This window comes from Medicago sativa, chromosome 7 (assembly GCF_051527215.1).
Source record: "Medicago sativa cultivar Bolivia chromosome 7, Bolivia_mono, whole genome shotgun sequence".
NCBI classification, from domain to species: Eukaryota; Viridiplantae; Streptophyta; class Magnoliopsida; order Fabales; family Fabaceae; genus Medicago; species Medicago sativa.
In genome coordinates this window covers 14,687,549-14,831,727 of record NC_140755.1, presented here as the reverse complement: position 1 = coordinate 14,831,727, position 144,179 = coordinate 14,687,549, and the positions used below count along the sequence as shown (strand labels likewise).

At 35.3% G+C, this 144,179-nt stretch overlaps 2 protein-coding genes, 2 long non-coding RNA genes and 10 pseudogenes across 8 annotated transcripts in view; 1 reads left to right on the top strand and 13 right to left on the bottom strand.

Moving 5' to 3' along the window:
- Positions 1 to 5,527: 5,527 nt before the first annotated feature.
- LOC146904497 (receptor-like protein kinase FERONIA pseudogene) lies at positions 5,528 to 7,156 on the bottom strand (annotated as a pseudogene). The gene has a single exon (XR_015018597.1). The product of XR_015018597.1 is annotated as a receptor-like protein kinase FERONIA pseudogene (transcript).
- A 7,142-nt stretch (positions 7,157 to 14,298) lies between these two features.
- LOC146904496 (receptor-like protein kinase FERONIA) lies at positions 14,299 to 20,964 on the bottom strand (annotated as a pseudogene).
- Positions 20,965 to 22,861: 1,897 nt separating this feature from the next.
- Positions 22,862 to 25,446, bottom strand: LOC146904495 (receptor-like protein kinase FERONIA pseudogene; annotated as a pseudogene). The gene has a single exon (XR_015020082.1). The product of XR_015020082.1 is annotated as a receptor-like protein kinase FERONIA pseudogene (transcript).
- A 10,676-nt stretch (positions 25,447 to 36,122) lies between these two features.
- On the bottom strand, positions 36,123 to 36,686 carry LOC146904494 (uncharacterized). Its single transcript, XM_085728298.1, has one exon. The coding sequence runs from the start codon at positions 36,684 to 36,686 to the stop codon at positions 36,123 to 36,125; it is 564 nt and encodes a 187-aa protein (XP_085584424.1).
- A 14,362-nt stretch (positions 36,687 to 51,048) lies between these two features.
- On the bottom strand, positions 51,049 to 59,725 carry LOC146904491 (receptor-like protein kinase FERONIA; annotated as a pseudogene). Its single transcript, XR_015020336.1, has 3 exons — positions 58,409 to 59,725; positions 54,366 to 54,392; positions 51,049 to 52,537 (listed from the first exon to the last, which is right to left on the bottom strand). The product of XR_015020336.1 is annotated as a receptor-like protein kinase FERONIA (transcript).
- LOC146904493 (uncharacterized) lies at positions 52,777 to 53,170 on the bottom strand. Its single transcript, XR_015020338.1, has 2 exons — positions 52,989 to 53,170; positions 52,777 to 52,865 (listed from the first exon to the last, which is right to left on the bottom strand). It is a non-coding gene; the product is annotated as an uncharacterized LOC146904493 (long non-coding RNA).
- On the bottom strand, positions 54,519 to 55,871 carry LOC146904492 (uncharacterized). The gene is made up of 3 exons (XR_015020337.1): positions 55,816 to 55,871; positions 54,895 to 55,190; positions 54,519 to 54,707 (listed from the first exon to the last, which is right to left on the bottom strand). It is a non-coding gene; the product is annotated as an uncharacterized LOC146904492 (long non-coding RNA).
- A 4,381-nt stretch (positions 59,726 to 64,106) lies between the features above and the next one.
- On the bottom strand, positions 64,107 to 66,932 carry LOC146904490 (receptor-like protein kinase FERONIA pseudogene; annotated as a pseudogene).
- A 2,009-nt stretch (positions 66,933 to 68,941) lies between these two features.
- Positions 68,942 to 71,658, bottom strand: LOC146904489 (receptor-like protein kinase FERONIA pseudogene; annotated as a pseudogene). The gene has a single exon (XR_015020335.1). The product of XR_015020335.1 is annotated as a receptor-like protein kinase FERONIA pseudogene (transcript).
- Positions 71,659 to 76,208: 4,550 nt separating this feature from the next.
- Positions 76,209 to 88,469, bottom strand: LOC146904488 (receptor-like protein kinase FERONIA; annotated as a pseudogene).
- Positions 88,470 to 96,117: 7,648 nt separating this feature from the next.
- LOC146904487 (receptor-like protein kinase FERONIA pseudogene) lies at positions 96,118 to 98,730 on the bottom strand (annotated as a pseudogene).
- Positions 98,731 to 99,792: 1,062 nt separating this feature from the next.
- LOC146904486 (uncharacterized) lies at positions 99,793 to 100,500 on the top strand (annotated as a pseudogene).
- Positions 100,501 to 103,574: 3,074 nt separating this feature from the next.
- Positions 103,575 to 106,258, bottom strand: LOC146904485 (receptor-like protein kinase FERONIA pseudogene; annotated as a pseudogene).
- Positions 106,259 to 143,165: 36,907 nt separating this feature from the next.
- Positions 143,166 to 144,179, bottom strand: part of LOC146904484 (class V chitinase-like) — a 2,391-nt gene continuing 1,377 nt past the window's right edge. Inside the window, exon 2 of the mRNA XM_085729703.1 lies at positions 143,166 to 143,653. Within this exon, the coding sequence (XP_085585829.1) occupies positions 143,562 to 143,653 (92 nt within the window). The 3' untranslated portion in view covers positions 143,166 to 143,561. The remainder of the gene's footprint in view (positions 143,654 to 144,179) is intronic.

Below are 144,179 nucleotides of genomic sequence, written 5' to 3'. Positions count from 1 at the left end.
CGATTTTGGGTGTTCCAGCAAACATGAATTTTGGCCTCCAAACTCCAATTTTGAGTCACTTTCACAACAATCTCCACCTTGACTCCAAATTAGTGATGATGCCACTTTAACATCAACACTTTATCGCTCTTTCCCTTGCTTCCCACTACACGAAGTAGCTCCACAAGTTTACACCCTAACCTCTTCAACTATAGGAATGCCTTCCGCCCCTTTGAAGATCCTTGTGTCCAAACTACTCAAGGAATTTTAGGTAGTTCCACAAGTACACACATTAACCTCTTCAGCCATCGGAATGTCTTCCGCCTTCTCGAAGATCCTTGTATCCAAACTACACTAGGAATTTCAGGTAGTTCTACAAGACTACACCATACCTCTTCAATAGGAGACATCTTCCGCTTCCTTGAAGATCACCTTGCATCCAATCACCCTTGGACTTTTAGGGTAATCCCACAAGCCGTGCTATACATTCTTCAACCTCCGGAATACCATCCGTCTTCATGAAGAAATCCCTTGCTCACCACTAGAGCATAACACCCAAGGTCCTCCATAGTCGTACCACTCCGGTGTGTTCAACTCCACCTAAAGCTGAGCTTCCAACTTCTCAACTAGCAAATGAGTACATCCCACTATGTCTTCCACCTTGAAACTCCACCTCAACAGGTAGATCATGAGTATTCTTACCACCGCCTCTCCAGACTGATCATGAGTATTCTTACCACCGCCTCTACAGGCTGATGTTGAGTGTTTAACGTCTCTCCAGACGACCACCGCTCCACTAGGTATCACTCCCAAGGTGAGACACATCACCTTCTTCATCCTCCAAACAACACCACACCATCAGAGCACCCGCATCCTCAAGACGCACCTCAATGTTCTCCAAATCACCAATGATTTTGTTGAACTCCATAAGTAGCTCCATGACTGAGACAATGGCACTCCTGGCCTTATCCACCATCTCGGTCTTCTCCGCTTGTGACATGGTGACCGGTAACGAACCTTCACCCTTCAAAGCTTTCTCACACTTTTGCTGTATTAACACCGCTTCCATCTTTACCTTCCATAACCCAAAATCATTATCGCCGGTAAACTTCTCAATATCCCACTTCAAACCCATGGTACTTGATTATCCTTTGATCTTTGCCCACGGTGGGCGCCAATTGTTGCGAATTCGATGAGAAAACATACCAATAACAAACTTGATGTGTGGAGCAAGGGATAATTAAGCAACCAATATCAAAGTGAATTGCAATTAAACACGCAAAAGTAGAAAAACAGCGAGAGAAAAGAAGAGAGAACACAAAAGAATTTGTTGACCCAGTTCGGTCCAAATTGACTTAGTCTGGGAGAGAGAGCAGCCCTCCGTTCCACTATATGATGAGTAACGTTACAAAAGAGATATCAATGGGTTACAAGAATAAGTCTCCCGCCTAATTCTACCCAAATCTCAGCCTATTCCCGTAACCAAGAGACTCAATCCTAATAGTGTTTCCCAAGGTGAATCAACCTTCAAACCCTAGTTTGTTGCCAAGAGACAAACTCTATACAAACCCTAGTTTGATTTCTAAACCCTTGTTTCAGCCCCCTTTATCTCCCGGTTTACACTGATACAATGCCTATATTTATAGTAAAAGTAACTCCCATAAAATTGGAACAAATCTGGCCCATAAAAATACGTTTCTGAAAAATACTGCACGCAAAATCGGGCCACGATTTCCAAAATCGGCCGCCGATTTTTCCAGAAGAATAAGCCTCCCAAAGGCAGCCAAAATCGGGCCCCGATTTCCAAAATCGGCCGCCGATTTTGGGTGTTCCAGCAAACATGAATTTTGGCCTCCAAACTCCAATTTTGAGTCACTTTCACAACAATCTCCACCTTGACTCCAAATTAGTGATGATGCCACTTTAACATCAACACCTTATCGCTCTTTCCCTTGCTTCCCACTACACGAAGTAGCTCCACAAGTTTACACCCTAACCTCTTCAACTATAGGAATGCCTTCCGCCCCTTTGAAGATCCTTGTGTCCAAACTACTCAAGGAATTTTAGGTAGTTCCACAAGTACACACATTAACCTCTTCAGCCATCGGAATGTCTTCCGCCTTCTCGAAGATCCTTGTATCCAAACTACACTAGGAATTTCAGGTAGTTCTACAAGACTACACCATACCTCTTCAATAGGAGACATCTTCCGCTTCCTTGAAGATCACCTTGCATCCAATCACCCTTGGACTTTTAGGGTAATCCCACAAGCCGTGCTATACATTCTTCAACCTCCGAAATACCATCCGTCTTCATGAAGAAATTCCTTGCTCACCACTAGAGCATAACACCCAAGGTCCTCCATAGTCGTACCACTCCGGTGTGTTCAACTCCACCTAAATCTGAGCTTCCAACCTCTCAACTAGCAAATGAGTACATCCCACTATGTCTTCCACCTTGAAACTCCACCTCAACAGGTAGATCATGAGTATTCTTACCACCGCCTCTCCAGACTGATCATGAGTATTCTTACCACCACCTCTACAGGCTGATGTTGAGTGTTTAACGTCTCTCCAGACGACCACCGCTCCACTAGGTATCACTCCCAAGGTGAGACACATCACCTTCTTCATCCTCCAAACAACACCACACCATCAGAGCACCCGCATCCTCAAGACGCACCTCAATGTTCTCCAAATCACCAATGATTTTGTTGAACTCCACAAGTAGCTCCATGACTGCCTTTGACTTTACCATCTTGAATGAGTAAAATTCTTGTCTTAGGACTTTCCGATGAGCCAAAGACTTTGTCATATACAAATATTCGAACTTTGACCACATCGATGCCGCGGTTGTATCCTTTGCTACTTCTCTCAAAACTTTATCTCCGAGGCACAAGACAATGGCACTCCTGGCCTTATCCACCATCTCGGTCTTATCCGCTCGTGACATGGTGACCGGTAACGAACCTTCACCCTTCAAAGCTTTCTCACACTTTTGCTGTATTAACACCGCTTCCATCTTTACCTTCCATAACCCAAAATCGTTATCGCTGGTAAACTTCTCAATATCCCACTTGAAACCCATGGTACTTGATTATCCTTTGACCTTTGCCCCACGGTGGGCGCCAATTGTTGCGAATTCGATGAGAAAACACACCAATAACAAACTTGATGTGTGGAGCAAGGGATAATTAAGCAACCAATATCAAATTGAATTGCAATTAAACACGCAAAAGTAGAAAAACAGCGAGAGAAAAGAAGAGAGAACACAAAAGAATTTGTTGACCCAGTTCGATCCAAATTGACCTAGTCTAGGGGAGAGAGCAGCCCTCCATTCCACTATATGATGAGTAACGTTACAAAAAAGATATCAATGGGTTACAAGAATAAGTCTCCCGCCTAATTCTACCCAAATCCCAGCCTCTTCCCGTAACCAAGAGACTCAATCCTAATAGTGTTTCCCAAGGTGAATCAACCTTCAAACCCTAGTTTGTTGCCAAGAGACAAACTCTATACAAGCCCTAGTTTGATTTCTAAGCCCTTGTTTCAGCCCCCTCTATCTCCCGGTTTACACTGATACAATGCCTATATTTATAGTAAAAGTAACTCCCAAAAAACTGGAACAAATCTGGCCCATAAAAATACGTTTTTGAAAAATACTGCACGCAAAATCGGGCCCCGATTTCCAAAATCGGCTGCCAATTTTTCCATAACAATAAGCCTCCCAAAGGCAGCCAAAATCGGGCCCCGATTTCCAAAATCGGCCGCCGATTTTGGGTCTTCCAGCAAACATGAATTTTGGCCTCCAAACTCCAATTTTGAGTCACTTTCACAACATGGAGAATTCATCTATTTGTGTAAATAGTCAAGGTGTTCACACTCGTAATTCGATGGATATGAATGCTGAGATGTTGGCAACAGTATCAAAAGCCACAAGCATTGCTCCTACCCATAGTGCTGCTGCTTTAAGAAGTGTTGAAATTTTAAAAACAATTTGGGGGGATACTTCATCTGCTGATCAGGATCAGATAGACAAGGAGGATGATGGTAACACTGGTAAGTTTTTTACTCCTTTTGTCTCCAATAGACAAAAGAAGAAGAATAAATTGCAGCAGTCTAAAGAGCTGAAAGATGATTGCATTCACACCCGCGCCAAAAGTGTAATTTCCAAAGCCTATAAAAAATGATGTTGTTTTTGTTTTGCTATTAGTGGCTGGAATGTTCTCTCTTAGCCTGTAGTTCTTCCTTCTAGTTCTTTGCTTCTTTTCTTCATTGGGTATAGGCTTTTGTCCCCCCAATATTTCTTTGTACTTCTTTTCATCTATTAATTTTTCTCTAGCTTTATCAAAAAAAAAAAAACACACTGGTTTTTCCTTCCCATTGAGAAGTGTTTAATCCACTATACAATTGATCAATTATAGTGACTGCAATATCTCTTGTCCGACGAGCTATACTTAGATTTCAATCACAAATGTATGACGGTTTTCAAACTTTGTACACCAGTTTAACTTATGTATATAATATGATAAAGTGAAGATGGTTTAGTCACTGCAAACATATCATTTTTTTTTTTAAGTTTCAGTAATTCTTTTTATCAAATTTTGTCCTTCCAATTATATACCAGTTTAACTGGTGTATATAATATGATAAAGTGAAGATGATTTAGTCCGTGCAAACATATATTTTTTTTTAGTTCCAGTAATTCTTTTTATTAAATTTTGTCCTTCGAACTATATTCCCGTTTTTCTTTGGCTATAAATAGCCTTTGCATCTTCAACAATTTCATCCATTTTTCACTTTCCATCTTTTTTTATTTTTTCTTAAACATTTTTTTAGTTTTTTTATGAGTGCTTATGGTGTCATGGTCATTGATGACTGTTCATAGAATCCCTGCAATTGCTTTGCAGTTTATGTGTGGATTCTACAACGGCCATCAAAGACCTTTGACATCAAATACAACATAAATAATAAAGTACGTTAAGTTTGAGATTTTAAAATTCGAAAAACCCTAACAATCTTGTTCGGATTTTAGAATACGGACAAAGAGTACTTTCGTAAAAATTATAGGACGCGCGAGAATGAAATAGGGTGGAAAAAGTAAATCCCAAAATAATTTTGTTCAATTAAGGAGTTTTAATTTAGTGGGCTTGGTGGGGGCTTTTCAAATGTGGTTTTGATGTTTGGGGCTTTATTGGCACCCCTAGTCAAAGTTGATTTGAAAATATTAATCAAACAAACACCTAAACAAGGTGACAGAGACAAACAACGCCGCACAAAGACGACAAACAAAACAACGTTGCATTAAGATGACGAAACCATGAAATAAAAACATAAATCGATGTGAAGAAAATCACTTATTTAAATAAAAGGGAAGGGGAAAAACGATTTAGGGAAGGAGAAAAATCGATGAGCACAAATCTTAAACGACTATTATTTTGAGACGGAGGTAGTACATTGAAAAGATAAGTTTTTAAAGTTTTATGATTATGATAGCATAATTTCCAATATTAAATTTCTACGTTTAGTTTCTTATCTTGTACCTTTTTTTTAATATCAATGGAATTACATTTTTTAGGATAATATTTACTCCTTATTCAACCTATGATTTATTTCCTCCCTTTCTTGGGTCGCATCAAACTTAATATCCTCCCCACTCATAACCAATTTCAACGCAAGCTCTAAAGTCCCAACCACATCACTCATAGACATCCGTTGATTTCCATCACCATGCAAACAACTCAACACCATTTGACAATAACATTTCAAACACTCACTTGTTATAGAATCCTTTATGAACGGGTCCACCATCTCTTCAATTACCACACCTTCATTGTAACATTTTTTGAACAAAGCAACCATGTGCACTTTTTTCTTATCCAAAGAATGATCCAAAGGTGGTCTCGCACACAACACCTCAAGAAGCACAACACCGAAAGAATACACGTCAGACTTTAGAGTCAACCTGTTTCGCAGGTAACATTCTGGATCCAAATATCCTATACTACCCTTCACCATAGTGCTGACATGAGTCGTTGATATCCCGGTTGGTCCCACTTTTGATAACCCAAAATCAGAAACCTTAGCCACCCATTTTTCATCCAACAATATGTTTGTACTCTTAACGTCACGGTGTATGATATTGTGCTTCGAACCTTCATGAAGATAATGCAACCCCTTTGCTGCACCTAATAGAATCTCGAGTCTTTGATTCCACCTAAGAGGTTCATTATCCGAACCATAGAGATGTTCACGGAGAGTGCCACGTTGCATGAAGTCGTAAACGAGAATCATCTCTGCATCTTCATTGCAATATCCAATGAGGGAAACTAAGTGAATATGACGAAGCTGAGAGAGCAACTCGATTTCATTCATGAATTCATTTAGACCTTGTCGAGAACCCAGTTTACGACGTTTTATTGCAACAGGTGTGAGTCCATTGATGTAACCTTTGTACACGTTCCCGAATCCTCCAACCCCGATGATGAAAATATCATCGAAGTTGTTTGTAGCCACTTTTATTTCCGCTATTGTAAAATAGCGGAACAAATGGGATGGTAAAGTTGAGGAACCTTCTTTATTTGTCTTCCATGAACTTTCTTCCATTTCAATATGAGATTCAAATCTTCTTTGCCGTTTAGCAAAAACTATTATTCCCGAAGTAACAACTGTTAGCAAAAGACATGAAACTACAACCGCAACAACCATAACTATGGTCGGTTTCTTTGACTTTGAATTTTGAGTTGGTAATAGTTGTTGCTTTATGTGTTTGTTAGGACTCAAACCTGCGAGATTATTGTTATTATCGCTTATTTTGAAAATCTCGACTCCATTCAGTATGACATCACGGTATTGTGTATCAGTGTATGGTAATCGTTGTAGCTTGATCGAAAGATTAACTCTTTCGTTATGAAAACTTTTTTCTAGAGATTTCATAGATACAACATAATCCTTATAAACAGGTATCATGTTACCCCCACTCCACCATATCACATCAGCATATTTTTCAGCCAAAATATCATCTATGAAAATCCGAAAAACTTTATCACTTCGATTCTTGATAAGCAAATCAAACTCACAAAAATGTAACCTTACCATATAAGTAAAAGCAACATCAACTTCAAAGTTCCAAGTTACATTGTAGTCCTCTGTAGCACCTTTTCCGTAACTTCTTGCAGTTAAGTATACAGCTTCGGGTGCAGTGTAATTTGGAATTGAATTTTCTTGATATTCGAGATGGTGTGAAAAATCACTTGATACACTTAGTGGATATTCTTTCTCCAAGTAAGGAAAATCGTTGTCCCAATTACGCAACATACCTGTATCATTATTTGGTGGAACTGGTGGTTGACCAACGTTGACTCTAAAAACCGTCTCCAAAGCTTTGTCGTTACTAACTTGGTAGTCTTGTTTGTCAAAGTCAAGATTTGGGAGATGATAGTTTGTGTCATCGAGATTGGTGTAATAAAGAAATGAGGGCATAGACACAACTTATATTCCGTTAATGAAAGCATGATAAGGACTTGGTTGGTTTGTGTTGTTGGGAATGAAAGTTATGTGTAGCTCCTCATTTGGTTGGATTTGGACGCAATATTCTTTGGTGATTTTTTCGTCCTCCTCATCATCATGAATCCAAAGTGAAGGGTTGAAGTTTTTAAGAAGGGTAAGGTTGTTGTTTACTACAACAGAGAAAAGTGCATCAGAAGATTCAAAGTTTTGATAAGAAGTTGGGTAAAAATGAAGGCGAAGAAAAACAGTGGAATTAGTGATGCTAGAAAATGAGTATGTGAAATTTGAGAGAGAGATACGCGCGGTTGTGAATGGAATTTGGATATTTGCAACAGAAATAGCTTTTGTTTTAATTGATGGGTTTGTGGTTTTTGGTTCAATGAAGGAAAACAGATTGGTGTTATCAATAGTATCCCCAACCCAAATTCGGTTATCTATGTCTGTAGTGTTTCTTGAGGAGCCACAACCAATTGCTAAATTGTAAATAGGGCTGTATGAGTTGGTAACTAGAGGGAACAGAACCAAATAGCTAGATAGTAGGGTGATTTTAGTGTGAAATTTTTCGTTTATGGAGTTTGCCATAATTGTGTAAGATTAGAGTGAAGAAGAGAAGATTTTGTTTTTCTTGTTGAGTGTTAGGATGCTAGAAGTTGCATTTATTTGCTGTTATATACATTGAGAAGTAGAAGGAAAATTTGTGTGAAACAACACTAGACTTGTTATGAAATAGACAACTTTGATATTGTCATATGAGGTCTTTGGAAGACTAGTATGACTACTTTGAAATGGTCGGAGAATGACTTTGGGAAGCATTAAGATCACATAATTAAGAAGTCATAGATAGAATTATTGGAGCATTTTAGAGTGTTGTTTCCTTGTGACATTAGATATCATATTTGCAATAGATGATTTCCAGTGGATTGGAGCTTTATTGAACCTGAGCTATTTCTCTTTAAACTTTGTGTCATGCATCAACTTTGTGGCAGACCTTTCTTAGCTCATGCTTTAGTTCGAGCAAATGAAATCAAGGTTATCTAAATTCATGAAGTTTCAGCATAATATCAACTCACAAGTCCCTGAATGCCATGACCAATGAACCAATGTACCAGTAGAATGAATTTTCCTACACGGAAAGATTTGCTTCAAAATGATGCCAATGAAATTGCCATGCTAGACTTATTCTAGAAACTTAAGTGGGTTAGAAATCAGTAAACACATAACAATAACATCTCATGGTTAACCATTATTACTCGTTCGTTGTCGAGCAACAGAAAGATGAATTGAAGTAAAAAGAAGTCATCTTGAAAGATCACACATATATGCCTCTATAAAATCAAAAGACATAAACACAAACAATTTGATGCAGAAAATATACAAGACACCAAGAAGAGCATATAATGAGATAAAATTTGGAGTTTGTGATTTTATATTACGGGAAGTATTTAGGCTATATCACCATTAGAATCTGCAAAATCACATTAATTTCAGACATTACAGTTGAATAAATGTATAAGCCGGGGTGACCTTGCATAACCATAAATATGGGACAGATATCTCTTTGGAGGGGGCGGTGGGGTTGAATTGGTTCAATACGGAGGTGGTGAGGAAGGTGGGAAATGGGATGCATACCAGGTTTTGGTTGGATCATTGGGTAGGAAATGCGGCACTTTGTAATTCATATCCGAGACTATTTTCAGTTTCAACTCAACAAGAAGCTAATTAAGGTGGGCGAGCTTTTGGAGGGGAACGGAGCAAGAGGAGCATGGAGTTTCGCTTGGAAGAGAAATCTCTTTGTATGGGAAGAGGGGTTACTTGCGAGTCTCATTGGAGACTTACACGGGTGGCTGAGATCGGAGACGGCAGATAAATGGTGGTGGAAACAAGAAGAGGAAGAGATTTTCAAAGTCTGTTCGATGTAGGGGTTTGTTGCTGCCCTCGGAAACATTGAGCCAAACTAAAGAAATGGTGTTTGGTACTGTGTGGAAGAATCCGGCACCCTCTAAAGTGGTTTTTTCTTGGCAGCTTCTGCTTGACCGTATTCCAAGGTTAACCGTAGGCGGAGAATTCTACCACCGGATGACTCGGAAAGGTGTGTGTTTTGTGACGAAGTGGGAGAAACATCCATGCATCTTTTCCCACATTGTAATTTCATTTTCAAGGTTTGGTCTATGGTGTGTGGTTGGCGAGATCAATTTCATTAATCCACAGACTTTGTTCCAACACTTTGAATGCTGGAGTGGGGAGATCGGGAAGAAGAAGTTGCGTAAAAGTTATTGGCTGGTGTGGCATGCTTCGCTTTGGGTGATTTGGAAAGCTAGCAATGATAAGATTTTTAATAATATATTACCAAAAATCCGGTAGAAATTGTAGAGGAAATAAAGGTTCAATCTTGGCAATAACAGATGTGCCTGCATTTTTGACAGTTAAGCTGTTTTTCCTTTACCGCGTTCGGGTTTCTGCTAGCTAAACCCTTTGTATCTGTTTTCCTTTTTGTCCCCTTTTTGTACGTCTTGTATAATTATGGTGGAATTAATATATGAGCTGATTAATAAAAAAATTAATATACCACTTGATGAAGAGCCAATCCATCAAGTTATTTTTGCAAATGCAGATAAGTAGATTTTGCATTAGCCATTGGTCATTGTGAGAAAACTATGAGCATTGAAAGAGGACAAGAAAACAATGTATCAAAACGTGTTGTGTTCTGCCATCAATTGTGAACAAATTTATCATATTGTCAGCACAGATAACACCATCATTTCGTAGTAAACTGTATTTGGGTTAGTTGGTTATAGAAATCTTTCATAATAAGAGAAAATATATTTAGTCTTACATAATTTACAGCAATATTTAGCATCACTTCCCCCATTTTGGAGCATAAATTTTTCTTCGCAATCGTGACCTTGGTAGGAATAATCCCAAAGTGCATTTAATCGGCGTAAATAATATAATGTAATGATAAGAAGAATTAAGAAAAAAAAAATCTAACATACACAAATTCAATGAGATGGATTTTACTTACTCCTTGAGGTAATTTATAAAGTTTTGCTTAATCAAAAATTACAGTGCTTGGTTTTGAAATTTCCCTAAATTAAAAATAAAATATGAAACTATGTTAGAATTGTTGTTCAATAGTTCAAATTTGTAGCAGAGAGTTGCACAAACACTACAAGCAGAAAACAAACCATGCAAGTATTTTGAATTATATATGGGATTAACAAAAGTATTTCAAATTTGCAAGCTACTATAGTTTTATAAAATTTATGCTATAATAGTATTTTTCAGCATATATAGGATACACGAAGTATTTTTTAGAAACAGAAAAACTTTGGAGAGTTGTTTGGGTTCTATTTTTGTTAGAAGTTCCATACGTTTCCAAGTTGTTTTCCAGATCTCGTTTGCTAAGGTTGTTGATATGGGATCGTTTTGGCTTTAACATCATATAGTTTTGTAAATAGAGGGTTTAAATTATAGGGAAGCCATGGACAGATCGGAAGGTGCAAGGAGGCTTGGGATCTAGATCATCAATAGCTGGTATGCCTACAACTTCTTTGCAGGGCAAGCACCGCTTTTCTGCAGCTGCGGAAAAGGTTGCGATTTACTGTAACGATGACAACTTTAAATTTTCTGTTTCAAATTGTTTTGTTGCTGCTATGTTGTGCAAAATAAGGGGGGAGGGGAGGGGGACTAATTAAAGGAAAATTCATTAAAAAATGAATAGAAACTTAATTGTGAGGGTAACATATATGTCCCCGTGAGCTTAGCTTGGTAGAGACAATGCATAGGGTTCAAACCCGGACACTACCAAAACGAAACAACATATATTGATTTCGATTTCTTTACAATTACAATTTTGTTTTTCTTTTATTCTTATTTCATTTTATTATTTTCATAGCTTATAATTTGCTTTGTAACAAAAAAAATAGCTTATACTCTGCTTGTATTGTTTTAGTGCTTTAAAAACGTTTGGCAACCACCCGTATTTTTTACGCTAGACTTTTATGGTCTATTTGGGAGAGAGTAGGATTTTTTTAGAAGAAACGACTTTAAAGAAACAAGTCAGTATTTTTAAAAATTGAAATAACAACATGATGAATGACAATGTAATATTTCAATAATAATATTGAATTTATTTAAAAAATATGTTATAATATCCATAATTTCAAGAAGAAAAGCAAATCTTCTCCCCTCCTAAAATCTTCACACAATCACACCCTTAATATATTTTTTATCTCCACTTCCATGAGTCTAACACATTTGTCTTTTAAGCAATTGATGTTGATTATGTTAGTCTAATTACTAAAACACACACAAGGAAATTATCGCACCAACTAGTCAGATTTCCCATTCATATTGATTAACATTCATTTTTATAGTGTGTTTCTCTCGATGTCGTAATTTTGATCCTCTTCAATATCAATTTCGGTGAGTTAGCTTGACTTCTTAAAAAAAACATATATTTATATTAGGACTTGACATATTTCCCTGTTAACCAAATATCACGGTGTAAAGAATAATATAATTAGTGGATACTCGAGTGAAGAAGAAGACTTGGTGAAGTCTTTGGACTATTTTGGTATCTAAGATAATTAAAACAGACATGTAGAAAGCTCCAAAACGTCTTCTTCTAAAATGAAAAGTATTTGGACCATTTTTTTAATTTGTGACCACATACAGGGCAAAACAACTAGGATATTAGTAAACGTCAAAAAAAAAAAAACTAGGATATTAGTAGCATGTTTGATTTTTCTTAGAAAAATTCCAAATCACATGTTTGCGAAATAATTATTTCTCATAAACTTTATCTATAATAGACCTGAAATTGCTGAATTATAAGCTTTTTCTTCTGTGTCCCACTTGGTGCAATAATCGTTAGGATGCAAGAGTAATGTGTCGTGTGTGAGTTAAAATTTCATATCAGATGTAAGAGTAGATGATAAGAAAAATATATGTGAGATGGCCCATAAATCTAATATATTAAGGTCTTAAAAAAATACAAATATATTAAGGTCTTTGATGAAGAAGTGATGTGAATCTCACTTAGTTTAGGCTTTCATAAAAGTCACAACATTATGATAACTTTTTTGTTTGTTATGAATATCAATTATTTAATTTTTTATTCTTAAATTTTAGTTTTTGGATGTTGTTCGCTTTGATGCTGTTTTTTATTCATCTATTATTTAAATTTTCTCTATTTTTGGTGTTTGTGGGATCAGACGATGTAAAATTGTAGATGTGTTATGTTGAGTTAAAATACATGCTTATTAAACATTTTAAGAGAAAATGTGGTGTCAATATCACTTGTGTGATTGCTCTTAGTATAATATGATGATCTAACCTAATGTAGACTCCCTTCATCGTCTCAATATGATAAACTACTTTGACAGTGTTTGGATATCATTTATCTAATTTTTTATCTAAACAAAACAGTTTTTAGATGTTATTCGCTTTCATGCTATTTGAGGTTAACAATATAGATAATCAGAGAGAATAACAAAGAGACTAACAAAGACGTCTAGGTTTCATAGAATTCAAATAACTTAACTTTACCAAATGGAAACGAAAATTGCAGCGAAGGCTTATCTTTCAGCAAAATACCGTACAAAAAAAAAAATCCAAAAGATCGATACTAGAAATTAAACCAAATCAATCACACAACATTCCCAAACTTTTGTGAACTTAACGGCGGAAGCGACGAATCATTCAAGGAGGATCAAAACAAGCTATCAATACCATTGTAACAATATACATAATCAAATAGAATAATGAGACTAACAAAGACGGTTAGATTTCATAAAGAGGAAAAAATAAGATGACTTTTTGATTTACTTTCTTATGTACATTTACAGTGGATATTTACGAATCGTAGAGATACACTTAACAATTAAATACTTCATATTTCCTCGTACGCCACCTGCATCATGATTTACGTTGCTGAAAAGCCACTCCCATAACTTTTACTTTTACTACTCAATACTCATCCTCTATAAATCAGGGAGCTAAAAGAATTCTAGGACAATTATAATATCTCATGAGTAGAAACTTAATTGTAAGTTTTCTTTTTTCTTTTATATATCCACTTGCATAAGTCTGTCACATTTGTCCTTTAAGCAATTGATGTTGATTATGTTTGTCAAATTACTAAAACACACACAAGAAAGATTACCACACAACTAGTTAGATTTACCATTCATACTGATTAACATTTATTTCTGTGGTATTCTTTTGAAGTGTGTTTCACTCAAAGTTGCAGGCTCGATTCTTGGTATCAATTTTGATGAGCAAATTTGATTTCTTAAAGAAAAAAAACATGTATTTGTAGTTGGATTTGACATATGTCCCTGTTTACCAAACATCACGGTATAATTAAAGAACAATATAAAGTGGATGCCCAAGTGAAGACGAAGACTTGGTGAAGTCTTTGGAATATTTTGGCATCTAAGATACTTATAATTGTCACGGAGAAAGCTTCCAAAATGTCTTCTTTTAAATAGGAAAAGTATTTAGACCGTTTTCGTTAATTTGTCACCACATTCATGGTAACATGTTTAATTATTGCTCATAAATTAGAAAATAATTGAGAAATAGTTATTGCTCATAAATGTTATCTATAATAGACCTAAAATTGTTGAATTATAAGCTTTTTTATTCGTGTCCCACTTGGTGCAATAATCGGTAGGGACTAATACCTTTAATCTTTGTTCGGATTGATGAAATATACTTGAGCGGAATACAATGGAATAAAGTGGAATGAATAGAAATAGGGCGGAATGGAATAAATATTTCATTCCAGTGTTTTAGTATTATACGATGGAGCAGAACAAATTACTTGTTCCATTGTTTGGAAAATGAACGGAATAGAACATGTTATAACATATACACACTCTATATATACATATATGTCATCACACCCTATATAGCAGAAAACAAAGGTTGTTCTTCAGTTCTGATTGAATTGGTGGTATGAGATCCATCGTCATCACTACTACTTGTGAAATGCATATCACTCCCTTCATCAGTAAAATGTGACAATTCTATCATTTGCTCACTCTTTTCCTTTTCCTTGGTAGCAAAAAACTTACTATCATCTCCAACTGCAATGCAAACTCTAATGTCCCAACCACATCACTCATCGACATTCGTTGATTTCCGTCATCATGCAAACAGCTCAACACCATTTGACAATAACATTTCAAACACTCACTTGTTATAGAATCCTTTAAGAACGGGTCCACCATCTCGTCGATGATCACACCTTCATCGTAACATGTTTGGAACCAAACAGCCAAACTTGCTTTTTTCTTATCCATAGAACGAACCAAAGGGGGTCTGGCACAAAACACCTCAAGAAGCACAACACTGAAAGAGTACACATCAGACTTTAGAGTCAATCTTTGTCGCATGTAGTATTCTGGATCCAAATACCCAAGACTATCTTTCACCATAGTGCTGACATGGGTCATCGACATCCCCATCGGTCCCACTTTTGATAACCCAAAATCAGATACCTTAGCCACCCATTTCTCATCCAACAATATGTTTGTACTCTTCACGTCACGGTGTATGATATTGTGCTTTGCACCTGCATGCAGATAATGCAACCCCCGCGCGGCACCTAGTAGAATCTCATGCCTCTGCTTCGAAGTAAGAGGTTCATTATCTGATCCATAAAGATATTCACATAGACTGCTGCAAACGTACAAACCACACTGTGGAGTTTTGTTATCAGAAGCATGGATACCCCAATTCATACAAATCCAATCCTACAGCAAATGCTACTACTGCTTCTGCTAGCAATGCAGAGATTCAGCCTGTGAACTCTGCAGTTGACAATTCTCCTCCTACTGGTTTGACTCAGGAGCATTACAATCATCTTGTGTCTCTTCTTCAGCAATCACATTTGTTTGCTTCAGGCTCCACTCCTTCTCCCCCAACCTCAAACCATATTGCTTCTGCTCCTAATTTCCCTTCTTCCTCTGGCACTCCTCCTTCAGGTATATCAACTGTTTTTTCTTGTGCTTTATCTGATTCATCTAATGATTGGTTACTTGATTCTGGTGCTAATGAGCACATTTGTTCCTCTTTACACTATTTTACTTCATACCAATCTATCAAACCTGTTCATGTTCATTTACCAAATAAAACCATTGTTACTATACATCATGCTGGAACTGTTGTTTTCTCTCCACATTTTAAGATTTCTAATGTCTTATATTCACCACATTTCAAGGTTAATTTGATCTCTATTGCCAAAATCATTAGCAGCTTGAATTGTTATGTTCAATTTTTACCTGATAAATGCATCATACAGGATCTGCTTACCCACAGGATGATTGGTTTGGCTGATCCTCATGGTGGTTTATACAAATTGAGAGTTTCTCCTTCAGCTTTTCCTTTACAGTCTTCTGTTTCTCATGTTCCTCATTGTAATATATCCATAAATAAAGATGTTCAACCTATTGTTTCTAGTTCTTTTACTCATATTCCTGAAACTGCACTTTGGCACTTTAGATTGGGGCACTTGTCCAATCAAAGATTGTCAAATATGCATTCTTTGTATCCCTCAATCTGTGTTGATAATAAAGCCATTTGTGATGTTTGTCAATTTGCTAAACATAAGAAATTGCCTTTTCCTCATAGTTTATCTCATGCTACTTCTAAATTTGAACTGATTCATTGTGATATTTGGGGTCCTTTGAGTGTTCCTTCTATTCATGGTCATAAGTATTTTATCACTATTGTTGATGACTTTAGTAGGTTTGTTTGGATCATTTTGATCAAATCCAAAGCTGAGGTGTCTATTCATGTTCAACAGTTTATCACTCTCATTGAAAATCAGTTTCATATTACTCCTAAAATCCTTAGAAGTGATAATGGCCCTGAATTTGATTTGCCTTCATTTTATAACTCTAAAGGCATTCTCCATCATAGGTCTTGTGTTGAGACTCCTCAGCAAAATGCTAGAGTAGAAAGAAAACACCAACATATACTCAATGTAGGAAGAGCTCTTTTATTTCAATCCAAATTACCAAATTGTTATTGGTCATATGATGTTCTTCATGCAGTTTTCTTGATCAATAGAGTCACCACTCCTCTTCTTCATCATAAATCTCCCTATCATGTTCTACATGATTCTATTCCTGATTCTAATCTTTTCAAAGTTTTTGGCTGTTTATGTTTTGCCTCTACTATCCAATCTCACAGAACCAACCTTCAACCTAGAGCAAGAAAGTCTATCTTTTTAGGCTATAAACCTGGTTACAAAGGTTATGTCCTTCTGGACATGCACTCTAGAGCTATCTTTGTGTCCAGAAATGTTACTTTTCATGAAACAGTTTTACCTTATCAGCCTTCCACTCCTATTTCTGCCATTGATACCTGGCACTATATCACTCCCTCATCTCAACCTTTTGTTGATGATCTTGACCCTTTACCTCTTCCCACTTCTCCTGTTTCTACACCAGAAGATTCACCTCATGGTTCACTCAACTCACCCATCACTTCTGAATCTTCTGCTCCTTCTGATTCTCCTATCATTGCTCCACTACCTGTTAGAGTCTCTACTAGACTTAGATCCACCCCTGCTTATTTACAAGATTACATATGTCCTATTGTCAATTCCATATATGCATCTTCTTCTCCTTATCATATTTCCAATTATATGTCATTTACTAATCTTTCTCCTTCTCATTCCTGTTTTGCTTTGTCTCTTCACACTCAACCTGAGCCTAAATCCTTCACTGAAGCAAACAAGCATGATTGTTGGAGAAAAGCTATGCAAGATGAACTTAATGCCTTGAGTAAGACTGGTACTTGGGAAATTGTTGACCTTCCACCTCATGTTAAACCCATAGGCTGCAGGTGGGTTTACAAAGTGAAACATCATGCTGATGGTTCCATAGAGAGGTATAAAGCCAGATTGGTTGCCAAGGGATATAACCAAATTGAAGGCTTAGACTATTTTGAAACATACTCTCCAGTGGCTAAGCTTACAACAGTCAGGATTGTTCTTGCTTTGGCATCTATGCACAATTGGCATCTCCATCAACTTGATGTGAACAATGCCTTTTTGCATGGAGAACTTCAAGAAGATGTTTATATGATTGTCCCTCCTGGTGTTCCACATTCCAATCCTAATCAAGTATGTAAATTGAACAAGTCACTTTATGGATTGAAGCAGGCCAGCAGGAAATGGTATGAAAGGTTGACTTCAGTTTTACTCATCAATGGTTACAAACAGGCTTCTTCAGACCATTCCCTTTTTCTTAAAACCACTTTATCTTCATTCACTATTTTGCTGGTCTATGTTGATGATGTGATCTTAGCTGGGAACTCTTTGGAGGAATTCAAAAGTATCAAACATATTCTTCACAACACATTTCAAATTAAAGATTTGGGCATTCTTAAATACTTCCTTGGTATTGAAGTTGCTCATTCTTCATCTGGAATCTCTTTATGTCAGAGAAAGTATTGCTTAGATTTACTTGAAGATTCAGGATTCCTCCATTCCAAGCCTATCAGCACACCTTCTGATCCAAATGTTAAGCTTCATAATGATGATTCACAACCTTACTCTGATGTTCCTGCTTACAGGAGATTGATTGGGAGACTTTTATATCTTAATACCACCAGGCCAGACATCACATTCATAACTCAGCAGTTGAGTCAATTTCTAAGCAATCCTACTCAAACTCATTTTACTGCGGCAACAAGAGTGTTGAGATACTTGAAAGGATCTCCAGGTCGTGGTATCTTCTTCCCTAGAGATGCTCCTCTTCAATTACAAGGCTTTTCAGATGCAGACTGGGCAGGCTGCAGAGATACCAGAAGATCTATTTCTGGTCCGTGTTTTTTTTGGGCAAGTCACTCATTTCCTGGAGGACAAAGAAGCAACTCACTGTCAGCAAATCTTCCTCTGAGGCTGAGTATAGAGCTTTGGCAGCAGCATCATGTGAATTGCAATGGATCTTATATGTTCTTCATGATCTGCAGATTCAATGTCCCAAAACTCCTGTTACCTACTGTGATAATCAAAGTGCACTTCATATTGCTGCCAATCCTGTGTTTCATGAACGCACTAAGCATTTAGAGATAGATTGTCATATTGTACGAGAGAAACTGCAGGCCAACATTCTCAAATTGCTACCTATTTCTTCCAAAGACCAGCTTGCTGATTTTTTCACCAAGGCTCTTCTCCCTCAACCATTCAACATTTTGTTGTCCAAGTTGGAGATGATAGACATTTATCACCCTCCAACTTGTGGGGGGCTATTACAGCAGCATGCAGAGAAGGATAATATAGAGAATAATAGTAACTTGAAATGCAAGTTACTTCACCATTGTACTTCATCATCTCAAGTGTAGTACAATCTAGATTGTGTTGTACAATTCTTAGGCCTATATATACCTTTGTATCACTCAATTTCCACAATAATGCAGTTTTATTTTGCTCTTCCATTGTTTCATAATAACTGCCACGTTGCATGAAGTCATAAACGAGAATCATCTCTACACCTTCATTGCAATATCCAATAAGTGAAACCAAGTGAATATGACGAAGTTGTGAGAGCAACTCAATCTCGTTCAAGAACTCGTTTGCACCTTGTTGAGAACCCGGTTTAAGACGTTTTATCGCAACTGGTGTAACTCCATCAATATAACCTTTGTACACATTGCCGAACCCTCCAACCCCAATCATAAACATATCTTCGAAGTTTTTTGTAGCCGCTTTTATTTCCGCTATTGTAAAACATCGACACAAATGGGATGGTAAAGTTGATGAACCTTCATTATTTTTCTTCCAATGACTTTCTTCCATTCCAAATTGTGATTTAAATCTTATTCTCCTTGTAACAAAAACTATTATTCCCACTACAAATGCTAGCAATAGACATGGTAATCCAACCACAGCAACGATGACTATGGTTGACTTCATTGACTTTGCTTGTTGATTTGGAAATAGTATAATGTGCTTATTGGGATTCAAACTAGCAAGATTGTTATTTTTATCACTTACTTTGAAAATCTCGATACCATTCAATATGACATCTCTGTATTCTGTGTAGCCTACTGGTAATCGTTGAAGCTTGATTGAAAGATTAACTCTTTCAATTTCAGAGCTTCCATTTTGAGAGTACATTTTTAGAGCATAATCTTTGTGAACAGGAACCAAACGCGTACCAGCCCATTTAATCACATCAGCATATCCTTTTCCCATGATATCATTTATAAAAATCTGAAAAACTCTATCCTCAATACTGTTGATAAGCGGATCAAACTCACAAAAATGTAACCTTACCATATAAATAAAACCAGAATCAACTTCAAAATTCCAAGTTACATTGTAATCCTCTGTCACATACTTTCCATAACTTCTTGCAGTTAAGTATACAGCTTCTGGTGATGTGTAAATTGGAATGGTATTGTTTTGATAGTTGAGATGAACATCATGTCCATAAGCACTTGATACACTATATGGATATTGTTTCTCCAAGTACGAATAATCGTATTCCCAATTACGAAACATACCTGTATCTTGGTTTGGTGGAACTTGATTTACACCAACGTTGATTCTATAAACCATTTCCAAAGCTTTATCATTACAAATTTTATATTCGCTGCTGTTAAAGCCAATTAAATGGAAATGATAATTTAGGTCATCTAGGTTTGTGTAATACAGAAAAGACGACATAGACACAACTTCGATTCCGTTAATGAAAGCATAATTAACATTTGATGTGTTTATGTTGTTGGGAATGAAGGTTATGTTTAGCTTCTCATTTGGTTTGATTTGAATGCAATATTCTTTGGTCATTTTTTCCTCTTCATGAATCCCAAGTGAAGGGTTGAAGTTTTTAAGAAGGGCAAGGTTGTTGTTTACTTCAACAGAAAAATATGCTTTTGAAGATTCAAATTTTGATAGTGTTGGATAAAAATGAAGGCGAAGATAAACAGGGAAGTTAGTGATGCTAGAAAATGAATATGTGAAATTTGAGTGAGAGATACGCGCAGTTGGGTACGGAGTTTCGCTATTTGAGAGGGAATCAGGTTGTATATTAAGAGAGGGGTTTGTGGTTTTTGGTTCAATGAATGTAAAGAGATTGGAGTTATCATTATTATCACCAACCCACATTCGTTTATCTAAGGCAGTATTGTTTGTTGAGGAACCACAATCGATGGCTAAATTGTAATCAGGGTTGTATGAGTTAGCAACTAAAGGGAACAAAACCAAATAGATATATAGTAAGGTGATTTTAGTGTGAAATTTTTCATTTATGGAGTTTGCCATAGTTGTGTTGTGTGAGAATAGAATGAAGAAGAGTAGATTTTGTTTTTCTTGGTGAGTGTTAGGATGCTTGAAGTTGCATTTATTTATTGTTTTATATACATTACATTGAGAACTAGAAAGGAAATTTGTGTGAAACAACACTAGAGACATGTTATGAAATAGACTACTTTGAAATGGTCATATGAGGTCTTTGGGAGACTAATATGAAATTGACTCCTTTGAAATGGTCGGACGATGTCCTTGGGAAGCATTAAGATCACATAATTTATCCATTTTACTAAATTAAGGATCACTTGCCCTTCAACGTGAATCTTGTGTTGGAAGATTCGCCAATTACGTCAACTAGACTGGGAGGTTAAGGTCGTTCATATTCACCATGAATTTAATGTGTGTACATGCTCTTGCAACTGAAATTGGTATTTTTTTGAGTTTGGTCCAACTCAAATTGATAATATTTTGTTAGCTGATGATGTTGAGGATTAAATATCACTGATCGATTGCTGCGTAGTTTTTCTTTGGGCTTTCCTCCTGTTGTTAATCAAAAATAATAATTTAGGATTACATAATTACACGTATGTACTAAATAATTAAGCGCATATTAAATGGTAATGGGAGAGTTTACGATATGAATTTATAGTAATACAAATATGAGTTTGATTCTTGAAGTGTTTTTTATCCAAAAAGGGGGCAAAAGCTTCCCCAGCTAAGTATATATTAGAAGAAAGAAAGATTACATAAAAGAAGGGGGATTGTACCAAAACCCTTCCTCCATAGTCTTCATGTCACCGAGTTAAAGTTTGAACAGAGAATCCTAGGTTAGCCATTTTGTCCGCACAAATATGAGTTGCTATGAAATTCATTTTTTGTTAGATGGATGCAATTTAACCACTGGTTTCTTAGTTCCCAAGGAACTGTGTTGGGGATTTAAAAGCTTAATGACCAGCATTGAATCTGTTGCTACCCAAATATTTGGCCAACCCTTGTGAAAAGCAATTTCAATAGCTAGAATCACACCAAGTAATTCAGCTTTTAGAGCATTTGCATTACCTTAGTTGTCTTCAAAATTAAACTTCCCATGTGATCTCAGATCTGCATGGCTGCAAAGTCCTGCACTCCAATTGATGCTCCATCTTAGTTACATTTAATCCAGTTTTGTGGAGGATCCCAAAAAACCTTCTATGATGATTGGAGCTCTGAGATGCATAATTGTTATATCAAAATCTTTCAGAATTGAGAAGTCAGGTAGAATTATTAGAGCACTTTAGAGTGTTGTTTCTTGATAGTTTGACATTAGATATCATATTTGCGATAGATGATTTCTAATTGATTGTAGCATTATTGAACCTGAGCCGGTTGCTTGCAAACAATATGGCATTGACAATGTTAATGATGACTAACAGTCACATTCAATCTTGAAATTAATCTCGACCCATAATATGATTCGTATCAATTTGGTAAAAAATGTTGATTCCAGTCATGCTTCATGATTTGAATCACGTAAGAATTTTTGTTTAATATGAGAACTTTTACCACTTCTGATACCGAGGTCTCTGCGCTTGAAAAAACGTGGGAAGTATCACGTAAATAATTGGTCTAGTATTTGATGTAGTTTTTCAACTACAGAAGATGCCTATTATTTACAACACTGATAGTTCAAGGTCGAGATATTGTTGGCCAACAAATTAATGTAACCTGTGAAGTACAACAATTATTAGGAAATAATCGAATTAGAGTTGTAACTATGAGTGCCACAGATGCTCTAAAGAGAGGAATGTATGTGATTGACACGGGAGCTCCTCTATGTTTTGATGAAGCCTTCAATATTATTGACATTGCATCTCAAGGGCTTTAAAGGCTTAAATACAATTCCTCCCATATAAGTCTATTTATAGGTGCTTGAAGATGTTTCTAGAGTTAGAATAATCTAGGCCTTTGTTTGCCTTGTCTACACAAGATTATTATAGATGTTTCTAGGCTTTAACTTAACCTAGACATTAATAGAACAATCTAGAAACATGTAGCAACTTTATGTTATTCTAGTTTTCTCTAATGTATTTTAGAAATATCTAGAAATATGGATCATATTTCAACAGGTGGTATGAGACCCATCGTCATCACTACAACTTGTGAAATGCATATCACTCCCATCATCAGTAATATGTATCAATTCTATCCTTTGCTCACTCTTTTCCTTTCCCTTGGTAGCAAAAAACTTACTATCCTCCTCACTCATCTCCAACTGCAATAAAAACTCTAATGTCCCAACCACATCACTCATCGACATCCGTTGATTTCCATCACCATGCAAACAACTCAACACCATTTGACAGTAACATTTCAAACACTCACTTGTTATAGAATCCTTTATGAATGGGTCCAACATCTCTTCAATTACCACACCTTCATTGTAACATTTTTTGAACAAAGCAACCATGTTCACTTTTTTCTTATCCAAAGAATGATCCAAAGCTGGTCTCACACACAACACCTCAAGAAGCACAACACCGAAAGAGTACACGTCAGACTTTAGAGTCAACCTGTTTCGCAGGTAGCATTCTGGATCCAAATATCCTATACTACCCTTCACCATAGTGCTATAATGAGTCATTGATATCCCGGTTGGTCCCACTTTTGATAACCCGAAATCAGAAACCTTAGCCACCCATTTTTCATCCAACAATATGTTTGTACTCTTAACATCACGATGTATGATATTATGCTTCGCACCTGCATGAAGATAATGCAACCCCCTTGCTGCGCCTAACAGAATCTCGAGTCTTTGATTCCACCTAAGAGGTTCATTATCCGAACCATAGAGATGTTCACGGAGAGTGCCACGTTGCATGAAGTCGTAAACGAGAATCATCTCTGCATCTTCGTTGCAATATCCAATGAGGGAAAAGTGAATATGACGAAGCTGAGAGAGCAACTCAATTTCATTCATGAATTCATTCAGACCTTGTCGAGAACCCAGTTTACGACGTTTTATTGCAACAGGTGTGAGTCCATCGATGTAACCTTTGTACACGTTTCCGAATCCTCCAACCCCGATGATAAAAATATCATCAAAGTTGTTTGTAGCCACTTTTATTTCCACCATTGTAAAATAATGGCACAAATGGGATGGTAAAGTTGAGGAACCTTCTTTGTTTGTCTTCCATGAACTTTCTTCCATTTCAGTATGAGATTCAAATCTTCTTCGCCGTTTAGCAAAAACTATTATTCCCGAAGTAAAAAATGTTAGCAAAAGACATGAAACTACAACCGCAACAACCATAACTATGGTCGGTTTCTTTGAATTTGAATGTTGAGTTGGTAATAGTTGTTGCTTTATGTGTTTTTAGGATTCAAACCAGCGAGATTATTGTTATTATCGCTTATTTTGAAAATCTCGACTCCATTCAGTATGACATCAATGAATCGTGTATTAGTGTCTGGTAATCGTTGTAGCTTGACCGAAAGATTAACTCTTTGGTTAGGAAAACTTCCTTCTAGATATTTCATAGATACAACATAATCCTTATAAACAGGAATCATGTTACCACCACTCCACCATATCACATCAGCATATCCTTCAGCCAAAATATCATTTATGAAAATCTGAAAAACTCTATCACCTCGATTCTTGATAAGTAAATCAAACTCACAAAAATGTAACCTTACCATATAAGTAAAAGCAAGACCAACTTCAAAGTTCCAAGTTACATTGTAGTCCTCTGTAGCACCTTTTCCGTAACTTCTTGCAGTTAAGTATACAACTTCGGGTGCAGTGTAATTTGGAATTGAATTTTCTAGATATTTGAGATGGTGTGCAAAATCACCTGATACACTTAGTGGATATTCTTTCTCCAAGTAAGGAAAATCGTTGTCCCAATTACGCAACATACCCGTATCGTTATTTGGTGGAACTTGTGGTTGACCAACGTTGACTCTAAAAACCGTCTCCAAAGCTTTGTCGTTACTAACTTGGTAGTCTTGTTTGTCAAAGTCGAGATTTGGGAGATGATAGTTTGTGTCATCGAGATTGGTGTAATAAAGAAATGAGGGCATAGACACAACTTCTATTCCGTTAGTGAAAGCATGGTAAGGATTTGGTTGGTTTGTGTTGTTGGGAATGAAAGTTATGTGTAGCTTCTCACTTGGTTGGATTTGGATGCAATATTCTTTGGTGATTTTTTGGTCCTCCTCATCATCATGAATCCAAAGTGAAGGGTTGAAGTTTTTAAGAAGGGTAAGGTTGTTGTTTACTACAACAGAGAAAAGTGCATCAGAAGATTCAAAGTTTTGATAAGAAGTTGGGTAAAAATGAAGGCGAAGAAAAACAGTGGAATTAGTGATGCTAGAAAATGAGTATGTGAAATTTGAGAGAGAGATACGCGCGGTTGTGTATGGAATTTGGATATTTGCAACAGAAATAGCTTTTGTTTTAATTGATGGGTTTATGGTTTTTGGTTCAATGAAGGAAAACAGATTGGTGTTATCAGTAGTATCCCCAACCCAAATTCGGTTATCTATGTCTGTAGTGTTTCTTGAGGAGCCACAACCAATTGCTAAATTGTAAATAGGGCTGTATGAGTTGGTAACTAGAGGGAACAAAACCAAATAGATAGATAGTAGGGTGATTTTAGTGTGAAATTTTTCGTTTATTGAGTTTGCCATAATTGTGTAAGATTAGAGTGAACAAGAGTAGATTTTGTTTTTCTTGTTGAGTGTTAGGATGCTAGAAGTTGCATTTATTTACTGTTATATACATTGAGACTTGTCATGAAATAGACTAATTTGAAATGGTCATATGAGGTCTTTGGGAGACTAGTAAGAAATCAACTACTTTGAAATGGTCAGATGATGTCGTTGGGAAGCATTAAGATCACATAATTTATTTATTTTACTTAATTTAGGATCACTTGCTCTTCAGGGTGAATCTTGTGTCAGATGATTCGCCAATTACTTCAACTAGAATGGGAGGTGAAGGTCGATCATATTCACCTTGATTTTAGTGTGTGTAACTTCTCTTGCAACTTAGATCGATATTTTTTATGAGTTTTGTCCGACTCAAATTAATCATATTTTGTTAGCTGATGATGTTAGGGTTATATGGCACTGTTCGATTGCTGCATAGTTTTTCTCTGGGCTTTCGTCCTCTTGTTAGTAAAAAATAATAACTCTGGATTACATAACTCAAATTAGTCATAATTATGCATATGAAGTCAATGAAGAGTGTTAGTAAACCAGAAAATATGAGAGTGTTAGTAAACCAGTTCCAAATAGATCTAGCATACACACATTCAAACATAATGTGATGAATGGTTTTCAGCAGCCTTGAGGCACAAGCTTCAGATTAGCACCCACATTCAATCTTGAAATTAATCTCGACCCATAATATGATTCTAATCAATTTGGTAAAAAATATGAGAACTCTTTCCACATCTGATACCGAGGTCTCTACACTTGAAAAAAAAGTGGGAAGTATCATGCAAATAATTGGTCTGGAATCTGATGTAGTTTTTCAACTAAGTAAGATGCCTATTATTTACAACACTGATAGTTCAAGGTCGAGATATTGTTGGCCAACAAATTAATGTAACCTGTGAAGTACAACAATTATTAGGAAATAATCGAATTAGAGTTGTAACTATGAGTGCCACAGATGCTCTCAAGAGAGGAATGCATGTGATTGACACGGGAGCTCCTCCAAGTGTTCTATCCGGGAGAGCAACCCTAGGTGCAATTTTCATCATGCTTGGAGGGCCTATTAATAATTTAGGTCTTGTAGATACTTGAACTACATCTCTTTTTCATAGATCCACACTTGCCTTTATACAGTTGGATACAAAATTATTCATTAATTTACGAAATTAGAGTGTGTATTTATACTGGCACAACATCTCCTATATAAACCAAAAAGTTGTGATTCGAATCAACCTAGTAAGTTATTCAAATCACCTTAGTATTTTTGTTTAGAGTTTGCATTTATACTAGCACACAACATCTCCTATATAAACCAAAAAGTAGTGATTCGAATCAACCTAGTCAGTGATTCAAATCACCTTTAATGCATAAGAATAGTTTTCTCATAACCGTTCCTATAAACCTCTGATTCATTCTCATGTAAATACTTGAACATTCATTTCTTTTTGAACATTGTGTCAGGCATATGGTGACTGGTGCTATACCTTGTGTCATGCATCAACTTTGTGGCAGGCCTAGCTTAGCTCATGCTTTAGTTCAAGCAAATGAAATCATTGTTTTCTAAATTCAAATAGATAAGCACAAACAATTTGATGCAGAAAATGTACCAGACAAAACACCAGGAAGAGCATATAATGAGATAAAATTTGGAGTTTGTGATTTTACATTACGGAAAGTATTCAGGCTTACTGTGACCCTGCATAAGTCACAGACATTGAGCAGCTATCACCATCTGAATCTGCAAAAGCACATTAATTTCAGACATTACCTTTGAATAAATGTATAAACCGCTGTGACCTTGCATAACCATAATATGGGACAGATATATCTCTTAAATAACTAATATACCACTTGATGAACAGCCAATCCATCAAGTTATTTCTGCAAGTGCAAATAAGGGAATTTTGCATTATGCATTCGTCATTGTGCGAAAACTATGAGCATTGAAAGAGGAGAAGGAAAACAATGTATCAAAAATTGATGTGTTCTGCCATCAAAAGTGAACACATTTATCATATATTGTCACACAGATAAAACCATCAATCCGAAAAACAGGAAATAGAACAAGTTTGCTTGTATCTGAATGAACGCATTTCGCGGTAAACTGTATTTGGGCTAGTTGGTTGTAGAAATATTTCATAATAAGAGAAAAAATATTTAGTCTTACATAATTTACAGTAATATTTAGTATCACTTCCCCCATTTTGGAGGATAAATTTTTCTTCGTAATCATGACCTTGGTAGGAATAAGCCCAAAGTGCATTTAATCAGCGTAAATAATATGATGTAATGCTAAAAAGAATTAAGAAAAAAAATCTAACATACACAAATTCAATGAGATGGATTTTACTTACTCCTTGAGGTAATTTATAAAGTTTGCTTAATCAACCAATTACAGTGCTTGGTTTTGACATTTTCCTAAATCACAATGAAAATAAAATATAAAACTATGTTAGAATTGTTGTTTAATAGTTCAAATTTTGCAGCAGAGAGATGCAGAAAACATCTATTGTCAAACACTATATGCAGAAAATTATAGCATGAAAGCATATATAGGATTAACAAAAGTATTTTAAATTTGCAAACTCAAATAGTTTAATAAAAGTTATACTATAATAGTAGTTTTAAGACCCTGCCTAAAAGCGACTCAAGGCAAACAAAGTCAATACACCTTATTTATTCTAAAATAAGTTGTCTTCAATTTGTGTTAAATCTTAAACTCCCGAAATCTAGACACTCTTCGAAATTTGGTCTATGTTCACCTTGAGTCGTCAAATTCTAATCTTGGATTCAGCTTCCTTGCATTCATTACAAGAAATTTGTCATATAGCAACGGACACCTTTAGCAATTGCAAAAAAAAAAAAAAAAAGCTGTTGCAATAGATAAAAATAAAAATATAGGAACCGAAATTCCAACCAACCGTTAGTAGAGGGTACGAGAGAAAAGGCGTTACAGTTTTCACGGAATTTCAGATACCTCCAGAACCAAAGTCTATAGCGCTCAATTTTTTAGATTTGACAAGAAATATTTAATATAGACAAAACGTTATTTGCCAAAAAAAAAAAAGGAAGAAAACCTATAGCAACGGACAGTCTGGTCTTATACCCACGGATACACATGGTGGCTAAAGCTATTAAATAGGTATAAAAAGCCGTCTCTATAGATCCACAATCTTTTCCGACGCCCTAATTTTCCGTTGGTATAAGCTATTGGGACGGAATTTTGCTGTTGGTGTAGCGAATTATTGTAGACATGCAACAAGTGTCTGTTGGTATTGTTGTATATTTATTGACATGTGAATTATCTCAAAATAATAATCAGCATAAACATATAAGCATTAAAATCAATAAGCAAAAGAGAGATCATTAGACTTATCTATCTTTAAAATTGCGGTGATTTGAGGCTGGTAATGAAGAGCAAACAAACACGAAACCATGACCAGCAATAACTTGCAAAATAGTAAATTAAATTGTTATCTAACCTGAGGCGTGACATAGTTACTGTCCTTGAGGATTTTATCCGCCTCATAAGCGCATGTCCTCCTAGGATACAACAGTTCTTCCCTGATATGAATCATATCAGAGGTGATAGAACAACTTGAATTTGATAAACACAGGAGATGTAACCCAAGAAGAAAAATTGGGAAGAAAGAAAGAGTTTTTGTGTTGGAGGAAAAGTGGTATATTTTTCTGATCAAGAAGTGTCTCCCCAAATTGCTAAAAAGAAAGTATATATTTTGGTATGCTTCTGGTAAAAAGCGTGCTTCTAGTATTGTCCACCGTAAAAAGCACTATCTTATTATGATATATACTCCCAAGATATTTTTTGTGAGAACATGCCACTAATTTCACAAAAATAGCCACATGAATCAAACTATTTTTTTTTCCAGTTGAGAAAATTAAGGTAAGGCTTAATTGACTAAGTAAGCATGCTGAGTCATAGTTAGCTTATTTAGGAAATGATAAAAACATGTGGAAACATCATTTTTGGATGGACTTAGTTAGAATTAACTTTTGAAATAAAATAAATTAAAACTCTAAAATTACAACAATCCCCCACATATTTCAAAAGTTAAAATAAAAGTTTAAAAAGAGTTTTCTTGGGTAAACATCGTAGATGTAATGCATCGGAACGGTATAGCAAGCTATGGAACCCGTCCTAGACTAATAAGACTTAACACACAGTGAATTGGTTTAGCAAGCTATGGAACCTAAGACACTTGTTGTATGTCAAAGGTCTCACAATCACACTACACCCCCACAATTCTTGCTATTACGTGGTTGTGCGCTAATAGGCCTTGCGCGTGCCTGGTATTCATGAGTGCTCTAGAGATTTTGCCAAGATCTCATGCAAGCGGCTCCACTTGACACTCATATAGGCGATTTCATCAAGTGTATGTTGCAAGTCATAAGCCACCCATAAGGGATATGATAATCGTTGAAAGCATTATAGCTTATCCTCTCAATATTGCAGTGTCTAGCACTTACTCAAATACACCATAGGAAAGAGACTAGGATTAAATTTAGCGCTAGCAGAACTAACATGTGACTTGTTCTTACCACATTGAACCTTCTTCATGGGATCTCCAATCACAAAGGTTGGGTTCCTATCACATGTCAATTTCGATTGGCTTAAGTCTCAAGCCCCTCGATGCTCACAATTTTATTTCATCCCATGGGCTTTATTAGTACGTACTTTACACACATTGATGAAGATAAAAAATTTCTTTCATCAAAGAATATTGACTAAGACGTCTCTCAGTCAATTAATCTCATATTTACCAAGTTAACAATTATAAACTTGTTCTTCATAATAAATTCATACAGGTCTGCTTAGTTGTCTACTAAGCGACAACATATTCATCAATAAGATAAATTTACTTATAAATATATTATCATTGGATTCATATCTAATTAACGTCATTGTATTATTTGAATACAATGGTTTATCCACTTTTAAACAATATCTCATATATTGTCAAACTGACTTTTTCATATATGTCATCGGGTCTACTTAGATAAATTCTAAGCGACAAACCCCCACATTGGGAAAATATAACTCTACGTGTGGATTTTTTATACAGGTCTACTTGATGACGACACCCCCACATTGGGGAAATAAATTTAAATCAAACATCATTGTATTATTTTAATACAATGGATAATCCACAATATGTCACCAATAATTTAAGTTGAATCTTAATATATATATACATCGCATGAATTTAACAAGTGCAACAAAATATATTCAGGTCTACTTAAATTAATTTTAAGCGACAACATAACAGCTTTATTGTACTCATTTCACTCATACATATCATATATCTTCACAAGTTTCTCAATAACATAATTATATAATATTTCACAATAAAAAAAAAATTCTCAAATATATATTCTCATGGATATCGCAAATATTTATACCAAGAGAATTTTCAATTTTGAAAAGCTTCTTCAAGAAATATGTGCTAACATTGGCACAAAAATAAATACTTCACAACAATATAGAAATTCTATACAAATCTAGCATGCATATCAAGTATGGGTTTATCACACATTTTCCAAACTCATTTCTTCATTAATGTCAAAAAACCTTTCATGTTTATTTAATATTCCACAAAGGATAGTAATCACCAAAGTAGAGTTAGAATAATTAAGCATGTATAATGAGAATGAAAAATTATACCAAACGAAAAGCTTAAAATTATTTTCAAATAATTGTTCATATTCAACAATATATGAATTTTTCCAAAACAATAATCCAATATCAAAAGCATTAAAACATGGCATGCTTTGTAGTAGTTGTTAATCACAAAGTTAAAGATACTGAGCAATAGTGAGCATGGAGAAATCAAGTAATGGCATGAGGTCAAACTAAATACAAAGCAGCTTCACATAAAACCCCCACATTTTGAGAATTGCACATCCATCAAAAGCAAATTCTCTTATTGAGAATAAATGACACACACATGTTAAAAGGATATTTCAGTTATTCAAGCATGTAAGAAATTCACCACTGGGTGCATAACCAAAATTTAATTTAAAGAGAAAGATAATTTCAAGCTTAATTTTTCTCGTGAAAGTTTTGGCTTAAGAAATTGTCCATGCTCACCTCTTAAAACCATGAACAAGCAATTTCAATATGATATTCACATAATGAACAAAATAGGTTATATGCAAGTGTTGATTCAAATAAATCTCAAGATTAGAAACTTGGACTAGTATCATCTAGATTAATTAACCATTCAATAAGTGCACATATTTCAGTTTCATTGTATAAATTATAAAACCATTAGGAAGCTGAAAAATCAATCAAGTCTCATATAAATTCAATTATTATCAAATAAAGCATATACCATAGCCACAGGTAAACCTAGCACTAGAATTGCACCAAGAATACACGTAGCCAATAATTCTTATCAGCTTACAGTTACATATGAACCCAATATCATATAGATATACATTTATAACTAGCACAAAGTAAATCATATTTAATAATGATAAATGAGACAAAATAGATAGAACCTGAGAGAAATATATGACTCAGAATTTATTCTCCATTTTCTGCAAAATCAAGTTCACCAAACTCTTTTTCTGCAAAATCAAGTTCACCAAACTCTTGTTGCATCGCTCACAGTTTTCATCAAAATAGTGGCAACAGGTCACTGGTTCCAGTTAACACAAAACCACAAGCTTCTCTTTGACATGCTTAATTATACACTCCATCCACAGATATGACATAGCAGCGGGTGGTGCAAATCCTGGCATCGACAGTCATTAAACAAAATAAAATCCTCAAGATTGTTGTATATTTATTGACATGTGAATTTTCTCAAAATAATAATCAGCATAAACATATAAGCATTAAAATCAATATGCAAAAGAGAGATCATTAGACTTATCTATCTTTAAAATTGTGGTGATTTGAGGCTGGTAATGAAGAGCAAACAAACACGAAACCATGACCAGCAATAACCTGCAAAATAGTAAATTAAACTGTTATCTAACCTGAGGCGTGACATAGTCACTGTCCTTGAGGATTTTATCCGCCTCATAAGCGCATATCCTCCCAGGATACAACAGTTCTTCCCTGATATGAATCATATCAGAGGTAACAGAACAACTTGAATTTGATAAACACAGGAGATGTAACCCAAGAAGAAAAATTGGGAAGAAAGAAAGAGTTTTTGTGTTGGAGGAAAAGTGGTATTTTTCTGATCAAGAAGTGTCTCCCCAAATTGCTAAAAAGAAAGTATATATTTTGGTATGCTTCTGGTAAAAAGCGTGCTTCTAGTATTGTCCACGGTAAAAAGCACTATCTTATTATCATATATACTCCCAAGATATTTTTTGTGAGAACATGCCACTAATTCCACAAAAATAGCCACATGAATCAAACTATTTTTTTTTTCAGTTGAGAAAATTAAGGCAAGGCTTAATTGACTAAGTAAGCATGCTGAGTCGTAGTTAGCTTATTTAGGAAATGATAAAAACATGTGGAAACATCATTTTTGGATGGACTTAGTTAGAATTAACTTTTGAAATAAAATAAATTAAAACTCTAAAATTACAACAGGTATAAGTCCTACAGGTATATGACCTGTACCAACGATTTTGACCTTTAGCGATGTTTTTTTGCCGTTGATATATGACGAATTTTTTGTAATTACTTAAGGAGTTCTTGTTGTAATCATAAATTTAGCTGATAGTGAAAATGGAAGAAACTCTATCACACATTATCAAGGATTGAATTTGGCCACGACCAGGATGATAGTGGTTGAACCAGCATATATCAGTATCTTTTCCTTTAACCGTAAACTCTTTTTTTTTTTTTTTCAACGTTAACCGTAAACTCTTTAATTCTTCACTTTCGATTAATGCAATTTACCATTTTTGAAACTTTTTATTTAGAAATTTTTTTGCATTGTTCATACTTAAATTTTTGGTTAAAAGATTTCGTTTTCTAAAGGTGCAAAGAACCAAAACCCTCAAAGAGTGAGTGCTTAATTAATAATATGTTTTTCTATCAATTTAAATTTTGTTAAAGATTTTATTTTTACATAAGTATATTTGATTTGAAGGTGGATTGTTTTAGAAGAAACAACTCAATATTTTAAACAATTGAAATAAGAGCATGATATATGACCATATAATATTTCAAGAACAATTAATTTATTTAAAAAACATGTTATAATATCTATAATTTCAAAAACATAAGAAAATCATGTACACCCCTCCTAAACCTTTCATACAATCACACCCTCAAATTACTTTCCATCTTTACTTTCATGAGTCTGACACATTTGTCTAATTACTAAAACACACACAAGGAAGATTATTGCACAACTAGTCAAGGAAGATTATTGCACAAGTAGTCAGATTTCCCATTCATATTGATTAACATTCATTTTTATGGAATTTACATTCTTCTCTTAAGGTTTCAATTTTGATTCTCTTCAATGTCAATTTCGGTGAGTTAGTTTGATTTCTTAAAAAAAATAAAATTATTTGTAGTAGGATTTGACATATTTCTCTGTTAACCAAATATCACAGTGTAAAGAACAATATAAAGTGGATGCTCGAGTGAAGACGAAGACTTGGTGAAGTCTTTTGGAATATTTTGGCATCTATGATAATTAAGACATTCACGAAGAAAGCTCCAAAACGTCTTATTTTAAATAGAAAAGTATTTGGATCATTTTTGTTAATTTGTGACCACATACTGGGCATGACAACTAAGATTTTAGCATGTTTAATTTTTCTAAGAAAAATTCCAAATCACGTGTTTAGGAAATAATTATTGCTCATAAATTTTATATCTATAGTATACCAAAAATTGCTGAATTACAAGCTTTTTCTTTTGTGTCCCACTTGGTGCAATAATCGTTAGGATGCAAGAGTAACATGTCATATGTGAGTTAAAGTTTCATATTAGATGCAACAATAGATGATGACAAAAGTATAAGTGAGATGACCCATAAATCAACTATATAAAAGTCTTTGATGAAGATGTGATGTGACTCTCACTTTTGTGACTGATCTTAGCATAATGTGATTCCAAATATAACCGGCCAATAGAAATCAAATGAATGTTGAGATGACCGAGAGAGCGCATGACTGTGAGATGAGAACGGTGAGAGTCGTAGATCTTGGCGGGGAGGACGAGAGATATCAGGGATAGGAGAGAGATGAGAACGATGAGGGTGAAGGTCAAGATATTTCGTCGCCGTCACCGGAAGAGGACCGGTGGCGATGGAGGAGAGGGGACGGTGGGGGTGAGGACACCGCGAAAGAGGCAAGGCGGAAGTGAGAAGTCTGTTCTGGCTTTTTGGATGAGTTTATCAACTTTTTTCTTTTTTGCTCGTGTAAGATTTGTGTGTGGGGGTCAAAAGATGTATGCCACATAATGGTGTGCATATATCAGGACTGCCATTGGAAGAATGTTGTCAAGCTACTCACATAATTTTTAGATTTACTACTCAATACGCATCCTCTATAAAGCAGGAGCTAAAAAAAATTTAGTACAATTGTAAACACATCATGCTTCTTACTTTGTGTTGGATAACAAATAATAGAGAAATGATATTTTGACAACCACTTTTTGACAACTTTTGGACAACTTTCTCTCTCATACTCACATGATATTGTTATCCTCTCTCTTCCTTTTTCTCTCTCCATTGTTTTTGACCAATAAGAAGTGAGAAAAACAAGGTTGTCAACAAAGTTGTCATCAAATGGATGTCAAAATATCATTACTCCAAATAATATTACAACTCCTGTCATTATTGTGTTAGTTATCCAACACAAAGTAAGAAGCATGAGGTGTTTATAACTGTACTAAAGAGAAATGTTAGAGATACACGTACTCTAGAGACACACTAATAATATTTTGACATATCAAACAATTTTTTTAATCCTTTTACCTACTACCGTTTCATTTAGAAACATTGCAACATTTTTTTTAGAGGAGTGTTATTTGAACAACCATTTAATTGACAACTTATGGGACAATCATAATTTACGAAGAAAATGTAGGTATTTGCCCGAAAACCAAAGCAATAGAGAGATAAAGTAAAAAATAATGCGAGTATGAGACAGAAAGTTGTTACAAAAGTTATCTAAAATGGATGTTCAAATATCATTTCTTTTTTTTAATTATCTGGATTTCTCAATTCCTTTCTTCCATGTCATCCTGATGTTGACTCAAAGTTAACAAAAAATATTTTTCCCTAAAATTTAATCCCTTTATTTACAAGACTAGATGATGTTAAAGCTAAACAAACCCATATCAACAACCTTAACAAACGAGATTTGGAAACAACAACAACAATCAAGCCTTATCCTACAAGGTGGGGTCGACTACATGGATCAAATTACGCCATAGTGTTCTATCATACACCATATTTGGATCCAACTCATTGGCCTCTAAATTTTTTCTAATGGTTTCTTTTATAGTTTTCATATGTCCTCTCTCCTCCATTTGATCTACTCTTCTTACGACAGCATCTACAGGTCCTCTCTCTACATATTCAAGCCATCTAAGCCTACTTTCTACCAACTTAATTTTCTACTATAGGTGCTACCCCCACTCTCTCCCTAATGGTGTCATTCCTAATCTTATCTTGTCTAGTTTTACTGGTCATCTAACGCAACATCCTCATCTATGCTACACTTACTTGATTCTCATGTTGGCTCTTAACCTCCCAACACTCTGTACCATAAAACATCGTCGGTCTAACTATTGTCCGATATAACTTTCCTTTCAACTTAAGTGGTACTTTCTTATCACACAAAACACCTGAAGCTCTTCTCCATTTTAACCTCTCGTCTTGAATACGATGATTTACATCGGCTTCTATTTCTCGGTCATTTTGTACTATGGACCCACGATATGTAAACCGTGTAACTTGAAGTATGATATGATCTTCAACTTTCACCTCCAAAGTAGACCTACTTCTCCTTTTGCTGAAGTTATATTTCATATACTCTGTCTTGCTTCTACTCAGGTGGAAACCATACGCTTTTAAGGCTTGTCTCCAGGTCTCTAGCCTACCGTTCAATTTCTCCCTCAACTCAGCAAGCAAGACTACATCATCTGCAAAAAACATGCATCTCGGTGTTAACTCTTGCATGTGTTCCGTAAGTACATCTAAAACTAAAGTAAAAAGATAAGGACTGACCCTTGGTGCAATCCTATTGTTATGGAAAATCTTCGGTAGCCCCATCATACGTCCTCACACTAGTTGAAGGTCCTTCATACATATCCTTGATACCTCTAATATTGGCAATCCTAATCCCTTTCTTCTCCAGGGCTTTCCACAAAACCTCTCTAAATCAATGAAAACTAAGTGCGAGTCTTTTTTATCCGTCTGATATCGTTCCATCACACGTCGAAGTAAGTAAATCACTTCCATAGTCGACCTACCATGCATAAAACCAAATTGTGTTATCCGTAACTCGAGTCTCTTTTCTTAGTCTTCGTTCAATTACCCTTTCCCATAACTTCATTGTATGACTCATTAGTTTAATTCCCCTATAATTCTCGCAATTTTGTATATCCCCCTTGTTCTTATAGATTGGAATTAAAGTGTTTCTTCTCCACTTGTCTGCCATTTTCTTCATCCTTATAAAAAGGAGATCCGGAAAACAACTCACAAACAACTTCAACTTGCAACCAAAATTAAAAACGATTTGGGAAATGAGATATGGCAAATTGTGCGACAAAATCGGGCGCCAACTATGAAACCAAAACTGAAAGTTGCAAAAAAATGGAACCTAACTAGGGAAGCCATGGACATATCAGAAAATGCATGGAGGCTTGTCATCTATTTATATCACCAATAGCTGGTATGCCTACAACTTCCTCGTAGAGGGAGCGCAATTTTTCAGCAACTGCAAAAAAGGTTGCAATTTACTCTGGCGATGACAACCTTGAATTTTCTGTTCCAAATTGTTTTTGTTACCATATTAAGTAAAAACTTGATTTTGATTTGTTGTTGCTATGTTATGCAAAATGAGAGGGAGGGGGGGACGAATTAAAGAAAAATTCAGTTAAAATTGAGTAGAAATTTAATTGTAAGTGTAACAACAACAACAACACTATTTCGTATTTGGTCCATGTCATAGATTATAAATTTGTTTTTCTTTTATTGTTATTTATTTTTCTTATTTTCATAGCTTATAATTTGCTTGTAATTATTTTAGCACTTTAAAAACATTTGACCACCACTCATATTTTTTTACACTAGACTTTTATGGTCTATTTGGGAGAGAGTAGTTGCATCATTTTGGAGGGACCACTTTAGTGAAACAAGTCAATATTTTAAAAAATTGAAATAAGAGCATGATATATGACCATATAATATTTCAAGAACATGTAATTTATTTAAAAATTATGTTATAATAGCCATAATGTCAAAAACAAAAGCAAGTCATCTACACCCTTCCTAAACCTTTCATACAATCACACCCTTAATTTACTTTCCATTTTCACTTCCTTGAGTCTGACACATTTGTTCTTCAAGCTATTGATGTTGATTATGTTTCTCTAATTACTAAAACAAACAAAAGATAGATTACCACACAACTAGTCTGATTTACCATTCATAGTGTTTAACATTTATTTGTATGGTGTTGTTTTGGAGTATGCTCCACTCAAAGTTTCAGGCTCGATTCTTGGTTTCATTTTCGATGAGCAAGTGTGGTTTCTTAAAAGAAAACATTTATTTGTTGTTGGATTTGACATATGTCTTGTTTACCAAAAATATATAACAGTATAATTAAAGAACAATATAAAGTGGATGCCCGAGTGAAGACAAAGACTTGGTGAAGTCTTTGGAATATTTTGGCATCTATGATATTTATCGGGTGGCACTTTGGTGACATTAATGTCACCGTGCCATTGCATCTGGACCACACATTGCCATTGCCATTGCATCTGGACCACACAACACATCTAATGTCACCCAATGTGTGGCCCAAATTTAATGTCACCGTAACATTAATGTCACACAAGTATTTCCCGATATTTATCATAGTCACGGAGAAAGCTCCAAACGTCTTATTTTAAACAGACAAAGTATGGATAAGCTTGTATGTGGTTCAGGCAGCTCCTAAAATTTTATTGCATTTGTTTACTTGATAAAAAATTTTTAGAAAAAGTATTTAGACCATTTTTGTTAATTTGTGACCACATTCAGGGCAGGACAACTTAGATATTAGCATGTTTAATTATTGCTCATAAATTTTATCTATAATAGACCTAAAATTGCTGAATTATAAGCTTTTTTATTCGTGTCCAACTTGGTGCAATAATCGTTAGGGACTAATACCTTTAATCTCTGGTTGGATTGATGGAATATATACTTCAGCGAAATATAATGGAACAAAGTAGAATGAAGGGGAACATGGTGGAATGGAATAAATATTTCATTCCATTATTTGAGTATTATACGATGGAGCAGACAAATTACTTGTTCAATTGTTTGGAAAGTGAACGGAATAGAACATGTTATAACTTTTTTATTCAATTTTTATCCTTATTTAAAAAAAAGAAATATTATTTGGATTTAATAGAACTACACTCACCTCCCCTAAAGTCTATTAAAATGACACTAACACGACCTCAAGTTTTAAAACTTACACTAACCTAGCTTAAGTTTTCATCAAATATACAAACGACTTCCTTCCCTATTAACACCGTTAACTTTCTGTTAAATTTTTTTAAAAGAATAAAAACATCCAATTCTTGAATTTGACTACCATAAAGAAAAGATGTCTTTCTAATTGTTTCGACATAATTATTTGATGACTTCTACAAAACTTGAGTAAATAAGACTTGTGACTCTTAAAATTGACCAAAGATTTGGACCAGTGACAACTGTTAAAGGATCAATAGCCTTGCTATCTCATAAACCATAGAAAAACATATCTTAGAGAGAACAAGAGGAGGACGGAGATCTTGATGCTTCACCCTTGCCTTGTACCGCTATCTTTCTAAATGAATAAAATAATGTGTATGAGCCTCTATTTATAGTGGAGGATTACTTAGGGGTTAAGAGAGTGAAAATAGGGTTTTTCCCCCAAAAACGACTTGGAAAACTAGAAGAATGGACTTCAAGGCTATGTCCATACGTGAGATGCATGGTTTGCTGCACGGGGGCACGTGGGGCACGTGTGTGGCTTTATCCGCAGGGGCTCATGAGGCATCCCCTCCTATGCGATTTCAGCAGCTTACGACCCTTTTTCGCTCGTTCTTTCATCTTTTAATTCCTTGGAACTTGAAAAGAATTATCTTCACTATTTATTGTCTTCAAATACCTTCTAAGATCATTGAACTTCCGTCTTCTTATCCTCAATCCTTCATGTGATGTCTTGTTTTGTGAATTACAATGAATCGATTAAAAACAATACAAAAAGTTCCTCGAACCATTGAAAACTCCTTAAATATACTTCCAATTTTCCTTCAAATAATGCAAATAATTACACTAAAAATATAGCTAAAATATCATATCTTATTCCATCATCAAGCAGCTACATCAAACTTTGAGTTAAAATTCAACAATTCTCCACTTTTATTCTAAATTTATGGTGATGTCAATTTAACCATCAACCACATTGCTCCTTAACCTTCCCTTGAACTATTCCTCAAGAAAAGACTTATCAAGTCCAAATCCTCAATTGAACTTTGATTGAGACACCGACCTTCACTTGCATCTGACCACCCTTGGTAGTTCCACAAGCTTCCAAGTTTGATTCTTCTCCTTGCATCCAACTACACTTTGTAGTCCCACGAGTTTTCACCCTTACCCCTTCATTACAACAATATCCTTCCTTTCCCTACCTCTTGCCAATATTAAGGAGTCACAATTGATTGTCATCTTCTAGTCCCATCAAAGAAAGACTCCACCTCAAGTTGAGATTTCTCTACCTCAAATTCTAAACATGAATATTGTTACCTCCTCATCTCCATATTGAACAAGACATCAAAGAAAGACTTCCTCTCTTTAACACTTTATGTTCTTTGATTGTTGATGACAGATCATCTTACGTTATTCTTAGAATATATTTTTAGTTATTTTAATTTAGTTTTAATCCAAAATAGAGGACTGTTAGAACAATTGCCAATGGTTTTCGGTAATTCTAATTTTCCCGATACATAGCAATTCTAGGGTGTTTTTATGTAATTCAAGAAGAAATCATGCAAATTAGCAAAGCAAAACATCTTGAAGACTTGCAAAGATATTGGGAAGACCATGAATGAAGATTCAAGATGCCTCGGAAAAAATTACAAAGGAAAAAATTACAAAGGAAGGAATAAAACACCAAAAGGACAAAGAAATAGGCTATTACGTGCAAGAAAAAAACACCAATGCGCCTAGGGTGTGTTCCATGCGGCTGGGGCATGGACCATGCACGTAGGGCATATACCATACGCCCAGGGCATGAAATTTTATACCTATGCGCCCAGCCATGCTCATGGGGCATGCTAGGAGCGGGTCAAAACTGCTTTTTTCCTACGTTTATGTGGAAAAACCCAATTTTTAAGCCCAAACCCAGGTGGAAATTAAGCCTATAAATAATCATCCTCTCATTCATTATTTTTCATTCAGAACAAAGCGGTTCATAAGGAAGGCAAGCACGGAGATCTACAAGGCAAGAGTCTCTCATCACTTTAAGTCTCTTGGGTATGTTTTATTTCTTTCGTAATTTGTTTTTCGTTACCCTGAGTAACTAACCCCTATTACGGTAAGGTTCTAAGATGAATCACTCTTTTATTTGTTGGATTATTCAATTTAAGTTCTTTATTCTATTATTTTATGTAAACCTATTTAATTTTATTATGTGAATTGTTAATATCTTTTGAAGCAAACCAACCTTGAGAAAACGGTACTTAGGGAAGTGACATAACCTAATATTGGTGAGAACCTACCCAAATCAGATAGTAACTAAGATAACAGACTAGGGTAATTAGGGAAGTAGTAGTAACTTTAGGGAATTAAACCAGCAGAGTAACTTTATTCTTCTTTGATCCTTGGCGAGGATAAATAGATAGAGTTGCCCGTTTGTAGAACTACCGAGAGAGAGAGAGAGAGAGAGAGAGAGAGAGAGAGAGAGAGAGAAAGAGAGAGAGAGAAAGAGAGAGAGAGTATGTTGATGTACTTCTAAAATTCATAGATAATGGAACCAATAAGACCATTGGAAATTTAGAAACTCTAATTTAAGTCAATGTTTCAATTACCTATGATAGAGTAAGACCTCACACTGATATTCCTTACGAAGGTGTACAAATCATATAGGATTGACAACCATATATCATAGCGAGCGTATAACCTTAGCATGATAAATAGATGCAAATGGACAGCTGGATAGGAATAAAACCATAACCTCTGAGAGAGTACGACTCCACATGTACAAACTCGTGTGATTAGTAGGTGCAACTCGCAACTGGTAGGATGATAAACCCCATTAACCCATTAATTTTAAGGGATACATTTAACTAAATGTTAAATATGTTTTTGGTCCCTGTAAATATGTCAACTTTTCGTTTTAGTCCCTCTAAAAAAATTCTTTAACTTTTGGTTCCCCAAAAGTTTTTCATCTTTACTTTTGGTCCCTCTTTTAAAGTAAACTCATATGTAGAATTTATATTTTTGAATAAAATTTTGCAGAAAAATTAATAATATTATAAGAATCTTTCAAAAAAAATTAGAATTTTTTAACTTGGCATGAATTAAATATGAATTTTTATATTTTTTAGGATTAAAAATTCATATTTAATTTATGTTTTGTTAAAAAATTCTAATTTTTTTGGGAAAGATTTTTACAATTTTCTACACATTTCTACAAAATTTTATTAAAAAATAAAAAAAATAACTTTAAAAAAGGGACCAAAAGTATTGATTGAAAATTTATAGTGACTATAAGTTGAAGAAAAATTTTAGAGGGACTAAAACGAAAAGTTGATATATTTATGGGGACCGAAAACACATCTAACCCTTTAACTAATCCCTAAATAATGCTTGACCAATAATTAAGTCGAACAAATGAATTGAGGGGATTCGAAGAATCCAAACCTCCGCTAATATTCTGCAATCAAAACAGGTTTACTTTTAAACTCTTGCTCTACGCAAACAGATTAAATTACAAAACCCTTTTTTTAATCTTTTAATTTAATGTTTTTATTGTTCCCAAATAAGTAACAAAAATTTCCTAGTTTGAATGACAATCCATGTAGATATGATACTATACTTATCACTATATTACTTGATAACTTGCCTAAATCCGACCATCAATTGTGTTATGTTAACCGACATCAGAACCTCACCCTTCAATTCTTCTATATATTTCCATTGAACCATGGCTTCTTACATCTCCAAGATGTAACATACGATACCCGTGGTGATCACTTGACAAACTTCTCCCCTTGCCCATGGTGGGTGCCAATTGTTGTGAAGTCTGGTACTCAAAATCATACCAATAAACTTAGATGTGCAGGGCGAGTATCAATGGCAACTAGTAACCAATATAGACACAAGCAATAACAACATATCTTGAGCCAATCTAGCAACCAAGTGTAAAGCAAAAACACAATCAAACAAAAGAATAAACATGATAAATAGAGTAGAGATAGAAAACAACGCACCAATGATTCGTTCACCCAGTTTGACCCAACTATGACCAACATTTTGAGGAGATAGATCTCTCGACTTTACTATCAATGAATTTTTTTACAAAGAGGGTTACAAAAGAGTTGCAAGAAATTTGCTTCAACAAGATCTCCAAGAGCAAACCAAATTTCTTCTCTTTTCCCGAATCTCTTCTCGCTATGAAGAGACTTAGTGATTTCACTACCCAATGCGTTCACAATTATCTCTCAACTCTATAATCTAATCCTTAAAAGTAACCAACTCGTAGCCTTTGATTTCCCAAGTATTATCACTTTTTTGGCTCTGAAGATTTACTTAATTTCCTCACAAATGACTATCTTCTCATGTATTTCCCAATGCCATGTGATGACATTCTGACATATAATATTATTTCCGTAATTTTTGTCTTTTAGTAGAGTTTTACGAATTATTTGACTGTTTGAGAGCCAAAAATTACAAGAAAATCAAGTTTTACAGTTTTTTTAATCATGCCAAAATTTTTGGAGACCGTGACACGGTTTGGTTAACCTAAAAGAGGGTTCTGATTGAAGGGATTAATCATAACCATTTTGTTAATTTATTGTGAAATTAAGATGACCAGTGTAGAAGATAGTTGTATTTTACTAAACGTCGAGAGACAGAGGATTTGACAAACCTAGTCATCTTTCCTTTTAAATTCTAAACCAGTTACTTAACTTTTTTTTTCTATTTACTTTACAATTGTTTTATTTTTGAAGGACTTTACTTTACAATTGTTAAAACCAACTATTTGCCATGCCCCCCCCCCCCCCCCCCCCCCCCCCATTTTAACAAATCCTTAATATTATTGTCTTTGTCGAGTAGAATTTGAAATAATCTTTATGGATATGATCTTGAAAAATTATTACTTCGATATATTTTAGTACACTTGCTAAATGTCTATCGTCATGTATCTCTCCTATTTGATTCGCACCCAAAGACTGTCAACCTTTAGTTTTTAAGTTCCCTAAAAGCTTTCTCATTTGTTTTCCATGAGATTCTCAATCTACCTCAACAAATGGGTCAAAGAGTGTTTCAGATACATGAAAATTGTGCCATTATTTCCTGGATCGTGCAACGATTTTCAAAAATCGTGCCATGATTTTCCATAAATAGTAACAAGTATTTGATCCAAAGTTGTTTCAAATCATTGCATGATTTTTCAGAAATAATAACACATATTTTTCAGAATCACCATATCGTGCCACGATTTCACCAAATCGTGCCACAATTTTTCCATGACCAGAAACATCAAATTTTAAGTCAAAACTCAACAATACCATGAAGGTGAGAAAAACACAATGGCAGGGGGGTTGAATTGTGTTTTAAACTTTTGCAACTCTTTCAAAAACAAAACAGATAACATCTGAAAGTAGAGAGATAGGGAAAGAGACAACAAAAAGAATTAATCCTGTTATACCCTAATTTTGGACCTAAAAATACTAACTCAATTCTTCTTATCTTGCATTTCAAGTCATTTGATTTGTCTCTGATCAATTACATCTTTCTCCGCATTTTATTTCAATATTACTTGCAAAATTCACATTAAAGGGTATTTTAGTCATTTCCTATGTTAAAATTTCTTTAAATGGTTTGAGTCCTTTCAAATAGTTTGAGTAAGTATTTGTTTCCATTCTATGTCAAAATCCATTTCAAAAATTGCATTTGAAGTCATTTTGAGTCAGTTTAGCCCCTAGGGGCATTTTAGTCTTTTCAAGTGTTAAAGCTCTGTTTAATCTCTTAAAATTGTCTCTGAGTCTATTAATTTGCTTGTATAAGTTCTTGCTTTAGTTCTCTGTTAAAAAATCATTTTAAAATTGCATTTGAGTCATTTTTAGTCGTTTTAGTCCCTAGGGGCGTTTTGGTCATTTCACATAATATTTCTGATTCGTTTTAATCTGCTTTGTTGTTTTTAATCGTCTCGTTTTACGTTAATTTTCAATTTAATTTTTTCATTTCAATTTTAGTTTTAATTTTTCATTTTAGTCCTCGCACTTTTCTTATTTACATTTTAATCCCTTTTAAGTGTGTTAGAGTCCAAGTGCCATGTGTCCAAATGCTATTGGTCCTTAAGAGTTTGTTACAAGTCCAAGTACACATGGCATTGTCTCATTGGTCCAAGCTTACCACATCACCTATATAAGTCAAAGGCATGGTCAATTTTCAACAATTCAACATTCAATCATTTTTTCACAAAAAAACTCCACAAAAATCACATAAATTCATAATTTATTTTCTCTCAATTTTCCCTCTCTTCTAACAACTTTCTCTCTCCTCTAACTAACTTCCACCATAGCCAAGAGCTTCAACAACTTCCATAACCACCACACCTCCACCATAACCACCTTCAACCACCACAAACCTCCATAACCACCTACAAACTCCATTGTCATCGACCTTCACCAAGAAATCTTCACAAAACCGATCCCACACCGTTAAATTCAATCTGATCCCTCGCAAATTCTCACAAACCGCAAAAACCATCACAACACAAAATCAAGAGCATTACCACTGTTCAAAACCGAGTCTCGCAAGAACATCATCACCGTAACCATTTTTACAGCGGTCGAGAGTGAAGGAAAGATCAAAGGCGAAGGAACAACAACAAGTTTCTAGCCGAGGCAAAGAAGAGAAGAAAATCGGATTCCTCAACAACACTTGAAGCAAATCGGATTTGAGCATCTTATTACCAAACAGAGGCGATTTCATTCTCATCAAAGAAGAAGAATCCAAAACCGAGTGGAAGTTTTCCATGACAAGTTAATGTTCCTCCGATTTTAAACTCAAGGTATCATATTCTTTTCTCTAGTTCTCTGCCGTTTTAATATTTCATATTGTTTGAAAGATTGGTGCGAAAATGCTTGCTGAAATTTGTAGATCTAGGCTTTGATATTTGGTTTTTGGCAATTTTGTGTGAGGAAGTAATAGAGGAGAAAGAGAGCTTTAATTTGATGCAAAGAAAATTCGAAAACAAGGAGTTTTGAAACTCCGGTGCGGTGGCGCCACCACCGGCCACCACACCGGAAAACAAATTTCCGCCGGAGAAGATGAATTGGGGGCGGCAGTTTTCATGTCTGTAGAGAGAGGGAATACGTGAGAGAGAGAAGAAGACAATTGAATTGTCTTTTGTTTTCAACACAGCAAGCCTCCTTTATGTGAATCCATGAACCCATGCTCCATGCCCTTACCCATTAACCCGCTCCAGCTCAACCCAAGCCCAACGTTTTTCTTGCTTTTTTTTTCCAGTATGCTATATTCACCCCCTTTTCCTGCGTATGTGTGTTATATTTTGCTAATTGCACCCCTGCATGTTCAAAAAGTCCTTTAAAAATTCCTAAAAAATTCCTATAATTTTCTTTGTACTTTTTGATCAATTTTGACATATTACATGTCAAGATTGATCAAGAAATACCGGAGAATTATTTTTACTTTGGTTTATTGTTTTTTCTTTAATTTTTGTTGAAAAACTTTGTTAAAAACTTGTAAAAATTCGGGTGAGCTTTATTGCAATAATGTTGATCGTTTTAGGATTGTTTCTTGTGAATTTTGAGTGTCGGAAACTGATGGAGGAGCACATGAGAGTTTGTGTGTGGTTTGTGTTGTTTTTTTGTCACATTTTATGAAGCCTTTTGCACATCTTAGTTCTAACTTTTTGGCTCATGATAATTGGTGCTTGATGAATAATTTTGTGGCTTTGTTTGTTGTTAAATTTGGAATATTTGGTGCTGTTTATGGTATGTGATGGTTGTTTTCTTATATGGCAAGTCACTTGAGTTTTAAATGTGAATTAGTGCAAAAATAGGCCTAATTTCATATCATAGTTCCTTGGCTTATAATTTTCTTGTAACTCTCATATTGGGGCTGACTCCAAAACTCTTTGAAAAATGTTATAATGTGAGGGTTATAGGTCTTTTGTTTGCTTGGGATTTTGGTATGTTGTTAGGTATATTTTGTCATCTTTCTTTGCCATTTTATCATGTTACCATGCTTTATTTCCTTGTCAATTTTTCCTACCATACTATGCCTATTATCACTAACTCTTTTGTTCATCATTTCATAAGCATTCCCATCTCATCTCATATTCACCTTTATCTTCTAGCAATTTAATTTGTACCAAGACTTAGAATGTAACACTTAGGAAATTTTTGTACTTTACTTTTATGCAATTTTAATTCCTTGCAAGACCATAGAATGTAAACTAGGGCATGATGTAATAAGGACAATAGACTCTAATAATATACACCGACACAAGCACCGACACATGCACACACACCACTTTAGGTATATAGCTAGAATATGCATGTTTAGATGTATGTTTAGGATTGTATGTTTAGATGATTGCCTAGGATTTATACTTAGGAAAGATCATTTTCCAAAAAAATATGAACCACATCACTCAAACATTTTTTCCAAAGAAACCTTGGGATCGAAATCCCATTGAATTTTCCCTTTATTTTCTTAATCAAACTTTAATGAAAATTAATCATACTTAGAGTTCTTTTGCAAATAACTAATCCCAACCTCACAATTTCACAATCTTATGCCCTTGAGGCCTCTCTCCCTCATTCTTCAAAATTCCAATTTTCAAACTTAAAATCAACCAACAAAAACAAAAACATTTTTGGAAGAGAACTACGGTGGATTTGATCCCTTAAACGGGTACGTAGGCAAGGAACAAAATTCCTTCAATTCAACTAAAATAAAAATTCAAACACATTCTTCTCCCTCAAATTCTTCACTTAGAAACTCTTAGGTTTAAATAAACACTTTCAAAATAGCATTTAAAAATAAAGCGCGCGCGTAGAAATTAAAGACGGTTCCTATAGGATACTATAGTCGTTATGGGTGCCTAACACCTTCCCGTAGCGAAAACAACTCCCGGACCTCGATTCTCAAGGGTTTTGCTTACTTTTTCCCTTCCCAAGAAAAAATAAGATATCACCGGTTTAAAAGGTTCAAACGTAATCAATGTTTGACACCCGAAAACCAAGATAAAACAAATCCTAGTTCACCTCACAACCAAGGATTACTTTAAGTCCCCTTGCACTTCCAAGGACTTTTTCACTATGATCAAATCCTGATTACAAAAACACCACAAAGAAAACCTTGTCCTAGATTTCATTACCTCAACCACGATGACTTGCTAATCTCATACCAGAGATATACGGCAAAAATTTGTTTACAAAAGATGGCGTTTACACAAACTTTAGATGTAGTTAACAAATATGAAGCATAATCCACTTAAAGTGTAACCTCACATATGGTTCTTTTTCTTTTTCTAGACAAGGTATATACTATAAACAAGTATGCATATAATTACAATATTATATATATGAACATGTTAGACGTGAATATGCTTGAGCGTTGTGAGGTTGTTGACATAGGCCATCTTACGTTAATCTTACCAAGTTTTTCAGTTATTTTCATGATGATTTAGCAGCAAATAGGAGGAGTATTAGAACGATTTCCTATGATTTCATGACTTTTGTAATGTTTTTTATATTTGAGCCTGTAATTCTAGTTTTCCCAAAACATAGCAATTTTAGGGTGTTTTTGAAGTAATTCACGAAAAAATCAAGCAAATCGGCAAATCAACAACATCCGAAGATTTGTGAAGACTTTGGGAAGACCAAGAATGAAGATTCAAGAGGGTTCAGGAGACTTGACAGTGGGAGGAATTATGTTCCCAAGTTCTGAGGCAAGTAATTTGAAGACAAAGAGCTAAAATGACAGAAAATCGGAAAAACTGGGCTCGAGAGGCAGCACCATGCGCATAGAGCACATGCCATGCGCCTAGGGAACATGCCATACGCATAGAGCATGACCACGCACATAGAGAATGGCTTTTTCCACACTCACATGTGCCTAGAACAATGGCTCATGCGCCCTGAACATTCAAAATGCGCGGGGAGCAAGCGTCTCTTCCTGCTTTTTGTGTGTAAAGCCCGTGTTTTTAGCCGAAACCCAATTAGAAACTCTCACTATAAATATCAACCTTCCTCATTCAGAATTTCTCATTCAGAACTGGAGCAGTTCAAGAGGAAGGCAATTCTAGAGCTTCGGAGGAATTTCTATCTTCTCCTTGATTTTCTAGGTCATGTTTTTATCTTTAGTAATTTGTTTTTATTTACCATGTGTAACTAATTCTTTTTAGGTTAGAATTCGAAGATGAACCTCTATTTATTTTTGTTGTATAATTATTTAATTTAATGTCGTTTATATTATATTTATCTTTTGTTCGCTATTAAGTTTTATTAGAAATTTAGTTTATTTATGTAGTAGCGCAACCCTAGATTAGATACTTAGGTTATGACAGGGCCTACTATTGATATTACTATCCTGATGCTTATATTTTGATATTTATATCTTGATACTAATATCTATCTTTCTAGGAAGTAATTAAGTATAACTAGCGAAGATACCGAAAGCGAATTTACCCTGTTAGTAAGTACTTAAGAGGTGACATTACTAATATTGAGTAAAATCTGTTGAACCTAGGAGGTAACTAGCTAATAATTAAGGCAACAAGTGTCTGCTTGAAGGAAATGAGTCGTAGCATAGTAGAAACATTCTCTTAAACCCTGGGGTAAGGTAGACGCTGATAGGGCTTCCCGTTTGTAGAACTACTAAGTGCGAGAGAGAGTGTGCTATGAGTGTCCTAAGATTCATAGATGGGTAGACCTACATGAACCTTGGCCTTCATTGTCTTAGAAAATCGTGGAAAGTCAATATAAAGTGTATGCTTTCAATTACCTTTGAGGTGGTAAGACCCCACATGTAAGGATCACTGTGTGACCAGCAGGTGTAACCAAACATTGGAGGGATAGACCTAGACAACCGATAAGTATAAACCCCACACGTAAGGATCGCCGTGTGACCAGTAGGTGCAGCTTGAGGACCGATTAGGTTAGTAATGTCTCAATGGCCTCATCACTTGTATAGTCTACCTAAAATAAATGAACGCGACATTACTGTTATTTAATACGCAACAATATAAATAGGGGGGATTCGAAGAATCCTAACTGCGGTTTACTTTTCTGCAACCAAAAACAGGTAACTTGTTGTATTGAAAACAGATAAAAATTGCATATCTCTAACTCTTAACTCTTTTATTTTCTATCATCAACTAAAAATAAGTAACGTGAAGTGTTTGGACGAAACAACAATCTCTGTGGATGCGATAATACTTATCACTTAATTACTTGGTAACGATTTGGTACACTTGCCTAAACCGCACATCAGTTGTTAACCTTCTTCAATCAAACTTGGTCCTTTATATTTATACTATAGATAAAGAAAATAACCCCTTTTGGATTTTTTGGGCTTACTTTTTCTCTTTCCAAGATTACCCTCAATTTTCAATACAAATATCACATATAACAAATAGATAAGAGTAAATTCAAATATTCCAATAAAAGTGTAACAAACATGATATACTATAGATAAGTAATGTGAGAGCCCGTCTTTTCGCTAGTAGAGATGAAGTAAATGATCGTTGATGAAGAAATGCTTATTTTTGAATACTTTAATAAATGAGTAAACCACCAAATTAGTCTCTATCTTTGTATGATATCTTGAAGATTTGGATGCTCGAGTGAAGTCGAAGACTTGGTGAAGTCTTTGGAACATTTTGGCATCTAAGATATATAAAGCACAGCCACGGAGAAAGCTCCAAAACGTCTTTTTTCTAAAATAGAATTTGACCATTTTGCTATCTGTGAGTCCACAATTCGTGACTACATACAGGATGACTATATTTTTCCCCACATTCTGAAAGGGGCAGGACAACTAAGCTATTAGCATGTTCGGGTTTTCTAAAACATTTAGTTTTTCTTTCAAAAATTCCAAGTCACGTGTTTGGAAAAATAATAATTGTTGATAGTAAAATTTTATCTAAATTAGGCAGCAGACCTAATATTAATTGGTTTATAAAGTATGATTTTCACTTTTTATAATATATATTTAGACATATAACAACCAGTTTCAAATGATACAATTACACACTATATTTTTTATGTGATCACACACTATATAGTTATTCTGCCTATTATGTATATATTTTTTTTTTTGTAATAAAATATACATTCGGAAATTTTAGAATTAGCTAGTGTGGCAACTATCTAACGTGCTTTTGGATTTACAATCTCAGAAAACACCGTAGCAGAAAACAAAGGTAAAGGTTGTTCTTCAGTTCTGGTTGAATTGGTGGTATGAGATCCATACTCATCACTACTACTTGTGAAATCCATCTCACTCCCATCATCAGTAAAATGTGACAATTCTATCCTTTGCTCACTCTTTTCCTTTTCCTTTGTACCAACAAACTTAGTATCCTCCTCACTCATCTCCAACTGCAATGCAAACTCTAATGTCCCAACAACATCACTCATCGACATCCGTTGATTTCCATCACCATGCAAACAACTCAACACCATTTGACAATAACAGTTCAAACACTCACTTGTTATAGAATCCTTTATGAACGGATCCACCATCTCTTCAACTACCACACCTTCATTGTAACATTTTTTGAACAAAGCAACCATGTTCACTTTTTTCTTATCCAATGAATGATCCAAAGGTGGTCTGGCACACAACACCTCGAGTAGCACAACACCGAAAGAGTACACATCAGACTTTAGAGTCAACCTGTTTCGCAGGTAGCATTCTGGATCCAAATATCCTATACTACCCTTTACCATAGTGCTGACATGGGTCATTGATATCCCCGTTGGTCCCACTTTAGATAATCCGAAATCAGAAACCTTAGCCACCCATTTTTCATCCAACAATATGTTTGTACTCTTAACGTCACGATGTATGATATTGTGCTTCGCACCTGCATGAAGATAATGCAACCCCCTTGCAGCACCTAATAGAATCTCGAGTCTTTGATTCCACCCAAGAGGTTCGTTATCTGAACCATAGAGATGTTCACGGAGAGTGCCACGTTGCATGAAATCATAAACGAGAATCATCTCTGCCTCTTCGTTGCAATATCCAATGAGGGAAACCAAGTGAATATGACGAAGCTGAGAGAGCATCTCGATTTCATTCATGAATTCATTTAGACCTTGTTGAGAACCTGGTTTACGACGTTTTATTGCAACAGGTGTGATTTCATCGATATAACCTTTGTATACGGTGCCGAACCCTCCAACTCCAATGATAAAAATATCTTCAAAGTTGTTTGTAGCTGCTCTTATCTCCACTATTGTATAATAGCGGCACAAATGGGATGGTAAGGTTGAGGAATCTTCTTTATTTGTCTTCCATGAACTTTCTTCCTGAGATTCAAATCTTCTAGCATAAACTATGATTCCCACAACAACAGATGCTAGCAAGAGACATGAAACTACAACCACAACAACCATGACTATGGGTGACTTCTTTGACTTTGATCGTTGACACTACAAGAAAATATGTGATCTGCTACACCCATTTTCGTAGCTAATTCGCAGCTAATCCCTAGCAAACGAGTTTAGCTAGGGATATGCTAGGGAATACCTATTGATTCGGCCGTAGCATGGATTGAGAGACAAATTTGCTGGGGAATTAGTTCTTAGTAAATCCATAGCTAGAAAAACTAAAATCCTAGCAAAAATTTAGTTAATCCGCAGCAAAAAAGCATTTAAAATGAATTTTCCGCAGCAAAATAACCATGACTTATCATAGCACATTTCACAACAAATCTACAGCAACATAACTCTGACTTGTCGTAGCAATTCCATAGCAAATCTACAGCAGAAAATTAACAAAAAATTTCTTTAATGGATCCTAGCAATTAGGACCTTTTAAAAAAAACATTTAAATCACAACCGATCAATTCATAAGAAACTTTAATTAAACAAAGAGACTTACATCCATCAAGACCCTCATCTGCTCTTGAGGCTTCTGCCTAGACTTCTTCACAAGGGAGGATCTTTGGAGTATGGGCAAGGCTTTTGGTATAACTTTGAAGGGATACCAACAAGCAAAATCAATCTGCACATCATGAGAATTTCAGAGAGAAAACTGAAAGTGACATCTTAATCAGACGAGAATAGTGACAAATTAATCAGACAGGAATACAGACATTTCAACCTGTTTGAAGTGACATCTTCAAGAACAACAGTAAACTCAAGCTTCTTCTGAGCAAGTGAGCCAATAGTAAACAGAGTCTTCTCCCCATCATGCGCAAGGTCTATTCGATTGCTCTACATCAAATAGAATAGGACAATTTGTTTTAGGAGTTGTTACTGACAACAAAGATGATTTGGAGCACTAAAAATAGTCACAAGTGCCTCCTTCAGATCTTTGGATATCCAGTCTCGGAGTACACCTTCTAAGATGTTTCGTAGTGTCTTGCCTCTATCACAAAACATATCGATCAGCCACGGTAATGATTTGGAATGCAATGTGTTTAATATGCTGATGTAGACGAACAATTAACAGTTAAACACAGAATATTTGTTGAGAATAACTATTCAGATGTTTAGAGAAACTAAAAAACTAATAGAAATTTAATGAAAATGCAGTGTCTTGAGCTGTGAGCTTGTGACTTACATGTGGTTTCTGACTTCAATATCAGCATCAGGATTCAATAGCATCAAAATAAGCCATCCAGATTTTCACGTATCATTTTTGTTGTTTCAGCTTCTATATGGAAAGCATTATCACCATCATCATCCTGCACAAAAATTACATGAGAATCATAACCAACAAGGATGTAACTGTAAGCTTTCTTCCAAAAGATAGGGAAAATATTAACTTTCACTAAGTAAAAATATTGACAGCTCTCATAAGCTTTTTTCAGCTTATTTTCATAAGTTCAATAAAAACAAACAGTGATGAATTACCAAAGAGTAACAACAAATGGTTTACACACCTTGGTCTCGTCTTATCAAACTCATCAATGCAGACAAACCTCCATCTGCCAAGACCATGGCTCCTCCTTCAAGATAAAACTCGCGCTAAAAATGCAAAGAATAACAATCAGATATTCTCAATCAAGATACACGAAGAACTAGTTTATGATCATATCTCAATGTTAAATAGTGATGACAGACATTTAGCATCCAATGCAAACAATGCATCAAGTAAAGGACTTACAGTGCTGCTATCTTGGATTACAGAAGCTGAGGCCAGCAGCTGATGATCCTTTTCCAGAAGTATAAACAGCAATAGGAGCAGTCTTTTCAACAAACTTAAGAAACTATAAAATGTAACTGTCACGTAATGTAGAGAAATGCAAACTACCTCATGAAGCTGACGTGAACGCTGAGACTTTGATGAACGGAAATGCAATCAATTGCAGAGGAAGACCCTATATGACTCTGATGCCCAGGTTGGTTTCTTCGCATTGTAATTGAAAAAGTCAGAAACAAAAAGTATAATAACTTCAAAAATAAAACAAACTAACACACATGTATCACATAATGATGATAAGTAGAGTGATAGGTACCTCAGGAATGAATTCGATATGAGATTTTCTAAGTATGCGGACATCATAATGATTCAAAAGAGATTTTACAAGTTATCTTAATAAAATACTGATTGTTCTTCTAGTTTAGATTTCTGCTTCGTACTTAAAGGAGAATCCTGCCACAGAAAGGACATAATTAGACTTTTTTTGCCAAAAAATTTAAATGTACTGTACTAATGAATAATTTTAAAGCATTAATAAACTACTCATTTCGTAAGTGCTCTAACTTCTAAGCATAACAGTTGCAGAACACATTACATTAATCAACCACATATTTATATAAAAACTAATCGATAAACATACTTTGTTACAGGTCCCAGCAGACTATTTAAACTTCCAAGAAGAAATCTCATGCTGATAGGCATCCATAGATTTGTGCTAAGATCAAACAACGTGTTGAAAATGACACTGAAATCATGCAAACAACATTGTTGTTACAGGGCAACATATATTATATAGCTTGAAGGCCAAGGAAAGCATGACTTCATGTACATACACTGTGATAGCCCCTACAATTATAACTGATTTTCTACCATAGCGATCAGATATTATACCCCACAGTATAGATGTCAAAGTTCTACCAAGCATGTATGAAGATCCTGCAACATTTTTACAGTCCTATTTGAATTAGTATAAATGAAGTAGAAGACATCAAAAAATTAACAAGAGACTAACTAATTTTAGCTGACATAAACTAGTCCTTTGGGAGAAGAAACTCTCAATAATATGCACGTCATTTTTTAGGGTCAGGATCGAGTCTGAAAATTGGCCTAAACTAATGTTATGGCCAGCTTCGGGTCACATAAAACCCGATCTAACACTTTGAACACCCCTAATTCAAACACAGCTACAATAATAAAACCATCCCATACCACAACAAAAATCCAATCTATAAATAAGCTTTCTAATGTAGACCACGTTAAAACATAAAAAAAAAACTGAGTGATTATGCAATGAGATGAATGAGTTTGCAGAAGCATATTATATTAACAGAAATATCTAAAATAAAACACAAGAATTTGCAAAATCAAACACAACAAGAAATAGTCTATAATCAATCGCAAACCCAAAATTACCACCTACTGTTAAATTGCAAAATTAAAAACACGAGATTGAGTTGTTTAAACACAAGAGACATATCATTATATCAAACGAACACAAAAATCCAAGAAAAATCAATTACTACCGAATATTTGTAATATACAAAGTAGAGGAAATCAATACCTTAGATTGCGGCGAAGTGTGAAAAATAAGCGAAATCAGTTGCGAAATTTGAGAATTGAATCCATTTAATGAACTTTCAGGTTGAACCATTCGGCCCCAGGAGCACATCTTTTTGCTAGTGATGGGAACAATAATAAGCACAATAGGAATTGAATCCAGTCTGTAATCAGTGCAGACATCAAACACGCTAACAGAATAACACAACCACTTACATCTTTCTGAACCTGTGCTTCTACACTAGGCTGAAACCATAATATTTTATTGATTTATTTCATCATAAAGGAACAAAGAGCTGAACATTTAGTAAGTTGGATCTAGTTGAGACACTATTGGTTAATAAATTTTGGGTTTTTATGAAATTCTACTTTATATAAACTTTTTATTATAGATATAGTTCAAGTATTACTAACTTTAGATGAAATTATGATCCGTTAATTAGAACGTTATGGAAGCCCAAAGCTGTGAAGTGGAGAAATAGTATATGGAAGCCCGACGGGACTTGACAGTGAGCATGAATCTTAGAAGCTCTCTTATTGTGATGATATGAGTTTCACTCATATCTCTATAGAAACGAATAATTTGCTTGACATCTTTCTGGTACTTTGTCTTTCTCAAATCTCTTACAATATCATCAAAGAACTAATGAACCAAGAGTTTCAATAGCATCATTATAGATTTGTTCTGTCACACTAAAGCTTCCACGGCAAAAACCATAACCCCACCTACCAAACCAAGAGTAACCCCACCTACCAAACCAAAATTGTCTAAATATTTAAATGCAAAGAAATCATCCATCAGCAGCAAAATGAAGCTATATAAACCTTATTTAAATTTAATCAAAATAATACCATCTACCCAACATGAAAAAAAATGAATTAATATTTATGGTAAATCCTTCCGAGACATACAGACCTATAGGCCTTGATAAATTATACACAACGTGCACAATTGCAGATGATAAAAGTGAATATTATATGACATGTCAAATTAGACATTATTTAAAATCAACAACTTTACCTCTGGGTTCAGGAAAGCCAACTCCCTTATGCGTCCAGCTATTATGTTGTACTCAAATTCAATATCAGTGGTGAATACTGCAGGTCAAGTAGAGACGGAAAAAGCTGTAAGAGATATGAACCAAATGGCAATGAGTAGTAGCAGCAAAAGCTGTAAGAGATATGAACCAAATGGCAATGAGTGAAAGGAAGAGAAGTTGAGAGGAAGTGCCTGCTCCATGATGAGCTCTGTCAGGAAACCCTTCTTAATTTGTTACTTTGCAACTACCTTCACTACAACCTATATGACCAAGCAGAGAAGTTTGGCTCCACTAGTTTATAGTTCTTACATTTTTGTTCAATAACTAAGGGCCGATTTGGATTAGTTTATTTGAGCTTATCTACTAACATAAGTTTTATGTGACTGTTTGGGAGAGCTTTTGAAAATAGCTTATGACATTTTCTCATAAGCTTTTTTCAGCTTATTTTAGTAAGTTCTCTAAGATAACTTCTGAAAATATCTTATAGCATATACAAAAACAATTTGAGTTTATTTTATCATATGCTGTAGAAATAGCTTATGTAACCTTATACATAAGCCCTTATCATGAAAAGTACTTGTGCTATAAGCTCCAAATAAGTTGTTTATCTAAACAGACCCTAACAAGTTTGAAGCAGCACAACAACAACTCACAAATGCTACAAGAGAATTTCAACATTGAATAACACCAATACAAGTTTCTAGGTTGCAGAGAAATGAATCGAACTAAAAACAAAAGTGATAATTTACAGATTTCATTGAATATTTCACTTACAAAAACACACTTTCTCTGATCAACAACCAAAACCAAAATACAGTAATACTAACAGTATCCCAAACCTATACCAAATAAAACGTACTCAAAAAATGTTGAATCAAATCAATGCATCAAATTAGAAATGATAATTTGAAAATTAGGGTTCAGGATTGGGGAAATTAGTCCAAATGTGAATTAAAAGTATGACAAATACACTACAAACACAAAATGGTTTCAGATCGATACCAGAAAAGCTATGGAGCGAGAATATGAATCTTTGTGAATGAGAACGTGAAAAACTATGGAGCGAGAATATGAATCTTCGTGACTGAGGTAGCAAGGTAGCGAGGTCTAGATCTGAAAAACCGATGGTCCACGAGCCGCGACGGTGGTGCGATCAGCCTTATTGGTGGTGAGATGAGCCTCAACGGTGGTGCGGTGAACCACAACGGTGGTGCCGATAACCGTAACGGTGGAACTGTACGGAGAGAGATTACAACGGGAAGAGAGAGAGAGAGAAAATAATAAATGAAAATGTTTACTTTTTTGTTTTATAAAATATAAAATGTTTTGGGTATTAAAAATGTTTTTTATTCTGAATAAAATTCTGAAAGAATATCTTTTGAATTAATTAAAAATAAAATAAAAAACTAAACAAATGCTGTAAAAAGGAACGAACAACTATTAGTCGTAAAAGCACATTCAATCAACCACTAATTTACTTGAACACATGACCGTAGCAATAATTTGGTAGTAATACTGATATTTTCTTGTAGTGTGATTTGGAGATGATGGTATAGCGAGTTTGTTGGGATTCATACCAGCCAGATTATTTTTATCACTTATTTTGAAAATCTCGACTCCATTCAGTAAGACATCTCGGTATAATGACCAAATACTTATTGGTACTCGATGAAGCTTAATTGAAAGATTAACTCTTTCAATTTGATTGCTTCCATTTTGATAGTACATAGTCACAGCATAATCTTTATGAAAAGGAACCATACGAGCACCACTCCATTTTATTACATCAGCACCATGTTCAGCGAAAGTATCATGTATAATAATCTCAAAAACTCTGTCCCCAGATTTATTGAAATGCCGATCAAACTCACAAAAATGTAACCTTACCAAATAAATAAAAGTAGAATCAACTTCAAAATTCCAAGTTACATTGTAATCCTCTGTCGCATCCATTCCATAACTTCTTGCAGTTAAGTATACAGCTTCTGGTGCAGTATAATTTAGAATTGTATTGTTTAAATAGTTTAGATGATGTGCAAAGTCACTTGATGTACTATTTGGAAACTCTTCTTCCAAGTAACGAGGATAATCATTTTGCCAATCCCGAAACATACCTGTATCATCACTTGGTTGAACTTCGTTTTCACCAACGTTGACTCTATAAACAGTCTCCAAAGCTTTGTCCTTACGAATTTCGAATTCGTAGTTGTTAAGGTCAAGATTTTTGATATGATAGTTTGGGTCATCTAGATCAGTGTAATAGAGATAAGAAGGCATAGACACAACTTCTATTCCATTAATGAAAGCATAATAAGGATTTGAGTTGGGAATGAAGGTTATGTTTAGCTTCTCATTCGGTTGGACTTGGATGCAATATTCTTTGGTGATTGTGTCATTAGTCCAAAGTGAAGGGTTAAAGTTTTTAAGAAGTGTAAGGTTGTTGTTTACTTCAACAGAAAAAAATGCATTGGTTGGTTCAAAATTTTGATACGATGTTGGGTAAAAATGAAGGCGAATAAAAACAGGGGAGTTAGTGATGCTAGAAAATGAATATGTGAAATTTGAGAGAGACACACGTGCAGTTGTGAAAGGAATTTGGGTATTTGAGAGGGAATTAGGTTGTGTTTTAAGAGATTGGCTTGTGGTTTTTGGTTCAATGAAAGTAAAGAGATTTGTGTTATCAATATTATCACCAACCCACAATCGTTTATCTAAGGCAGCATTGTTTGTTGAGGAACCTCAACTGATGGCTAAATTGTAATCAGGGTTGTATGAGTTAGCAACTAGAGGGAACAAAACCAAACAGATAGATAGCAGGGTGATTTTAGTGTGAAATTTTTCGTTCATGCAGTTTGCCATAGTTGTGTGAGATTAGAGTGAAGAAGAGTAGATTTTGTTTTTGTTGTTCAATGTTAGGATGCTAGAAGTTGCATTTATTTACTGTTATATACATTGAGAAGTAGAAGGGAAATTTGTGTGAAACAACACTAGAAACTTGTCATGAAAATAGACTACTTTGAAATGGTCATATGAGGTCTTTGGAAGACTTGTATGAAATTGACCACTTAATGATCGGAGGATGTCTTTGGGAAGCATTAAGATATCATAAACAGAATTATTGGAGCATTTTAGAGAGTTTGACATTAGATATCATATTTGCAATAGATGATTTCCAATGGATTGGTGCATTTTCTCTTTGAACTTTGTGTCATGCATCAACTTGTGGCAGACCTTTCTTAGCTCAAGCTTTAGTTCAAGCAAATGAAATCAAGGTTACCTAAATTCATGAAGTTTAGGTATAATATCAACTCACAAGTCCTTGAATGCGATGACCTTTGAAGTTTGAACCTATAAGTACCAGTAGAATGAATTTGTCCTACACAGAAAAATTTGCTTCAAAGTGATGCCAATGAAATTGCCATGCTAGACTTGTTCTAGAAACTTATCTGGCTTAGTAAACAGTAAACACATAACATCTCAAGGTTAACCGGTATTACTTGTTCGTTAATAAGCAACGCAAGGATGAATTGAAGTAAAAGGAAGTCATCTTGAAAGATCACACATATATGCCTCTATAAAATCAAAAGTCATACGCACAAACAATTTGGAGTTTCTGATTTTACGTTATGGGAAGTATTCAGGTTTACTTTGACCCTTCATAAGACCCAGACCTGAGGAGCTATCACCATCATCAGAATTTGCAAAAGCACATCAATTTCAGACATTACATTCGAATAAATTTTTATACCACTTGATGAAGAGAAATCCATCAAGTTATTTCTGCAAATGCAAATAATTGGATTTTCCATTAGGCATTGGTCATTGTGAGAAAACAATGAGCATTGAAAGAGGACAAAGAAAACATTGTATCAAAAAGTGTTAACACATTTCATATTTTTACACAGATAAAACCATCAATCAGAAACACAGGAAATAGAACAAGTTTGCTTGTATCTGAATGAACACATTTCAGTATTTGGGCTAGTTGGTTGTAGAAATCTTTCATAATAGGAGTATAGGAGTGGTATGTATCATATGGGAATGCTACAAAAGTAAAGAGGAACAACTCAGTTATAACAATATTCCAGTACCAAAAGAATATGTTGCTGAACCTGTATAAAACATTTCAATCGGAAAAAAAATCGTAAAAATTGAGTTTCATTAAGAAAAATCCATAACAAGTGAAAAGATAGTCTTAATAATTTACAGTAATATTGAGTATCACTTCCCCCATTTCGGAGGATAAGTTTTTCTTCACAACCGTGACCTTGGTAAGAATAAGCCCAAAGTGCATTAAATCAGCGTAAATAATATGAAGTAATGGTTATAAAAAAAAAAAATCCAAAACACAGATTCATTGAGATGGAGTTTACTTCCTCCTAAATGAATTTTATAAAGTTTTGCTAAAACAACAATTAGAGTGCTTGGTTTTGACATTTTCCTAAATCACAATGAAAATAAAATATGAAACTATGTTAGAATTGTTGTTCAATAGTTCAAATTTGTAGCAGAGAGTTGCACAAACACTACAAGCAGAAAACAAACCATGCAAGTATTTTGAATTATATATGGGATTAACAAAAGTATTTCAAATTTGCAAGCTACTATAGTTTTATAAAATTTATGCTATAATAGTATTTTTCAGCATATATAGGATACACGAGTATTTTTTAGAAACAGAAAAACTTTGAATTTTCTGTTTCAAATTGTTTTTGTTACCATATTAAGCAATTGATTAACATTCATTTTTCATCTCTACTTCAAGAAGAAAAGCAAATCTTCTCCTCCCCTCCTAAAATCTTCCTACAATCAAACGCTTAATATATTTTTCATCTCCACTTCGATGAGTCTAACACATTCGTCTTTTAAGCAATTGATGTTGATTATGTTTGTCTAATTACTAAAACACCCACAAGGAAATTATCGCACATCTAGGCAGATTTCCCATTCATATTGATTAACATTCGTTTTATAAAGTTTGTTTCTCTCAATGTCGTAATTTTGATCCTCTTCGGTATCAATTTCGGTGAGTTAGCTAAACTTCTTAAGAAAAACATTTATTTATATTTGGATTTGACATATTTCCCTGTTAACCAAATATCACGGTGTAAAGAACAATATAAAGTGAGGATACTCGAGTGAAAGCTTCAAAACGTCTTCTTCTAAAAATAAAAGTATTTGGACCATTTTTGTTAATTTGTGACCACGTACAGGGCAAGACAACTAACATATTAGTAGCATGTTTAATTTTTCTTAGAAAAATTCCAAATCACGTGTTTGGGAAATAATTATTGCTCATAAACTTTATCTATAATAGACCTAAAATTGCTGAATTATAAGCTTTTTCTTTTTGTGTCCCAGTTGGTTCAATAATCGTTAGGATGCAAGAGTAATGTGTCGTGTGTGAGTTAAAGTTTCATATCGGATACAAGAGTAGATGATCAGAAAAATATATGTGAGATGGCCATAAATCTAATATATTAAGGTCTTAAAAAAATATAAATATATTAAGGTCTTTGATGAAGAAGTGATTTGAATCTCACTTAGTTTAGGCTTTCATAAAAATTACAACATTATGATAAACTTTTTTGTTTGTTATGAATATCGCTTATTTAATTTTTTATTCTTAAATTTTAGTTTTTGGATGTTGTTCGCTTTGATGCTGTTTTTTATTCATCTATTATTTAAATTTTCTCTATTTTTGGTGTTTGTGGGATCAGACGACGTAAAATTGTAGATGTGTTATGTTGAGTTAAAATACATGCTTATTAAACATTTTAAGAGAAAATGTAGTGTCAATATCACTTGTGTGATTGCTCTTAGTATAATATGATGATCTAACCTAATGTAGACTCCCTTCATCGACTCAACATGATAAACTACTTTGATAGTGTTTGGATATCATTTATCTAATTTTTTATCTAAAAAAATAGTTTTTAGATGTTATTCGCTTTCATGCTATTTGAGGTTAACAATATAGATAATCAGAGAGAATAACAAAGAGACTAACAAAGACGGATAGGTTTCATAGAATACAAATAGCTTAACTTTACCAAATGGAAATGAAAATTGCAGCGAAGGTTTATCTTTCAGCAAAATACCGTAAAAAAAAAATCCAAAAGATTAATACTAGAAATTAAACCAAATCAATCACACAACATTCCCAAACTTTTGTGAACTTAACGGCGGAAGCGACGAATCATTCAAAGAGGATCAAAACAGGCTATCAATACCATGTTAACAATATACATAATCAAATAGAATAATCATGAGAATAACAAAGACATAAAGTGGAAAAAATAAGATGACTTTTTGAGGAACTTTCTTATGTACATTTACAGTGGATATTTACGAATCGTAGAGATACACTTAACAATTAAATACTTCATATTTCCTCGTACGCCACCTGCATCATGATTTACGTTGCTGAAAAGCCACTCCCATAACTTTTACTTTTACTACTCAATACTCATCCTCTATAAATCAGGGAGCTAAAAGAATTCTAGGACAATTATAATATCTCATGAGTAGAAACTTAATTGTAAGTTTTCTTTTTTCTTTTATATATCCACTTGCATAAGTCTGTCACATTTGTCCTTTAAGCAATTGATGTTGATTATGTTTGTCAAATTACTAAAACACACACAAGAAAGATTACCACACAACTAGTTAGATTTACCATTCATACTGTTTAACATTTATTTCTGTGGTATTCTTTTGAAGTGTGTTTCACTCAAAGTTGCAGGCTCGATTCTTGGTATCAATTTTGATGAGCAAATTTGATTTCTTAAAGAAAAAAAACATGTATTTGTAGTTGGATTTGACATATGTCCCTGTTTACCAAACATCACGGTATAATTAAAGAACAATATCAAGTGGATGCCCGAGTGAAGACGAAGACTTGGTGAAGTCTTTGGAATATTTTGGCATCTAAGATTCTTATTTTGGCATCCAAAATGTCTTCTTTTAAATAGGAAAAGTATTTAGACCGTTTTTGTTACACATTCAGATTCAGGGCAGGACAACTAAGATAGTAACATGTTTAATTATTGCTCATAAATTAGAAAATAATTGAGAAATAGTTATTGCTCATAAATTTTATCTATAATAGACCTAAAATTGCTGAATTATAAGCTTTTTCATTCGTGTCCCACTTGGTGCAATAATCGGTAGGGACTAATACCTTTAATCTTTGTTCGGATTGATGAAATATACTTGAGCGGAATACAATGGAATAAAGTGGAATGAATAGAAATAGGGAGGAATGGAATAAATATTTCATTCCAGTGTTTTAGTATTATACGATGGAGCAGAACAAATTACTTGTTCCATTGTTTGGAAAATGAACGGAATAGAACATGTTATAACATATACACACTATATATACATATATGTGATCACACACTATATAGCAGAAAACAAAGGTTGTTCTTCAGTTCTGATTGAATTGGTGGTATGAGATCCATCGTCATCACTACTACTTGTCAAATGCATATCACTCCCTTCATCAGTAAAATGTGACAATTCTATCATTTGCTCACTCTTTTCCTTTTCCTTGGTAGCAAAAAACTTACTATCCTCCTCACTCATCTCCAACTGCAATCCAAACTCTAATGTCCCAACCACATCACTCATCGACATTCGTTGATTTCTGTCATCATGCAAACAGCTCAACACCATTTGACAATAACATTTCAAACACTCACTTGTTATAGAATCCTTTATGAACGGGTCCACCATCTCGTCGATGATCACACCTTCATTGTAACATGTTTGGAACCAAACAGCCAAACTTGCCTTTTTCTTATCCATAGAACGAACCAAAGGGGGTCTGGCACAAAACACCTCAAGAAGCACAACACCGAAAGAGTACACATCAGACTTTAGAGTCAATCTTTGTCGCATGTAGTATTCTAGATCCAAATACCCAAGACTATCTTTCACCATAGTGCTGACATGGGTCATCGACATCCCCATCGGTCCCACTTTTGATAACCCAAAATCAGAAACCTTAGCCACCCATTTCTCATCCAACAATATGTTTGTACTCTTCACGTCACGGTGTATGATATTGTGCTTTGCACCTGCATGCAGATAATGCAACCCCCGCGCGGCACCTAGTAGACTCTCAAGCCTCTGCTTCGAAGTAAGAGGTTCGTTATCTGATCCATAAAGATATTCACATAGACTGCCACGTTGCATGAAGTCATAAACGAGAATCATCTCTACACCTTCATTGCAATATCCAATAAGTGAAACCAAGTGAATATGATGAAGTTGAGAGAGCAACTCAATCTCGTTCAAGAACTCGTTTGCACCTTGTTGAGAACCCGGTTTAAGACGTTTTATCGCAACTGGTGTAACTCCATCAATATAACCTTTGTACACATTGCCGAACCCTCCAACCCAGATCATAAACATATCTTCGAAGTTGTTTGTAGCCGCTTTTATTTCCGCTATTGTAAAACATCGACACAAATGGGATGGTAAAGTTGATGAACCTTCATTATTTTTCTTCCAATGACTTTCTTCCATTCCAAATTGAGATTTAAATCTTCTTCTCCTTGTAACAAAACTATTATTCCCACTACAAATGCTAGCAATAGACATGGTAATCCAACCACAGCAACGATGACTATGGTTGACTTCATTGACTTTGCTTGTTGATTTGGAAATAGTATAATGTGCTTATTGGGATTCAAACTAGCAAGATTGTTATTTTTATCACTTACTTTGAAAATCTCGATACCATTCAATATGACATCTCTGTATTCTGTGTAGCCTGCTGGTAATCGTTGAAGCTTGATTGAAAGATTAACTCTTTCAATTTCAGAGCTTCCATTTTGAGAGTACATTTTCAGAGCATAATCTTTATGAACAGGAACCAAACGCGTACCAGCCCATTTAATCACATCAGCATATTCTTCTGCCATGATATCATTTATAAAAATCTGAAAAACTCTATCCTCAATACTGTTGATAAGCGGATCAAACTCACAAAAATGTAACCTTACCATATAAATAAAACCAGAATCAACTTCAAAATTCCAAGTTACATTGTAATCCTCTGTCACATACTTTCCATAACTTCTTGAAGTTAAATATACAGCTTCTGGTGATGTGTAAATTGGAATGGTATTGTTTTGATAGTTGAGATGAACATCCCATAAGCACTTGATACACTATATGGATACTGTTTCTCCAAGTACGAATAATCGTATTCCCAATTACGAAACATACATGTATCTTGGTTTGGTGGAACTTGATTTACACCAACGTTGATTCTATAAACCATCTCCAAAGCTTTATCATTACGAATTTTATATTCGCTACTGTTAAAGCCAATTAAATGGAAATGATAATTTCGGTCATCTAGGTTTGTGTAATACAGAAAAGACGGCATAGACACAACTTCGATTCCGTTAATGAAAGCATAATTAACATTTGATGTGTTTATGTTGTTGGGAATGAAGGTTATGTTTAGCTTCTCATTTGGTTTCATTTGAATGCAATATTCTTTGGTGATTTTTTCCTCTTCATGAATCCAAAGTGAAGGGTTGAAGTTTTTAAGAAGGGCAAGGTTGTTGTTTACTTCAACAGAAAAATATGCTTTTGAAGATTCAAAATTTTGATACAGTGTTGGATAAAAATGAAGGCGAAGAAACACAGGGAAGTTAGTGATGCTAGAAAATGAATATGTGAAATTTGAGAGAGAGATACGCGCAGTTGTGTACGGAGTTTCGCTATTTGAGAGGGAATCAGGTTGTATATTAAGAGAGGGGTTTGTGGTTTTTGGTTCAATGAATGTAAAGAGATTGGAGTTATCATTATTATCACCAACCCACATTCGTTTATCTAAGGCAGCATTGTTTGTTGAGGAACCACAATCGATGGCTAAATTGTAATCAAGGTTGTATGAGTTAGCAACTAAAGGGAACAAAACCAAATAGATAGATAGTAAGGTGATTTTAGTGTGAAATTTTTCGTTTATGGAGTTTGCCATAGTTGTGTTGTGTGAGAATAGAATGAAGAAGAGTAGATTTTGTTTTTCTTGGTGAGTGTTAGGATGCTTGAAGTTGCATTTATTTATTGTTGTATAGACATTACATTGAGAACTAGAAAGGAAATTTGTGTGAAACAACACTAGAGACATGTTATGAAATAGACTGCTTTGAAATGGTCATATAAGGTCTTTGGGAGACTAATATGAAATTGACTCCTTTGAAATGGTCGGACGATGTCTTTGGGAAGCATTAAGATCACATAATTTATCCATTTTACTAAATTTAGGATCACTTGCTCTTCAACGTGAATCTTGTGTTGGAAGATTCGCCAATTACTTCAACTAGACTGGGAGGTTAAGGTCGTTCATATTCACCATGAATTTAATGAGTGTACATGCTCTTGCAACTGAAATTGGTATTTTTTTGAGTTTGGTCCAACTCAAATTGATAATATTTTGTTAGCTGATGATGTTGAGGATTAAATATCACTGATCGATTGCTGCGTAGTTTTTCTTTGGGCTTTCCTCCTGTTGTTAATCAAAAATAATAATTTAGGATTACATAATTACACGTATGTACTAAATAATTAAGCGCATATTAAATGGTAATGGGAGAGTTTACGATATGAATTTATAGTAATACAAATATGAGTTTGATTCTTGAAGTGTTTTTTATCCAAAAAGGAGGCAAAAGCTTCCCCAGCTAAGTATATATTAGAAGAAAGAAAGATTACATAAAAGAAGGGGGATTGTACCAAAACCCTTCCTCCATAGTCTTCATGTCACCGAGTTAAAGTTTGAACAGAGAATCCTAGGTTAGCCATTTTGTCCGCACAAATATGAGTTGCTATGAAATTCATTTTTTGTTAGATGGATGCAATTTAACCACTGGTTTCTTAGTTCCCAAGGAACTGTGTTGGGGATTTAAAAGCATAATGACCAGCATTGAATATGTTGCTACCCAAAGATTTTGCCAACCCTTGTGAAAAGCAATTTCAATAGCTAGAATCACACCAAGTAATTCAGCTTTTAGAGCATTTGCATTACCTTAGTTGTCTTCAAAATTAAACTTCCCATGTGATCTCAGATCTGCCTGGCTAATTCTGAACATGCCTCCACAAGCTGCAAAGTCCTGCACTCCAATTGATGCTCCATCTTTAATCCAGTTTTGTGGAGGATCCCAAAAAACCTTCTATGATGATTGGAGCTCTGAGATGCATAATTGTGATATCAAAATCTTTCAGAATTGAGAAGTCAGGTAGAATTATTAGAGCATTTTAGAGTGTTGTTTCCTGATAGTTTGACATTAGATATCATATTTGCAATAGATGATTTCTAATTGATTGTAGCATTATTGAACCAGAGCCGGTTGCTTGCAAACAATATGGCATTGACAATGTTAATGATGACTAACAGTCACATTCAATCTTGAAATTAATCTCGACCCATAATATGATTCGTATCAATTTGGTAAAAAATGTTGATTCCAGTCATGCTTCATGATTTGAATCACGTAAGAATTTTTGTTTAATATGAGAACTTTTACCACTTCTGATACCGAGGTCTCTGCGCTTGAAAAAATGTGGGAAGTATCACATAAATAATTGGTCTGGTATTTGATGTAGTTTTTCAACTACGGAAGATGCCTATTATTTACAACACTGATAGTTCAAGGTCGAGATATTGTTGGCCAACAAATTAATGTAACCTGTGAAGTACAACAATTATTAGGAAATAATCGAATTAGAGCTGTAACTATGAGTGCCACAGATGCTCTAAAGAGAGGAATGTATGTGATTGACACGGGAACTCCTCTATATTTTGATGAAGCCTTCAATATTATTGACATTGCATCTCAAGGGCTTTAAAGGCTTAAATACAATTCCTCCCATATAAGTCTATTTATAGGTGCTTGAAGATGTTTCAAGAGTTAGAATAATCTAGGCCTTTGTTTGCCTTGTCTACACAAGATTATTATAGATGTTTCTAGGCTTTAACTTAACCTAGACATTAATAGAACAATCTAGAAACATGTAGCTACTTTATGTTATTCTAGTTTTCTCTAATGTATTTTAGAAATATCTAGAAATATGGATCATATTTCAACAGGTGGTATGAGACCCATCGTCATCACTACAACTTGTGAAATGCATATCACTCCCATCATCAGTAAAATGTATCAATTCGATCCTTTGCTCACTCTTTTCCATTTCCTTGGTAGCAAAAAACTTACTATCCTCCTCACTCATCTCCAACTGCAATAAAAACTCTAATGTCCCAACCACATCACTCATCGACATTCGTTGATTTCCATCACCATGCAAACAACTCAACACCATTTGACAGTAACATTTCAAACACTCACTTGTTATAGAATCCTTTATGAACGGGTCCACCATCTCTTCAATTACCACACCTTCATTGTAACATTTTTTGAACAAAGCAACCATGTTCACTTTTTTCTTATCCAAAGAATGATCCAAAGGTGGTCTCGCACACAACACCTCAAGAAGCACAACATCGAAAGAGTACACGTCAGACTTTAGAGTCAACCTGTTTCGCAGGTAGCATTCTGGATCCAAATATCCTATACTACCCTTTACCATAGTGCTGACATGAGTCATTGATATCCCGGTTGGTCCCACTTTTGATAACCCGAAATCAGAAACCTTAGCCACCCATTTCTCATCCAACAATATGTTTGTACTCTTAACGTCACGATGTATGATATTGTGCTTAGCACCTGCATGAAGATAATGCAACCCCCTTGCTGCACCTAACAGAATCTCGAGTCTTTGATTCCACCTAAGAGGTTCATTATCCGAACCATAGAGATGTTCACGGAGGGTGCCACGTTGCATAAAGTCGTAAACGAGAATCATCTCCGCATCTTCGTTGCAATATCCAATGAGGGAAACTAAGTGAATATGACGAAGCTGAGAGAGCAACTCAATTTCATTCATGAATTCATTTAGACCTTGTCGAGAACCCAGTTTACGACGTTTTATTGCAACAGGTGTGAGTCCATCGATGTAACCTTTGTACACGTTTCCGAATCCTCCAACCCCGATGATAAAAATATCATCGAAGTTGTTTGTAGCCACTTTTATTTCCACCGTTGTAAAATAATGGCACAAATGGGATGGTAAAGTTGAGGAACCTTCTTTGTTTGTCTTCCATGAACTTTCTTCCATTTCAGTATGAGAGTCAAATCTTCTTCTCCTTCTAGCAAAAACTATTATTCCCGAAGTAACAAATGCTAGCAAAAGACATGAAACTACAACAGCAATAACCATAACTATGGTTGGTTTCTTTGACTTTGAATGTTGAGTTGGTAATAGTTGTTTCTTTATGTGTCTGTTAGGATTCAAACCAGCGAGATTATTGTTATTATCGCTTATTTTGAAAATCTCGACTCCATTCAGTATGACATCACGGAATCGTGTATTATTGTTTGGTAATCGTTGTAGCTTGATCGAAAGATTAACTCTTTGGTTAGGAAAACTTCCTTCTAGAGATTTCATAGATACAACATAATCCTTATAAACAGGAATCATGTTACCACCACTCCACCATATCACATCAGCATATCCTTCAGCCAAAATATCATCTATGAAAATCTGAAAAACTCTATCACCTCGATTCTTGATAAGCAAATCAAACTCACAAAAATGTAACCTTACCATATAAGTAAAAGCAACATCAACTTCAAAGTTCCAAGTTACATTGTAGTCCTCTGTAGCACCTTTTCCGTAGCTTCTTGCAGTTAAGTATACAACTTCGGGTGCAGTGTAATTTGGAATTGAATTTTTTGGATATTTGAGATGGTGTGCAAAATCACTTGATACACTTAGTGGATATTCTTTCTCCAAGTAAGGAAAATCGTTGTCCCAATTACACAACATACCTGTATCATTATTTGGTGGAACTGGTGGTTGACCAACGTTGACTCTAAAAACCGTCTCCAAAGCTTTGTCGTTACTAACTTGGTAGTCTTGTTTGTCAAAGTCAAGATTTGGGAGATGATAGTTTGTGTCATCGAGATTGATGTAATAAAGAAATGAGGGCATAGACACAACTTCTATTCCGTTAATGAAAGCATGATAAGGATTTGGTTGGTTTGTGTTGTTGGGAATGAAAGTTATGTGTAGCTCTTCATTTGGTTGGATTTGGATGCAATATTCTTTGGTGATTTTTTCGTCCTCCTCATCATCATGAATCCAAAGTGAAGGGTTGAAGTTTTTAAGAAGGGTAAGGTTGTTGTTTACTACAACAGAGAAAAGTGCATCAGAAGATTCAAAGTTTTGATAAGAAGTTGGGTAAAAATGAAGGCGAAGAAAAACAGTGGAATTAGTGATGCTAAAAAATGAGTATGTGAAATTTGAGAGAGAGATACGCGCGGTTGTGAATGGAATTTGGATATTTGCAACAGAAATAGCTTTTGTTTTAATTGATGGGTTTGTGGTTTTTGGTTCAATGAAGGAAAACAGATTGGTGTTATCAATAGTATCCCCAACCCAAATTTGGTTATCTATGTCTGTAGTGTTTCTTGAGGAGCCACAACCAATTGCTAAATTGTAAATAGGGCTGTATGAGTTGGTAACTAGAGGGAACATAACCAAATAGCTAGATAGTAGGGTGATTTTAGTGTGAAATTTTCCGTTTATGGAGTTTGCCATAATTGTGTAAGATTACAGTGAAGAAGAGTAGATTTTGTTTTTCTTGTTGAGTGTTAGGATGCTAGAAGTTGCATTTATTTATTGTTATATACATTGAGGATTAGGAAGGGAAATTTCTGTGAAACAACACTAGACTTGTTATGAAATAGACAACTTTGATATTGTCATATGAGGTCTTTGGAAGACTAGTATGACTACTTTGAAATGATCGGAGAATGACTTTGGGAAGCATTAAGATCACATAATTAAGAAGTCATAGATAGAATTATTGGAGCATTTTAGAGTGTTGTTTCCTTGTGACATTAGATATCATATTTGCAATAGATGATTTCCAGTGGATTGGAGCTTTATTGAACCTGAGCTATTTCTCTTTAAACTTTGTGTCATGCATCAACTTTGTGGCAGACCTTTCTTAGCTCATGCTTTAGTTCGAGCAAATGAAATCAAGGTTATCTAAATTCATGAAGTTTCAGCATAATATCAACTCACAAGTCCCTGAATGCCATGACCAATGAACCAATGTACCAGTAGAATGAATTTTCCTACACGGAAAGATTTGCTTCAAAATGATGCCAATGAAATTGCCATGCTAGACTTATTCTAGAAACTTAAGTGGGTTAGAAATCAGTAAACACATAACAATAACATCTCATGGTTAACCATTATTACTCGTTCGTTGTCGAGCAACAGAAAGATGAATTGAAGTAAAAAGAAGTCATCTTGAAAGATCACACATATATGTCTCTATAAAATCAAAAGACATAAACACAAACAATTTGATGCAGAAAATATACAAGACACCAAGAAGAGCATATAAAGAGATAAAATTTGGAGTTTGTGATTTTATATTACGGGAAGTATTTAGGCTATATCACCATTAGAATCTGCAAAATCACATTAATTTCAGACATTACAGTTGAATAAATGTATAAGGCGGGGTGACCTTGCATAACCATAAATATGGGACAGATATCTCTTTGGAGGGGGCGGTGGGGTTGAATTGGTTCAATACGGAGGTGGTGAGGAAGGTGGGAAATGGGATGCATACCAGGTTTTGGTTGGATCATTGGGTAGGAAATGCGGCACTTTGTAATTCATATCCGAGACTATTTTCAATTTCAACTCAACAAGAAGCTAATTAAGGTGGGCGAGCTTTTGGAGGGGAACGGAGCAAGAGGAGCATGGAGTTTCGCTTGGAAGAGAAATCTCTTTGTATGGGAAGAGGGGTTACTTGCGAGTCTCATTGGAGACTTACACGGTTGGCTGAGATTGGAGACGGCAGATAAATGGTGGTGGAAACAAGAAGAGGAAGAGATTTTCAAAGTCTGTTCGATGTAGGGGTTTGTTGCTGCCCTCGAAAACATTGAGCCAAACTAAAGAAATGGTGTTTGGTACTGTGTGGAAGAATCCGGCACCCTCTAAAGTGGTGGTTTTTTCTTGGCAGCTTCTGCTTGACCGTATTCCAAGGTTAACCGTAGGCGGAGAATTCTACCACCGGATGACTCGGAAAGGTGTGTGTTTTGTGACGAAGTGGGAGAAACATCCATGCATCTTTTCCCACATTGTAATTTCATTTTCAAGGTTTGGTCTATGGTGTGTGGTTGGCTAGAGATCAATTTCATTAATCCACAGACTTTGTTCCAACACTTTGAACGCTGGAGTGGGGTGATCGGGAAGAAGAAGTTGCGTAAAAGCTATTGGCTGGTGTGGCATGCTTCGCTTTGGGTGATTTGGAAAGCTAGCAATGATAAGATTTTTAATAATATATTACCAAAAATCCGGTAGAAATTGTAGAGGAAATAAAGGTTCAATCTTGGCAATAACAGATGTGCCTGCATTTTTGACAGTTAAGCTGTTTTTCCTTTACCGCGTTCGGGTTTCTGCTAGCTAAACCCTTTGTATCTGTTTTCCTTTTTGTCCCCTTTTTGTACGTCTTGTATAATTATGGTGGAATTAATATATGAGCTGATTAATAAAAAAATTAATATACCACTTGATGAAGAGCCAATCCATCAAGTTATTTTTGCAAATGCAGATAAGTAGATTTTGCATTAGCCATTGGTCATTGTGAGAAAACTATGAGCATTGAAAGAGGACAAGAAAACAATGTATCAAAACGTGTTGTGTTCTGCCATCAATTGTGAACAAATTTATCATATTGTCAGCACAGATAACACCATCATTTCGTAGTAAACTGTATTTGGGTTAGTTGGTTATAGAAATCTTTCATAATAAGAGAAAATATATTTAGTCTTACATAATTTACAGCAATATTTAGCATCACTTCCCCCATTTTGGAGCATAAATTTTTCTTCGCAATCGTGACCTTGGTAGGAATAATCCCAAAGTGCATTTAATCGGCGTAAATAATATAATGTAATGATAAGAAGAATTAAGAAAAAAAAATCTAACATACACAAATTCAATGAGATGGATTTTACTTACTCCTTGAGGTAATTTATAAAGTTTTGCTTAATCAACAATTACAGTGCTTGGTTTTGACTTTTCCCTAAATTAAAAATAAAATATGAAACTATGTTGGAATTGTTGTTCAATAGTTCAAATTTGCAGCAGAGATGCACAAAACATCTATTGTCAAACACTACAAGCAGAAAATAAACCATGCAAGTATTTTGAATTATATATGGGATTAACAAAAGTATTTTAAATTTGCAAACAACTACAGTTTTATGAAAGTTATGCTATAATAGTATTTTTCAGCATACATAGGATACACGAATAGTATTTTTTAGAAACAGAAGAAATTTGGAGAGAAGTTTGGGTTCAATATTTGTTAGAAGTTCCATATGTTTACAAGTTGTTTTCCAGATCTCGTTTTCTATGGTTGCGATTTACTGTAACGATGACAACTTTGAATTTTCTGTTTCAAATTGTTTTGTTGCTGCTATGTTGTGCAAAATAAGGGGGGAGGGGAGGGGGACTAATTAAAGGAAAATTCATTAAAAAATGAATAGAAACTTAATTGTGAGGGTAACATATACGTCCCCGTGAGCTTAGCTTGGTAGAGACAATACATAGGGTTCAAACCCGGACACTACCAAAACGAAACAACATATATTGATTTCGATTTCTTTACAATTACAATTTTGTTTTTCTTTTATTCTTATTTCATTTTCTTATTTTCATAGCTTATAATTTGCTTTGTAACAAAAAAATAGATTATACTCTGCTTGTATTGTTTTAGTGCTTTAAAAACGTTTGGCAACCACCCGTATTTTTTACGCTAGACTTTTATGGTCTATTTCGGAGAGAGTAAGTGGATTGTTTTAGAAGAAACGACTTTAAAGAAACAAGTCAATATTTTAAAAAATTGAAAAAACAACATGATAGATGGCAATGTAATATTTCAATAATAATATTGAATTTATTTAAAAAATATGTTATAATATCCATAATTTCTAGAAGAAAAGCAAATCTTCTCCTCCCCTCCTAAAATCTTCATACAATCACACCCTTAATATATTTTTCATCTCCACTTCCATGAGTCTAACACATTTGTCTTTTAAGCAATTGATGTTGATTATATTTGTCTGATTACGAAAACACATACAAGGAAAATATCGCACAACTAGTCAGATTTCCCATTCATATTGATTAACATTCATTTTTATAAAGTGTGTTTCTTTCATTGTCGTAATTTTGAACTTCTTCAGTATCAATTTCGGTGAGTTAGCTTGACTTCTTAAAAAAAACATTATTTATATTAGGATTTGACATATTTCCCTGTTAACCAAATATCACGGTGTAAAGAACAATATAAAGTGGATACTCGAGTGAAGACGAAGACTTGGTGAAGTCTTTGGACTATTTTGGTATCTAAGATAATTAAAACAGTCACGTAGAAAACTCCAAAACGTCTTCTTCTAAAAAGAAAAATATTTGGACCATTTGTGTTAATTTGTGACCACATACAAGGGCAAGACAACACTAAGATATTAGTAGCATGTATAATTTTTCTTAGAAAAATTCCAAATCACATGTTTGGGAAATAATTATTGCTCATAAACTTTATCTATAATAGACCTAAAATTGCTGAATTATAAGCTTTTTCTTCTGTGTCCCACTTGGTGCAATAATCGTTAGGATGCAAGAGTAATGTGCATATGTGAGTTAAAGTTTTATATTGGAAGCAAGGGTAGATGATGAAAAAAATATAACTGAGATGACCCATAAATCAACTATATTAAGGTTTTTGATGAAGATGTAATGTGAATCTCACTTTAGGGAATGATCTTAGCATAATGTGCTTCCAAATATAACCGACCAATAGAAATCAAATGAATGTTGAGATGAATGAGAGAGCGCATGACACTGAGATGAGAATGGTGAGAGTCGTAGATCTTGGTGGGGAGGACGAGAGAGATCAGGGATAGGAGAGAGATGATAACGATGAGGGTGAAGGTCAAGCTATTTCGTCGCCGTCGCCGGAAGAGGACCGGTGGCGATGGGGTAAATTAAGATGACGAAATCATGAAATAAAAACATAAATCGATGTGAAAATCACTTATTTAAATAAAAGGGAAGGTGAAAAACTATTTAGGGAAGGAGAAAAATTGATGTGCACAAGTCTTAAACGATTATTATTTTGAGACGGAGGTAGTACATTGAAAAGAAAAGTTTTTAAACTTTTATGATTATGATAGCATAATTTCTACATTTAGTTTCTTATCTTGTAATTTTTTTTCTTCATATCAATGGAATTACATTTTTTAGGATAATTGTTACTCCTTATTCAACCTATGCTTTATTTCCTCCTTTTCTTGGGTCGCATCAAACTTACTATCCTCCCCACTCAAAACCAATTTCAACGCAAGCTCTAAAGTCCCAACCACATCACTCATAGACATTCGTTGATTTCCATCACCATGCAAACAACTCAGGACCATTTCACAATAACATTTCAAACACTCATTTGTTATAGAATCTTTTATGAACGGGTCCACCATCTCTTCAATTACCACACCTTCATTGTAACATTTTTTGAACAAAGCAACCATGTGTATTTTTTTCTTATCCAAAGAATGATCCAAAGGTGGTCTCACACACAACACCTCAAGAAGCACCACACCGAAAGAGTACACGTCAGACTTTAAAGTCAACCTGTTTCGTAGGTAGCATTCTGGATCCAAATATCCTATACTACCCTTCACCATAGTGCTGACATGGGTCATTGATATCCCCGTTGGTCCCACTTTTGATAACCCAAAATCAGAAACCTTAGCCACCCATTTTTCATCCAACAATATGTTCGTACTCTTAACATCACGATGTATGATATTGTGTTTTGCACCAGCATGAAGATAATGCAACCCCCTTGCTGCACCCAATAGAATCTCGAGTCTTTGATTCCACCCAAGAGGTTCGTTATCTGAACCATAGAGATGTTCACGGAGAGTGCCACGTTGCATGAAATCATAAACGAGAATCATCTCTGCCTCTTCGTTGCAATATCCAATGAGGGAAACCAAGTGAATATGACGAAGCTGAGAGAGCAACTCAATTTCATTCATGAATTCATTTAGACCTTGTCGAGAACCCAGTTTACGACGTTTTATCGCAACAGGTGTAACTCCATCGATGTAACCTTTGTACACGTTGCCGAATCCTCCAACCCCGATGATAAAAATATCATCGAAGTCATTTGTAGCGGCTCTTATCTCCGCTATTGTAAAACAACGACACAAATGGGATGGTAAAGTTGACGAACCTTCATTATTTATCTTCCAATGACTTTTTTTCATTTCAAATTGAGATTCAAGCATTCTTCTTCTAACAAAAACTATTACTCCCATTATAAATGCTAGCAAGAGACATGATATTCCAACCAAAACAAACATGACTATGGGTGATTTCTTCGACTTGGATCGTTGATTTGGTGATGATGGTATAATGTGTTTGATGGGATTCATTCCAGCGAGATTATTGTTATCGCTTATTTTGAAAATCTCGATTCCATTCAATTTGACATCACGGTATACTGTCAATACAGTTTTTGGTGCTCGCTGAAGCTTAATTGAAAGGTTAACTCTTTCAATTTCAGAGCTTCCATTTTGAGAGTACATAGTCACAACATAATCCTTATGAACAGGAACCATACGAGCACCACTCCACATTATCACATCAGCGTATTCCTCCGCCAAACTATTAACTATGAAAATCTGAAAGACTCTATCACCTGGATTTTTTATTTCCGAACCAAACTCACAGAAATGCAACCTTACCATATAAGTAAAAGCAGAATCAACTTCAAAATTCCAAGTTACATTATAATCCTCTGTCACATCCCTTCCATAACTTCTTGCAGTTAAGTAAACAGTTTCTGGTGCTGTGTAATTTGGAATGGTATTGTTTTTATAGTTGAGATGCTCACCAAAATTACTTGATACACTTAGGCTATGTTTGGTTGTAAAGAGAAATTGTGAAGAGAGAAATAGGTGAGAGAGAATATGAGAAGAGAGAAAAATGTGAGAAATAGAGTAGATTTGGAGTATGGTTTGTTATAAGAGAAAGATGCGAGAAATAGAAGAGAAAGAAGTGTTGATTAGTTATGAAAGTACCAAAATATCCTTGATTTTGGAAAGCATCTGCCAACAATTGGATTGTATTTATTAATTTGTTAATATTAATTCAAATAATTACTGTTTTTTTTTACAGATGAAATTAGTAGTGGTATGTAAAGTAAATAGATTATTTGAATTATTTATTTTGTTTTGATTTAAAGCATATGCCGTATGTATTAGTTTTTAACGTAACAGGCCTATAAATAATATAAAATGCAATGCAAAAGAAATGTGGGTAATTATGGAAATGAATTGGATATCTCCATTTCTTCGCAGGTTTGAGGTGATTCAAAAAGTGAGTGGGGCCTACAAGTTTTGGTCTCTCTTCAGCACTTCTCTCGTGCTCCAAACTAGAGAAATGAGATCTCTCTTCCCTATCTCTCTCTTCCGTATCTCTCTTGCTTCAACTTCTTCCCTACCAAACGAACTGTTAATGGATATTGTTTCTCCAAGTAAGTATAATCGTACTCCCAATTACGAAACATACCTGTATCTTGGTCTGGTGGAACTTGATTTACACCAACGTTGAGTCTATAAACCGTCTCTAGAGCTTTGTCGTTTAGAAGTTGGTAATCTGTGACGTCTAAGGAAAGTGATTTTAAATGATATTTTTGGTCACTGAGATTTGTGTAATAGAGCAAAGAAGGCATAGACACAACTTCGATTCCGTTAATGAAAGCATAACAAGGATTCGATTGGTTTGTGTTGGGAATGAAAGTTATGTCTAGGTTCTCATTTGGATTGATTTGGATGGAATATTCTTTGACGATTGGTTTCACACCATCATGAGGCCAAAGTGAAGGGTTGAAGTTTTTAAGAAGAAAAAGGTTGTTGTTAACTTTGACAGAGAAAATTGCATTGGAGGGATCAAAGCTTTTATATGAATTTGGGTAAAAATGAAGGCGACAAAAAACAGGAGAACTAGTAGTAGAAGTAGTGATGATATTACGAAATGAGTATGTGAAATTTGAGAAAGAGAGACGTGCAGCTTTGCATGGAACATCTATATTTGATAGGGAACTAGGTTGTGTTTTTTGAGATGAATTTGTGATTGGTTCAATGAAAGTAAAGAGATTTCAGTTATCAATATTATCACCGACCCATATTCGTTTATCTAAGGCAGTATTGTTAGTTGAGGAACCACAATTGATGGCTAAATTGTAATCAGGGTTGTAAGAGTTAGCAACTAGAGAGAACAACGGAAAATAGATAGATAGTAGGCTGATTTTAGTGTGAAGTTTTTCGTTTACGAAGTTTGTCATAGTTGTGTGAGAATAGAGTGAAGAGGAGTAGATTTTGTTTTTCTTGTTGAGTGTTAGGATGCTATAAGTTGCATTTATTTACTGTTATATACATTGAGAAGTAGAAGGGAAATTTGTGTGAAACAACACTAGAGACTTGTCATGAAAATAGACTACTTTGAAATGGTCATATGAGGTCTTTGGGAGACTAGGATGAATCGACTACTTTGGAATGATCGGAGGATGTCTTTGGGAAGCATTAAGATCACACAATTTATTTATTTTACTGAATTAAGAAGTCATAGACAGAATTATTGGAGCATTTTAGAGTGTTGTTTCCTTGAAGTTTGACATTAGATATCATATTTGCAATAGATGATTTCCAATGGATTGGAGCGTTATTGAACCTGAGCTGATTTCTCCTTGAACTGTGTCATGCATATCGGTGACTGGTGCAATATCTTGTGTCATGCATCAACTTTGTGGCAGACCTTGCTTAGCTCATTCGCTTTAGTTCAAGCAAATGAAATCAAGGTTATAATATCAAGTCACCAGTCCCTGAATGCCATGCACTTAGGTACCAGTAGAATGAATTTGTCCTACACGGAAAGATTTGCTTCAAAGTGATGCCAAATGAAATTGCCATGCTAGACTTGTTCTAGAAACTTAAGTGCTTAGTAAACGGTATACAAATAAAATCTCATTGTTAACCAGTATTACTCGTTCGTTAATGAGCAACAGAAAGATGAAATGAAGTAAAAATAAGTCATCTTGAAAGATCACACATAGATGCCTCTATAAAATCAAAAGTCATAAGCACAAACAATTAGATGCAGAAAATATACAAGACACCAAGAAGAGCATATAATGAGATAAAATTTGGAGTTTGTGATTTTATATTATGGGAAGTATTTAGGCTATATCACCATTAGAATATGCAAAATCACATTAAGTTCAGACATTACGTTTGAATAAATGTATAAGCCGGGGTGACCTAGCATAACCATAAACATGGGACATATATCTCTATGGAGGGGGCGACGGGGTTGATTGGTTCAATACGGAGGGGGTGAGGAAGGTGGGAAATGGGATGCATACCCGGGTTTGGTTGGATCATTGGGTGGGAAATGCGGCACTTTGTAATTCATATCCGAGACAATTTTCGGTTTCATCTCAACAAGAAGCTAAGGTGGGTGAGCTTTTGGAGGGGAACGGATCAAGAGGAGCATGGAGTTTCGCTTGGCGGAGAAATCTCTGTATGGGAAGAGGGCTGTAGTAGGTGATTTTCGGGTATCAAAACATTAATTAGTTTTGAACCTTCAATCTTTGAACTCTCAACTTTTATTCGTGGGAAGGGAAAAAGTGAGTAAAAACCGTTGTGAGACTTTGGATTCAGGGGTTGGTTTCGATAGGGGAAGATGTTAAGCACCCGAATCGACTACGGTATTCCGTAGGAACCTCTTACCTAATTTATCTTGTGCTAAATTATTTACTTATTACTTAAAAGTCTAAGTGAAAGAATGGAGGGAGAAGAAGTATGTTTTTGGTTATTTTTATTTGATTTGGAAGGAATAAAATCCTTTGCCTACGTATCCACAAGTGGAATCAAAACCATTGTAGTTCTCTCTCAAAAATTTATTTGGTGGGTTATATTGATTTTAACATTTTTGAAAAAAAAGTTTTAAGAGATAAGAGGCCTCAAGGCATGAGAGAAAATAAGATGAGGTTGGTCAAATTTTAATCATAAGAAATCCAAGTCTAATATGGATATTAAATTCATTAAACATTTAATTAAGAAAATAAAAGGAAAAAACACTTGGGTTAAAGTCCAAGGTTTATTAAGAAAATATTTTTGAAGTTTGACATATTTTATTTTTTTGATAAAAAGATTTTTCTAAGCTAACGGAAAGAACTAACGTAACGGCGTGAGAAAAATAAGCGTAAAGCGGTGCATGTGTCGGTGCATGTGTTATTACATCATTACATAGCCTCGTAAATACATTTTATGGTCTCAAGAGAAATATAATGGCAAGAAATAAAATACACAATAAATTACATCATTTCCCTAAATACACACTAAACTTCACTATTAAAACAAATTAAAATAATAACACATGATAACAAAATAAGGCGAGAATAAAATATGCTTAAAAAAGATTTTTAAGTTTAAGCCAAACCAAGGGGGCAAAAATGCATGAGATAAAAATTAAATCACTAACTAAATAACAAACAATGCATGCTAATTAAAACACTTAAAATGAATGTAACAAAATTTAAAATACTAAACAAACTAATAAAATGCATGATAATATTTTTAGCATGAGTAATTAAAGTATTAAAGAAATGCATTAGTTTAAAACGGTTCACATAAGAAAATATGCAGGGAAGGGGGTACAGTAGGCAACACAGGGGGTTAAAACAGGAAAACTGTAGAGAAAACAAACAGAAACAAAAGACAATGGGCTGGGTTACCCAGCTGGGTCGGTTCCTGGGTTAATGAAATGGGTCAGGTCGAGTTAATGGGTTAGCATATATAAATGGTGGCTGTTAAAAAAAAAAACAATTGACAAGAAAATTCCTCTTCCTTCAAAAACGTGTTTCACTCCCTCTCACTAAAGAAAATGCAGCGCTGGACTGTGTTGTCTTCTCCGGCGAGAAAGGGTTTTCTGGCGCGGTGTCCGGTGGTGGCACCCTTCTCTCCAATGATTGCCAGACTATTTATAGTGCAGAATTAGGGTTATGAGGGATAAATGGACTAAAGACAAAAATACCCTTAAAGAGTCTTGGAGAAAAAGAAATGAATTTAGATGCTTTTTGGACCAATGACAAGATAACAAGTGGACCCAAAGACTCTAACTATGACTTAAAATAACAATTGGAATAAAAATAAAAAGAAAAAAAAACTTAGAAAGAAAACAAACTAGTCACTCACGTGACCTTTTCTTAAAGAAAAATAAAAAAGATTAAAATAATAAAAAAGAAATAAATGAAAACAAAAGTAAAATAAAAATAATGGAGAAACGATATTTGAACATCCATTTTGTGACAACTTTTGCTACAACTTTCTCTCTCATACTCACATTATTTTTTACTTTATCTCTCTATTGCTTTGATTTTCGTTCAAATACCTATTCTTTCTTTGCAAATTATGGTTGTCTCTATAAGTTGTCAATTAAAGGTTGTTCAAATAACACTCCTCAAAATAATAATAGTAAAAATAACAAAAATTAAAACTATCCAATTTGGTAACCAAATGAGGTATTTTAAAATACCTCTCTGTCGGAAATTTGTCTGAAACAACGAAGATTCCCGACTTTAAAAGTACGAATAAAATGGGTAAAAACAGAGAAAAGTGGTCAAAATTTGGGGTATGACAAGGGGTTAATTGCGAGTCTCATTGGAGACTTACACAGGTGGCTGAGATCGAAGATGGTAGATATATGGTGGTGGAAACAGGAAAAGGAAGGGATTTTCAAAGTGTGTTCGATGTATAAAGAAATGGTGTTTGGTACAGTGTGGAAGAGTCCGGCACCCTCTAAAGTGGTGGTTTTTTCTTGGCAACTTCTGCTTGACCGTATTCCAAGTTTAACCTTGGTATACGGAGAATTCTACCACCGGATGACTCGGAAAGGTGTGAGAAAACTATGAGCATTGAAAGAGGACAAGGAAAACAATGTAACAAAAAGTGTTGTGTTCTGCCATCAATTGCGAACAAATTTATCATATTGTCAACACAGATAACACCATCAATCAGAAACACAGGAAATAGAACAAGTTTGCTTGTATCTGAATGAACTCATTTCGTAGTAAACTGTATTTGGCTAGTTAGTTGTAGAAATCATACATAATTGGAGTAGTAAGTCTCGGATGGGAATGCTGCAAAAGTAAAGTGGAACAATATTTCCAGTATCAAAATAATTTCTTGTTAAACCTGTATAAAACATTTCAATCAGAAAGGGAAAAAAAAAAAGTAAAAATTGAGTTTCATTAAGAAAAATCCATAATAAGAGAGAGATAGTCTTACATAATTTACGGTAATATTTAGTATCACTTCCCCCATTTTGGAGGATAAATTTTTCTTCACAATCCTGACCTTGGTAGGAATAAGCCCAAAGTGCATTTAATCAGCGTAAATAATATGATGTATATGATGTAATGATAAGAAGAATTAAGAAAAAAATATCTAACATACACAAATTCAATGAGATGGATTTTACTTGCTCCTTGAGGTAATTTATAAAGTTTTGCTTAATCAACAACTACAGTGCTTGCTTAATTCAACTACAGTGCTTAATCACAATGAAAATAAAATATAAATTTGTAGCAGAGATGCACAAAACATCTATTGTCAAACACTACAAGCAGAAAATAAACCATGCAAGTATTTTGAATTATATATGGGATTAACAAAAGATTTTAAATTTGCAAGCAACTACAGTTTTATGAAAGTTATGCTCTAATAGCATTTTGAATTATATATGGTAGAGACATTGCATAGGGTTCAAACCCAGACACTACCAAAAACGAAACAACATATATTGATTTTGATTCTTTACGATTACAATTTTGTTTTTCTTTTATTCTTATTTAATTTTCTTATTTTCATAGCTTATAATTTGCTTTGTAACAAAAAAATAGCTTATACTCTGCTTGTATTGTTTTAGTGCTTTAAAAACGTTTGGCAACCACCCGTATTTTTTACGCTAGACTTTTATGGTCTATTTGGGAGAGAGTAGGTGGATTGTTTTAGAAGAAACGACTTTAAAATTGAAATAACAACATGATAAATGACAATGTAATATTTCAATAACATTGAATTTATTTAAAAAATATGTTATAATATCCATAATTTCAAGAAGAAAAGCAAATCTTCTCCACCCTTAATATATTTTTCATCTCCACTTCCATGAATCTAACACATTTGTCTTTTAAGAAATTGATGCTTTTTTTTTTTTGTTGAATGGCAAAATATATTATATATAAGAAGGGATTAAATCCCAAATATTACACCAAAAAGAAAAAATACACCAAAACACCCAATGAAATATCAATAACAATCAACTTTCCAACACCACCAACAGAGATCAAAAAAGCAGCCGACGATGATAAGTAGCTTCAAACGATCAGAGTCGCCCACCACTCAACATCCGATAATTGATGATGATTATGTTTGTCTAATTACTAAAACACACACACAGAAATTATCGCACAACTAATCAAATCTCCCATTCATATTGATTAACATTCATTTTTATAGAGTGTGTTTCTCTCAATGTCGTAATTTTGATCCTCTTCAGTATCAATTTCGGTTAGTTAGCTTAACTTCTTAAAAAAAAACATTTATTTATAGTAGGAATTGACATATTTCCCTGTTAACCAAATATCACGGTGTAAAGAACAATATAAAGTGGATACTCGAGTGAAGACGAAGACTTGGTGAAGTCTTTGGAATATTTTGGTATCTAAGATAATTAAAACAGTCACGTAGAAAGCACCAAAACATCTTCTTCTAAAAAGAAAAGTATTTGGACCATTTTTGTTAATTTGTGACCACATAGAGAGCAAGACAACTAAGATATTAGTAGCATGTTTAATTTTTCTTAGAAAAATTCCAAATCACATGTTTGGGAAATAATTATTGCTCATAAACTTTATCTTTAATAGACCTAAAATTGCTGAATTATAAGCTTTTTCTTCTATGTCCCACTTGGTGCAATAATCGTTAGGATGCAACAATAATGTGTCGTGTGTGAGTTAAAGTTTCATATCGGATGCAAGAGTATATGATAAGAAAAATATATCTGAGATGGCCCATAAATCTAATATATTAAGGTCTTTGATGAAGAAGTGATGTGAATCTCACTTAGTTTAGGCTTTCATGAAAGTCACAACATAATGATGAACTTTTTGTTTGTTATGAATATCACTTATTTAATTTTTTATTTTTAAATTTTAGTTTTTTGATGTGTTGATCGCTTTGATGCTATTTTTTATTCATCTGTTATTTAAATTTTTTCTATTTTTGGTGTTTGTGAGATCAGACGATGTAAAATTGTAAATGTTTTATGTTGAGTTAAAATACATGCTTATTAAACATTTTAAGAGAAAATGTGGTGTCAATCTCACTTTTGTGATTGCTCTTGGTCTAATATGATGATCTAACCTAATGTAGACTCCCTTCATCGACTCAACATGATAAACTACTTTGATAGTGTTTGGATATCATTTATCTAATTTTTTATCTAAAAAAATAGTTTTTAGATGTTATTCGCTTTCATGCTATTTGAGGTTAACAATATAGATAATCAGAGAGAATAACAAAGAGACTATCAAAGACGGATAGGTTTCATAGAATACAAATAGCTTAACTTTACCAAATGGAAATGAAAATTGCAGCGAAGGCTTATCTTTCAGCAAAATACCGTACAAAAAAAAAAATCCAAAAGATTAATACTAGAAATTAAACCAAATCAATCACACAACATTCCCAAACTTTTGTGAACATAACGGCGGAAGCGACGAATCATTCAAAGAGGATCAAAACAAGCTATCAATACCATGTTAACATCAAATAGAATAATCATGAGACTAAGAAAGACGGTTAGATTTCATAAAGAGGAAAAAATAAGATGACTTTTTGAGGAACTTTCTTATGTACATTTACAGTGGATATTTACGAATCGTAGAGATACACTCATCCTCTATAAATCAGGGAGCTAAAAGAATTCTAGGACAATTATAATATCTCATGAGTAGAAACTTAATTGTAAGTTTTCTTTTTTCTTTTATATATCCACTTGCATAAGTCTGTCACATTTGTCCTTTAAGCAATTGATGTTGATTATGTTTGTCAAATTACTAAAACACACACAAGAAAGATTACCACACAACTAGTTAGATTTACCATTCATACTGTTTAACATTTATTTCTGTGGTATTCTTTTGAAGTGTGTTTCACTCAAAGTTGCAGGCTCGATTCTTGGTATCAATTTTGATGAGCAAATTTGATTTCTTAAAGAAAAAAAACATGTATTTGTAGTTGGATTTGACACATGTCCCTGTTTACCAAACATCACGGTATAATTAAAGAACAATATCAAGTGGATGCCCGAGTGAAGACGAAGACTTGGTGAAGTCTTTGGAATATTTTGGCATCTAAGATTCTTATTTTGGCATCCAAAATGTCTTCTTTTAAATAGGAAAAGTATTTAGACCGTTTTTGTTACACATTCAGATTCAGGGCAGGACAACTAAGATAGTAACATGTTTAATTATTGCTCATAAATTTTATCTATAATAGACCTAAAATTGCTGAATTATAAGCTTTTTCATTCGTGTCCCACTTGGTGCAATAATCGGTAGGGACTAATACCTTTAATCTTTGTTCGGATTGATGAAATATACTTGAGCGGAATACAATGGAATAAAGTCGAATGAATAGAAATAGGGCGGAATGGAATAAATATTTCATTCCAGTGTTTTAGTATTATACGATGGAGCAGAACAAATTACTTGTCCATTGTTTGGAAAATGAACGGAATAGAACATGCTATAACATATACACACTATATATACATATATGTGATCACACACTATATAGCAGAAAACAAAGGTTGTTCTTCAGTTCTGATTGAATTGGTGGTATGAGATCCATCGTCATCACTACTACTTGTCAAATGCATATCACTCCCTTCATCAGTAAAATGTGACAATTCTATCATTCGCTCACTCTTTTCCTTTTCCTTGGTAGCAAAAAACTTACTATCCTCCTCACTCATCTCCAACTGCAATGCAAACTCTAATGTCCCAACCACATCACTCATCGACATTCGTTGATTTCCGTCATCATGCAAACAGCTCAACACCATTTGACAATAACATTTCAAACACTCACTTGTTATAGAATCCTTTAAGAACGGGTCCACCATCTCGTCGATGATCACACCTTCATTGTAACATGTTTGGAACCAAACAGCCAAACTTGCTTTTTTCTTATCCATAGAACGAACCAAAGGGGGTCTGGCACAAAACACCTCAAGAAGCACAACACCGAAAGAGTACACATCAGACTTTAGAGTCAATCTTTGTCGCATGTAGTATTCTGGATCCAAATACCCAAGACTATCTTTCACCATAGTGCTGACATGGGTCATCGACATCCCCATCGGTCCCACTTTTGATAACCCAAAATCAGAAACCTTAGCCACCCATTTCTCATCCAACAATATGTTTGTACTCTTCACGTCATGGTGTATGATATTGTGCTTTGCACCTGCATGCAGATAATGCAACCCCCGCGCAGCACCTAGTAGAATCTCAAGCCTCTGCTTCGAAGTAAGAGGTTCGTTATCTGATCCATAAAGATATTCACATAGACTGCCACGTTGCATGAAGTCATAAACGAGAATCATCTCTACACCTTCATTGCAATATCCAATAAGTGAAACCAAGTGAATATGACGAAGTTGAGAGAGCAACTCAATCTCGTTCAAGAACTCGTTTGCACCTTGTTGAGAACCTGGTTTAAGACGTTTTATCGCAACTGGTGTAACTCCATCAATATAACCTTTGTACACATTGCCGAACCCTCCAACCCAGATCATAAACATATCTTCGAAGTTGTTTGTAGCCGCTTTTATTTCCGCTATTGTAAAACATCGACACAAATGGGATGGTAAAGTTGATGAACCTTCATTATTTTTCTTCCAATGACTTTCTTCCATTCCAAATTGAGATTTAAATCTTCTTCTCCTTGTAACAAAACTATTATTCCCACTACAAATGCTAGCAATAGACATGGTAATCCAACCACAGCAACGATGACTATGGTTGACTTCATTGACTTTGCTTGTTGATTTGGAAATAGTATAATGTGCTTATTGGGATTCAAACTAGCAAGATTGTTATTTTTATCACTTACTTTGAAAATCTCGATACCATTCAATATGACATCTCTGTATTCTGTGTAGCCTGCTGGTAATCGTTGAAGCTTGATTGAAAGATTAACTCTTTCAATTTCAGAGCTTCCATTTTGAGAGTACATTTTCAGAGCATAATCTTTGTGAACAGGAACCAAACGCGTACCAGCCCATTTAATCACATCAGCATATTCTTCTGCCATGATATCATTTATAAAAATCTGAAAAACTCTATCCTCAATACTGTTGATAAGCGGATCAAACTCCTTTGAAATGGTCATATGAGGTCTTTGGGAGACTAATATGAAATTGACTCCTTTGAAATGGTCGGACTATGTCTTTGGGAAGCATTAAGATCACATAATTTATCCATTTTACTAAATTAAGGATCACTTGCTCTTCAACGTGAATCTTGTGTTGGAAGATTCGCCAATTACTTCAACTAGACTGGGAGGTTAAGGTCGTTCATATTCACCATGAATTTAATGTGTGTACATGCTCTTGCAACTGAAATTGGTATTTTTTTGAGTTTGGTCCAACTCAAATTGATAATATTTTGTTAGCTGATGATATTGAGGATTAAATATCACTGATCGATTGCTGCGTAGTTTTTCTTTGGGCTTTCCTCCTGTTGTTAATCAAAAATAATAATTTAGGATTACATAATTACACGTATGTACTAAATAATTAAGCGCATATTAAATGGTAATGGGAGAGTTTACGATATGAATTTATAGTAATACAAATATGAGTTTGATTCTTGAAGTGTTTTTTATCCAAAAAGGGGGCAAAAGCTTCCCCAGCTAAGTATATATTAGAAGAAAGAAAGATTACATAAAAGAAGGGGGATTGTACCAAAACCCTTCCTCCATAGTCTTCATGTCACCGAGTTAAAGTTTGAACAGAGAATCCTAGGTTAGCCATTTTGTCCGCACAAATATGAGTTGCTATGAAATTCATTTTTTGTTAGATGGATGCAATTTAACCACTGGTTTCTTAGTTCCCAAGGAACTGTGTTGGGGATTTAAAAGCTTAATGACCAGCATTGAATCTGTTGCTACCCAAAGATTTTGCCAACCCTTGTGAAAAGCAATTTCAATAGCTAGAATCACACCAAGTAATTCAGCTTTTAGAGCATTTGCATTACCTTAGTTGTCTTCAAAATTAAACTTCCCATGTGATCTCAGATCTGCATGGCTTCAAAGCCCTGCACTCCAATTGATGCTCCATCTTAGTTACATTTAATCCAGTTTTGTGGAGGATCCCAAAAAACCTTCCATGATGATTGGAGCTCTAAGATGCATAATTGTGATATCAAAATCTTTCAGAATTGAGAAGTCAAGTAGAATTATTAGAGCATTTTAGAGTGTTGTTTCCTGATAGTTTGACATTAGATATCATATTTGCGATAGATGATTTCTAATTGATTGTAGCATTATTGAACCTGAGCCGGTTGCTTGCAAACAATATGGCATTGACAATGTTAATGATGACTAACAGTCACATTCAATCTTGAAATTAATCTCGACCCATAATATGATTCGTATCAATTTGGTAAAAAATGTTGATTCCAGTCATGCTTCATGATTTGAATCACGTAAGACTTTTTGTTTAATATTAGAACTTTTACCACTTCTGATACCGAGGTCTCTGCGCTTGAAAAAACGTGGGAAGTATCACGTAAATTGCCTGTGTTGTGAATTCGGACAAACAATCACACCAATGAATAACAAAGATGTGTGGAGCAAAGGAAGTGGTAATCAATAGATAAAGTGTCTCCAAGCAACAACAACAAAAACAGATCTAAATCTAAGTGTAGAGTAACACCACAAGCATAACCAAAGCAATAAAGATAAGCAATGAAAGAAAGGAACAAACACACCAAGATGGTAACCCAGTTCGGTCCAATATGACCTACTCTGGGGGAGAGAGCAGCCCTCCAATCCACTAAGATGAAAGTGATACAAATGGGTTACAAGAAATTAGCTTGAAAGCTCACAAAAGAACAAGACCTAATTTCTACCCATTTTCATGTCACCCACACTCACAATGAATCCTAAGAGAAAACACAAAAGGAAGCTTTTGATCCTTCCAATGGTGAAATCTCACTACCCAAGGTGTTTACAATGTTTCCCAACCCAAGAGATCCTCACTACAAAGACACTCAACCCTAAAGTTACCTCCTTTGTAATCCAAGTTTCTCTCTCTTTTAGCTCTCCTTCAAAATCTGCAAAGAAACACTTATATAGCAGTCTTCAGCCGTCAAAATCGTGTCACGTTTGTCCAAATCGTGACACGTTTGATACGTACGACCCAAGGTACGACCAACCTTATCCTGAAAACGTGCCCAGCAAGCCGAAAATCGTGTCACGTTTTCCCAAAATCGTGCCACGATTATACACCAGCAAAACATGCTTTCGGCATAGCCAAAATCGTGACACGTTTATGAAATCGTGTCACGATTTCTCTGTTTCTCAAAACCACAAATTTGAAGCCAAAACAACATTCTCCACCTTGACTTCTAATTTGGTGATGATGTCAGTTTAACCATCAACCACCATGCTGCTCTCTCCAAAAGGGAATTACTCTTCAACAAACTTGATCAAGTCCAAGCAATGCTTGAACCTTGATCTAGGCAATGACTTGGTAAACACATCCGCCGGATTCTCTTCCGATGCCACTTTTTCCACCACAATCTCTTTTGATTCAATCATGTCTCTAACAAAGTGCAAGCGAATGTCAATGTGCTTTGTCCTCTCATGATACACTTGATGATTCGCCAAGTGAATGGCACTTTGGCTATCACAATGTATCTTGACACATTCTTGAGTAATTCCTAACTCACCAATCATCCCTTTCAACCATATGGCCTCTTTCACCCCTTCAACAAGGGCAATATACTCCGCTTGAGTGGTAGATAATGCCACCACGGATTGTTGATTTGCCTTCCAACTAATAGCCGTGCCATAAAGAGTAAACACAAAACCCGATAGAGATTTTCTTGTGTCCACATTGCCCGCATAGTCCGCATCAACATACCCCTCCAAAGCATCTTCATCTTGAGCTGCTCTTGTGTATTTCAAACCGCACTTCAAAGACCCGTTTAAATACCTCAACACCCACTTCAAAGCTTGCCAATGCACAATACCCGGATTTGCGATAAACCAACTCACAATGCTAACCGCATAAGCTAAGTCCGGCCTACTACAAACCATTCCATACATGATGCTTCCAACCCCACTTGCATAGGGAGTACTTTCCATCGCTTTCTTCTCATCCTCGGATTGAGGACATTGTTTTATGGACAACTTTGTGTGGTGACCCAAGGGAGTGCTCACGGTTTTAGAGTTTGACATTCTAAAACGCTCCACCACCTTCTTTAAATAACTAAGTTGAGATAAGAAAAGTTCACCTTTGTCACGATTCCTCAAGATATCAATTCCAAGAACTCTCTTTGCAGGACCAAGATCTTTCATCTCAAATTCACCATTTAACTTTTCTTTGAGCTTCACAATCTCATCCTTGCTAGAGCTTGCCATCAAGATATCATCCACATATAAAAGGAGATAGAGAATGACTTTCTCGCCCCTCTTCAACATGTACACACAAGAATCATACCCGCTTCTTACAAAGCCGGTCTTCAAAAGAAATTCATCAAACCGACGATACCATTGCCTTGGGCTTTGTTTCAACCCATACAAAGATTTCTTCAAAAGATATACCTTAGACTTGTCCTCCACAAAACCTTCCGGTTGCTCCATGTAGATTGTCTCTTCAAGGTCACCATGTAAGAACGCGGTCTTTACATCCATTTGTTCCAACTCAAGATTGAATTGATTAACAATAGCCATAAGTATCCTTATGGAACAATGTTTCACTACCGGTGAAAAGATCTCATTGTAGTCGATCCCCTCCACTTGAGTGAAACCCTTGGCCACAAGTCTTGCTTTGTACCTAGGACCTTCAACTCCCGGAATACCTTCCTTTTTCTTGAAGATCCACTTGCATCCAACTACCCTTTGGTGTTTAGGTAGCTTCACAAGTTTCCAAGTTTGGTTCTTTTCCAATGAATCCATCTCTTCATTCACCGCCTTCAACCAATACTTGCTTTCTTTGCTCTCAAATGCCTCCTTGAAGTTTCTAGGCTCCGAGTCTTTCACATCTTCAGCCGCATTTAGAGCAAAACACACCAAGTCCGCAAAACCATATCTTCTAGGTGCCGTAATGATCCTCCTCTCTCTATCTCTAGCCAAAAGATAATCGGGATCCACTACCGGTTGAGTTCCACTTGTATCCGATGTTGAAGCTTCATCTTCCACATCGTCTTTCTCTTCATTTGGAAGCTCCACCTCAAACTGAGTTTCCTCCACCATTGTTTCCGGTTCTAAAGTCTCTAGGTCATTACACTTCATCCCCATGCGGGTCTCATCAAAGGTAACATCCCTACTAATCAAGACTTTTGATCCTCCACTAGAGTCCAATTTCCACAACTTGTAACCCTTCACACCTTTCGGATAACCAATGAAGACACATTTCAAAGCTCTAGGCTCAAGCTTGTCTTGCTTGATATGCGCATATGCCAAAGCTCCGAAAACCTTCAAAGAGGAGTAATCTGCCGGTTTCCCACTCCATACTTCCATAGGTGTCTTGAAGTCTATTCCCGTTGATGGACATCTATTGATCAAATAAGCAGCAGTTGTCACTGCTTCACCCCAGAAACTCTTAGGTAACCCAGCTCCTAGAAGCATCCACCTCACCCGCTCCAAAAGGGTCCTATTCATCCGTTCAGCAAGACCATTTTGTTGCGGTGTTCTCGGTACGGTTCTATGCCTCTTGATTCCTTTTAACCTGCAAAACTCATTAAATTGCTCTGAAACAAACTCCAGGCCATTGTCAGTTCTCAAACCTTTTAGTTTAGTTCCCATTTGATTTTCTATGAGAGTGTGCCATTCCTTAAACTTCTCAAATGTGTCACTTTTGTTTTTCAAAACAAAGACCCACACTCTCCTAGAATAATCATCAATGATGGAAAGAAAATAGGAACCCCCTCCATGAGTAAGAGTTTTGGAAGGACCCCAAAGGTCCGAATGCACATACTCAAAAGGTCTACTAGAATGATGCATACCACTACCAAACTTCACTCTATGTTGCTTGCCTAGTATGCAATGCTCACAAAATTCTAGCTTGTCCAATTTATCTTTTCCTAGCAAACCTTGTTTAGCTAGTTCAACTAAACCTCTTTCACTAACATGCCCCATTCTCAAATGCCACAATTCGGAATTATTATGAGGTACTACACTAGCTACAGATGCATTACCAATTACTATGGAACCATCTAAAATGTATAAACCATTCATTTTAGACCCTTTAACCGTAATCAATGCACCATGCGAAATTTTACAAACCCCATGCTCAATTCTAGTGCTATAACCTAGACTATCAAACATGCTAAGGGAAATTAAATTTCGCTTAAGTTCGGGAACAAACCTCACATCCTTTAAAAAGGAATTCACGGCCATCAAACATCTTTAGACGAACGTTGCCCATGCCTTGGACTTTGCACGCTTTGTTATTTCCGAGTCGAACAACTCCTCCTTCTTTTAGAGCCAAAGTCCCAAAATATTCATTCCTAGGACACATGTGATAAGAGCATCCCGAGTCCAAAACCCAACTCTTCTCCGGTTCCCAACTTGTGACCACTAGTGCACCCGCACTCTCATAACCATCTTCATCGGACGCCACCGCAACTTGAACGGAAGAACTACCATTGCCCCCTTTATCCGGGCAATCCTTCTTGTAGTGACCTTACTTATGACAAAGAAAGCATTTATACTTTGATTTGTCAAAGCCCTTGGACTTAGACTTGGACCTCGACTTCCCCTTGCCTTTTCCTCTTTGCTCACTTCTCCCTCTTGTAACATTCAAGCCTTCACCACCATCATCAACCTTCAAGTCCTTGAACTTGGTCAATTCCTTGGTTCTCAAAGCCGATTGGACCTCCTCCAAAGTAGTGGTGCCCTCCTTACCATAAAGGATGGTATCCTTGAAATGCTCAAAAGACTTTGGTAATGAACAAAGTAACAACAAAGCCTTATCCTCATCTTCCATATTAACTTCAATGTTGGCCAAATCATCAAGAATTTTGTTAAATTCCGCCAATTGCTCTGAGATTGTTTTAGACTCCACCATCCTAAATGAATAGAGTTGTTGTTTCAAGAGTTGCCTATGAGCCAACGATTTCGTCATGTACAATGACTCCAACTTAGCCCACATCGACGCCGCGGTAGCCTCCCTCGCGACATCCCTTAAAACCTTATCTCCGAGACATAAAACAATGGCACTCTTTGCCTTGTCTATCATCTCACGCTTCTCCGCTTGTGTCAAATGTGCCGGCATCGCCGCTTCACCCTTCAATGCTTCTACACACTTTTGTTGTGTCAAAACCGCTTGCATCTTAACCTTCCACAACCCGAAATCATTACTTCCGGTGAACTTCTCGATGTCCCACTTTGAACCCATGATACCAACTTTACCAATTCACGCCTATGCCCCACGGTGGGCGCCAATTGTTGTGAATTCGGACAAAAAATCACACCAATGAATAACAAAGATGTGTGGAGCAAAGGAAGTGGTAATCAATAGATAAAGTGTCTCCAAGCAACAACAACAAAAACAGATCTAAATCTAAGTGTAGAGTAACACCACAAGCATAACCAAAGCAATAAAGATAAGCAATGAAAGAAAGGAACAAACACACCAAGATGGTAACCCAGTTCGGTCCAATATGACCTACTCTGGGGGAGAGAGCAGCCCTCCAATCCACTAAGATGAAAGTGATACAAATGGGTTACAAGAAATTAGCTTGAAAGCTCACAAAAGAACAAGACCTAATTTCTACCCATTTTCATGTCACCCACACTCACAATGAATCCTAAGAGAAAACACAAAAGGAAGCTTTTGATCCTTCCAATGGTGAAATCTCACTACCCAAGGTGTTTACAATGTTTCCCAACCCAAGAGATCCTCACTACAAAGACACTCAACCCTAAAGTTACCTCCTTTGTAATCCAAGTTTCTCTCTCTTTTAGCTCTCCTTCAAAATCTGCAAAGAAACACTTATATAGCAGTCTTCAGCTGTCAAAATCGTGTCACGTTTGTCCAAATCGTGACACGTTTGATACGTACGACCCAAGGTACGACCAACCTTATCCTGAAAACGTGCCCAGCAAGCCAAAAATCGTGTCACGTTTTCCCAAAATCGTGCCACGATTATACACCAGCAAAACATGCTTTCGGCATAGCCAAAATCGTGACACGTTTATGAAATCGTGTCACGATTTCTCTGTTTCTCAAAACCACAAATTTGAAGCCAAAACAACAGCCTGGTGTGACATTAGATGTAGTTTTTCAACTACGGAAGATGCCTATTATTTACAACACTGATAGTTCAAGGTCGAGATATTAATGTAACCAATGAAGTACAACAATTATTAGGAAATAATCGAATTAGAGCTGTAACTATGAGTGCCACAGATGCTCTAAAGAGAGGAATGTATGTGATTGACACGGGAGCTCCTCTATATTTTGATGAAGCCTTCAATATTATTGACATTGCATCTCAAGGGCTTTAAAGGCTTAAATACAATTCCTCCCATATAAGTCTATTTATAGGTGCTTGAAGATGTTTCTAGAGTTAGAATAATCTAGGCCTTTGTTTGCCTTGTCTACACAAGATTATTATAGATGTTTCTAGGCTTTAACTTAAACTAGACATTAATAGAACAATCTAAAAACATGTAGCAACTTTATGTTATTCTAGTTTTCTCTAATGTATTTTAGAAATATCTAGAAATATGGATCATATTTCAACAGGTGGTATGAGACCCATCGTCATCACTACAACTTGTGAAATGCATATCACTCCCATCATCAGTAAAATGTATCAATTCTATCCTTTGCTCACTCTTTTCCATTTCCTTGGTAGCAAAAAACTTACTATCCTCCTCACTCATCTCCAACTGCAATAAAAACTCTAATGTCCCAACCACATCACTCATCGACATCCGTTGATTTCCATCACCATGCAAACAACTCAACACCATTTGACAGTAACATTTCAAACACTCACTTGTTATAGAATCCTTTATGAACGGGTCCACCATCTCTTCAATTACCACACCTTCATTGTAACATTTTTTGAACAAAGCAACCATGTTCACTTTTTTCTTATCCAAAGAATGATCCAAAGGTGGTCTCGCACACAACACCTCAAGAAGCACAACACCGAAAGAGTACACGTCAGACTTTAGAGTCAACCTGTTTCGCAGGTAGCATTCTGGATCCAAATATCCTATACTACCCTTTACCATAGTGCTGACATGAGTCATTGATATCCCGGTTGGTCCCACTTTTGATAACCCGAAATCAGAAACCTTAGCCACCCATTTCTCATCCAACAATATGTTTGTACTCTTAACGTCACGATGTATGATATTGTGCTTAGCACCTGCATGAAGATAATGCAACCCCCTTGCTGCACCTAACAGAATCTCGAGTCTTTGATTCCACCTAAGAGGTTCATTATCCGAACCATAGAGATGTTCACAGAGAGTGCCACGTTGCATAAAGTCGTAAACGAGAATCATCTTCGCATCTTCGTTGCAATATCCAATGAGGGAAACTAAGTGAATATGACAAAGCTGAGAGAGCAACTCAATTTCATTCATGAATTCATTTAGACCTTGTCGAGAACCCAGTTTACGACGTTTTATTGCAACAGGTGTGAGTCCATCGATGTAACCTTTGTACACATTTCCGAATCCTCCAACCCCGATGATAAAAATATCATCGAAGTTGTTTGTAGCCACTTTTATTTCCACCGTTGTAAAATAATGGCACAAATGGGATGGTAAAGTTGAGGAACCTTCTTTGTTTGTCTTCCATGAACTTTCTTCCATTTCAGTATGAGAGTCAAATCTTCTTCTCCTTCTAGCAAAAACTATTATTCCCGAAGTAACAAATGCTAGCAAAAGACATGAAACTACAACAGCAATAACCATAACTATGGTTGGTTTCTTTGACTTTGAATGTTGATTTGGTAATAGTTGTTTCTTTATGTGTCTGTTAGGATTCAAACCAGCGAGATTATTGTTATTATCGCTCATTTTGAAAATCTCGACTCCATTCAGTATGACATCACGGAATCTTGTATTATTGTTTGGTAATCGTTGTAGCTTGATCAATAGATTAACTCTTTGGTTAGGAAAACTTCCTTCTAGAGATTTCATAGATACAACATAATCCTTATAAACAGGAATCATGTTACCACCACTCCACCATATCACATCAGCATATCCTTCAGCCAAAATATCATCTATGAAAATCTGAAAAACTCTATCACCTCGATTCTTGATAAGCAAATCAAACTCACAAAAATGTAACCTTACCATATAAGTAAAAGCAACATCAACTTCAAAGTTCCAAGTTACATTGTAGTCCTCTGTAGCACCTTTTCCGTAGCTTCTTGCAGTTAAGTATACAACTTCGGGTGCAGTGTAATTTGGAATTGAATTTTTTGGATATTTGAGATGGTGTGCAAAATCACTTGATACACTTAGTGGATATTCTTTCTCCAAGTAAGGAAAATCGTTGTCCCAATTACGCAACATACCTGTATCATTATTTGGTGGAACTGGTGGTTGACCAACGTTGACTCTAAAAACCGTCTCCAAAGCTTTGTCGTTACTAACTTGGTAGTCTTGTTTGTCAAAGTCAAGATTTGGGAGATGATAGTTTGTGTCATCGAGATTGGTGTAATAAAGAAATGAGGGCATAGACACAACTTCTATTCCGTTAATGAAAGCATGATAAGGATTTGGTTGGTTTGTGTTGTTGGGAATGAAAGTTATGTGTAGCTCTTCATTTGGTTGGATTTGGATGCAATATTCTTTGGTGATTTTTTCGTCCTCCTCATCATCATGAATCCAAAGTGAAGGGTTGAAGTTTTTAAGAAGGGTAAGGTTGTTGTTTACTACAACAGAGAAAAGTGCATCAGAAGATTCAAAGTTTTGATAAGAAGTTGGGTAAAAATGAAGGCGAAGAAAAACAGTGGAATTAGTGATGCTAGAAAATGAGTATGTGAAATTTGAGAGAGAGATACGCGCGATTGTGAATGGAATTTGGATATTTGCAACAGAAATAGCTTTTGTTTTAATTGATGGGTTTGTGGTTTTTGGTTCAATGAAGGAAAACAGATTGGTGTTATCAATAGTATCCCCAACCCAAATTTGGTTATCTATGTCTGTAGTGTTTCTTGAGGAGCCACAACCAATTGCTAAATTGTAAATAGGGCTGTATGAGTTGGTAACTAGAGGGAACAGAACCAAATAGCTAGATAGTAGGGTGATTTTAGTGTGAAATTTTCCGTTTATGGAGTTTGCCATAATTGTGTAAGATTACAGTGAAGAAGAGTAGATTTTGTTTTTCTTGTTGAGTGTTAGGATGCTAGAAGTTGCATTTATTTATTGTTATATACATTGAGGATTAGGAAGGGAAATTTCTGTGAAACAACACTAGACTTGTTATGAAATAGACAACTTTGATATTGTCATATGAGGTCTTTGGAAGACTAGTATGACTACTTTGAAATGGTCGGAGAATGACTTTGGGAAGCATTAAGATCACATAATTAAGAAGTCATAGATAGAATTATTGGAGCATTTTAGAGTGTTGTTTCCTTGTGACATTAGATATCATATTTGCAATAGATGATTTCCAGTGGATTGGAGCTTTATTGAACCTGAGCTATTTCTCTTTAAACTTTGTGTCATGCATCAACTTTGTGGCAGACCTTTCTTAGCTCATGCTTTAGTTCGAGCAAATGAAATCAAGGTTATCTAAATTCATGAAGTTTCAGCATAATATCAACTCACAAGTCCCTGAATGCCATGACCAATGAACCAATGTACCAGTAGAATGAATTTTCCTACACGGAAAGATTTGCTTCAACATGATGCCAATGAAATTGCCATGCTAGACTTATTCTAGAAACTTAAGTGGGTTAGAAATCAGTAAACACATAACAATAACATCTCATGGTTAACAATTATTACTCGTTCGTTGTCGAGCAACAGAAAGATGAATTGAAGTAAAAAGAAGTCATCTTGAAAGATCACACATATATGCCTCTATAAAATCAAAAGACATAAACACAAACAATTTGATGCAGAAAATATACAAGACATCAAGAAGAGCATATAATGAGATAAAATTTGGAGTTTGTAATTTTATATTACGGGATGTATTTAGGCTATATCACCATTAGAATCTGCAAAATCACATTAATTTCAGACATTACAGTTGAATAAATGTATAAGGCGGGGTGACCTTGCATAACCATAAATATGGGACAGATATCTCTTTGGAGGGGGCGGTGGGGTTGAATTGGTTCAATACGGAGGTGGTGAGGAAGGTGGGAAATGGGATGCATACCAGGTTTTGGTTGGATCATTGGGTAGGAAATGCGGCACTTTGTAATTCATATCCGAGACTATTTTCAGTTTCAACTCAACAAGAAGCTAATTAAGGTGGGCGAGCTTTTGGAGGGGAACGGAGCAAGAGGAGCATGGAGTTTCGCTTGGAAGAGAAATCTCTTTGTATGGGAAGAGGGGTTACTTGCGAGTCTCATTGGAGACTTACACGGTTGGCTGAGATCAGAGACGGCAGATAAATGGTGGTGGAAACAAGAAGAGGAAGATATTTTCAAAGTCTGTTCGATGTAGGGGTTTGTTGCTGCCCTCGGAAACATTGAGCCAAACTAAAGAAATGGTGTTTGGTACTGTGTGGAAGAATCCGGCACCCTCTAAAGTGGTGGTTTTTTCTTGGCAACTTCTGCTTGACCGTATTCCAAGGTTAACCGTAGGCGGAGAATTCTACCACCGGATGACTCGGAAAGGTGTGTGTTTTGTGACGAAGTGGGAGAAACATCCATGCATCTTTTCCCACATTGTAATTTCATTTTCAAGGTTTGGTCTATGGTGTGTGGTTGGCTAGAGATCAATTTCATTAATCCACATACTTTGTTCCAACACTTTGAATGCTGGAGTGGGGAGATCGGGAAGAAGAAGTTGCGTAAAAGCTATTGGCTGGTGTGGCATGCTTTGCTTTGGGTGATTTGGAAAGCTAGCAATGATAAGATTTTTAATAATATATTACCAAAAATCCGGTAGAAATTGTAGAGGAAATAAAGGTTCAATCTTGGCAATAACAGATGTGCCTGCATTTTTGACAGTTAAGCTGTTTTTCCTTTACCGCATTCAGGTTTCTGCTAGCTAAACCCTTTGTATCTGTTTTCCTTTTTGTCCCCTTTTTGTACGTCTTGTATAATTATGGTGGAATTAATATATGAGCTGATTAATAACAAAATTAATATACCACTTGATGAAGAGCCAATCCATCAAGTTATTTTTGCAAATGCAGATAAGTAGATTTTGCATTAGCCATTGGTCATTGTGAGAAAACTATGAGCATTGAAAGAGGACAAGAAAACAATGTATCAAAACGTGTTGTGTTCTGCCATCAATTGTGAACAAATTTATCATATTGTCAGCACAGATAACACCATCATTTCGTAGTAAACTGTATTTGGGTTAGTTGGTTATAGAAATCTTTCATAATAAGAGAAAATATATTTAGTCTTACATAATTTACAGCAATATTTAGCATCACTTCCCCCATTTTGGAGCATAAATTTTTCTTCGCAATCGTGACCTTGGTAGGAATAATCCCAAAGTGCATTTAATCGGCGTAAATAATATAATGTAATGATAAGAAGAATTATGAAAAAAAAAATGTAACATACACAAATTCAATGAGATGGATTTTACTTACTCCTTGAGGTAATTTATAAAGTTTTGCTTAATCAACAATTACAGTGCTTGGTTTTGACTTTTCCCTAAATTAAAAATAAAATATGAAACTATGTTGGAATTGTTGTTCAATAGTTCAAATTTGCAGCAGAGATGCACAAAACATCTATTGTCAAACACTACAAGCAGAAAATAAACCATGCAAGTATTTTGAATTATATATGGGATTAACAAAAGTATTTTAAATTTGCAAACAACTACAGTTTTATGAAAGTTATGCTATAATAGTATTTTTCAGCATACATAGGATACACGAATAGTATTTTTTAGAAACAGAAGAAATTTGGAGAGTTGTTTGGGTTCTATATTTGTTAGAAGTTCCATATGTTTTCAAGTTGTTTTCCAGATCTCGTTTTCTATGGTTGTTGATATGGGATCGTTTTGGCTTTAACATCATATAGTTTTGTAAATAAAGGGTTTAAATTTTAGGGAAGCCATGGACAGATCGGAAGGTGCAAGGAGGCTTGGGATCTAGATCATCAATAGCTGGTATGCCTACAACTTCTTCGCAGGGCGAGCACCGCTTTTCTGCAGCTGCGGAAAAGGTTGCGATTTACTGTAACGATAACAACTTTGAATTTTCTGTTTCAAATTGTTTTGTTGCTGCTATGTTGTGCAAAATAAGGGGGGAGGGGAGGGGGACTAATTAAAGGAAAATTCATTAAAAAATGAATAGAAACTTAATTGTGAGGGTAACATATACGTCCCCGTGAGCTTAGCTTGGTAGAGACAATACATAGGGTTCAAACCCGGACACTACCAAAACGAAACAACATATATTGATTTCGATTTCTTTACAATTACAATTTTGTTTTTCTTTTATTCTTATTTCATTTTCTTATTTTCATAGCTTATAATTTGCTTTGTAACAAAAAAATAGATTATACTCTGCTTGTATTGTTTTAGTGCTTTAAAAACGTTTGGCAACCACCCGTATTTTTTACGCTAGACTTTTATGGTCTATTTGGGAGAGAGTAAGTGGATTGTTTTAGAAGAAACGACTTTAAAGAAACAAGTCAATATTTTAAAAAATTGAAAAGACAACATGATAAATGGCAATGTAATATTTCAATAATAATATTGAATTTATTTAAAAAATATGTTATAATATCCATAATTTCTAGAAGAAAAGCAAATCTTCTCCTCCCCTCCTAAAATCTTCATACAATCACACCCTTAATATATTTTTCATCTCCACTTCCATGAGTCTAACACATTTGTCTTTTAAGCAATTGATGTTGATTATATTTGTCTGATTACGAAAACACATACAAGGAAAATATCGCACAACTAGTCAGATTTCCCATTCATATTGATTAACATTCATTTTTATAAAGTGTGTTTCTTTCATTGTCGTAATTTTGAACTTCTTCAGTATCAATTTCGGTGAGTTAGCTTGACTTCTTAAAAAAAACATTATTTATATTAGGATTTGACATATTTCCCTGTTAACCAAATATCACGGTGTAAATAACAATATAAAGTGGATACTCAAGTGAAGACGAAGAGTTGGTGAAGTCTTTGGACTATTTTGGTATCTAAGATAATTAAAACAGTCACGTAGAAAACTCCAAAACGTCTTCTTCTAAAAAGAAAAATATTTGGACCATTTGTGTTAATTTGTGACCACATACAAGGGCAAGACAACACTAAGATATTAGTAGCATGTATAATTTTTCTTAGAAAAATTCCAAATCACATGTTTGGGAAATAATTATTGCTGATAAACTTTATCTATAATAGACCTAAAATTGCTGAATTATAAGCTTTTTCGTCTGTGTTCCACTTGGTGCAATAATCGTTAGGATGCAAGAGTAATGTGTCATATGTGAGTTAAAGTTTTATATTGGAAGCAAGAGTAGATGATGAAAAAAATATAACTGAGATGACCCATAAATCAACTATATTAAGGTTTTTGATGAAGATGTGATGTGAATCTCACTTTAGGGAAGGATCTTAGCATAATGTGATTCCAAATATAACCGGCCAATAGAAATCAAATGAATGTTGAGATGAATGAGAGAGCGCATGACACTGAGATGAGAACAGTGAGAGTCGTAGATCTTGGTGGGGAGGACGAGAGAGATCAGGGATAGGAGAGAGATGATAACGATGAGGGTGAAGGTCAAGCTATTTCGTCGCCGTCGCCGGAAGAGGACTGGTGGCGATGGGGTAAATTAAGATGACGAAATCATGAAATAAAAACATAAATCGATGTGAAAATCACTTATTTAAATAAAAGGGAAGGTGAAAAACTATTTAGGGAAGGAGAAAAATTGATGTGCACAAGTCTTAAATGATTATTATTTTGAGACGGAGGTAGTACATTGAAAAGAAAAGTTTTTAAACTTTTATGATTATGATAGCATAATTTCTACATTTAGTTTCTTATCTTGTAATTTTTTTTCTTCATATCAATGGAATTACATTTTTTAGGATAATTGTTACTCCTTATTCAACCTATGCTTTATTTCCTCCTTTTCTTGGGTCGCATCAAACTTACTATCCTCCCCACTCATAACCAATTTCAACGCAACTCTAAAGTCCCAACCACATCACTCATAGACATTCGTTGATTTCCATCACCATGCAAACAACTCAGGACCATTTCACAATAACATTTCAAACACTCATTTGTTATAGAATCTTTTATGAACGGGTCCACCATCTCTTCAATTACCACACCTTCATTGTAACATTTTTTGAACAAAGCAACCATGTGCATTTTTTTCTTATCCAAAGAATGATCCAAAGGTGGTCTCGCACACAACACCTCAAGAAGCACCACACCGAAAGAGTACACGTCAGACTTTAAAGTCAACCTGTTTCGTAGGTAGCATTCTGGATCCAAATATCCTATACTACCCTTCACTATAGTGCTGACATGGGTCATTGATATCCCCGTTGGTCCCACTTTTGATAACCCAAAATCAGAAACCTTAGCCACCCATTTTTCATCCAACAATATGTTTGTACTCTTAACGTCACGTTGTATGATATTGTGTTTCGCACCTGCATGAAGATAATGCAACCCCCTTGCTGCACCCAATAGAATCTCTAGTCTTTGATTCCACCCAAGAGGTTCGTTATCTGAACCATAGAGATGTTCACGGAGAGTGCCACGTTGCATGAAATCATAAACGAGAATCATCTCTGCCTCTTCGTTGCAATATCCAATGAGGGAAACCAAGTGAATATGACGAAGCTGAGAGAGCAACTCGATTTCATTCATGAATTCCTTTAGACCTTGTTGAGAACCCGGTTTACGACGTTTTATTGCAACAGGTGTGATTTCATCCATATAACCTTTGTATACGTTGCCGAACCCTCCAACTCCAGTGATAAAAATATCTTCGAAGTTGTTTGTAGCTGCTCTTATATCCGCTATTGTAAAATAGCGGCACAAATGGGACGGTAAAGTTGACGAACCTTCTTTGTTTGTCTTCCATGAACTTTCTTCCATTTCAATGTGAGATTCAAATCTTTTTCTCCTTCGAACAAAAACTATCATTCCGACAACAACAAATGCTAGCAAGAGACATGAAACTCCAACCACAGACACAATGACTATGGTTGACTTCTTTGACTTCAATGTTTGATTTGGAGATGTTAATATAATGCCATTGTTGGGATTCAAACCAGCGAGATTGCTATTTTTATCACTTATTTTGAAAATCTCGATTCCATTAAGAAGGACATCGTTGTATTGTGAAAAGACAGGATCTGGTACTGGTCGAAGCTTAATTGAAAGATTAACTCTTTCAATTTGATGGCTTCCTCCTTTAGAATCCATAGTCACGGCATAATCCTTATGAACAGGAACTATAGGAACAACACTACTCCAATAAAGCACGTCAGCCCTTGGTTCATCCATAATATTATCTATAAAAATCTGAAAAACTCTATCTCCTGGATTTTTCATATGCCAATCAAACTCGCAAAAATGTAACCTTACCATATATGTAAAAGTAGTATCAACTTTAAAATTCCATGTCACATTATAATTCTCTTTGGCATCCATTCCATAACTTCTTGCAGTTAAGTACACAGCTTCTGGTGCAGTATAATTTGGAATGGTATTGTTTAAATAGTTTAAATGTTTTCCATATTGACTTGATATGCTTTGTGGATATTGTTTTTCCAAGTAACGAGGAAAATCAGTGTCCCAATTACGAAACATACCTGTATCTTGGTTTGGTGCAACTTGATTTTGACCAACATTGATTCTATAAACTGTCTCTAACGCTTTGTCGTCAAGAACTTGATAATCTGTGGTGTCTAAGGAAATTAATTGAAAATGATAATTTGTGTCACTGAGGTTTGTGTAATAGAGAAAAGGCGGCATAGACACAACTTCGATTCCGTTAATGAAAGCATAATAAACATTCGATGTGTTTATGTTGTTGGGAATGAAGGTTATGTTTAGCTTCTCATTTGGTTTCATTTGAATGCAATATTCTTTGGTGATTTTATCCCCACCTTCATGAATCCAAAGTGAAGGGTTGAAGTTTTTAAGAAGGGTAAGCTTGTTGTTGACTTCAACAGAAAAAAAAATGCTTTTGAAGATTCAAAATTTTGATACAATGTTGGATAAAAATGAAGGCGAAGAAAAACAGGGGAACTAGTGATTGTAGAAAATGAGTATGTGAAATTTGAGAGAGAGACACGTGCGGCTGTGTATGGAATTTGGATATTTTAGAGGGAATTAGGTTTTATGTTAAGAGATGGGTTAGTTGTTTTTGGTTCAATGAATGTAAAGAGATTGGAGTTATCAGTATTATCACCAACCCAACTTCGTTTATCTAAGGCAGTAGTGTTTGTTGAGGAACCACGATTGATGGCTAAATTGTAATCAGGGTTGTATGAGTTAGCAACTAGAGGGAACAATACCAAATAGATCGATAGTAGGGTGATTTTAGTCTGAAATTTTTCATTTATGGAGTTTGACATAGTTGTGTTGTGTGAGAATAGAGTGAAGAAGAGTTGATTTTGTTTTTCTTGTTGAGTGTTAGGATGCTAGAAGTTGCATTTATTTATTGTTATATACATTGAGAAGTATGAAGGGAAATTTGTGTGAAACAACACTAGAGACTAGTCTTGAAATAGACTACTTTGAAATGGTCACATGAGGTCTTTGGAAGACTAGTATGAAATCGACTACTTTGAAATGGTCGGAGAATGACTTTAGGAAGCATTAAGATCACATAATTAAGAAGTCATAGATAGAATTATTGGAGCATTTTAGAGTGTTGTTTCCTGAAAGTTTGACATTAGATATCATTATTTGCAATAGATGATTTCCAATGGATTGGAGCAGATTTCTTGCAACTTTTCTTTGAGGAGACCATTGTCTTTCCATTACCTACCATATATCTACTGTGTTTTGAATAGGAGAAATCTGAAGAGTGTTAGATATAGCATACACACATTCAAACATAATGTGTTGAGTTGTTTTCAGCAGCCTTGAGGCACAAGATTCAGATCAGCAGCCACATTCAATCTTGAAATTAATTTCAATCCATAATATGATTCGAATCAATTTGGTAAAAATTGTTGATTCCAGCCATGCTTCATGATTCGAATCACGTAAGATTTTTGTTTAATATGAGAACTCTTACCACATCTGATACCGAGGTCTCTACACTTGAAAAAAAAGTGGGAAGTATCACGTAAATAATTGGTCTGGTATCTAATGTAGTTTTTCACCAAGGAAGATGCCTATTATTTACAACACTGATAGTTCAAGGTCGAGATATTGATGGCCAACAAATTAATGTAACCTGCGAAGTACAACAATTATTAGGAAATAATCGAATTAGAGCTGTAACTGTGAGTGCCACAGATGCTCTAAAGAGAGGAATGTATGTGATTGACACAGGAGCTCCTCCAAGTGTTCTATCCGGGGGAGCAACCCTGGGTGGAATTTTCATCATGCTTGGAGGGCCTGTTAATAATTTAGGTCTTGTAGATACTTGCACAACATCTCTTTTTCATAGATCCTCGCCTGCCTTTATACAGCTGGATACAAAATTATTCATTTATGAAATTAGAGTTTGCATTTATACTGGCACTAACATCTATATAAACCAAAAAGTTGTGATTCGAATCAACCTAGTCAGTGATTCACATAACCTTTGTATTTTTGGATCATGATTGTTAATCAGAGAGTCATAATTTAAATCAACCACTTCATGTGATTCAAATCAACTTGATAAAAAATTATTATTCGAATCCACCTAATAATGTGATTTAAATCATGCACATAATTTCTCATATTTTTAATGCATTTGAATTGTTTACTCATAACCATTCCTATATACAAGACACCAAGAAGAGCATATATCAGATAAAGAGGAACAACTCAGTTTGTAATATTATTCCAGTATCAAAAGAAATATCTGGTTAAACCTGTATAAAATATTTCAATCAAAAAGGAAAAAAAAAAAAAGTAAAAATTGAGTTTTTTTTTTTTTTGAATGGCAAAATATATATATATATAAATAAAAAGAGGTACTGTACAATACACCAATAAGCCGTCACAACGACGCTCCGACCAACCACCACCTATGCTAACGCCCCAACCCCACAGACGGGGCAGGACGCACACACACAACCACTCAGAAGCCGCAAAAAAGAAGCAAAAGAAAGGCACCAAAAAGCCGAAAGCTAGAGGCGACAACAACCACCTGCAGGCAACAAAAAGACAAAGAGAAGCCTGGGAGCCACACCGGGAAAGAAGGGGAGATACAACCCCACCCACCCCCCAGCAACCCCAGAAAAGACAACCACCGCAAAACCCTACCGATTCCACCGTAAAAGTTGAGTTTCATTAAGAAAATACATAATAAGAGAAAAGATAGGAGTAGTAAGTCTTGGATGGGAATGCTACAAAAAGCAAGAAAAAAGGTAAAAATTTAGTTTTATTAAGAAAAATCTAATCTATAATAAGAGAAAGATAGTCGCACATAATTTAAATTAATATTGAGTATAGTCTCCCCATTTTGGAGGATAAATTTTTCTTTACAATTGTGACCTTGACAGGAATAAGCCCAAAGTACATTTAATCAGCGTAAATAATATGATGTAATGGTAATAATTAAGGAGAAAAAAAATATTCTAAAACACACAGATTCATTGAGATGGAGTTTACTTCCTCCAAAATGAAATTTATAAAGTTTTTCTTAAACAAAAATTTGAGTGCTTGGTTTTTATATTTTCCTAAATTACAATGAAAATAAAATATAAAACTATGTTAGTATTGTGAGAGTTAACTTAAAATCAGGATCAGAAGAAATCGTGCCACGACTGGCAGCATCATGCCACAATTGGTGAATGAATTCCTGAAGCAAGTCACTGGAAAAATCGCGCCACGATGGAATTGTAACGTGGCATGATGAAGCGCTGAAGGCGAAAAACAGAAACATATTTTCAGTGCAGATTTGTTCCAATTTTTAAGGGTTACTTTTACTATAAATACAAGGCAAATTCTATGGTACACCAAATCCTTAAATTAATAGTTAAATGAGATTAGGTAGATGGTTTAAGAGGGAACAACTTAAGAGAAACAAGTCAATATTATTATTTTTTTACTAAGAAACAAGTCAATATTGTAAAAAACTTGAAATAGCAACATGATAAATGACAGTATAATATTTCAATAATATTGAATTTAGGGTTAATAGGTCTTTACCCCATGTAGTATAGGTCATTTCTGGTTTTTCCCCCTGTAAAATATTTTTTTTGATTCACCCCCTATAAATTTTTTATTATTTACCCCCCTAATAGGCCAAACAAAAACGAAAATTTCTTGAAAAAAAAAAATAAAATTGGTTTTTGTTTGGCCTATTAAGGGGGTAAATCAAAACAATAAATTTTTACAGGGGGGTGAATCAAAAAAAATATTTTACAGGGGAAAAACCGGAAATGACCTATATTACAGGGGGATAAAGACCTATTAACCCTTGAATTTATTTTAAAAAAGTTATAAAATCCATAATTTCAAGAAGAAAAGCAAATCATCTCCTCACCTCATAAACCCTTCATATAATCACACCCCCTTAATTTATTTTCCATCTCCACTTTGACCAGTAACACATTTGTCCTTCAAGCAATTGATGTTGATTTGATTATGTTTGTCCAATTACTACTAAAAAAATGGCATATACCAACGGAGGTACCATAGGTATAGAAAAGCTATACCTACGGAAAAAAAGTATTGGTCGTAGGTATAGATATCCCAAAAAATTAAAACAATAAAATACATCTGAATTAGATAAGAGCGCCCAGTGAAATGTTAACACCGCCAAAACACACTGCTCAAAAAAAAAAAACACCGCTTAAACACACTAAATATTAATTTTCCCCTAAACTCAACCCTAATATTCATCCCAAAAAATTTCCCACCCAAACTTTAATTGTTGAGAAATCCAGAAACCAAATCATTATCCAACCCTATTGTTACTCTCAAACCCTCGATCCACGTCACGTTCATCTCTCGAGAAACCTAGAAACTCACCTCTCGTTCACCACTCCCGTTCCTTCTCCTATAAATCCAGAAACCCACTCGCGTTAGCAACTCATTCCATAAACCCAAATCTTCATAAAAATTTAGAAACGTTCTTCAAAAATCCCAATACACATAAACATTCAGAAACAGTCGGTTCATTCCACTTTGTGACTCATGTTCGGTTCGTGACTCGTATTGTTATGCTATAGTGTGAATGTGTGGATCTTCTCATTAATAATGTTGGAAAGCCTTGCTGAGATGGTGTGTTATAAATCAATAATAATAGTTTTGTTTTTAACAGTGGATAGGTGAAATCCCTTGCAACTTTATATATTTGATTATGAGATTATGAATGATCCCTTGTTCTCTTTCTTGAACTTTAAGTTATCTATTCTCACATTTGAATCAATATATTTAATTATTTTCTCCGTTTTCCTTCTACTTGCTGCTTTTGGTGCACACTTTGGAGATATGCAACAGCGACGTCACATTTGCATCACCATCATCAACACAATTTGGTAATATATATTGAACTTGATAGGTGTGTTATGATCGTCTTGTCATGACCTTGATTCAAAGATTTTTGTGTCTGATAATGAAAATAAAGGTTTCCTAAAATCCACCAAATCAATTGGTAGATATGTGTTTAAATTAGATGTTCTTTGCAAACTTCTCAGGTAAATTTTGTGTCTGATAATGAAAATAAAGGTTTCCTAAAATCCACCTAATCAATTGGTAGATATCACTACAAGAAACATTACATTTTGCTAGGGGCAAAATCCCTGGCAAAAGGGCGGAATCCCTGGCAAACTGGACGTTTGTGAGGGAATTTCCCAGGGGCATAAGCCATCGCAAAACCGCTCATCGCAAACCTTTTGCCAGGGGTTCCACCCCTGGGAAAAAAACGAGGGCCATAATCCCTGGTAAAAGAGCTGGCATTTTCCCTGACATAAGCCCTGGTATTTTCCCTCACTTTATTCTGCAACCAGACTGACTTTGACTCTGACTCTGACTGACTCTGACTCTGACTGACTCAAGTCAATTCGAAAAATACCAGGGACATGCGAGGGGTTTAACCCCTGGCAAACGTCCATTTTATTTTATTTTTTTAAAAATGTTTTATTTATAAAAACGTATTTTTTATTAATTAATTAAATATTTTAAAAATAATTTTAATTAATAAAATGTATTTAATTTAATTAAAAAAATCGTTTTTTTTAAAAGTTGTTTTTTAAATACAATTAAATGGCTCAAAAATCATTTTAATTAATAAAATTTCATTTAGATAATAAACAAAATTGCTTTTAAAATATAATTAAAAGGCATATAATTAAAGCAACATCACACATACAATATTAATTCTAATAGGCATGAAATTAAAAGAGTCCTTAAGTAATATTACAAACCGTGAGGGGAAAAAAATTGTTTCGGGAAGCATCGAAAACCTCCCAAAATATTACAAACCATTAGTGAAAAGAAAATAATTAGAACACACAATATAACAACCATCATAATAATCTATCCTCTTCCTCGTCCTCCTCGGTCCCGACATCGTCTTCACCAAACACTTCAAACAGGTCGACATTATCATCATAGATAGGAGCTCTCACATTTTGCTGTCCATCATAGTAAATTGAAAAACAGATTTTAATTTTGAATACACTAATTTAAAAAACTGTTTTCCAACAATAAACCTCTTTAGTATATTGTTTTTTTATGATTTTTTTTTTAAAACCATCTTTTTAATTTCAAAATAGATTTAGTTTAACAAACAGAAAAAAAAAGTCAGATTTTTTAATACAGAAATTTAAAAAACGAATTTCCATAAAATAAAAAAAAATTAGCTCTTGAAGCTTGATAATAACAAAATAAAAGGTATAAATAAAAATTTAGCATCATATATATCCAAAAAAATTCGAAACCAAACTTAAAATTCGAAATATATTTAAAATTTAAAAAAAATTCGAAATATAAAAAAAAAAAATCTGAAAATAAAAAAATTTAAAATTCGAAATATCTTTGCACAAAATTAAAACAGATCATGAAAAAATTTAGCATCATATATATCCAAAAAAAACAAACATCATAAATTTCAAACTACTAAAAAACACTAACCTCTTGAAGCTTGATAATAACAAATCCAGAAACCAAACTTAGCAAGGAACCACAAGAGGAGGCAAGTTCTTGGACACTGATATGCAATACAAAATATTAATAACAAGTAGTAAAACATAAAAACACAAAATAAAAGAAGTGATGGGAGATCTATCAAATTATAGAAGTTAATTGATGTTGAATAAGAGTAGAGTGTATAAAGGAATGGAGGAGTAAAATATATATGGAGAAAAAAAATTCCAAGTCTTAAATACTTCTTCATGATGCCTACGGTTCACATATATATATGCAAAGAAATAAACCCAGGGGTAAACCGAGGGGCTACCCCTCTCAAAAATAGTCAAATCCTAGCTAGGTTAGGTGGCAGATAGGTGTGGCAGAACAGTAACATTGGTGCCCATTTGCCAGGGCCTATGCACAAATCCGAGGGGTTAAACCCCTGTCACGACAGCTTTTTCAGATTGGTGCAGTGCATGGTCATTTCAACTGGACTTTGGCCAGAGATTCTCTGCTTTGAGGGGCAGTCCCTGTTTAATTCCCTCGGTTTTGGTCTGAAAAAGCTGTTCCTTATCAGCTTGTTTGAATTTGAATTTCGCGGTCTCTCCAAAGCCAGGGGTTATGTATTTTTGCCAGGGGTAAACCCCTGTGTAATTGTAAGTGGTCCCAGCTTTCCTTAATTCGTTTTGTGAGGGGTTTTCCTTGTCATTTTCCGTGGCAAATTTGCCAGGGGTTTCATGCCCCTGTCAAAATCCCTGGCAAATGGGCCTTTTTCTTGTAGTGTATGTGTTTAAATTAGATGTTCTTTGCAAACTTCTCAGGTAAATTTTGTGTCTGATAATGAAAATAAAGGTTTCCTAAAATCCACCAAATCAATTGGTAGATATGTGTTTAAATTAGATGTTCTTTGCAAACTTCTCAGGTAAATTTTGTGTCTGATAATGAAAATAAAGGTTTCCTAAAATTCACCTAATCAATTGGTAGATATGTGTTTAAATTAGATGTTCTTTGCAAACTTCTCAGGTAAATTTTGTGTCTGATAATGAAAATAAAGGTTTCCTAAAATTCACCTAATCAATTGGTAGATATGTGTTTAAATTAGATGTTCTTTGCAAACTTCTCAGGTAAATTTTGTGTCTGATAATGAAAATAAAGGTTTCCTAAAATCCACCTAATCAATTGGTAGATATGTGTTTAAATTAGACGTTCTTCGCAAACTTCTCAGGTAATTAAAGCATGATTTTTTCCAAAGTTCAACTCATATAAGTATGATGTGATTTCCAGTTTTTCTTGTAACAAACTTTAAAGAGTTGTTATCCTAATGCAAAGGATTTTAGATTCGTCATTCCAATGGTTGAAAAAGATATTAAACTACTTGATTTATACGGTAGAAGTATTTTGTTGAATATTCTGTCAAAGTAAATTTTTGTTAATGCATTGAACTATCATATTCTATTTTTACGGTAAAGAAGCAAACCTTGCTGATTTACTGTAAAAATAGAATATGATATAGTACATTTGGTTGCATTTACTGATTAGTAAGTTTGTGCACTGATTAACTTGGTTGCATTTATTTTAAACAAACTTACTAATGACGAAAAATAGAATATGATAGTCAGTGCACCTTGCTTCAGTGCTCATTAGTAAGTTTGGTTGCATTTACTGATTAACTTGTTTAGTACATTTGGTTGCATTTACTGCAGTTTTAGCCCCTTAACTTTTTCAAAGTTGCGATTTTGGCCCACTAAGAAAAAAACTACAAAACCGCCCCCTAAGTTTTGCAAATGTGGCAGTTTTGGCCCCAAGGCCAATTTTGACTCGGTCTACGCTGACGTGTCACCCTAAGTGAGGTGCCACATGTCTTTTTTTATATTTTTTTTTTGCCTTGGGGGGCCAAAACTGCTACAGTTGCAAAACTTAGGGGGCAGTTTTGTAGTTTTTTTTCTTAGGGAGCCAAAATCGCAACTTTGAAAAAGTTAGGGGGCTAAAACTGCAATTAAGCCTTTTCTTTAAAAAGGAGAGAATATTTGATTTCAAAGGAATATTACATAGCATCTTCTAAGTTTGTTACTCCTTTTTTTGCGTAAAAAAAAAAGTTAATCCCTTTATTATTTCTAGAAGAGATAATAAAGGGAGTAACTTTCATATTTCGGGTGTCAAACATTGATTACGTTTGAACCTTTTTAACCTTTGATATCTCATTTATTCTTGGGAAGGGAAAAGTAAGAAAAACACTTGAGAATCGAGGTCCGGGAGTTGTTTTCGCTACGGGAAGGTGTTAGGCACCCATAACGACTATAGTATCCTATTGGAACCGTCTCTACTTTCTACGCGCGCGCTTTATTTTTAAATGCTATTTGAAAGTATTATTTACACCTAAGGGTTTACTAAGTGAAGAATTGGAGGGAGAAGAAGATGTTTGAATTTTTATTTTATTTGAATTGAAGGAATATTGGTTCCTTGCCTACGTACCCCTTTAAGGGATCAAATCCATCGTAGTTCTCTTCCAAAAAATGTTTTTGTTTTTGTTGATTGATTTTAAGTTTGAAAATGGAATTTTCAAAGAATGAGAGAGAGAGGCCTCAAGGGCATAAGATTGTGAAAATATGAGGTTGAATTAGTCATTTTGCAAAAGAAAGTCCAAGTATGATTAAAATTCATTAAGGTTTTAATTTTGTTTAAGAAAATAAAGGGAAAATCAATGTTATTTTGATCCCAAAGTTTATTTAGAAAATTATTTGAGTGAAGTTATTCATATTTTTTGGAAAAGAGAATTTTTCTAAGTATCGCGATTCCTAAGCATACATCTAAACATACATTCCCTAAGCATACATCCAAAGTAACCATGTGATATGTGTGTATGTGTCGGTGCTTGTGTCGGTGTACATCATTAGAGTCCATTGTCCTTTACATATGCCCTACTTTACATTCTATGGTCTCGCAAGAATTGAAATTGCATAAGGTAAAGTACAAAAATCCTAGGTTTTTACATGCTAAGTCATTGCATGAAAATTAAAGTGCAAGAAAATAAAGACTAAGAATATAAGATGGAGGATGAGATGCTTATGGAATGTATGAAACATGAAGTAAAGTGGTTAGTAGCATAAGGCATAATAGGATGGAAATTATGAGCAAAAGAAACACTAAAATACTTGGCAAAAAGTAATGAAACCCTTAACCTAAAAGTGGCAGAATATACCTAAAACTTATCATAACATCAAAGCAAGTATATGACCTATAATCCTCACATCATGACAATTTTCTAAAGGTTTTATTACATTCAATAATGTGAGGATTATAAGAACACATTCAAGTCAAGAATTATGATATGTCTAGACATATTTGGCACTTTACCTTCACAAACAAACATTAAGTTGCCTTGCAAAGCAAGTAATTAACCACGCATATTCACATACAGCAAGAAGCACATCCAAACAGTGACAAATCAATCCCCAATCCACACATCCCAACTCACAAGCATACACTAAAAATTTGAATCAAAATTATGCATATTTTCACAAGTTCTTAACCTAAAAATTCAAGGAATAAAGCAACGCACAACACATTATCATTTTTGTCCATTTTTATATGTCAAAATATCCTAAGTAACAAGTTTTAAATGTCAAAAATTAATCACACAAAAATTCACACAAGTTTTAGAAATTTCTAACACAATTTTAGCAAAAAAACTAACATTAATTGAATTAACAAAGCACGAAAATATTTTCACACAATCTAATCAAGATTTAGTATGCAAGCAGCATCAAAATTCAATCAAAATAACAAGAAAGACACTCACAATTTTTTTGGAATTTTTTAGTAACAAATCACATGTTCAGGGGGTGTAAACAGCAAGAAGTTATCAAAAACACTCAGACAGGGGGGGTGCACACAGCTACAACAAGCAGAACAGTGGACAAAAGGTTATTGGGCCCAGGAAGACAGAAATGGACCGGGTAGGGTTTGAGAATGGGTTGAACCGGTTCACAGGCCTATATAAGACCTTGAACCGGTTCCATGTCTCATTTCCACCCCCTCCTTCTCTCTCTAAAGTATACGAACTTGTTCCCTCTCTCTCTAGGAACGGATTTCAGACGGAGGAGGAAGATGAACATTCATCTTCTCCGACGAGCTCAAGCAATTTTCCGGCATCGGAAAACTTTTTAGTCACCTTTTTCAAATCTTTTTGGCTTAATTGCATGTTTGGTCCCTTATGTTTATTTTTGTTTTCAAGTTGGTCCCTTACGTTTTGAAAGTTTCAAGTTGGTCCCTTACGTTTTAAAAGTTTTCAAGTTGGTCCCTTACGTTTTGAAAGTTTCAAGTTGGTCCCTTATGTTTATTTTAGTTTTCAAGTCGGTCCCTTATGATTATTTTAGTTTTCAAGTCGGTCCAAAACATAAGGGACCAACTTGAAAACTAAAATAAACATAAGGGACCAACTTGAAAACTAAAATAAACATAAGGGACCAACTTGAAACTTTCAAAACGTAAGGGACCAACTTGAAAACTAAAATAAACGTATGGGACCAACTTGAAACTTTCAAAACATAAGGGACCAACATGAAAACTAAAATAAACATAAGGGACCAAACATGCAATTAAACCAATCTTTTTTGTAGCTTCAGCTTCGTCTTCTTCCCCTCAGTCCAAATCCAATGCTAGATTTTTGAAATCCAGATCTAAGAGCACTAGATCTACACTTCTTTACTTCGAAAAACTTGAAAAAAGATAACAACGAGAAAAGGAATACCTCTGTTGATTTCGGGGAGAATCTTTCCTTTCTCCAGTTCGCTTTTTCTCGTCTTTCACTTTTATCCTCTTTTTCTCTTCCTCGAAGCTCTTCTTGTGATCGCGCTTGCGCTGGAATTGCAAGAAGATGAAAAAAGAAACAATTCGGTGATGAAGATTCCTGAAGGGAATCACTGAGAATTGGTACGGTTGTGATCAAACTTGGTGATATTTTGTTGAATCGAAGCAATTTCAGCTTAGATTTTCTGGAGATTTATGAGCAATTTGCGTGTTTGATGATGAATTTGGTGAATTGCTGCGAAATCAGTGATCAATTTGGGCGAATTTTGACTTTGATTGTGATGATTCTGGGAAAGTTGGATTAGGGTTTGGTGATGATGATTCGGTTATGGATGTTCTTGATGAACTTCAACGTGTTCATCATCTTTCTATGTTCTTGATCTGTTTTTGGTGGAGAGAGAAATTGTGAAAGTGTTTGTGATGAGTTGTAACCGAATGAATGGGTCTTGTGATGACTTGGCCTTTTATAGGCTGACACTTGTGCACTCTTGAACCAATGGCTTGCTGCCACGTGGACCTGGACTGTAACTAACTCTTTGGACTGATCTGCAATTGATTAAAACTTGAGGACCAAACTGCAATTATGGAACAAGGACGAAAAAACAAAAAAAAAATTGAGACTTAAAGGACTAGAATGCAATTATTAGAAATTTTACGACTGAAATGAAAATTAAAAATAAAGTTGAATTAAAATTGGTAAATGGAAAATAACGTAAAGTGGAACGATTAAAAAAAAATACAAAATGGATTGAAACGAACCAACTACATAAATGAGGTACTTCAAAGTAACCTCTCTCTGTCGAAATTTTGTGTGAAATGACCAAAATGCCCCTAGGGACTAAAATGGCTCAAAATGACTCAGATGCAAGTTTTGAAATGGGTTTTAATATGGAATTGAAACAAAGGCTCATACAACAAATTGAAAAGACTCAGAGGCAATTTTTAGAGATTAAACAGAGCTTTAACATTGGAAATGACTAAAATGCCCTTGAGGACTAAACTGACTCAAAATGTCTCAGATGCAATTTTATTAAAAGGGATTTTGACATGAATTAAATCAAGGACTTATACAAACAACTTGAAATGACTCAAAGACAATTTTCAGGGATTAGAATGAAGTTGGACACATGCAATGACTAAAATACCCCTTTGTTATGAATTTTGCAAATAATAATGAAATAAAGTGCAGAGAAACATGCAATTGATTAGAGACAACTTCAAAATGACTTGATATGCAAGAAAAACATTTGGATGGTTTCAAATGCAAGAAAACATAGACAAATACACAGTTGAAAAGATTTTTAAAGCTAAATTGGGAGATAAAGCATGGTAGAATATTAGTGTAAAATAATAGCAAATTGACAATCTTCCAAGAGTAATAGACACATATCAAAGATGGAAAAATATTTTGAGCAGGTATTTTTAGGTCCAAAATTAGGGTATAACAGCTGCCCCTATTTAAGTTTCTTTGTCTGGAGGGTCAAGAGACGAAGTCTTTGATTTGACGGGACGAAGATACTTAAATATTAACATTTGCACTGTTTTTGGACATAAAAATACGCTCTCAGATTTTCAAAAACATGAATGTCGTGCAACATTTTGATTATGAATGCAAGACAAACAACTGGAGTCTTCAGAGCACGTCATATCACTGGGGATCTAGGTAGACATTAACAAGGTAGACAAACCAGGGGACAAAAGATAGGTACAAGCTGTTCTTTGGATCGAATCGGCCACTTGACCATGTAGTACAAACAGAAGGTGAATACAAGCTGTTCTTTGGATCGAACTTACTACTTGACTGGGAATAGAAATATAGGACAGGTACAAGCTGTTCTTTGGATCGAACTTGTCACTTGACCGGTAACATAGACATATAGGTAGATACAAGCTGTTCTTTGGATCGAACTTGTCGCTTGATTGAAAATATAGACATATAGGTAGATACAAGTTGTTCTTTGGATCGAACTTGTCGCTTGATTGAAAATTCAAACAGATGGGCAGGTACAAACTGTTCTTTGGATCGAACTTGCTATTTGACCTGGAGGTATAGACAAAAGGCTGACACAAGCTGTTCTTTGGATCGAACCTGCTGCTTGATCAATATCACAACATGTAGGTAGGTGCAAACTGTTCTTTGGATCGAACTTGTCGTTTGACCGATAACAAAACATAAGCAGGGTACAAACTATTCTTTGGATCGAACTTGTCGTTTGACCGGAAACACAGGCATATAAGCAGGTACAAGCTATTCTTTGAATCGAACTAGCCACTTGACCAATAACAAGACATATAGCAAGATACAAATTGGAAGTTTGATTTGAAAAGATACAAATTGAGAGCAAGTTGATATTGACTTGATTTGAAGATAGACATGACCATTATTGTTGGCCCAAGAGCGAATTGAGAGTGAATTAACATTGATTTGAATTAGATTGGAAGTTTGATATTGAAAGAGACATTGAAATTTGAAAACAATCAGAGCCATAGACAAAGACATAGACATAGACATTGAATTGAATTGAGAGTTTAACAGAGACGTAGACATTGAATTGAGAGTTGAAATTGAGTTGAATTGGAAATTGAAATTGAGTTGAATTGAAAGTTGAGATTGGATTGAGTTGAAAGTGGAGATTGGAGATGCAACATGTATGTATGGTTTAACAAGATCATTAAATGTATCAGCACATAAAATGCATGATTATGCATGTATAAATGCTTGAAATGAATGATTGGTTTGTAGTTTGACAGAGAAGTTTCACAGAGACAGACGAAACATTGGAAGATTGGGCACGTAGTGGCTCGTGCTGTAACATATTCACATGGAAGTCCTCCTTGGAGAGACCGCCGTTGAGAGACGTATCGAAACCATGGATGAGGGCAGTATACGATATCACATACAAAACTTGTAGAAGAGGGACCTTGGAAGATTCTTTGATACAGGTTGCCGTTGTTAGGCGTGTCAGTGCTGAGTAATCATTGGATGTTCGTATCTTTGGTCAATGCCTTTCATATCATTTTTCATTCTTTCCTTTTTATTCTTTCATTTTTCAATCCCATTTTTGTCTGAATCGCCCTTTCGGGTTTTCGACTCACCGGGAATAAATTCTTTTCATTGCCCCATTTTTGCCTAAATTGCCGTCATAGGTTGTCAATCAGCGGGGTGCTCATTTTTGCCTAAGCCGCCCTATCGGGTTTTCAACTTAGCGAGCTTTTCTTTTGCATTTTTTTCACTTTCATTCTGTTTTTTCATTCTTGCCATTGACCACAGATCATCCTGGGGAGTAACCTACTTGTAACATGTATTGAAATGGACATTGACACTCATTTATTCATGCATGTTTCACTGGAATGTATTCTGTTGCTCAAGTTTGCTTTCAAAATAGACAGAAAAAGGTTTTTCAATTTTCAAAGATGCTCGTTTCAGACATTGACGTTATCAAATAGAAGGAAAGTATTTTGTATACAGTATTGAAGATAGAAAGAAAATAGAGTTTCAAACAACAGCACAGGCTCAAATTGATGTAGAAGAGTGAGAGTCAGCCAAAGGCATAACTCCACGGATTTACAAAGCTTGGAAAATGGTAATTTTATTGGTTGGTGGTACATTGAACACGATGACCGCTACATTTCATAGAAATTTTGAATTCACAAGTACAGAAGCTTCTGATGAAGATGATCATTGACAGTTGCAGATGCCCCAAGGGGTGATGGTGGTTTGCCAGATATAGTTACTTGTCTTTTATTATCAATCTCATTTTTGCATGAAGCGCCCTTTCGGGTTTTCGGATCATCGAGACACCCATTCTTGCCTGAGTTGCGTACAATCTCAGCGAGCTTTTTCATATTCATTTTTTTTGTCCCTAACTTTTGCCTGAATCGACCTTTCGGGTTTTCGATCCACCGGGAAGCGCATTTTTGCCTAGGCCGCCCTTTCGGGTTTTCGACCTACCACGCTGTTCTTTTCACATTTTTAGACAAAGTATTTCTTGACTATATCGGCATTTACAGGATTCGGAAGTACAACACCATCCATGTGTGTAAGGATCAAAGCACCACCAGAGAAAGCCTTTTTGACAACATAAGGACCTTCATAGTTAGGTGTCCACTTGCCCCTTGGGTCGGGTTGCTGACTTATCCTTCTTTTCAATACAAGTTCGCCTTCCTTGAATTCACGAGGTCGGACTTTCTTGTCAAAAGCATTCTTCATTCGCACTTGATACAACTGTCCATGGGTCATAGCATCCATACGTTTCTTTTCAATCAAGTTCAACTGATCATACCGACTTTGACACCATTCAGCCTCAGTTAGTTTTGCTTCCATGATCACTCGAAGAGATGGAATCTCCACTTCCAGAGGGAGAACTGCTTCCATACCATATACCAAAGAGAAAGGAGTTGCCCCAGTTGAACTGCGCACTGTAGTACGATAACCATGCAATGCGAAAGGTAGCATCTCATGCCAATCTTTGTAAGTAGTGACCATCTTCTGAACAATCTTCTCGATATTTTTGTTAGCGGCATCAACTGCACCATTCATCTGAGGTCTATAAGGAGAAGAGTTGTGATGTTCGATCTTGAATTCTTCACACAAAGCTTGCATCATGTTATTGTTCAGATTGGAACCATTGTCAATGATGATCTTGTTGGGAACACCATATCGACAGATGATGTTATTCTTGATAAACTTCACTACCACTTGCTTGGTCACATTTGCATAGGAAACAGCTTCAACCCACTTGGTGAAATAGTCAATTGCCACCAGAATGAAACGATGTCCGTTGGAAGCTTTCGGCTCAATTGTTCCGATCATGTCAATGCCCCACATAGAGAAAGGTCATGGGGAAGATATAACATTGAGGGCATGTGGAGGCACATGAATCTTGTCAGCGTAGATTTGACATTTGTGGCATCTCTTGGCATGTCTGTGGCAGTCACGCTCCATAGTTATCCAGTAATAGCCGGCTCTTAACAGTTTCCTTGACATGGTATGGCCCGTAGCATGGGTCCCAAAGGTACCGTCATGTACATCATGCATCAATTTCTCAGCTTCTTGCTTATCTACACATCTCAATAAGGCCATATCATAGTTTCTCTTGTATAGGATTTCCCCGTCCAGAAGGAATCTACTAGCCCATCTCCTCAGGGTCTTTTTATCCCTGTTGGAAGCGCCAGGCCGATATTCATGATTCTACAAGAACTGTTTGATATTATAGTACCAAGGTTATCTATCATTCACATCTTCATCAGCTTGATCTGGCATATTTTCAATAGTAAACACATGAGCGGGTCTATCAAGACGCTGCACTTTGATTACGGGCACATCATTCCAGTGATTCACACGAAACATGGAAGATAAAAGTAGCAAGAGCATCAGCCATTTGGTTTTCGTCCCGAGGGATATGATGCAGCTCAACCTTCGTAAAGTATGTCAACAGACGTCTTGCATAGTCACGGTTAGGGATCAGCTTCTCATGATGAGTCTCCCATTCACCCCTTATCTGATTAATGACAAGTGCAGAATCTCCATAGATGTCAAGATGCTTGATTCTCATATCAATGGCTTCTTCAATGCCCAAGATGCATGCTTCATATTCAGCCACGTTGTTCGTGCATTCAAAAGTTATTCGTGCAGTGAAAGGAATGTGGTGCCCCTGCGGAGTTACAATAATGGCCCCAATCCCTTTACCGTAAGCATTAACAGCACCATCAAATACTAATCCCCATTTGCTGTCGGGATCTGGCCCTTCATTAATCAGTGGTTCTTCACAGTCTTTTGCTTTTAGATACATAATTTCTTCATCGAGGAAATCAAACTTAATCGGCTGGTAATCATCAAGGGGTTGACAAGCAAGATGCTCAGCAAGGATACTTCCTTTGATTGCTTTCTGAGCTTTATACACAATATCATATTCAGACAACAGCATTTGCCAACGTGCAATCTTTCCAGTAACAGCAGGCTTCTCAAAGATGTACTTGATTGGATCCATTCGGGATATCAACCAAGTTGTATGATTCACCATATAATGACGCAGGCGTTTGGCAGCCCAAGCTAAGGCACAACAAGTCTTTTCAAGCATTGTATACCGAGTCTCACAGTCGGTGAACTACTTGCTCAGATAATAGATAGCATGTTCTTTCTTTCCAGTCTCGTCTTGTTGGCCGAGAACACAACCCACGGAATCGTCTAACACTGACAGGTACATAATCAAAGGCTTTCCTTCCACTGGCGGGACAAGGATAGGTGGCTCTAACAAGTACTCTTTAATGCTATCAAAAGCTTCCTGACATTCATCATTCCATACAACCGGCTGATTCTTTCTGAGTAATTTGAAAATTGGTCCACAGGTAGTGGTCATGTGAGATATAAATCTTGAAATATAATTCAGGCGTCCGAGGAAACCTCTGACTTGCTTTTCAGTTTGAAGGGCCGGCATCTCTCTGATGGCTCGGACCTTGTCAGGATCAACTTCAATGCCCCTGTTATACCCTAATTTTGGACCTAAAAATACTAACTCATTTCTTCTTTTCTTGCATTATAAGTCATTTGATATGTCTTTGATCAATTGCATCTTTCTCTGCATTTTATTTCAATATTGTTTGCAAAATTTACATGCAAGGGTATTTTAGTCATTTCCTATGTCAAAATTTCTTTCAGTCTTTTAAAAATTTGTTTGAGTCCTTTCAAGTAGTTTGAATAAGTTTCTATTTCAATTCCATGTCAAAATCCATTTTAAAAATTGCATTAGAAGTCATTTCGAGTCAGTTTTGCCCCTAGGGGCATTTTAGTCTTTTCATGTGTCAAAACTCTGTTCAATCCTTAAAAATTGTCTCTGAGTCTGTTAACTTTGTTTGTATAAGGTCTTGCTCTAATTCCTTGTTAAAAATCCATTTTAAAATTTGCATCTGAGTCATTTTCAGTCGTTTTTAGCCCCAGGGGCATTTTGGTCATTTCACACGAAATTTCGGCAGAGAGAGGTTACTTTAAAGTACCTCATTTAGGTCATTGGTTCGTTTTAGTCCGTTTTGTCAATTTTAATCGTTTCACTTTACGTTATTTTCCAATTACCAATTTTAATTCATTTTATTTTTATTTTTAGTCCTAAATTCCTAAAAATTGCATTTTAGTCCATTTTTGTCCAAGTCATAGTCCAGTGCCACGTGTCAGTCTTTTATTTGTCCAAAAGTTAGTTACGCCACATGGCAGTTTGTTATTGGTCCAGTCCATACATGTGTCAGCCTGTAAAAGGCCAACTCATCACAGATCCATTCACACTTTTACACATCATCACAAACACCTTTTCTCACTCTCTCTCCACAAAAACAGATCAAAAGTCAGAAAATCTGAAGAACTTGCTTGAAGTTCATCAAGAACTTCAACAAGATCCTTCCAGATCCTCCATAACCGTCACACACATAAACCCTCACCGCCACTGTAACAGCTCAAAAACCACCGCAATTATACACAAAAAAGTCCAGAAATCACAATCATCATCGATCACGCCAAGAACTCAACGTATCACAGCATCACCGGTTCATCAACAACCGCAAAATCTGTCACGTTTCCAAAAAATCACAGCAATTTTCAAGGTCGTGAATCGTAACTGCAAGCGATAACAACAACTGCTACCGAAGCTAAATCGCACCAGTAACAAAGAAGAAGAGGAAGAATCCAATTTATTTTTGGATTTGAAGGAAACGTGAAGCTTTCTTTCGTGATCTTTCCTCTTTCTCCGAATCCAGCTCAAGGTATATCGATTCACCCTTTCTATACACCTTTTTAGAAATTTACGAAGCTTAAAAGTTAGATCCACGCCTCTCCGATTCTTACCTTCAAAAACGAAGCCTGGATTTGGTTTTAGAAGTGAAAAACGAGTTCGAAACTGTAAAAAAATTTGAGATCCGAGTTAGTTTGGTTTTCCGGCGACGGCGACGGCACCGGAAGGTGACCGGCCGCCGCGCCGGAGAAGAAGAGCAGAATCGGAGAAGAAGACCTAATTGCAGACTCTCCCTCTCTAAAACATCTTAGAGAGAGAGTCATTTTGATGTCTTATGATTTTTTCTTCATTTTTTGCTTATATACCACACCTGGATCCCACGCGCGCGTGCCTTTGTTTCATACTGTGTTCCCTCATGTTTTGGCCGTTGGATACGTTGATGTGCCACGTGTACACACATGACCTGATCTGCTTATCTGCTTGGGCCTTTCCTTGCAGATTCTGTGATTTTCCTTTTTTTTGCTATTCTACGCGCTACTCCTTGCTATTTGCACACCTTCATGCTCAAAAACTTTGTTAAAAATTCCAATTAATTTTTCATGTGTTTTTGACTAGTTTCTTGACTTTCTTGTGATGCTGTTATGTGTTGAATTTGGATAAAAAATAAGTAGCATTTTTTTCAATTGATTATTACATTTGTTAAATCTTGTGAAAATTTTACATGTTCTTGTGATCAAAAGTTCTTTAAAAATTCCAAAGAAATTCATGAGTGTTTCTTGATGATTTTGTGACCTTTTAGTGTGAATTTTACATAATAAAAATTGGTAAAAATAATGTGTTTAATTTTCTTGCCATTTTTGTGATATTTTGTGCTAAAAATGATTGGAAACTTGCTTAATTTCAATCCCAATTGCTTGATGAACATTTGTGACCTATGACACTTGATTTGAGGGAGTTTTAGCCACTGTTTGTGTTTGATATTGCTGCATGATTGTGAATCTTGATAGGTTACTTAGTTTACAAGATACTTGTGTAAATAAATAATGCAAATATGTCTAAGTTTGCTTCCAAAATGTCAAGTTAACTATGTTGCCTTAATTCCCATTCCAAAATCTGATTCTAAACCTTTTAAATTGTGTTGGAATGTGAGAATTATAGGTCATGTGGCTCTTGCATTTTATGGGTAAATTTTAGCCATGTTTTGCACTCATTTTGCCTTTATTTTGGTTTATTTTCTATGCTTAGTGCTATAGTGTCTTTCTTGCTTTATTTCTTGTGATATTATCATGTGTTACTAACCATTTCATTTCATGTCTCATATTCTTCATAAGCATTCACACTTCATCTTCCTCTCCATCTCATTTCTTGCACTTTAAGTTTCAATTTCATGCAAAAGTTAGAATGTAAAGATTTAGGAGTTCTTGTAATATTTTACTTTCATTTAAATTCTTGCAAGACCATAGAATGTATCTAGGCCAATGATGTAATAAGGACAATGGACTCTAATGATGTACACCGACACAAGCACCGACACATGCACACACCTCACTTTAGATATATAGCTAGAATATGCATGTTTAGATGTATGTTTAGGATTGTATGTTTAGATGAATGTTTAGGCTTTATACTTAGAAAAAATCAATTTTCCAAAAAAAACTTGAACAAACATCATTCAAACCATTTTCAAAATAAACCTTGGGATCAAAATCCCATTGTAATTTTCCCTTTTATTTTCTTAATCAAATTTCAATGAAAATTAATCATACTTTGACCATATTTTACAAATAACTAATTCCACCTCACCTTTTCTAAATCTCATGCCCTTGAGGCCTCTCTCTCATTCTTCAAAATCCCATTTTCAAACTTAAAATCAACCAACAAAAACAAAAACATTTTTTGGAAGAGAACTACGGTGGATTTGATCCCTTAAACGGGTACGTAGGCAAGGAACAAAATTCCTTCAATTCAACTAAAATAAAAATCCAAACACATTCTTCTCCCTCCAATTCTTCACTTAGAATACCTTTAGGTTTAAATAAATACTTTCAAATAGCATTTAAAAATAAAGCGCGCGCGTAGAAATTAAAGACGGTTCCTATAGGATACTATAGTCGTTATGGGTGCCTAACACCTTCCCGTAGCGAAAACAACTCCCGGACCTCGATTCTCAAGGGTTTTGCTTACTTTTTCCCTTCCCAAGAAAAAATAAGATATCACCGGTTTAAAAGGTTCAAACGTAATCAATGTTTGACACCCGAAAAACCAAGATAAAACACCCTTTGACTGACAATGAAGCCTATCAACTTTCCAGATCTTACACCAAATGTGCACTTGTTGGGATTCAACCGCAGCTTGTACTTTCTCAATCTTTCAAACATCTTTTTCAAATACACAACATGCTGCTCCTCATCACTTGATTTCACAATCATGTCATCAACATATACTTCAATTTCTTTGTGAATCATATCATGAAACAGAGTAGTCATACCTCTTTGATAGGTAGCACCGGCATTTATCAAGCCGAACGACATCACTTTATAACAGAATGTTCCCCACGGAGTGATGAAGGACGTCTTTTCTCTATCTTCTAGTGACATCCGTATCTTGTTATAGCCAGAGAAACCATCCATAAAGGAGAACACTTTAGACTAAGCAGTACTATCAACAAGTACATAAATATGGGGCAATGGGAAGTTATCTTTCGGACTGGCTTTATTTAAATCTCTGTAATCAACACACATCCGAACTTTCCCATCTTTCTTTGGCACTGGTACAATGTTGGCGATCCACTCATGATATTCAGCTGTCATGAGGAAACCTGCGACAATTTGCTTTTTCACCTCAGCCTTAATCTTAAGAGCCGTGTCTGGACGAGACCTTCTCAATTTCTGCTTGACGGGAGGGCATTCAGGCCTTGTTGGTATCCGATGTTCCACAATCTTGGAATCTAGACCCGGCATATCTTCATAGGACCATGCAAAAACATCTGGATAATCATGGAGAAGCTGAGTAATCCTCTTTTTCACTTCTGGCTTAAGTGCAGCACCAATCTTGATCTCTCGCTTGTTCTCTCCAGTACCCAGGTTGACAAGCTCAATCTCTTCCTGGTGAGGCTGAATGGCTCTTCTTTCTTGCTCAAGCAGTCGAGTGATCTCATATGGTATCTCTTCATCTTCTTCCTCATCTTCAGCTTCATATACAGGGAATTCAAAATTTGGAGGAACCATAGGGTCACTGTGTTCAACGGGTTTATTATGGTTCAATCTGCATAATATGATTGGGATGTTTTTAGAAAAATGTTTTTCATGCAGATTTTTGAAATTAATAAGAAAATACAGATGTTTTGGTTTTTTCTGGCATTACCATTATTTCCAAGGAAATGGCACTAAAAAGTACAAAAACAAAGAGTCGCGGAAAAGACGACAACTTTTATTGATAACGGCAATGCCGAAACAAACATGCCCTTACAAGGATATCACTTTCGCCTTGGGCAGAGCGAAAGGATTGTTATTTTGAAAACAAAAAAAAAGCAGGAGCAACAAGACACATTACATGGAAGCATGCATGACTAAAGGAACATCAATGGCCTCCCAATTTCTCACAGTGCCTCCTGGTACAACAAATGTGGGCACATAACTACTTTCAGCAGCATCTCCAGCAATAGCATTGATAAAACCAACACTATAGAAAGTTCCTGTTGAAACGCCCGAGGTCGGGGAGAACCCAAGGCCCTCTTTATGCTTGTTCTCCAGAATCTGTATCATTTTGCCCCAGCCAGCAGCTTGCCCCTCTTGAACAGCTTTCTGGGCGTCTTTCAATGAAGCCATACTAGCACTAGCTCTCCGGGGTTCTGCACCTTCAATAGTTAAGCCTTGAAATGACGTCCCTTCAGCGGACCCTGCTTCAACACAAGAGAAAGATGACACTTGGCTAACCAGATACGCCTCTTCACCATGTACAGTGACAAGCTTACCATTCTTCACGAACTTGAGCTTTTGATGCAGAGTGGAAGTTACTGCCCCAGCGTCATGAATCCATGGTCTTCCGAGGAGACAACTGTAAGAAGCATTGATGTCCATGACCTGGAAAGTGATTTGGAATGTCTCAGGACCAATGGTAATTGGCAGATCTACCTCTCCAAGAACATCTTTGCGAGATCCGTCAAAAGCCTTAACCAAATAACTGCTTCCCCTTAGAGAAATTCCATGATGACTCAACTGTCTCAATGTAGACTCAGGCATTACATTTAAGGATGATCCAGTGTCCACCAACACATTGGATATCTTGTCAGACTTACAGTGCACTGAGATATGCAAAGCTAAGTTGTGGTATTTCCCTGCTTCGGGGAGCTCATCATCACCAAACCCCAAGTTATTGCAAGCAGTAATGTTACCCACTATTCCATCGAACTGATCCACGGAGACTTTATGATCAACATAGGCCTGTTCCAGTACTTTCATCAACACTTTCCTGTGAGCTTCTAAGCTCAAGAACAGAGACAAGATGGATATTTTTGACGGAGTTCGCAGCAGCTGGTCTACAATCTTATAATCGCTCTTTTTAATAAGCCTCATAATTTCGTCCAGATTAGACTCTTCAATAGACTGGCCTGATGGGCCGGCGTTCTTGCCAATAGGAGGAGCAACTGGTGGAGTTACTGTGGCAACAGGTGTAACCACCTTCTTTTGGAACAAGGGTGGACGGACTTTTCCGCTCCTCAGAGCCGTAATTTCTCCCGCAACGTTATCAACCATAGCTGGGGATACCAGAGGCATTTCTACCCCATTCTCAATCATAGTTGCATCATACTTGTAAGGGATTGCCTTAGTAGAGGCATAAGATACCGGGCCAGGTAGCCTGATCACCAAAGGTCCGTCCTTCCTTGTCTGAGGTACACTCCAAGCAGGAGAATCATGAAACACTGGCACAATTACACAAACGTCACTGACAATCAAATGTTTGCTATCCATTAGGCTTTGTATATCACCTTGTACCACACAACAACCCATAGGATCTTGAAGACATTCTGAACAAGAAGCATGATTGTGATTAAACAAAGAAGCCTGGCAAAGTTTGACATGTAGTGGCACCAAAGGAGTAGCGACATTACGGACATCTAAAGTAGGAGCTTCTCGAGGAACACGAACTCCTTCGAAAGCCTCGATCATGTTAATGGCAGCATGGTTTGGAAGTGGATTGTCAAGAACATGAGGAACACTATTTTCAAAAGTCAACCGTCCTCTGTCTATCAGGTCCTTTACAACATACTTCAGAGCATAGCAACCCTCAACATCGTGGCCTTGAGCGCCTTGATGGAATTCACATGTGAGATTCTGCCGGAACCTGGGAGGCAATGGCATAGGCGGAGGCTTGCCTGGTCTGGTGACGCAGTGGCCTTTAGCGAGTAGAGTTGGGAGCAAATCAGCATACCACATTGGTATTGGTGGGAAATAAGTCTTGGGCCGAGGACCCTGTTGTTGCTGCTGTTGCTATTGAGCAGGAGGCTGCTGTTGTACTTGCTGAGCAATGGCATTAACAGGCACTGGTGGTTGACCGGGTGGCAGAGGATATTGCTGATAGAATGGTGGGAGGAAGGGATGTTGAGAGTACTGCATATATTGGTAGGGCAGAGGTAACTGAGCAGCGGCTGGAGACTGATTACCAGATACCATCCCGACTTCGGATTCTTTCTTCTTATGGTGGCCATTACCATACTTTTTAGGTGCACTAGCTGAGGACTCACCCTTCTCAAGAACAATGATACCCTCTCTGATAGCCTCCTCTAGACGATTTCCCATAGTAACCACATCGGAGAAATTATTCGGAGCAGAGACTATCATTCTTTCAACATATTCCTTCTTCAGAGTTTTCAGGAATGTCTGTGTCAGTTCTTCCTCATCAAGTCGAGGAGAAACACGGGCAGCTGCCCCTCTCTATCTCTGAGCATATTCACGGAATGTTTCATCTGACTTCTGAGACAAAGACTTAAGAGAATCCCTGTTCGGCTTCAAGCGGGTGTTAAATGCATAATGATTTTCAAAAGCAGCAGCGAGTTCCTCAAAAGTATGGATATTGTCTTTGCTCAAACCAGTGTACCAGTCTGCCGCATCTTCCATCAAGCTATCCTGAAAGCAGTGGATCATCAGCGCATCATTATCTGCGTAGTTGGCCATCTTTCGGACGTATCGAATGACATGGCTATGTGGACAAGAAGTTCCATTGTATTTGTCAAAATCTGGCACTTTGAACTTCTTAGGAACCTCAAATATGGATACCAGGCATAGATCACGAGCCTTAGCAGAAACACTGTTCCCACGGCTAGCTTTGACCTCACGGAGCTCTCCAGCGAGCTCTCTTAACTGTTTTCTCATAGCCTCCATTATAGGGTCTTGCCCACGCGGAGTGTCAACATCGATTACCTGTTGTACAGTGTGTACAATAGGATCGGTAACAACAGTAGTCACTTGAGGCATAGAGGTAGATGTAGAAGCAAGAGTTGTCACAGGAATCTGTCCTTGATTGCCTATACCGGAAATACCAGCCGCAGTATTAGGAGCATAGAAAGCTGAAAGCCCATAAGGGCGTCCATTGGGCATAACAAACCGAGCATCAGAAACAACAGTAGACAGTGGGATAGATGGAATCATTTCAGTAGAAGCTGGGACAGATGCGACTGGTTGTTCTTGAGCAGCCATCATAGTAGACATAGCGTCATGAGCCTTAGCCAAGTCTTCTTTCATAGCGGCCAATTCGGCACGGAGCTGGGCATTTTCTTCTTCAAAGTTAGCCATGTTTCTTCTCTTGTACAATCTTGTTTGATGAACTCTATCTGGTTGGTAAACCTTACGAGCACGAGCCACTTTTCAGACTGCGGCAGAAGAACCAGGAGGCAATGAGCACGAGAGAAGTCTTTTGTGACCAATGAATGCATATCATGCATGAGATGTGTAAATGCATATGCAAAAAAAAGACTTTTTTGTGTTATCGAAGGGTTTTAGACAAATTAGAAATTTGTAAACATTACTAAACAAACTGAAACATTTAAACATCACACGGTCTTACAAGATAACTCCCTTTGAAATACTAAGCCAAGGGATAGACTTTGAAATGTAAAACAACAATAACAACTGGAAATAACAACAGGAAACAGAAATCCTCAAGCATAGGAAGTGGAAGCATCATCCTCGGACTCAGTCTCAGACTCATAACTGCAGTATCGGGCATAGAAGTTACGGGCACCCCTAGCCCTCTTGGAATCTCGCATAAGCAACTTATCCTTTTCTTCAATTTCTTTCCGAGCTTTAGCCAGCTCTTTCTTCAATGTCAAAACCTCATGAGTCTTCTGTTCATCCTTTCCATCCAAAGTCATGATCAAATTCTCAGCCTCATAGTATCTAGTCCTCCACTGATGCTTCTCCCGACTCTCCATGGCTAGGTGCTCCTGATACATCTCCTGAGTAGGTGGGAGTAAAGGCAAAGGCATGGTTGGAATGGATGCAGACACATATCTCAAGGAGGGGTAAGGCATGCCAATCTTCTCATCCTGGTTTATCACCCACTGAGTATAGGCCTCATGAGCAATACCGGACCTCACACCCATATGCTTCACCTCTTTCTTCCGAAGCTTAGACCAAGCCTCTATGAAATCTTCTCTTATTCCTGTGGGAGCATTGGAGTAATGGAAGAAGTAAGGAGATGTGGCAAGATGGATGGGTTTTTTTTTCATCGGGAAACCAAATTGTCGCAAGGCGAGCTCCGGGTTATAGTTGATTCCACCCCGAGTACCAATAAGAGGTACATTAAGAAATTTTCCGCCACCGAAGATGATTTCTTTGACTCTAGCAGTGGGAGTGAGCCAAACCACTTCATTAGGGGTGAGGGCCATGATCCTCTGTGAAATAGTCCAATTCTCTGGATTATCATGGAAAGACTTCGGAAGGTGAGAAATAAACCACCTATAGAGGAGAGGTACACAGCAAAGAATGTATCCACGACCCTTGCCGGATCGATCGTGAATAGCATGGTATGTGTCAGCTAGCAAAGTAGGAACCGGATTCTTGGAGTGGAAGATCATAATAGCATTCATATCCACGAAGCCATCAAGATTTGGAAAGAGAATAAGCCCATAGATGAGTAGTGCAAGAATAGCCTCGAGAGTGTCCTGACAAGTTGTTTTGAGGTTGGCTTTCTCAAGTAGATACTCCAAAGTGAACCCTCGGATGTGAGCCTTAGTGACAAGATTCTTGGAGACATCGGTGGTCTTGAGATAGAGATCTTTAGCAATAACCAAGGGAGTAGGAGGATGCTCAAGTCCCGCGAAAGGTGTCCCCTTGGCTATAGGTAAGCCCGTCAAAGAAGAATAAGCCTCTAGAGTAGGCATCAACTGAAAGTCAGGAAAAGTGAAGCACCGATAATCCCGATCATAGAATTGCACTAGAGTGTGCACAAGCTTCTCATCCACATTAGTCCGGAGAATGGTAAGTAAATCCCCATAACGGTGTCGGAAACCAATCGGATCCTTGATCTTGAGTGCCAAATCTCTCAAACTAGCCAAATCCACTTCCTTGAACTTGTAGGACTTAGTCTTCCCCATTTCTACAATGTTTACAAATTCAATTTGTCTAAGCCCTTCGATAAATGCATGGAAAAAGAGTTTATGCATGTATGCATGTATGCATGTATGTATGATCACATTCAAGTACGGAGAAAACATGGTGGGTTGAAATTCAAAGTCAAGAAGTCATGGGTGGACACGGTGTCCGGTGAATCTAGGGCTTTGGATAATAGTAACCGGGTTCTAAAAGTTCCCAAGTTGCAACCTCTCCGACGCATATCATGGTTCCACGAGACAAACACTCGCTCCATGATTATCCGTAAGAAGGTCTAACTTGAGTGTAGTATTGCGTGACGACTAAAACTCGAGACAACACTCGGTTTAGCCTCCACACTACATCCTAGAAAATGGCCATGGATGGGTTCGGTTATCTACGGTTCATAGCGTCATAGAACAACTAGAAGTAAAGTGCCTAAACGCGACAACACGCGCCGACAACATCACCCCCAAAATGCCTCAGCTATGTGGGATTGATCGCATAATCCAATACACGAGGCAACCCTCGGAATGAATTGTCGACTATATCCCCCCTAAATCCTAAGTTCACTCAGCCCGGGTGTAGGACTTTTGATATTCTCACCCCCACACGTCTGCAAGAATTTAAACAATTATTCACATAAGGAAGCAAGTAAAAGAAGCAAGTAAAAACAAAGCGCAAGCGTGAAAATAAAGACTAGGCGTAACTCTCGAATCTCCCCAGTGAAGTCGCCAGCTGTTTTAACCTTTGATATCTCATTTTTTCTTGGGAAGGGAAAAGTAAGAAAAACCCTTGAGAATCGAGGTCTGGGAGTTGTTTTCGCTACGGGAAGGTGTTAGGCACCCATAACGACTATAGTATCCTATAGGAACCGTCTTTACTTTCTACGCGCGCGCTTTATTTTTAAATGATATTTGAAAGTATTATTTACAGCTAAGGGTTTACTAAGTGAAGAATTGGAGGGAGAAGAAGATGTTTGAATTTTTATTTTATTTGAATTGAAGGAATATTGGTTCCTTGCCTACGTACCCCTTTAAGGGATCAAATCCATCGTAGTTCTCTTCCAAAAAATGTTTTTGTTTTTGTTTATTGATTTTAAGTTTGAAAATGGAATTTTCAAAGAATGAGAGAGAGAGAGGCCTCAAGGGCATAAGATTGTGAAAATATGAGGTTGAATTAGTCATTTTGCAAAAGAAAGTCCAAGTATGATTAAAATTCATTAAGGTTTTTGTTTAAGAAAATAAAGGGAAAATCAATGGGATTTTGATCCCAAAGTTTATTTAGAAAATTATTTGAGTGAAGTTATTCATATTTTTTGGAAAAGAGAATTTTTCTAAGTATCGCGATTCCTAAGCATACATCTAAACATACATTCCCTAAGCATACATCCAAAGTAACCATGTGATATGTGTGCATGTGTCGGTGCTTGTGTCGGTGTACATCATTAGAGTCCATTGTCCTTTACATATGCCCTAGTTTACATTCTATGGTCTTGCAAGAATTGAAATTGCATAAGATAAAGTACAAAAATCCTAGGTTTTTACATGCTAAGTCATTGCATGAAAATTAAAGTGCAAGAAAATAAAGACTAAGAATATAAGATGGAGGATGAGATGCTTATGGAATGTATGAAACATGAAGTAAAGTGGTTAGTAGCATAAGGCATAATAGGATGGAAATTATGAGCAAAAGAAACACTAAAATACTTGGCAAAAAGTAATGAAACCCTTAACCTAAAAGTGGCAGAATATACCTAAAACTTATCATAACATCAAAGCAAGTATATGACCTATAATCCTCACATCATGACAATTTTCTAAAGGTTTTATTACATTCAATAATGTGAGGATTATAAGAACACATTCAAGTCAAGAATTATGATATGTCTAGACATATTTGGCACTTTACCTTCACAAACAAACATTAAGTTGCCTTGCAAAGCAAGTAATTAACCATGCATATTCACATACAGCAAGAAGCACATCCAAACAGTGACAAATCAATCCCCAATCCACACATCCCAACTCACAAGCATACACTAAAAATTTGAATCAAAATTATGCATATTTTCACAAGTTCTTAACCTAAAAATTCAAGGAATAAAGCAACGCACAACACATTATCATTTTTGTCCATTTTTATATGTCAAAATATCCTAAGTAACAAGTTTTAAATGTCAAAAATTAATCACACAAAAATTCACACAAGTTTTAGAAATTTCTAACACAATTTTAGCAAAAAAACTAACATTAATTGAATTAACAAAGCACGAAAATATTTTCACACAATCTAATCAAGATTTAGTATGCAAGCAGCATCAAAATTCAATCAAAATAACAAGAAAGACACTCACAATTTTTTTGGAATTTTTTAGTAACAAATCACATGTTCAGGGGGTGTAAACAGCAAGAAGTTATCAAAAACACTCAGACAGGGGGGGTGCACACAGCTACAACACGCAGAACAGTGGACAAAAGGTTATTGGGCCCAGGAAGACAGAAATGGACCGGGTAGGGTTTGAGAATGGGTTGAACCGGTTCACAGGCCTATATAAGACCTTGAACCGGTTCCATGTCTCATTTCCACCCCCTCCTTCTCTCTCTAAAGTATACGAACTTGTTCCCCCTCTCTCTAGGAACGGATTTCAGACGGAGGAGGAAGATGAACATTCATCTTCTCCGACGAGCTCAAGCAATTTTTCGGCATCGGAAAACTTTTTAGTCACCTTTTTCAAATCTTTTTTGTAGCTTCAGCTTCGTCTTCTTCCCCTCAGTCCAAATCCAATGCTAGATTTTTGAAATCCAGCTCTAAGAGCACTAGATCTACACTTCTTTACTTCGAAAAACTTGAAAAAAGATAACAATGAGAAAAGGAATACCTCTGTTGATTTCGGGGAGAATCTTTCCTTTCTCCAGTTCGCTTTTTCTCGTCTTTCACTTTTATCCTCTTCTTCACTTTTATCAGCTTAGATTTTCTGGAGATTTATGAGCAATTTGGTGTTTGATGATGAATTTGGTGAATTGCTGCGAAATCAGTGATCAATTTGGGCGAATTTTGACTTTGATTGTGATGATTCTGGGAAAGTTGGATTAGGGTTTGGTGATGATGATTCGGTTATGGATGTTCTTGATGAACTTCAACGTGTTCATCATCTTTCTGTGTTCTTGATCTGTTTTTGGTGGAGAGAGAAATTGTGAAAGTGTTTGTGATGAGTTGTAACCGAATGAATGGGTCTTGTGATGACTTGGCCTTTTATAGGCTGACACTTGTGCACTCTTGAACCAATGGCTTGCTGCCACGTGGACCTGGACTGTAACTAACTCTTTGGACTGATCTGCGAACCAATGGCTTGCTGCCACGTGGACCTGGACTGTAACTAACTCTTTGGACTGATCTGCAATTGATTAAAACTTGAGGACCAAACTGCAATTATGGAACAAGGACGAAAAAACAAAAAAAAAATTGAGACTTAAAGGACTAGAATGCAATTATTAGAAATTTTAGGACTAAAATGAAAATTAAAAATAAAATTGAATTAAAATTGGTAAATGGAAAATAACGTAAAGTGGAACGATTAAAAAAAATACAAAATGGACTAAAACGAACCAACTACATAAATGAGGTACTTCAAAGTAACCTCTCTCTGTCGAAATTTTGTGTGAAATGACCAAAATGCCCCTAGGGACTAAAATGGCTCAAAATGACTCAGATGCAAGTTTTGAAATGGGTTTTAATATGGAATTGAAACAAAGGCTCATACAACAAACTGAAAAGAGTTAGAGGCAATTTTTAGAGATTAAACAGAGCTTTAACACTGGAAATGACTAAAATGCCCTTGAGGACTAAACTGACTCAAAATATCTCAGATGCAATTTTTTTAAAAGGGATTTTGACATGAATTAAATCAAGGACTTATACAAACAACTTGAAATGACTCAAAGACAATTTTCAGGGATTAGAATGAAGTTGGACACATGCAATGACTAAAATACCCCTTTGTTATGAATTTTGCAAATAATATTGAAATAAAGTGCAGAGAAACATGCAATTGATCAGAGACGACTTCAAAATGACTTGATATGCAAGAAAAACATTTGGATGGTTTCAAATGCAAGAAAACATAGACAAATACACAGTTGAAAAGATTTTTAAAGCTAAATTGGGAGATAAAGCAGGGTAGAATATCAGTGTAAAATAATAGCAAATTGACAATCTTCCAAGAGTAATAGACACATATCAAAGATGGAAAAATATTTTGAGCAGGTATTTTTAGGTCCAAAATTAGGGTATAACAGATATGCATGAAATTGGTTCCAAAAAAAAGTGTACAAAATATTGTAACAGAAAAAAGGCATGAAATTTGTGCGATGAATTTTTCTAGTATTGTGTACAAAATATTGTAAAAAAAAAGGCAAGAGGATAGCAAAAAAAAGGCAAGCAGATAGGAATGAAACTGGTGCGATGCATTTTTTTAGATGGAATTTGTTAGGTTAAATCCTTATTTATTAATTTTGTTATGTCTGCAGCAATTTAACCAAATATTTTCCCGCTCATTTGCTGTATTATGTTAGCAGTAATTTAACCTAACAAATTCGATCTAAAAAAATGCATCGCACCAATTTCATTCCTATACTCTTGCCTTTTTTTTTGACAATATTTTTACACTTATCCTTATTTATTAGTTTTGTTAGGTCTGTAGCAATTTAACCTAATATTTTACCGTTCATCCTTATTTATTAATCCTTATTTGTTAATTTTATTATGTCTGCAGCAACTTAACCTAATTTTTTCCCTCCTAATACTAACCCTAATTTTTTGTTTGGCTAATATTGACCCTAATTTGTAGGAGTTTTTGTTACTTCCCTCAAATATATTAGCAAGCAACAAATCCATATCCTTATTTATTAATTTTATTAGGTCTGCAGCAACTTAACCTAATTTTTTCCCTCCTAATACTAACCCTAATTTATTTTTTTTAGTTTTGGCTAATACTGACCCTAATTTGTAGGAGTTTTTGTTACTTTCCCTCAAATATATTAGCAAGCAACAAATTTAACTACTATTTATCAGCTATATACCAATCAAATCTTAAACCCTAAATCGCATATCTTCTCCTACATATATTTTTATTTTCTGATTTTTGAACATTATTTTTCCTCCTCTAATCCTTTATTTTAATAGCTAATACTAACCCTAATTTGTTAGGTTTCGCTAATACTTTTGTAGGAGTTTTTGTTACTTCCCTCAAATATATTAGCAAGCAACAAATTTTACTACTACTTATCAGCTATATACCTATCAAATCCTAAACCCTAATTTGCATATCATGTAATGAATCATATTGCAATATATTAGTTTCTCCATTGTTTATGACCCGGCACGGTAGCACGGGTAAAAGTTCTAGTTAGAGCTAACCTAATTCAGCAAATGAGCTGGAAAAAATTAGGTTAAGTTTTCAAGTATTGTGTACAAAATATTGTCAAAAAAAAGGCAAGAGGATAGCAAAAAAAAAAGGCAAGCGGATAGGAATGAAATTGATGCGATGCATTTTTTTAGATGAAATTTGTTAGGTTAAATTAGAGCTAACATAATACAGCAAATGAGCGGAAAAAATTAGTTTAAGTTGCTGCAGACTTAACAAAATTAATAAATAAGGATAAGGATAAGGATTAAGGTAGCCGAATTTGCATGGAAATTAGGGTATTCTGTTTGTAAACGTATTAAATAAGTGTACAAAATATTGTCAAAAAAAAAAAGGAATGAAATTGGTGCGATGAATTTTTTTAGTATTTAATAAGAGTACAAAATATTGTCAAAAAAAAAGGCATGAAATTGTGCTATGTATTTTTTTAGTATTAAATAAGTGTACAAAATATTGACAATTAAAAAATGCAAGAGGATAGGAATGAAATTGGTGCGATGCATTTTTTTAGATGAAATTTGTTAGATTAAATTACTGCTAACCTAATACAACAAATTGAAAGGAAAATATTAGGTTATGCTGTTGCACAACTAATAAAATTAATAAATAAGGAATTCAAGCTATAATGAACAAAATAAAGTAGATGCTCGAGTGAAGACAAAGACTTGGTGAAGTCTTTGGAATGTTTTGGTATCCAAATAGTATTTAAAGCAGTCACGGAGAAAGCTCCAAAACGTCTTTTTAAAAATAAATAAATAAATAAATAAAAGAAAATTGAAAAGTATTTGGACCAATCTTGATTATATTTATCCACGTCAAATCCAACAGTTCTTTATTTCACAAACGCTGTTTTAACCCAGTTATCCTCCCGTCAAAATTCAGTTAACCTTCAATATACATAATCACACCAACACTCAGGCAGATAGAAAAACAAATTTCCTGCCATTATTGTGTAAGAAGCTACTGAATATCCAACGAGAGTAAACGGAGTTAAAGCGAGGATTAAAGGACTAGGTAGGGCAGGGTTTGACATGGATTAATATAATCCAGGTGTTATGTTGCTGTTGGAGAACAGGATGAACAGTACATAGGGCACAGTTTCTAAGTTTTGTCCTTTTATTAATTTGTGACCGCATACACGGCAAGACAACTAAGATTTAAGAGTAATGATATTTTGACATCCATTTGATGATAACTTTGTTGACAACCTTGTTTTTCTCATTTCTTATTGGTCAAAAACAATGGAGAGAGAAAAAGGAAGAGAGAGGATAACAACATCATGTGAGTATGAGAGAGAAAGTTGTCCAAAAGTTGTCAAAAAGTGGTTGTCAAAATATCATTTCTCAAGATTTAATAAAGACAACAAAGATATTAGCATGTTTAATTTTTCTAGGAAAAATTCCAAATCAAGTGTTTGGAAAAATAATTATTGCTGATAAATTTTATCTATAATAGACCTAAAATTGTAGAATTATAGCTTTATCTTTTGTGTCCCAGTTGGTGCAATAATAGAGAGGTTTTTGTTCCTTTCTTTTATGACAATAAAGAAAATGAAGGGTTAATATATGTTTACTCCTTTATAATATAAGCGGTTTTGGTTTATCCCCTGTAAAAAAAAATTGTTTAGATTTCAACAATATAATGTAAAGATTCTTTGATTTTGGACCATGCAGGTGATATAGAAAGATAGTGGGGGATTGGGGTGATGGTGGTGGAGGTGGCAGATGAGTGACCATGGAGGAGTGTGTGGTGGTAGAAGATAGTGTGGAAAAATCTAGTGTTTAGAGAGTAGGATTAAAATGTGTTACTCATTTGATGTAATGGTCAAAAAAATCTTTCCTATAGTAGGAAACAACTCTCCTTTCCCAAGCTAAACCCCAATCATTTGTCCTTCAAGCGATTAGAGTGAAGATCTTCTCCATAATTTTGTCTAATTACTAAAACTTACATAAGGAAGATTAGCATACAACCAATTAGATTTACCATTCATACCATTTAGCATTTATTTGTTTAATGTTAGCTTGACACTTTGAAATGTATTCCACTAAAAATCTCAGATTCGATTCTCTTTAATGTCAATTTTCATGAATTAGTTTGGTTTCTTAAAAGAAACATTTATTTGTAGTTGGATTTGACACATTTCCCTATTAACCAAAAATCACGGTGTAAAGAACAAGTGGATCCTCGAGTGAAGACGAAGACTTGGTGAAGTCTTTTGGAATATTTTGGCATCTAAGATAATTAAAACAGTCACAGAGATATCACTTGATAAATGTCACATAAAGTTAGTTATGTATAACAAATTTGTGCTATTTTACTATTTTGGTGTGTCAAACAATGTGGTTGATTCATTACTTATGAAAATTGTATTTAATATTAAATGATAGTAATAACATACATATATGTTATGTTATTGAGAAAGTTGAAATTGCATATGTTAACATGTTTAGTTCCAATTTAGCTTGCATATGAATTGTGTTTGGTTATGAGAATTGAACAACTTTATATATTTGTTGCTAACTTTAACTGACATATGCTATTGATGATATTATTATTGTTTTGGTGTGTTATTATTCTATAAAGTTAGCATGAAATTTTACTGTTTTGGTGTAATTGTTTAGAAACAACTATGATATGAGACTGTGAATTGTTTAATTCTTAGTGCGTATTTTTAATTTTTCACTCATCATGCAATTTGTCTATGTATTTGTGAATGCAAGATTTTTTTTGCCTGTTTCTTTGTTTTCTTAATGCTACACCATATATCTGATACTGTTATAGAGAATCCTTTTGGTGTTAAAAATGAAATTGATGAGTGGTATGAGGCATTGGATAAACATTTCAAATGTCTTCTTCAACATAGAGTCAACACTTATTTTTGTAAATGAGTTGATAGTATGAGTGTTTTGACGTATACATGTCCATGACTGAGTATATTTCAAAGGCAATAAGTTTTACATAGATGTAAACTAAAAAATAAACAACAACGTTGTTGAAATTTCCCTCTTGTTATTGTAGTAGATCATCCAAAATCGGAGGAATACTTTTCAGATCCACGGTTGACAATATATGTTGTACCATATTAATAAGTTGTATCGAGGTATAAAGTCTTTTGTCCCCGTTTGATTCAATCAAGTATATTTGCAATAAGATTGTACTTACAAAATTCAACCTATCTGTTGATATGTGACACTAATGATGTGACGAAGAATTAATTGAAGTTTTGAAAACAAAGAAGCACTGGAAAAATAACTTACTTTTATTTGTGGGTAAAAGGTATAAACATGTAGTTATATGTACTAAGAAGTCTATCCTAAGATGCAGTAGTTAGATTATCCACTTTTGTCATGGATATTGAATATTGTTTCTCAAAACTACAATTATCCAAGTGACTTTTGCAGTATTCGTCGATTGTTTTTTTTTCTTCTCTGTTTTCATTAAAAACTTGGGTAGCTTCATTAATTTTTGTGTCATTATTTGCCCTATGAAATTCTCTCTTTCTTAACACTACAAGACTTTATTAATATTTATGAACATATTTTAAAAAAAAGGGTCTGCCCACATTCCTCACATGTGAGGATATGTTACCATAAGTTTCAACCTGGTTCAATTCACTATGATCCTATTATGATATTTTTCTTTCTTATTTTTTTCCAGCCACTAGATTAATACCAATATGATTTGCTTCATAGCTAGGCCGGTGAGTTTCATGCATATGCTCGTATTTTAATCATGTACTTTTGTAGTACGTTTATCTATATTAAATTATTTAAAATTAATTTCTACTGGCTTATACATAAAATACATGATAATTTATGCATTTGATATCATTTTAGTTGTTTCTCATACTGGCACTGCCTTTGTTTTGTTTGACGTATTCACATTTTGGAATGACAAAAAATATTTCACATGATTGTAAGAATTAGTTCTAATTGTTTTTTTGAAGGGAAAATCAATTCTAATTGTATTATTAAATGTTAGTTTATTCGATACGAGTATCGTCCACTCATAATTATTGTTATTCAACCATTTTAAAACTTTCATTAGACTATTTCCTTAAAACAGGCAATATTTTGGGTTTTTCGTTGAAGAAACTTTCCAGAATTTTGTTAGCAATGGATTTTGATGAGAACCAATATTTGGATTTTCATTGACCCAATCTCATTTTCTTTTTAGCTTGAACATAATATTAATAATTTGAAGAGATTTTCTTGTGGCCATCTTAAAATTATGTTTACCCACAACGTGCCTTTTAATTAAGTTCATAAACTACCACTTAAGAAGGCAAGTCAGAGAAGGAAGATATCATAACAAGCAGATGGTCTTAGATCAATGTTTTTATAGAGGCCTTATATCAATGTATGGTTGAAAAGGGCAAATTAAAAACATCAAATACAAGAATGTTAATGAGTGCCTTTAAAACTTTGATTAAAGTTTTAAAAGACAAAAATGTTTGAATAATGTCCTGAGAACACTCGTTGGTAAGACCAAATACTTTAATATCTTTTTTATAATAGCTTTTTTTAAAGATTTTTTTATTATAAATGAAATTAATGTTAATAACATTACATTGTTTTGTAAACCTGTAAAAAAAAACATTTTATGATTTTTGGTGACTCAGACTTTGATATTCTCACATCACATGAAATGTATGTGTTGGATGAGTTAGGATTCTCTCCATTTAAACTCTTATCCATTTCCTCCATTTGGAGAGATAATGACACATAAAATTTTGAAAATGATTAATAATGGTGGGACCTATTTAATGATGGGACCAACCACCTATTTTGTGTCTATCTCTTTCACAATGATAGAGGATCTCAACTCGTTTTGGATACCAGCAGTCAATAATAATTGGACTTGTTTGCAAATCACATCATACAAAAAACTGCAACCCTAAATATCTAATAATATATGTTACAACGTACACCCTCCGGTCATTATTATAAGCAAAAATTAACATTTTTGATTCATTCATTAAATGATGTATGTGGTCTATAATAATGACCACATACATCATTAATTGAATTAATGTAAAATGTAGATTTTTGCTTATAATAGTGACTAAAGGATGTACTCATAGACAACATAGTAGCTGCCGCCCAACGTACAACAATATTTAACTATTCATTCTCTTTCTCTACTACTATTCTTTTTCTTCAAGTCTTCAATGGAGCTTCAACAATGTACAATAGTGTTCAATTTCAATCAGAACATGAAAAAAAAATTGGGGTAGAACCTGGTGTGACTATAGCCACAACATGCTTTACACTAGATTTGCCCCAGGCTTGAGAAGCTGGAAAAATACAGTAATTTTTTTTTTTGTTAGAATGGATCATTATTTGACATACCATTAAAAATAGGTGGTAAAAGTCAAGGTTAAGTTTTGCTTTTTATAACTCTTTATATCGGCATGGAATTATTTGATATGACGTGTTTTAAATAAACTTTTTAAGAAAATTTTATTACAACTAGTGTCAAGACGAGCACATTCGATTTTATTGACATAAATAATAAAATAGTAAAAAATACAATAATTGAAGGGCAAAATTGGAATAAAAAAATTACACCAAAACAAAATATTTTTTAATATAAGATAAAAAATAAGTTATTTTTTACAGTGTCCAATATTGCTTCTATTGTCGTGGATCATTCCATCTATTGTTGTGAGTTCCTATTTAAATGACATTTAATTAAATTTTTAATTGATAATGCAAATCAATATTATAAAAAGTTAAGCACAAGGAGAACATCCCCTTTATACATTGGTATAGAATAGATTTTATTGAATTTTTTTCAATATCAATTAAGCATTGTCCATA

Excerpts from the sequence above, each read along its gene's own strand:
- LOC146904494 (XM_085728298.1), bottom strand. The coding sequence starts at position 36,686 with ATGGGGCTACCGAAGATTTTCCATAACAATAGGATTGCACCAAGGGTC.